General features: G+C 37.1%; 22 protein-coding genes and 1 pseudogene across 37 annotated transcripts in view; 17 read left to right on the forward strand and 6 right to left on the reverse strand.

Annotated features, from left to right (window-relative positions):
* Positions 1 to 377: 377 nt before the first annotated feature.
* LOC121767682 (RNA exonuclease 4-like) lies at positions 378 to 1911 on the forward strand. The gene is made up of 4 exons (XM_042164009.1): positions 378 to 552; positions 628 to 758; positions 853 to 1337; positions 1424 to 1911. The coding sequence occupies exons 1-4, from the start codon at positions 390 to 392 to the stop codon at positions 1659 to 1661; spliced, it is 1017 nt and encodes a 338-aa protein (XP_042019943.1). The 5' UTR covers positions 378 to 389; the 3' UTR covers positions 1662 to 1911.
* A 1638-nt stretch (positions 1912 to 3549) lies between these two features.
* On the reverse strand, positions 3550 to 6050 carry LOC121766543 (CASP-like protein 4A1). Its single transcript, XM_042162802.1, has 3 exons — positions 5761 to 6050; positions 5027 to 5168; positions 3550 to 4036 (listed from the first exon to the last, which is right to left on the reverse strand). The coding sequence occupies exons 1-3, from the start codon at positions 5889 to 5891 to the stop codon at positions 3842 to 3844; spliced, it is 468 nt and encodes a 155-aa protein (XP_042018736.1). The 5' UTR covers positions 5892 to 6050; the 3' UTR covers positions 3550 to 3841.
* A 6257-nt stretch (positions 6051 to 12307) lies between these two features.
* Positions 12308 to 17277, forward strand: LOC121768390 (deoxynucleoside triphosphate triphosphohydrolase SAMHD1 homolog). The gene is made up of 20 exons (XM_042164887.1): positions 12308 to 12428; positions 12566 to 12715; positions 12942 to 12979; positions 13417 to 13439; positions 14001 to 14107; positions 14192 to 14243; positions 14332 to 14416; positions 14507 to 14597; positions 15071 to 15109; positions 15221 to 15288; positions 15379 to 15441; positions 15555 to 15610; positions 15686 to 15759; positions 15901 to 15993; positions 16072 to 16173; positions 16302 to 16382; positions 16471 to 16562; positions 16665 to 16680; positions 16774 to 16884; positions 16976 to 17277. The coding sequence occupies exons 2-20, from the start codon at positions 12593 to 12595 to the stop codon at positions 17078 to 17080; spliced, it is 1419 nt and encodes a 472-aa protein (XP_042020821.1). The 5' UTR covers positions 12308 to 12428; positions 12566 to 12592; the 3' UTR covers positions 17081 to 17277.
* A 301-nt stretch (positions 17278 to 17578) lies between these two features.
* Positions 17579 to 21309, forward strand: LOC121768391 (serine/threonine-protein kinase STY13-like). Its single transcript, XM_042164889.1, has 6 exons — positions 17579 to 19261; positions 19847 to 19968; positions 20155 to 20351; positions 20446 to 20620; positions 20713 to 20847; positions 20919 to 21309. Exons 1-6 carry the CDS (start codon positions 18976 to 18978, stop codon positions 21123 to 21125), a joined length of 1122 nt encoding a protein of 373 aa, XP_042020823.1. The 5' UTR covers positions 17579 to 18975; the 3' UTR covers positions 21126 to 21309.
* Positions 21310 to 25557: 4248 nt separating this feature from the next.
* Positions 25558 to 26895, forward strand: LOC121768019 (bidirectional sugar transporter SWEET5-like). Its single transcript, XM_042164359.1, has 6 exons — positions 25558 to 25650; positions 25744 to 25780; positions 25872 to 26088; positions 26172 to 26333; positions 26420 to 26542; positions 26624 to 26895. Exons 1-6 carry the CDS (start codon positions 25608 to 25610, stop codon positions 26759 to 26761), a joined length of 720 nt encoding a protein of 239 aa, XP_042020293.1. The 5' UTR covers positions 25558 to 25607; the 3' UTR covers positions 26762 to 26895.
* Positions 26896 to 33658: 6763 nt separating this feature from the next.
* Positions 33659 to 36076, forward strand: LOC121768777 (homeobox-leucine zipper protein HAT5-like). The gene is made up of 4 exons (XM_042165325.1): positions 33659 to 34192; positions 34353 to 34489; positions 34708 to 34947; positions 35572 to 36076. Exons 1-4 carry the CDS (start codon positions 34114 to 34116, stop codon positions 35923 to 35925), a joined length of 810 nt encoding a protein of 269 aa, XP_042021259.1. The 5' UTR covers positions 33659 to 34113; the 3' UTR covers positions 35926 to 36076.
* A 9388-nt stretch (positions 36077 to 45464) lies between these two features.
* On the forward strand, positions 45465 to 48011 carry LOC121767895 (cyclic nucleotide-gated ion channel 18-like). Its single transcript, XM_042164228.1, has 5 exons — positions 45465 to 46110; positions 46227 to 46742; positions 46825 to 46936; positions 47016 to 47252; positions 47343 to 48011. Exons 1-5 carry the CDS (start codon positions 45596 to 45598, stop codon positions 48009 to 48011), a joined length of 2049 nt encoding a protein of 682 aa, XP_042020162.1. The 5' UTR covers positions 45465 to 45595.
* Positions 48012 to 55392: 7381 nt separating this feature from the next.
* LOC121768609 (potassium transporter 8-like) lies at positions 55393 to 60163 on the forward strand. The gene is made up of 8 exons (XM_042165137.1): positions 55393 to 56238; positions 56338 to 56827; positions 56916 to 56969; positions 57872 to 58132; positions 58206 to 58258; positions 58363 to 58486; positions 58570 to 58824; positions 58995 to 60163. Exons 1-8 carry the CDS (start codon positions 56170 to 56172, stop codon positions 60065 to 60067), a joined length of 2379 nt encoding a protein of 792 aa, XP_042021071.1. The 5' UTR covers positions 55393 to 56169; the 3' UTR covers positions 60068 to 60163.
* A 1576-nt stretch (positions 60164 to 61739) lies between these two features.
* LOC121766551 lies at positions 61740 to 64897 on the forward strand. The gene is made up of 7 exons (XM_042162810.1): positions 61740 to 62033; positions 62111 to 62191; positions 62307 to 62483; positions 63359 to 63529; positions 63626 to 63838; positions 63912 to 64000; positions 64079 to 64897. The coding sequence occupies exons 1-7, from the start codon at positions 61946 to 61948 to the stop codon at positions 64787 to 64789; spliced, it is 1530 nt and encodes a 509-aa protein (XP_042018744.1). The 5' UTR covers positions 61740 to 61945; the 3' UTR covers positions 64790 to 64897.
* A 4518-nt stretch (positions 64898 to 69415) lies between these two features.
* Positions 69416 to 69835, forward strand: LOC121768668. The gene has a single exon (XM_042165213.1). It carries the CDS (start codon positions 69416 to 69418, stop codon positions 69833 to 69835), a length of 420 nt encoding a protein of 139 aa, XP_042021147.1.
* A 2280-nt stretch (positions 69836 to 72115) lies between these two features.
* On the reverse strand, positions 72116 to 74085 carry LOC121769322 (RING-H2 finger protein ATL46-like). Its single transcript, XM_042166091.1, has one exon. The coding sequence runs from the start codon at positions 73459 to 73461 to the stop codon at positions 72349 to 72351; it is 1113 nt and encodes a 370-aa protein (XP_042022025.1). The 5' UTR covers positions 73462 to 74085; the 3' UTR covers positions 72116 to 72348.
* A 3215-nt stretch (positions 74086 to 77300) lies between these two features.
* LOC121767855 lies at positions 77301 to 78079 on the reverse strand (annotated as a pseudogene).
* A 99-nt stretch (positions 78080 to 78178) lies between these two features.
* On the reverse strand, positions 78179 to 78439 carry LOC121767856 (probable inactive receptor kinase At5g16590). Its single transcript, XM_042164183.1, has one exon. It carries the CDS (start codon positions 78437 to 78439, stop codon positions 78179 to 78181), a length of 261 nt encoding a protein of 86 aa, XP_042020117.1.
* Positions 78440 to 78515: 76 nt separating this feature from the next.
* On the reverse strand, positions 78516 to 79384 carry LOC121768669 (probable leucine-rich repeat receptor-like protein kinase At1g68400). Its single transcript, XM_042165214.1, has 2 exons — positions 78691 to 79384; positions 78516 to 78598 (listed from the first exon to the last, which is right to left on the reverse strand). Exons 1-2 carry the CDS (start codon positions 79382 to 79384, stop codon positions 78516 to 78518), a joined length of 777 nt encoding a protein of 258 aa, XP_042021148.1.
* A 978-nt stretch (positions 79385 to 80362) lies between these two features.
* Positions 80363 to 83451, reverse strand: LOC121769276 (ubiquitin-conjugating enzyme E2 4-like). Its single transcript, XM_042166021.1, has 7 exons — positions 83283 to 83451; positions 82230 to 82296; positions 81948 to 82027; positions 81467 to 81581; positions 81134 to 81186; positions 80844 to 80972; positions 80363 to 80743 (listed from the first exon to the last, which is right to left on the reverse strand). Exons 2-7 carry the CDS (start codon positions 82271 to 82273, stop codon positions 80607 to 80609), a joined length of 558 nt encoding a protein of 185 aa, XP_042021955.1. The 5' UTR covers positions 82274 to 82296; positions 83283 to 83451; the 3' UTR covers positions 80363 to 80606.
* A 10947-nt stretch (positions 83452 to 94398) lies between these two features.
* Positions 94399 to 97322, forward strand: LOC121768989 (WAT1-related protein At3g28050-like). Its single transcript, XM_042165623.1, has 7 exons — positions 94399 to 94779; positions 94849 to 94914; positions 94984 to 95097; positions 96207 to 96447; positions 96542 to 96700; positions 96778 to 96929; positions 97007 to 97322. The coding sequence occupies exons 1-7, from the start codon at positions 94466 to 94468 to the stop codon at positions 97176 to 97178; spliced, it is 1218 nt and encodes a 405-aa protein (XP_042021557.1). The 5' UTR covers positions 94399 to 94465; the 3' UTR covers positions 97179 to 97322.
* Positions 97323 to 98023: 701 nt separating this feature from the next.
* On the forward strand, positions 98024 to 100701 carry LOC121769124 (WAT1-related protein At3g28050-like). 2 transcript variants are annotated; one of them, XM_042165823.1, is made up of 7 exons: positions 98024 to 98323; positions 98393 to 98473; positions 98568 to 98681; positions 99180 to 99423; positions 99522 to 99680; positions 100129 to 100280; positions 100363 to 100701. In XM_042165823.1, the coding sequence occupies exons 1-7, from the start codon at positions 98103 to 98105 to the stop codon at positions 100523 to 100525; spliced, it is 1134 nt and encodes a 377-aa protein (XP_042021757.1). In that variant the 5' UTR covers positions 98024 to 98102; the 3' UTR covers positions 100526 to 100701. The 2 variants fall into 2 exon arrangements, with proteins under 2 accessions (XP_042021757.1, XP_042021758.1); XM_042165824.1 differs by having other exon boundaries at positions 98031 to 98323; positions 98408 to 98473.
* Positions 100702 to 110332: 9631 nt separating this feature from the next.
* Positions 110333 to 114197, forward strand: LOC121769123 (alpha-dioxygenase 1-like). The gene is given in 10 exon segments (XM_042165822.1): positions 110333 to 110455; positions 110637 to 110906; positions 111408 to 111560; positions 111895 to 111971; positions 111973 to 112017; positions 112104 to 112317; positions 112399 to 112544; positions 112630 to 112857; positions 112967 to 113169; positions 113524 to 114197. Coding segments are annotated over 10 exon segments (1902 nt in total). The 5' UTR covers positions 110333 to 110359; the 3' UTR covers positions 113994 to 114197.
* Positions 114198 to 114775: 578 nt separating this feature from the next.
* LOC121768969 lies at positions 114776 to 116516 on the forward strand. Of its 11 annotated transcripts, none has more exons than XM_042165599.1 (3): positions 114776 to 114794; positions 115460 to 115558; positions 115761 to 116516. In XM_042165599.1, exon 3 carries the CDS (start codon positions 115773 to 115775, stop codon positions 116328 to 116330), a length of 558 nt encoding a protein of 185 aa, XP_042021533.1. In that variant the 5' UTR covers positions 114776 to 114794; positions 115460 to 115558; positions 115761 to 115772; the 3' UTR covers positions 116331 to 116516. The 11 variants fall into 11 exon arrangements, with proteins under 11 accessions (XP_042021533.1, XP_042021530.1, XP_042021535.1 ...); XM_042165596.1 differs by having other exon boundaries at positions 115460 to 115523; XM_042165601.1 differs by lacking the exon at positions 114776 to 114794 and adding an exon at positions 114877 to 115338 and having other exon boundaries at positions 115766 to 116516.
* A 7368-nt stretch (positions 116517 to 123884) lies between these two features.
* LOC121769065 (xyloglucan glycosyltransferase 4-like) lies at positions 123885 to 127163 on the forward strand. Its single transcript, XM_042165738.1, has 4 exons — positions 123885 to 125227; positions 125318 to 125626; positions 125711 to 126115; positions 126247 to 127163. Exons 1-4 carry the CDS (start codon positions 124583 to 124585, stop codon positions 126892 to 126894), a joined length of 2007 nt encoding a protein of 668 aa, XP_042021672.1. The 5' UTR covers positions 123885 to 124582; the 3' UTR covers positions 126895 to 127163.
* A 464-nt stretch (positions 127164 to 127627) lies between these two features.
* Positions 127628 to 131404, forward strand: LOC121768854 (uncharacterized protein Mb2253c-like). Of its 4 annotated transcripts, none has more exons than XM_042165440.1 (11): positions 127683 to 127829; positions 127972 to 128098; positions 128231 to 128613; positions 128685 to 128849; positions 129013 to 129120; positions 129235 to 129330; positions 129562 to 129906; positions 130164 to 130307; positions 130532 to 130639; positions 131017 to 131068; positions 131149 to 131404. In XM_042165440.1, exons 7-11 carry the CDS (start codon positions 129694 to 129696, stop codon positions 131181 to 131183), a joined length of 552 nt encoding a protein of 183 aa, XP_042021374.1. In that variant the 5' UTR covers positions 127683 to 127829; positions 127972 to 128098; positions 128231 to 128613; positions 128685 to 128849; positions 129013 to 129120; positions 129235 to 129330; positions 129562 to 129693; the 3' UTR covers positions 131184 to 131404. The 4 variants fall into 4 exon arrangements, with proteins under 4 accessions (XP_042021370.1, XP_042021374.1, XP_042021372.1 ...); XM_042165438.1 differs by having other exon boundaries at positions 128231 to 128289; positions 128520 to 128613; positions 129235 to 129906; XM_042165436.1 differs by lacking the exon at positions 127683 to 127829 and adding an exon at positions 127628 to 127670 and having other exon boundaries at positions 129235 to 129906.
* Positions 131405 to 131752: 348 nt separating this feature from the next.
* Positions 131753 to 134425, forward strand: LOC121768852. Of its 2 annotated transcripts, XM_042165435.1 has the most exons (5): positions 131753 to 132124; positions 132167 to 132447; positions 132540 to 132593; positions 133587 to 133646; positions 134006 to 134425. In XM_042165435.1, exons 1-5 carry the CDS (start codon positions 132082 to 132084, stop codon positions 134129 to 134131), a joined length of 564 nt encoding a protein of 187 aa, XP_042021369.1. In that variant the 5' UTR covers positions 131753 to 132081; the 3' UTR covers positions 134132 to 134425. The 2 variants fall into 2 exon arrangements, with proteins under 2 accessions (XP_042021369.1, XP_042021368.1); XM_042165434.1 differs by having other exon boundaries at positions 131778 to 132447.
* A 1209-nt stretch (positions 134426 to 135634) lies between these two features.
* LOC121768411 (GPI ethanolamine phosphate transferase 1-like) overlaps positions 135635 to 137489 on the forward strand; it is a 5280-nt gene continuing 3425 nt past the window's right edge. The window contains exons 1-5 of the mRNA XM_042164910.1: positions 135635 to 136112; positions 136195 to 136386; positions 136586 to 136741; positions 136818 to 137111; positions 137222 to 137439. Coding sequence (XP_042020844.1) covers positions 135866 to 136112; positions 136195 to 136386; positions 136586 to 136741; positions 136818 to 137111; positions 137222 to 137439 — 1107 coding nt within the window. The 5' untranslated portion in view covers positions 135635 to 135865. The remainder of the gene's footprint in view (positions 136113 to 136194; positions 136387 to 136585; positions 136742 to 136817; positions 137112 to 137221; positions 137440 to 137489) is intronic.

Here is a 137489-nt window from a genome sequence, read left to right on the forward strand (position 1 = left end):
ACGCCATGCAATACGTATAAATGGAATAGCATATATGCCTTTCACAAATTATCATAAGATTTGACAGCATAATTATCATGCAATTATCAACTGAATTTAGCAACTTCCATTCTCACACACACACACAGATGCTCTCTGATATGGTAACTGCAGTAAATATTCTAGCAGCTAAAAATGTGGGCCACAAAGAATTTGGATTGCCACGAATGTTTAGTGCTGAAATCGCCTGAGAATTCTAGAGAAAATGACACTCCTTCACTTGACCACTTAAGGTGACGAATCTCTGTCAAAAAAAGGAAAAAAAAAAAAGAAAAAAATGGGCATCAAATATAAATAGGTCTTCAAGAATTGCATTTGTTCATAAGTGAAAACCACACTAGAATTCATCCATGGACAACAGAAACAAATGTGCAGGCTGCTACAGACAGTTCAACAAGATGGAGCATCTTGTCGAGCACATGAGGATTTCATATCACTCGAATCACGAACCCCTCTGCGCAATCTGCCACAAGCATTGCCGCTCCTTTGAGTCTCTCAGAGAGCATCTCATAGGTTTAAACATATATATTGCGTTTTCTTCAAATAGATAGAATTTTATATATATGCTTGATGGTTTTTGCGAAGCAGGGCCTCTTCCTAAAGCCGAATGCGAGAGGATATTCAAGGATCGAGGATGCGACATATGCCTGAATGTCTTCAGCAGCCGCCACGCTCTTCTCCATCACCGAGACAAATGCCACTTCTCCCGTCGAAACAATGTAACAATTTTACCCAATCAAATTTATGAAATATATCCTTTATTAGTTCAAATTTAATACATGATGTAAACTTTTTTTTTTATTGGAAAATTAGGGTTATAGAATGGGGATTCAAGATGAGTTGAGGATGGATAACACAAGGGGGAAAGTGGTGTCTTTGGCTTGCAAAATGGTGGGAGGAGGCAGTGATGGCTCACTAGACCTCTGTGCAAGAGTCTGCCTCATTGATGAGAATGAAAACATCCTTTTCCACACCTATGTCAAGCCAAGCCTTCCTGTCACCAACTACAGGTACGAGACGACTGGCATAAGGCCGGAGTATTTGAGGGACGCGACGCCAGTTAGACAAGTTGGAAGGAAGATTCAAGACTACTTATGCAATGGGGAGCCGATATGGCAGATCCGGTCTAGAACTGGAAAAGCTCGAATCCTCGTTGGCCATGGCCTTGAACATGACTTAAAATGCTTGGAGTTTGAATACCCCGAGTTTCTCATTAGGGATACTGCTAAATATCCGCCATTGATGAAGACGAGCAAGCTGAGCAACTCGTTGAAGTATCTGACAAAGGCATATCTCGGGTTGGTGAATCTGAGTTTTATTAATTTTTGATCATGTTATATGTGTTTTTTTTTACTATATGGTAGTGGTTATGACTTATGTGCAGATACGATATTCAGAACGGGGTGCAGGATCCGTACGAGGACTGTGTTGCAGCGATGAGGCTTTACAAGAGAATGAGAGCACAAGATCATAGGGTGGAGAGCTATCCATTGGCTTCTGATCAGCAGAATCGGAATAACTTTGCTTCGTGGAGGCAAGCCGAGCTGGAGAGGATGAGCCCGGAGAGAATGTTGGACATGTCTAGATCTGATTACTATTGTTGGTGCTTGGACTCCAAATGAGGTGGAGATGATGAATTGAACAAGTTTGAACTATTTATTTTCTTCTTTTATTCCAGTAGATTTATGTGTATTATCAGAAGAAGCAGTAATATAGTATAATGCCATTACTATGTGCACTTTATTGTTGCTATTTCAAAGGTAGTAGTATTTAATTAAAAGTATTTTGCTACAAATTTGAGAAATTTGTTGTGTTGTGAAACTTATACCACTTGAGCTGAATAAAATTATCTTCATTAATTATTTGTAAAAATAAATCAGTTCCCAAATAATGATCCAAAATTTATGGTTTCAAGAAATCAAGAAGGTCTCAAAAAGTTTTACCTGGATATATTTTGAATGATTCAAGTTCTTAAACATGATCCTAGTTATAGAAACAGTCAGGATAAATCTAAAAAATTATTTTGTTTTTTCAGTGTCTTTCAAGTGAATTTCAAGATATTTAGGTAAAAAAAGTTTAGTTATTAGTAAATAATGCCTATTGGTTAAATGAATAGTATGTTAACAATATATGTCCATAATTTCATAGGTTTCACTTCTCTTCAAAATTCACTCCAATAGCTTTGTAGAGAGAAAAAAATGATATATATACCTTGTGCAAAATCAAAATACTGGAGATTATAATAGCCTCGTGTTATTTTCTCAAATAATATCGCGTAGTTCTTGAATGCCAGAAGATGGTTGGATACTACAATTACATAACCAATTAATTTGTTTGCAACGTATATTAAACTCACGAATAGTGTTGTACATAATTGTAATGTACTGTTATGATATGAATCACATAATACTAACCTATGGCTATAGATATTAATTGAAAAAACAAATTGACGTGGAAAATAAAATTATATAATGAAAAAAGTTGTTTATTGAAGAATAATTAGGTTAATCAGACATGTCCGGTTAAAAATAAAGATAGAGTAAAATGATTATATTTTAGGTCATAAATAATTGATGTACTAAACTCTGATTCCTGTACAAAAGTTAATTAGAGAAAATAATTTGCAACAAATAATAGGCCCTAATAACTTGAAAAGTTATAGATATGAGCCCGATCGATCAATATATAGCTTAAAAGAAATATAGCTACAATAATGTTTTTAAAAAGTGACTATACTAAATTTAAAAATGAAGCAAAGTTAAAGTACATTAGATGATATTTATATTTTGATGTTTAAATTTTGCATAACTATAGGTTTATATTAATGTTTCGTGGAAATAAATTTGCTTCGTTAAGTTTTTAATTTTAGTTTACATTATGATATTTATAGGGGAGCTTACATTGAGGACTTAAGAATATGGCGAGGAATTCAATGAGCTATAATTGGATGCTCTATCTATATGTCTTTACGACTTTACCTTAAAATTTATTTCTAATTACAAAAAAGGGAATTTCTAACTATTGTATGGATTTTTGAAAAGCATTTTTTTCAATTTAAAGTATCAAATTCTTGGTAAATAAGGTAGTAATTTAACAATTTAAACTTAGATAATAAAAGAGCCTTAAATTATCTTTCAAATTTTGTTTTATTCGCATTTTTTTTGGTATTTTTTGTTAATAGATGGAAAATTTATTTTTATCCACTTTGAGAAGGACAAAAAAAATGTGTGGTTACGTGATATGTCTTCAAAATCACATCTTTTACCACTGAAATACAAAAAAAAAATCAAACTTATACTAAAACACAGCCCCTAACAGAAAAAACCGAACTTCATCTCAGAAAAATGATAAAGACAACTATAATCTAACATTATTTTCATCTCATCACTTGCAATATTTATGTCATCTTTTAAACACTTCACTTTTCATGAAACCCATACTTTTTTTTTATCTCACATTTGGATATATATTGCTAAATAAAATAGGTAGCGAATGCTTTAGCCCAAAAAATAACAACAATCAAAACAAACCTTTGGCCCAACCAACTATTATTGAAAGTCCATAATTAAAACCTCCAATCAACAACATATCTTATGATTCTTTAGCTATAAGCCACAACATAATGAATGTTTATATACATCATTTTGTTCTTAAAGATGCAGACAGCCGCTACAATAGATACACACAGAGTATATCTCGACCTAGATCGCGTAGAGGAACTCGAGCCGAGGGCCGCGGTGCACACGACCTAGTTCGAGGGGCTGCGGTGCACACGACCTAGTTCGAGGGGAGGAAGTCGAAACTATGCGGTTTTGGAAGTGCAGAGAACATAGCCAGATATGAGAGAACTCATTGCGAGGGCGACGAAGGCGAGGAAAGACATCGATACAGAAGCAGTTGCTAAATCTGGAAACTGGTCCTTCCCCCAGTTCAGTTGCCAGTTGTCGATCCGGATGGTGGCCGACGAGGAAGCTGATATGAGAAGATAAGCGATCATCTGCCATCAACAAACATAACCATAACAATGATCATTATCATCGGAATGTCTTTCAATAAGCAAACCAAAAACAAGAGGGGAAAAAGCATACAAGCAAGTTCTTGATTTGTAAAATAACTCAACCAAGATAAGAAGCTGCTAAATAAAGGGAAAGTTAAATCAATCATAATGTCGATATCGTTGCATCTTCTACATATGATTACCGTTTGATGGGCTGGGATTCAGAACCAAACTCTAGCAAAAATTCAAATAAATGATAGTATGCGTTTTGATATAGATTTTGACCCATAGGACAGTCTCACACAAGTGTTTGTTTCTTAATTGGGTTCTCGGGCAATTAGTTTTTCATCTTGTCATATTATACGCACAACTTAACATGGTATCTATATAGCCTGATTGATCAACTATTATTAACAGCGTATACATGAAACGCAACGCAGAAGCATGTAGTTAAAGTGACTAATGAAAGATGAGAATAGTGGTGAATGGAATCTATTTTTTCATCTTTACCATTCTGCTTTTCTCAAGCTATGAGATTCCTCCTTTACTCGTAAAAGAAGAAAATGCACGCACACTCCTTAAAGCACTAGAGACAATAATTCTTCAACATGTAAAGTGAGGTGGTGACTGACAAGTGGGAGGAAGAAAGGAACATAATGCAAGCCAAAAAAGTGGCTCAACAAACAGATAAACTCTTAGTGATTCCCTTTCGTCAACTCATGGCTTATCCGATTATCTAAGGAGCAAGACGACAACAAGGCCCACGACACCAAAGAAATCACTCTATTTTAGGCCAGAGATATAAGCGAACTAAATTAGGGAATAAGGAGCAACTGATTGTGCAAATCATTACTCATTACCATAAGGAAGTATATAAGAAACTAACCACATATAAGGAATTAACCACAAAAGGGACATTTCTATTGCAAATGTTCATTTATTGGAATATTTGATTTCTCAAATCACATACAATCGGCAGTAAAGACTTGCCTGGTCAGCTGCAAAGTTGAGGTAGTGCCGGAGTTTTGGTTGTTGATGCACCATATACTTTCCGGTCGCCAGATTATATGACATATCCAAAGCCTGAGCTCCAGAATACACAAATCCAATCACATTCACAGATATACAGTACCTGCCAAATCCCTAATTCAGATTCAAAACCACAACCTTCAAAGAATTCAAATTTCAAACAGCCTCGTATATGCTACACTGATGAACTACATCAAACACGATTGCGATAAATCTTCACACAAACATATATTCACGGTTGTTTGGATAGTGTAGTTGGATAGTCTTAGCATTCAAAACACCGACCAGAGGTTACTGGCATTTGAGAACACACCTCCATTCAAATTTCAATTGACCACTGATCTATTCCATAAGGGAAAAACAAACTCCACCACTTGAAATGTAATCTCTCAACTGTTGCCGAAACTTTTCCATGTTGTATTTGCAACCAAAACTTTGCATGAATGTGAATTATTAATGTCTTTTTCCAACTTCTACAAAAAGAGTATAAACGAGCTGAAACAGAGCTTAACTGAATTCAAAATTTTAGTCAAGAAATCACAATCAAATTAGTAGAATAAGTTACATACATATTTTCAATTTGAACCAGTCATCACTCCTAAAAAGAGAAAGATTAGTATAAATAATTCGGGTTATAAAATACATTTATTTGCAAACATATGTTTCCACAAAAAATTCAAGATGATTATTTTTACCTGAATTCTTTGTAACGATCAAATGAATCGAGAGCCCATCCCTGATTTCTATCAGCTGCCATTACTGCAAATGAAACCAAGCAAAACAACAATCCAAAAACCCTAAACCCCAACGCAGCTTTCCTCACCATCTTCTCGTGCTCCGGCGAAGAGCCGCGGCTGTTGCTGATCGTGATGTGCGCGGAGTCGGCCGAGGACCGCGCCGGCGAATTTTGCTCCGGCGGGGAGAGCGAGTGTGCTCATCACTGTTGTGCTTGGAGCGAAGCGGCGACGAGTAGGAGTCGGGTTTTTTCTTCTTTTATACTAGACTACATATATCATTCCTCGTTTGTACTGCAGTTTTTTTTTGTTCCGGATTTGGGAGAGACGCATGACCCTTATGCGTCACCCGTTAATGAAACGCATGACTGTGATGCGTCTATGGGTAAAACGCATGATTAGGGTAAAACGCATGACACTCATGCGTCTCTCCTACAAATATAAATTCGCTCCGTAGCTTAGTGGTAAGAATCATGTGTTGTCATTGTGGAGACCTGGGTTTGAATCCCAGCGGCCACATTGCTATTTTTTTTATTACTAGTGCAAAATACTATTTAAAAATTGTAATTAGTAACAATTCAAAACGGTTACTAAATAAATTATTGGAACTTTTAATTAACATAAATATCTTAAATAATTATGTGCTAGAAATTGACATAAAATACTCCTTTTAATTAACTTTTAAATAATTATGTACTTGTAATTAATCAAAAAAATTGTAATTACTAGTACAAAATACTATTTAAAAATTGTAATTAGTAACAATTCAAAACGGTTACTAAATAAATTATTGGAGCTTTTAATTAATATAAATATCTTAAATAATTATGTGCTAGAAATTGAAATAAAATACTCCTTTTAATTAACTTTTAAATAATTATGTACTAGCAATTAATCAAAAAAATTGTAATTACTAGTACAAAATACTATTTAAAAATTGTAATTAGTAACAATTCAAAACGGTTACTAAATAAATTATTGGAACTTTTAATTAATATAAATATCTTAAATAATTATGTGCTAGAAATTGACATAAAATACTCCTTTTAATTAACTTTTAAATAATTATGTACTAGCAATTAATCAAAAAAATTGTAATTACTAGTACAAAATACTATTTAAAAATTATAATTAGTAACAATTCAAAACGATTATCAAATAAATTATTGGAACTTTTAATTAACATAAATATCTTAAATAATCATGTACTAGAAATTGACATAAAATACTCCTTTTAATTAACTTTTAAATAAATATGTACTAGAAATTTCCCAAAAAAATTGCAATGTGGCCGCTAGGATTCGAACCCGGGTCTCCACAATGACAACACATAATTCTTAGAGCATCCGCAGCGGTGGCGTTCGTCGCCACCGCCGTCCGTGCCAGCGGCAAGGAGAAGGGTCGCCGCCGCTGCGCTCGCGCCGCTGGCACGGCGCTGCTCGATGTATCGAGCACGTCCGTGCCAGCGGACGCACACGTGGCGGCACGGGATTGGGCAACGGCGTAGCCGTTGCATTCAAATTTTTTTAAAAAAAAAATCGGTATTTAATTATAAATAATGCTAAAAAATAAAAAAATATATTTTCCAAATCCCAAAAATATGGCCTTTTTTCCGTTTTTTCTGAATTTTTTTTATTTTTTTTCCCAAAATCATCTATAAATACATACATTCATCACTCATTTATCACATCAATTCATCTCTCATTCATCTCTCATTCATAATTCTTATACAAACTATCAACACATTCAACCTTCACTCAAAACATCAAATGGATTTCACTCATCTCATGGCGGAAGCGGAGCGCGAAGAACAAGAATACTACGAACAACATCGTGCCGCTTACGAAGCATATGTCGCGGCGAATACCCCCCGCTCATCCTCCTCAACGCACTAGATCAAATCGCCGCTACATCCATCGTGACCGGGAGGGAGCCCACGAAAGGCTCGTTGCCGACTACTTTGCCGACCATCCGCGGTTTCCGGCAGATTACTTCAGGCGCCGTTTTCGCATGTCAAAGCGCTTGTTCATGCGAATTGTCAACACATTGTCCGCACGTGTTGAATACTTTCAAACAGGTGTAGATGCAGCCGGCCGGCAAAGTATCACGGCGTTGCAGAAGTGTATGTGTGCCATCCGACAACTCGCTACTGGGCAAACGACCGACATCTTCGACGAGTATTTGCATATCGGTGAGTCCACTGGAATCCTTTGTTTAAAGAATTTTTGCGAGGGCGTTCGTTCTGCTTTTGGGGATGAATTCCTTCGGGCACCCACCACCGATGATTGCCAACGGTTGCTTCGTCTTCACGAATCAGTCCATGGCTTTCCCAGAATGCTTGGCAGCATTGACTGCATGCATTGGAGGTGGAAGAATTGCCCGATTGCTTGGAGGGGGCAACACTTAAGCGGTCACAAAGGCGGCGGCCCAACACTTATCCTTGAGGCGGTCGCCGACTATCGCCTATGGATTTGGCATGCATATTTTGGCGTTGCCGTATCCAACAACGACTTGAACGTGCTCTATTCTTCACCACTCTTCAATGATGTGATGAATAGTGTAGCACCGGCGATCGACTTCACCATCAACGGAAATACATACCGAATGGGTTACTATCTCGCCGATGGTATCTACCCAAGGTGGTCGACGTTCGTGAAGACGCTCCACAACCCGCACGACCCGAGACGGGTTCTTTTTGCGCAGCGTCAAGAGTCAGCGCGGAAGGACGTCGAAAGAGCCTTCGGGGTCCTTCAAGCTCGATTCAACATTGTGAAGGCCCCGGCTCGGCTGTGGTACGTGAATAATATCGCCGACATCATGTTCACGTGTATTATATTACACAACATGATTATAGCTGACGAAGGGCCGAGGGCGGCTAGCTTCTACGACGAGGACGAAGCCGGAAGCTCAACAGCGAGGTCTCCCCCACGCCGAGGCGAGCATACGACGGTTGGCCAGAGGATCGAGACAAGACACACAATGCGCGATACTCGAATCCACAATCAACTACAAGAAGACCTAATCAACCACATGTGGACGAAATTCGGCAACGAGTAGTGGTTTTTTTAATTTTTAGGATTTTAATTATGTAATGTTTAATTTTATTTATCATTTGTAATATTTATTGTGGTTTTTAAATGAATTTTAATATTATGGAAATGTTATTGTTTAATTGAATTTTAAATTAATTGTGCTCGTCCTTGCGGAAGAGCACAGTTGTGGGTGTTGTGCTCTTGCCAGAGAGCAGACATGAATAGTATCGCCCGGGCCCACAACCGTGTTGCTGGCAAGAGCACGGTTGTGGATGCTCTTACCACTAAGCTACAGAGCGAATTTATGTTTGTAGGAAAGACGCATGAGTGTCATGCGTTTTACCCTAAGACGCATGACCCTCATGCGTCTTTCAATTAAAATAAATAAAAAATAAAAAGCGCATGACCCTCATGCGTCTTACCCATAGACGCATCACGGTCATGCGTTTCATTAACGGGTGACGCATGAGGGTCATGCGTCTCTCCCAAATCCGGAACAAAAAAAAACTGCAGTACAAACGATGAATGATATATGTAGTCTAGTATAAAAGAAGAAAAAACCCGTAGGAGTCCGACGGAGAAGATAGGGAGATGTGGTCTCCGCTATTGTTGCGTCTGGATTGGGGCGGAGAGGGGGCGGGGCTCGCAGATTTCGGCGGAGCTGCTTCGGTTTCAGGTGGCGGCGGGTGATTATTTTTATTTTCCATCAAAGGAATTTCGAATAATTTGTTTTCCGGAATTTTCGCTTCTGTTGATTTTAATAAGAAAAAATGAAATTGTTTGGAAGAAATACAGCTGATATTTTTCAATCCTTTAATTTCCACCTACCACAGAGAGTGGATTATATATTTTTATTTTTAATTTTTTTAGTAGTACTAGATTATCCAATTTGGAGGCTTGTTTTCGGACTGTTAGCAAAAGTTGATTCCTGCCAAATATTTCTATAGAAATTACTCCATCCGTAAATAGACCATTTGATTTCGGTACGAATTTTAATGCATAATTGATAAAATAAGAAAAAAAATGAGAAAAAGTAGTTGAAAATGTGCGGATGATAGTGAGGTCCATAAATAAATAAAAAAGTAAAAAGTAAGGAGAAAAAATTATCATAAATGGATATAGATTATTTGAATGGGACGGACGAAAAAAGAAACATGTGTAGAGGGAGTATTAAACAAAAGTTGACGGTAATGAAAAGTACTATGTGGGGACGCCTTATCTAACGGAGTTGCAAAATTATATGGATGAGGGGTACAAAAATAAATTAATTTATTATTCTAATAGTACTACAACTAATATACAATAGAGAATATATATAAAAAAAGCAAATGAGAGAATATTCAGTTTTAAATATTATATTTTATGATTAAATATATATTTTTTCAGTTTAGTTTATATAATTTAATTTTAGATGAATAATTATATGATAATTAGTTATAATCTAATCATTCCAACTAAAATAAACTTACAACTCAATTATTCAATAATAATTAGTCATGACAATCCAACGCCAATTAGTATATTTTATATTGTGCCAAGCCATTCTTCCAAGTTCCTATTAGTATCAAGTTATAAAATTCTTATTTTATGTTGTGCCAAGCCATTCTTCCAAGTTCCTATTAGTATCAAGTTATAAAATTCTATCAGGTTTCATAATTTATCAAATTTATACTAATGGTAGTAACAATTTTCTATTTAAGGGATATAATAACTTTAGTTCTCTATATCAATATTTATTATATTTATTTGTTTTATTTGTCAATATCAATTTTTCAAAAAAACAAGCAATGTTAATAAATAAAAATATCATAACTCATTTATAAAATGAATAAAGACAAGATGTATAACAAAATATACTTGAATTCCGACATGAATTCCCAAACCGGAGCGGTCGTACCACTTCTAAGGTTTCCGAGAGGTTTTTGGAGTCCAACTCTCAACATGGCATCCGTCCTTGTTGGAAATCAGGTTAACTACTATTCCCTCCGTTTCAAGTAGTGGAGACATTTTCTTCCGGCACGAAGATTAAATAAAAAGATAATAAAGTAGGAGGGATGAAAAAGTAGAGAGAATAAAGTAGAGAAGAAAAGTACTCCCTCCGTCCCATAAAGATTATCTCACTTTGACCGGGCACGAATTTTAAGAAATATAATGAAAAGTAAGTTGAAAAAGTTAGTTGAATGTGAGTCCTACTTTTACATATTAGTTTTATAATAAAATGTTAGTAAGAATGAGTTAGTGGAATATGAGGTCCGCTGCAAAAAATGGTAAAAAGTGAAACGAGACAAATTTTATGAGACAGACGGAAATGGAAAAATGGGACAATCTTTGTGGGACGGTGGGAGTAAATGACAAGAGATGTGTTTGCTTTTACTTAAAAGAAAAATGACTCAACTACTATGGAATGTACCAAAATGACAAAATAACTCCACTATTATAAAACGAGGAGAGTATCTTCCAACGATGCGGAAACGTTGTTCTTTCCTCACCAACTGGACAAGCATATAAATATGGCTTTATGCCAACACTATTTTACTAGAGTTATTACTACAAAAATGCGTTATCAAGTTTACAATTAACACAATCATATAAATACACATTTATATCAACAATATTTAACTAGATTTAATACTACAAATAACGCATAATTAAATTTACCAATTTAGAGAAAAAGAAATAAAGTTTAAAAATCTGAAAAGATAAAAAAGTAAAAATTCCATTAATCACCTAAGAGCATTCCCAACGGTGAGCAGCAGCTCACCGTCCGTCCTTGCCGCTGGCAAGGACGAGCTCCGCCACCATTGCGCTCTTGCCGCTGGCAGGGCGCTGCTCTATGCATAGAGCACGTCCGTGCCAGCGGCAAGAGCACGAGGCGTGACGTGGCAGCTTCTGATTGGCCCGTTGATTTATCATTTATTATTATTATTTTTTTAAAAAAATCGAAAAAATCTGAAAAATTCAAATTTAATAAAAAAATATTGTCTCACTTCCTAATAAAATATATCCATTTTTTCCACACTTTTAATTTATTTTTTTCATTATTTTTACCCCAAAATTCATACTTTCATCTATAAATACTCTCATTTCAAACACAAAAAATGACACTATACTAAACAACTCTCTCAATCTCAATTTTTAGGATTTTAATTATGTAATTTTTTATTTTTAGGAGTTTAATTATGTAATTTTTAATTTTTAGGATTTTAATTATGTCGTTTTTATTTTATTTGTCATTTGTAATATTATTTAGGTTTTTTAATGAATTTTAGTATTATGGAAATGTTTTTGTTTAATTGAATTTTAAATTAATTGTGCTCGTCCTTGCAGAAGAGCACAGCTGTGGATGTTGTGCTCTTGCCAGAGAGCAGTCATGAATAGTACCGCCCGGACCCACAACCGTGGCGCTGGCAAGAGCACGGTTGTGGATGCTCTAACGTGTATAGGAAAAACCGAAAAAGCCTTTTACTGCATCCACAATTCTACACTACACACATTTGACCGCACTATTTCCCACTTCCCCTTTTCCAACATTCCTGCAAAATTCCGTGGAAACAGCGCAAAATCCTCGACGCCTCCTCCGCGCTCGACCGTACAACGGTAAATGAAGTCGGCGAACAATCGCGAGAGCTTTTCCTTTTGTTTCTGTGAACATGTTTAGCGAAATGTGTTGGACGCGTGATGAATTGCAGCTGTTGTAATGGAGTTTTTCTGCTTGTTTTTTTGTGCATTTTTAGCCTCTGGCACCAGGCGAGCGAGCGAGGATGGGAGCAATTTGCGAAGACGAGTGCTCGTTGTCTTCGAATTACAGTTTCGCGTGCTCTCAGGATTTGAGATTCTCCAAGCAAGTTCATGACAATGTCCACGGAAACATTTATCTCGATCAGGTAACATACATCTGTCGGACTGTGTGTGTGAGTTCTATTGGAGCTACTTTCCCTTGTGCTCAAAATTGTTAAATTAGTCGATAGATTGAGGATAATGATAAATCGTTCGGTTTAAGCTTTGTGAAAGCTGTCATGTGTTTCTACCTGAAGAGCTACTATATTTTCTTGTGTTAAGCGTTTGTTCAGATTATAGTCAGTTTATCAATTGTTTTTTTTTGTTTTGCAGCTCTGTTTGAAATTTGCTGATACCGAACAGTTTCAGAGGTAAATAAATTAATTCTGCCATCTATATATCCGATGTAGTTATGCTGAGTTAGAGAGGTTTTTGGTTGGGAATTTCGGTGAAATTGGAGTAGTGGAATATAGAGGGCTGATTTTATAGGAGAACGGTTAACCATTGATATTTGCTTAGGAATTGAGGAAACGAACTCTAATAAAACTGACTATCAGGTTTTAAAAACCTTGTTAGGAGGAATATTTTTTTATTTAGAATTCTTATTAGTTAGAAAGAAGTGCAACTGTGCAAGGGTATTTTGTTCCTATATATACATACATATATGTTTATGTGTGTGTATTTATACATGTATATATCAGATTGTTTCTAAAAAGTTAAATGTATGGCTGAAGTTGAAGAATCAATTATAAATTCCTCAAACGTACAGTAGTCTTAGTTTCTAACACAATATTTGTTTTATTGCCAGGCTGCGCGATCTTAAGCAACTGGGTGAGTGCAGGACATTTGGTGTTCTCTCATTATAGTCATTCACTAGTACTACATTAATTTTGAGAAAAGTATGACCTTAAGTTATCCATGAGGTCATATTATCTGTTCATTTTATTTAATGAACATTCAATTATGTGAAGAAAATCATTGGCTAGTTACAACATTCTATAGTATAATACTCGATTGGAAATTTGAGGAAATTGCATCTTTACGCTGGATATTTGTTCATGCTCTTTTACAGTAAAAGTGTTCTTAGGGAGACGCCGAGATGTTTTTATGGAAACTCAGTTGTAAGTTGTAACTGATGTGTTACACACCTCACTTGTTTACTTCCAACACTTGAGGCAATAGATTATGGCCTTTTTTATTAATTTTTATACAATCATAGTTGCTTTTGTTGTTCAAACTGCAGTGAATATCAAGAAGAAATAGTATCATGGATTTGACAATTGTTTTATTGAAGCTCTCTGCTCTCCTGACGAAGGATCTCAGTTCACATAACTCATATGATGAAGTCATTCCATTGACCATTTTGTGTTAAATATTTTAATTTATCTTCAGGAATGGCACACATGGTTTATCCAGGAGCTGTCCATTCTAGATTCGAGCATTCTCTTGGAGTTTACTGGCTTGCTGGTGAAGCTGTTCACAAACTTAAGGCTCAACAGGTTGTGCCTTTGCATTAGAAATGTTTATGCAAAGTATACAGTGAAGTTATTTTGTAATCATTGCAAGTGATATGCATTTTGCAGGGATTAGAGCTGGGTATCGATCGATTTGATATGCAGACTGTGAAACTTGCAGGTAATTTTGCCTTTTATCTTTCGATGAGTAGGATCATCGATTTGCATAAATCATAGTTCCTGACCACCTCTTATGCTTTGATTGACAGGGCTCTTGCATGACGTAGGTCATGGACCTTTTAGTCATTTGTTTGAACATGAGTTTCTTCCCAAGGTTATCGCAGGATCAAAGTGGTAATATTGCATGACCAACTACAAGTTTGTGAAACAATGTGTTTCCTGCTGATTAGGTCCTATTATTAAACTGTGTAATGATGTTTATAGGTCTCATGAGCATATGTCTATACAGATGGTTGATCATATTGTTGATGAACATCACATTGACATAGATGCTGACACCATTAAAAGAGTCAAGGTGAGTTGATGAAAATGCTTATCATCACTCGGTTTAATTTGTCAGAGCTTAGAGTGAAACATGAGAGCTTGTAGTGAAACATGATTTTATAATATTTTGATGTCATTAAGTCAACTCAGGTGATTACTCTTTTTGCCAAATCTTAATTTCTACTTTATATCTATAACTTGTTGGCTGTGACCAATGAGGAATTCTGTTAGTTGAAATTCTAAGAAGATATTGATGCAGTCTCATGGAGACATGTTACTAGTGTTTCTGTGAAATTGTATTTAAAATTTTAAATAACGGTTTGCTATATGAAATGTTTTTATATTTTATCCTTGGGCAATGTTTATTTCTAATTTTGAGGCACTGAGGCTTTGTGCTAGTATTTGATGAGATTATTTCAATTGCAGTTCTGTTTTCTGTGTCTGTAAGAGTCAATGCATTACTTGTTAGTTATGACTCCATTTCTGTCCCTAATACTTTCACAGGAAATGATACTTGCAAGTTCAAAATATGGTATAGGCAAAGTAAGTGATACTGTAAAGATCATGGAGATTTTATTTTATTGGTAATGGTGCAGCTTTATGGTATGCCAGATCACTGTTGAGATTAAATATGTGGTTTTCTCCAATCTATAGAGCACAAGGGAAAAACGTTTTCTTTATGATATTGTGGCAAATGGTCGAAGTGGCATTGACGTTGACAAGTTAGTAACCTCAACTCATTTGAAGTGTATCTTGCTTAGAAACTTTGTTTATCATCTTATTATTTATTCCACGATTAATTTATGCTGCAGATTTGATTACATTGTCCGTGACAGCCGAGCATGTGGTTTAGGATGCAACTTCCAGTTTGAGAGGTTATTTTCTAAATTTATTTGTTATCCGACTCACATGCTCTTAGTTACTAAAACTTGGGGAAGATTTCACTAGATACAATCATATTTCATGAAGGATTCTTTGTGACTTGCAGGCTAATGGAGAGTATGAGAGTTATGGGAGATGACATTTGCTACCGGGCAAAAGAATGTAAATATATACATAACTGAACATGCTCCTTTTCTTTTAGTAACCAATCCTCTTTTAATGAAATATAAGTTTCAGATCTTACCGTCCATAAGTTGTTTGCCACCCGAGCTGACCTGCACAGAACTGTTTATACTCATGCAAAAGTGAAGGTATGTGCCAAAATTATGTTAAGTTCTGAATTTGATTTAATTGCACATATATAGCAGGAACAAAGTTATATCTTGTTTTGTGTACCTTGGGTGGGCCTATTTACATTTGAAAATTGCTGAAAGTATAGTTTTGTGTTTAAGGCTTTAGAGCTGATGGTGGTAGATGCCATGGTGAGTGCAAATGGTTATCTACAAATAGCATCTCACATACAGGATCCTTCTCAGTATTGGAAGGTTGGGGAGCTTGCCAACTTATATATCTTCTAACTTCGTATATTGCATGATATTTACAGTTTATGTTTTGTGTTATAGTTAGATGATACTATTATAAAGACAATTGAGACTGCTCCAGACCAAGAACTGAAGGAATCCAAGGATTTGATCCTTCGGATTCGCCGGAGGGACTTATATCAGGTCTGATTGACTAATTACACGACATTGACGATTTGTGACTACTAGTGCTACTTTGTTTTTCAGTCATTTTAGCTCCTAGTGCAACAGCATGAGCAATTATCTACTGACCCTCTAATTTGATTTTGCAGTATTGTAATGAGTTCGCTGTTCCAAAGGACAAATTGGAGAATTTCAAAAAGGTCACTGCTCAAGATATAGTTTGTTCACAGGTATGATTGCTTTAGAAATTTTAGTATTATTGGCTTATTTTCCAGGAAACTTTCCGCAATTTATATTTATTGCATTCTTGCTGTATAGAAAAGTGGCGGAGTGTCCATAAGAGAGGAGGACGTTGCTGTTACCAATGTCCGGATTGATTTGACTCGTGGGAAGCATAATCCTCTCGACAGGTGCTTATCGAATTACTTCATGCACCCATTTCCTTTGATATAGTTTTTGAATGGCTATACTTATGTTTTTGTATTCTCTTCGCGTATTCCTTCTTCTTCCAGCGTCAAGTTTTTCCAGGTGTGAATCACGCGTCCCAATTGTAGCTCTTATTAGATTCTCATTTCCGCAACTTTCTCACTGCTTCCCCTCCCCTATTCTCTCCTTTTCAAGGATTATGAAAGTACGGAGAAATTCATTATTTCTGATGATCGCATCAGCCACTTGCTGCCAACATCTTACCAAGACATGATCGTGCGAGTCTACTCCAAAAAGCCTGAACTGGTCTCTTTAATCAGCTTTTGAACTTTGATCAAATTTCATGGTCACGTGGCTGTAGTTTCGTTAATAAATGCTTAACTTTCTGTTTGTGCAGGTTGGAGCTATTTCCGATGCCTTTGAGAATTTTCAGTTAAAGACCTACGGAGTCAAAAAACAAGTGATGGCAACACCAGAGAAGAAAAGGCAACGGCTTATGTAGCGGTTCCACTATCCTGGTTCTTTCTTTCCCTTCCTTCATTAAACATGATGCAGCTATAGTTATACTAGCACATATACATCTTCAATATATTCGTATATGTTATTGAATGGAAATATCCACATGGGCCACTATTTTTTATAACCATGTAAAAAACACTTTGGTTTTACGCATTTATCATAATATACTTCTTTTAATTACTCATGCTTGTCACATTTGATGATTTTATATAAATCGATTTTATTTATTTTGTTAGTTTGTCGTGCCCAACTTCATGTTTAGATGCCGTAAATGAAGCACAATTATCACCATCATTTTGGTGCTTTGATAAACTGATTTTTGTTTCTATCTTATGAAAAAGATGACCCTGAGATTACGGTCGAATTTCGTTCTAGTGTAGGGGAGTTACCCTACATAGGTAAATACATAAAAAATGGACAACATCATCTGTTCCCTTATCGTTACTAGAAACTTCTAAAAGTTGGCTACAAAATATTTCCTTGTCTCCGCTATAAATAATTGTGGATTTAGGGAGATTGCAGATTGGAGTCATTACATAATTTCTTTATTCTTTATCACGTTGAATAATTGTGGAGATGCTGTTTTGCAGTTGGATTATTCCAGCTTAAGACAGATATAGCTTTGATGGTTCACATGCACAAAATAATGTATATATAGTTTTATATTTATAGTAACATTAGTTGCTAAAAAATGTGTGGGACTTGTTTATTTTCAAAATCTTCGAATTTAAATGGGTCTAATTCTTTACTTAGCGCGGCATATTAGCTTATACTACTATGATTTGAATCCACTTTGACTACACATGCTTCACGTTGTATATAAGTTTATGGTTCATGCCTCGTAACTCAAGATTTATAGGAAAAGTTATCTAGTCTCGGAAAAAGATCATAAGCAGAATAGATAGTGCCTTCATTGTTTATTAATGATTAAAAAAAGTTGTTTACTAATGCCATGAGATTGCACTGCCATTTAAAATCTACTAGTAGATATCGGTCAAGAATCTTGCTTTGGGAAATAAATACTAATGGCATGAGATTGCTCTGCCATTATACTTGATATTCCAACTTTTCAAAAATTGTTTAAATTAGATGTTCTTTTAATAAACAACACAATCTTGTCAATAAAATTTGGTCCATGGCATCCACCAAATCATGCGAAATCTAGATTTATCATTTTTAGGTGTTATCTTAATCGCATAGATTTTATTTTACATTAATTAGAAAAAGATGGTTACATGATATTCTGATCAAATCATAATCACCGAAACAAGTGCATCTGAAGATAATTTTGGTAGTTGACTCTGAATTTTAATGCAGTAAAATTGATAAAATAGAAGGGACGGAGGAAAAAGTTGTTGGAGTATTGTGTGAAGGATTTTGTTCACTTTATTATAAAAATAAACTTATTATAAATGAAAAATATGGAGAAAGTAATATGAGGTTAATAATAATAAACTTATTACTGTTACTATATGGTTAAGAATTAGGAATAGGATTAGGATTGAGTGCGGTCAAACTTCAGATTAGATCCTAAAAAGTCGGGTCAATGGGTCGTTTTACCAATTTTTTATTATTAACTTATTTTAATCTATTCAATAAACACTATAATAGCCTAATAGGAGTAATATTCTGAAGAATCTTTTCACATTGCACAAACAAGATGCGAAAAATAAATCTGCATATCAATAAATTTAAAAAAAGCAGCACAAATCACATCACATTAAATTAATCCGACTGACAAAATCTGTGATTAATAATTTCAAATCGGCAAATCCCAACTGATTAAACTTCCACACAATGCTGTCCGCTTACAGTTGCTTTCAATAAATCAGCACACACAAATAGCCAAACGACGTCGCATTTGAGCTAGCCGGAGAGATGGCGGAGGAAGACGTCCACGGCGGCGGCGGATTCGTGAGGGCGGATCAGATAGATCTGAAGAGCATCGACGAGCAGCTCAACCGGCATATCACCAGAGCTCTGACCATGGAAAAGAAGAAGCAGGAGAATGGAGGAAAGCAGCAGCAGCAGGATGAATTGAGGGAGATTCCGGCGAGGCAAGACTGGGAAATCGACGCCTCGAAGCTCGTGGTCAAAGCGGTGCTGGCGCGGGGTACTTTTGGGACCGTTCACCGCGGCGTTTACGACGGAGAGGATGTTGCAGGTATATTTATTGAATTTTTCCTTTATATGGATCGAGATAAATTAGATTCAAAGATGGTCGAATTAGACTGAATCTTGTGTAGCTGTTTTCAATTCAGCAATGTGGCTAATTGACATGTTTTGGAATGGGAAACCTTTTTGCGGCGGTGAAACTGGTTTATGCATTCCATGTGTTTGTTAATTTGTCTCAATATCAGTAGGCATAAACCTTGCAGTATTTATGCTAATTTTTTATTCATAGACAGTTACAGGAGCTTTTCATGTCCAATTTTTTGATGATTAGTAGTTTTCTTGAAGGGAATAGTAGAATTATATGAAGAAATGAAATTCTGGCCCTCATTTGCTTGATAGTTGATACACCACCATATATAGAAAAATGGGCTATTTCTAAATATCCCATAAAAAGAGGGGACTGTTTATGAAATAAGGGAACACTGATGATAAAAGCTTATTCTGATATTGTTAACACTAATTTCAAGCTGCTACTGTGTTTCGATTCCCCGTCCCTTTACTGATGCTAGTTGTTGAGTGGTGACTTAGATTCATAGTGTATGCTTCCGTAGCAGTTGATTTCTTTTATCTCTAGTAAAACTTCTCGACTGGGGGGAAGAAGGCCACCGGTCACAAGCTGAAGTAGCTTCCCTTCGAGCAGCTTTTGCACAAGAAGTTGCTGTATGGCACAAGCTTGATCATCCAAATGTTACAAAGGTTACGATTTTCTGCTAAAATGTTGGATCATTGCTTGTCCTTTTATCCTCTATTGCAAATTGCCCTTATTTCTCTCAAGATGTGATGCTGGCCTCTGTCTAAGAACAAACTCAGTATGCCTTTGGCTGTTCGGGATTTTAAGCATACCATGATTTGTCATGCCTCGGTGCTGATTTGCCTCTGCAGTTCGTAGGAGCTACATTGGGTGCACCAGAGCTGAACATACAAAAAGACAGTGGCCAACTTGGAATGGCGCGTAATGTCTGCTGTGTCGTGGTTGAATATCTACCCGGAGGAACCCTTAAAAATTTCCTCATTAGAAATATAAGGACGAAACTTGCTTTCAAAGTGGTTATTCAGCTAGCTTTGGATCTTGCACGAGGGTAAGACTTCACCTTGATCTCACTGTGATTTGCATTGATTTTACATTTGCTGGTTATTTCAATCACTTGACTTTTCTATGCTAAATTTCCACAGCTTAAGCTATCTTCACTCTCAGAAGATCGTGCACAGGGATGTGAAAACAGAGAACATGCTTCTCGATAAGAAGAGAACAATCAAAATCGCTGATTTTGGTGTCGCACGTGTCGAGGCTTCAAATCCTAACGAGATGACTGGGGAGACTGGCACCCTCGGTTACATGGCACCCGAGGTACATCTATGTCATCTCCCAAAGTAGACACCCCATTAACGATTATATCATTTGCAGTATGGCTTACTTTTCTTCGGTTCAATCTTTCACAGGTCCTCAATGGCCACCCCTACAATAGGAAATGCGATGTATATAGCTTCGGTATTTGCTTATGGGAGATATATTGCTGCGACATGCCATATCCAAACCTCAGCTTCTCTGAATTGACTTCAGCTGTCGTGCATCAGGTACATAAAAACTTAAAAATTGTGTGTTCTTCAAGATCTTCAGTTTTGAAGTAAATCATCATTGTATGCAGAATTTGAGGCCAGAGATACCCCGGTGCTGCCCGAGTTCTATTGCGAATGTGATGAGACGATGCTGGGATGCCAACTCGGACAAGAGGCCGGAGATGGATGAAGTGGTTTCCATGTTGGAAGCCATTGATACATCAAAGGGAGGTGGCATGATTCCTCCCAATAAATCTCAAGGTTGTTTCTGCTTTCGCCCGAGAAGAGGGCCTTGAGAAATCTCTTATCCATTTCAAGTTTGTACAGTGTTGATGTTCGTAGCAAGCTTAGCTTCGATAAACTATACTAGCTAGCTTCTCCTTCATCTCTTGCTTTTCGTATTAGAATTATGTATCCAAACTCTTGCTCAATTCAAAAACAAAATGAACATTTTGAGTTCATTGTGGAAATGGTTTAATTCATTTTGTAGCCAAAAAAATAATTTTCTTAGTTAACATAGAACGAAATAATATACTACTCTTAAGTAGTAGGAGTACTAGATAGAGAGTAGTCTTATGTCAAAGTGATATGAATCAATTATTCTTTTACTCCTTCACTTAACATCACAATTTTATCACTATCTCATTTCATTATTTGTACTATTAATGAATCTTATAGCCTTTTTATTTAATTATATTATATATGAGGCAGTGATAAAATGCAAATTCTAAATATTATGCAAATTATAAACCATGATTTGGACGGTCAGAAAATATCAACAAATGACAAAATAATAGCAACAAAAAATGTCAACACAAGAAGAGCACAAAAGAATTTCCACCATATCCATACTTAGCAGCCATGATGAATTGCATGCTTTGTATTTTCTACGGTTTACCCTATTTTCAACCAAACAACAATTTCGTCATCACAATAAATTCATTCGGCCTATTTTTGGAGATCATTTACCTTTCTATTTTCTTCTTGTACTCCTCGAAGAAAAAGTACAAGGTAACAAATTAATTATTAAAGTTGGAGTTTTTATCATTTGACCTAAAAAATGTCTACTTAATTATTTACTGGTACTACTATTTACTAATTTGAATCAGTTGATTACATCCATAAGCATTTTTGTTGAGCTTGTTGTATTGGGAGGGTTCGTTGCCATCACTATTCTTTGCTTCCATACACACGAGAAAAGGTCTATGTTTGTCGGAATCCTCTGCAATATTTTTGAGATCATTATGTATGCTTGCCCTTTTGGCAATCTGGTAAATAATTACACCCTCATCTTTTTCTTTTATTTTTTTCAAAAAATTATGTTGATGATAGTGAAATATGATGTGTTTGTGCATGCAGCTTAATGTTATCAAGACAAAGTGATGCGGAGCAGGAAACTTTGTGATTTGTTTTAAATAATTTAATCTCCAATTAATTAGTTATTTTCTTTTTTTTTTGTTAAAGTCGGCGTGAGTGACTCCTTTAGGGTTTAGAATTCCTTCTTTAAATTAAATTGTAATAGTCATTAGCCGTCATCTTGGTTTTGAGATTAATAGAAACGGATCTTCGATCCTGTGTCAGGTGTTACCAGAGCCATGGCTGACGATTCCGTGGTAGGCAATCTTTGCGGACATGATCACGGCGATGGTCCTGTGCCGATGAGAGATTGCTCGTTGTTGCGCCGTTTGGAGCAACACTTTGATTTGCGTTTCGATGCCACACAAATGCAAATTGAAGGGGTAAGCAGAAGGCTGGATGTATTAGAAGTGGGTGTAGGCTCTACAGGCAGGACGGAAAGGATCAGACGGGAGGACGGTCGGCGTCTCCGTAGGGAGAGTCGAGTGGATGTATCGTCTGAGTCAGAATCTGATGAATCGGGCCCATCAAGGCGCTCAAGACATTCAAAATCATTGACGAGATCAGGGGGTTCGTGACGTCATAATAGTGAAACTTCTGATGGGCTAGAGGAGAGTGTTAATGAATCTGCGTCGATACAAAGAAATAATCGTATGAGGGATCTCCGTAGGGGACGTGGTGGTGATCGTCATGTCGTAATGGAAAGGGATTGTGAAAGACCGAGGAAGCAAAGGACTCCACCTGGGTTTAGATTGAAGATTGACATTCTCACATTTGACGGGACTCTAAATATTGAGGGTTTTTTAGATTGGGTCGCTGAAGTAGATAGGTTCTTTGAGCATACCGATGTCCAAGAGAAAAAACGTGCCAGCATGGTTGCTTGTCGTTTGAAAGGAGAGGCCTCTGCATGGTGGGATCGGACGCTGCAAGAGCGTGAGGAACTTGGGAAGGCAAGAGTTTGTACTTGGCGAAAAATGAGAGGGATGCTAGTAGATGAATTTTTACCAATGGACTATGATCAAGTCTTGTTCAACAGTCCAACGCTGCCAGCAAGGAACTCGATCGGTGCACGAGTATACATGTGGGTTTAATCGTCTTACAACCAGAAATAAGTTGTTGGAAACCATGGCGCAAAAGGTGGCGCGATACCTTGATGGGTTGAAGCCCCAGATACGTAATAAGATCGGCATTCAGGCAATCCATTCTTTGAGGGATGCTAAAGGCTTCGCTCTAAAAGCCGAACAAATGATTCAATAGAATCCGTTTAGAACCAATTGAGGAGGTGACCGGAGTAGGATGACGGGTCAGCCGAACAGCCAATCAGGCGGAGATGAGAGTAATCCAGTGAATGGTCCGGTGGAAAAGAGAGGATCTGGTGAAGTCAATAAGGGTACTCCACATGTGGGTAACAAACCAAATACAAACCCATATGCCCGAGCATTTAGGGGTAAATGTTTTCGTTGCGGAGAGACGGGTCACACATCAAATATGTGCCCAGGGAGACGCACTGTTAATATTGCTGGGCAGAAGATAGATGATGAGGAGGCAGACTTTTGTGAACCAGATGGAGATAGCAATGATGATGATTGTGATTCATCCCTTAATTTTAGCAGTACAACTCACCCTCAAACCGGCGGTCAACTTTTGGGGAACATGCTTGGAGCTATATGTCAGGAAAAACCTCGCCAATGGGATGGGATGGGATGCAGCGTTGGCCCAAGCAGAGTTTGCGTATAATAGTGTCATTCACTCTTCGACTGGGCATGCACATTTTGAAGTCGTGTACACTAAGCCGCCAGCAATGACAGCTGCCAGTTAGTGTTGGGCAGAGACATGCGGCTGATGACTTCGCTGAGATGTTATACAGAAACTGCAGAAATCGAACCACCGTTACAAAACTGCAGCTGATCAACACAGGAAACTCAAGGTCTTTGCAGAGGGAGAGGAAGTGATGGTCTTCCTTAGGCGCCAACGTATTCCCACAGGGACTTACAACAAGTTACGTCCCAAGAAGATTGGTCCCTTCGACGCATTAATGATAATCCATATGTAGTTGATTTACCAAAGGACTACAATATATCCTCGACATTCAATGTGGCAGATTTGACGGCATACAGACCAGAAGTCGGACCCCAGTACCCGGATCCTGAATTTCATGAGTTCTCCCCCGGTGGAAGAGCATGATGCGGAGCAGGAAACTTTGTGATTTGTTTTAAATATTTTAATCTCCAATTAATTAGTTATTTTCCTTTTTTTTGTTAAAGTCAGCGTGAATGACTCCTAGCTTTAGGGTTTAGAATTCCTTCTTTAAATTAAGTTGTAATAGTCATTAGCTTATTGTTGCTGGTTTTGCTAATGGGATTACTTGGTTCACTTATGCCTTTCTCAAGACTGTTGATCCTTATATTGCTGTGAGTTAATTATGTTTTTAGTTTTCTTAATTAATGTTTATATGATTTTTTTGTAATGTTTAAATTAATTTACTTTGATTATTTTTTTAATTGTAGGTTGGAAATGGGATTGGGGCATTGTTTGCTCTTATTCAGCTAGTTGTGTTTGCTTATTACAAATCCAAGCATAATAATGATAGTGATTCAGGTAGCGATGCGACATCAACGAGCGAAGAGTAGTCAAACTCCAGCCATGTGTACAATTAAAGATTGGAAATATAGCCAAAAATGTAGATTTTTTTTGTCACACTGTATTTCGAGCAATTAGGAGGACATTATTTATTATTAATAATATTTAGGATAAATTTTAAGGTTTCGAGTTTTATTCTCTTTTTGATATATTGAGTTATATTATAACGTGAAACAACAAGACATTAATATGTTTTTATGATGTAGATATAATGCATTAGAAGTCGTATATTATATATGTCTATCATTAACAAATTTGAGATTAAACTTGGTTCTCGGATCGGAATAGGATTTTTTCAAATTCAACACTCGATTTAAGCTATTTGTAATTTGTATACGTTGTTTGGTTGCTCATTAAATGTACATGTAAAATATTATGTAGCTTTATGTGTATTTTAATACTAATAATAATAATAATAATAATAATAATTATTATTATTATTATTATTATTATTATTAAATAATCAACTCAAAGTATTTTATTTTTGAGATTTTTTAAATCTGTAAATGTTGATATACATAGAATCAGATAAATTTCGTTGAAATAATATATCAAGAAAAACGATATATATTACAACTAGAACTAGGCAACCTTATCCCAAAGTCAATTAGAGTTAGATATGTTATCAAATTCATAAACGGATAAATTAAGACTATGTCTATCATTTAGATATTTAAATTGCCTATATAAACACATGTTTACACAAGAATTCTGCATCACCAAAATCAGCATCTCATTCTTTCTTTCTCGCTTTTGTCATACAATTCTTTTTGAAGTTCAATATGCACGGAGTCAGTCTTGTTCGTTTCATCGTCGGCATTGTTGGTTTGTATCTCTTCATTCTAGTACTAGTTTCTTTGTTTAATGTTAATAATTTTGTTTTGATTCTTATAATTTTTTTTGTTTCTTTTTTGTCAGGCAACATAGTCTCGTTTGGACTGTTTCTGTCTCCAGTGTAAGCATATAAATCTCATGAATTTCTTGAAAAAAATATAATTAATACTCCTAGTATATAGTTGTGGTGATGTGAAATATGAAATTTGCAGGACAACAATATGGAGCATCCACAAAAACAAAAGCATAATGGATTTCCATCCATATCCATTCCTTGCTGCTTTCATGAATTGCATTCTATGGATATTCTACGGCATGCCTTTTGTTCATCCCGATAGCACTCTCGTGGTCACTATTAATAGCGTTGGTCTCGCATTGGAGATTATATACCTAATTGTTTTCATGATCTATGCCGACAAGAAGTATAGGGTAAGATTAGTACATGTATTCATATTTATTATGATTTTCAAACCCTAACCCTAACCCTAACACGACTTTATTGTTTTTCTCAGAAAATAATACCTCTCTTCATTCTTTGCGAGCTCGTGCTCTTTGCTATCATCATCATAGTCTCGCTCCTCGTCTTTCACACCACTACCGATAGGTCCATGTTAGTCGGTATTATCTGCGACGTCGCCGGCATTATCATGTATATCTCCCCTCTCAGCACCCTGGTAAACCCTAACCCTAATTCCACTTTTCTTTTTCATGATGATACTCAAATTGTTTTTAATTTGACAAATTGATTTTTATTTTACAGAAACATGTTATAGAGACTAAGAATGCTGAGTCCATGCAATTTTGGCTTTGCCTATCCGGCTTCCTTAACGGTGGCATTTGGTTTTGCTATGCTTTCTTGAAGAAATTTGACCCTTACATTGCTGTGAGTTAATAATTTTTAAATTCAATTATATAGCTTATTTTTTTTCAAATAAATCATAATAATATATACTCAATTGTGTAGGCTGGCAATGGAATTGGAGGATTGTTTGGCGCGATCCAGCTCTTGGTGTACGCCTTTTACTACTTCAAAGCGAAGAACAATGTGGCTAACGACGGCAAGCAAAGTGATGCGCAACGGAAACTTTCTCAATTAGTTTGATTTTTTTTATTAGAGTTATGCAGCAGTTTGATCTTTTTTGTTATTAGCAGATTAATTATTTTGTTCTAGCTTTCAAATTCGATTCTAGGGTTTTGTTTTGAGTTACTTCAAATTTTTGATATTGTTTTATTACATTTGCAATATATTTCAATTCTTTTTTTCTGAGGCACACTTCAATTCTCTATTTTGTGTCGATTAGTTTTGACTTTTGTAACTTGCTCCGAATATAAGAATAATTAAACAAGAAGCCGCTAAAATTACTTTCGAAAGTTTGTCTTAGAGCAAATAATTTAAAAAAGATCAAACAAATTGGGAAGCCATCATTTGCACATCGCTTGGCTTGCCATCGTTTGACACATTGTTCTTGCCTTTGAAGTAGTAAAAAGCATACACCAAGAGTTGGATCGCACCAAACAATCCTCCAATTCCATTACCAGCCTACACAATTAATTAAATATATTAGTACTAATTATTTGAAAAAATAGGTTATAATATAATTGAATTTAAAAAGTGATTAACTCACAGCAATATAAGGATCAAATTTCTTTAAGAAAGCATAGCAAAACCAAATGCAACCGTTAAGGAAGCCGGATAAGCAAAGCCAAAATTGCATGGACTCAGCATTCTTAGTCTCTATAACATGTTTCTGTAAAATAAAAATCAATTTGTCAAATTAAAAACAATTTGAGTATCATCATGAAAAAGAAAAGTGGAATTAATTAAACAGAACAAAAATGATTTAATTCATTAACCCCCAACAAAAGTAATGAATTGTTTTAGCCCAAAGACTTTTTAACGAAATAAGAGCCCATTTAAAAATCAAATTAAGGGCCCAGCCTATTATCTCTCTCACTCTTATTTAAGACCCTCATTGTTGATTTTGGGCCAAGACTCTGAGGATTGGAATGGGCCCGAAGTCTCAAAAGAATATATATACAAAAACTACTACAAAAACATACCACCATCGTAAAAAGAAATAATCTCATTTTCTTTGGACCGTCCATCAGAATTAGTATCTATCTATTTATAGTAAAATTATTTCAACCCCTTTTTCACTCTCTCTTTATTATTTTACGAACTTTATATTAAAACTCGTATCATGTACTATCAAGACTTTTTTTTTTGAACGGAGGTAGTATTGTTTTCAAACAATTACTCTATAGTACTGTTGGGGTACAAACAACCGTGAGGGCTTTGCCCAAAGCGGACAATATCATACTAATGTGGAGTTCGGGTGTGCACCACCGGGACCCAACAAGTACTTCTCATCTCCTAAGCGGGAAAGTTTCTGGAGTGAATAATTACTAATCAACAATTTGAAAGATAAAACAAACAAAGATTGTTATTGTAAAATACACACCACGTGTCAAATTGGATGAAACTATCTAGTAGTTGTGGAGAAAGTGACAAGAGAGTAGCAATAAAACAAATACAAGAATGTCACAGTATCTTCAACCCCACTACCAAAAAGAACAAAGAAAGTAGCACTAAGTTTTCTTACAAAGCACAAACTCATACATCCCAAAAGCATAAATTGTTCCTCCTCAGGTGCTTTTCCTTTTCTAAACATTGCCTGATTCTCTGTTTTTGAATTACTACTACTATTTTTTAAAATTCTTTTCACTAACTCATTTTTATAAGAATTTTCATGTTGTCATTACCACTCATTAATTTAAGTAACATCATAGAAAATTATTAAAACACTAGCCATAATCTTTCTTGTGATCACCCACCTTTGTATAAAGCTACATGTCACATTAATTAATTGTTCAAATGGATATATTCAATAATTTGGTTGATGAATATCCCTGTCTGTTTAGCTTTTCTTTAGGGCAAGCCACCTTTAGTTAGGCGGGAGGAGGACTAACAATCTTTGTCACCTATATTGAATCAATATATTAATCATGTAGACATAATTACTTATTCTAAAAATATGTACTACTGATATTTTTCTATTCAAAATTGTCATTTTCTATAAGAATAAAGTTACTTAGATTTTCAATATGTTTATTACTAATAATTAAAATAGCTTCGAAACAAAGCTACTTGCTAGGAGACGGAGTCAAATTGGGATGTCGAGAAAAAACTAATTTTTTTAAGATATGGATGGTAGATTTTACAAAGTTTAAACTAAAAAAGGAAAGATAAGGTAAAATGAAGCTCAAATGTATATACTTGTTTTTTCAGTCAAAAGATATCTCCACGTACCCTTTTTTCCTACCTTGCCTTAGCAAATAAGGAATCGTAAAACTATATAAAGAAGAAAAGCATTTTTCCTTTATGTATTTATTCGCTACCACGCATAATTGTTCATGTATATATGTACCCACTGACACTATTTTTGGACCGTAGAAATCAATTTTGATTTCGTGATTGAGAGAACTTCAATTTCTCAATCACTTGAGATTTGACAATATAATTGGCCACAATAATTTATAGATAATTTTTCCTTTTTAATTCAATACATATATGTTTACTTATCTATGCATTTTAATAGTATCATTAGATCGATGGAATTTGATAATAGAAACGCCCCCCACCCACCACCACACCCACACAATAGCTTTTTACATATATGTGCATCTTTTTCTTTTATATAGATCGGACCTTAATTTTATTCAATTTATTGTAAAATGATATGAATATTTCTTTATTACTACACATGCAAATTACATACTAGTCGGGGCGGACACAGAAAATTGTTATAGTAGGGGATATATATTCTAAAATATGGATGAGATAATAATTGTTAATTTGATTATCTGAACTTGATTATAATGCATGTGTGTTGATTACGGTTAAATAAGTTGCACCGCAAATTATCAATTTTTTTTTTTGCAATGTCGAATATCTTTCATTATGGGCTATGGGCATTTTAAAAATACAGGAACATGTAGGTAAAAAAAATTTATTTAATAGCATTATCTGGTAGAGGGGGAATAATAAACCGAGTCCCATCCCGTCACTCGTCATTATAAAGATAAGAAATATTACTATATTATATTGTAGATTCCATCTTGATTTAAATATTAGAAAATATTGTCACGTTTTTTTATTTTTATGTAAAGTTTATCATTATCAATATCGAACTAGGAATAAATTCTTTAAAATATATTCCTGCGCTGTAATTGATTAAATCATTAAGAAGGAGATTGGTATGAATAAATTATTTATAAAGGAATACACGAAATTGTGAAAATGATACTATGTGGGCAAGGAATGGGCGGTTTATAGTCACATTTGTGGTAGTGAATTGGTATATCTAATGAGAGAAAATATATGGTAATAGTCTAACAGATATTTCTATTTAATAGATAAGTGCAAGAAAATAAATTATGTTTTGATGTATGTTTTTAAATGGCAATTGATATTCATTCTTTTATAAGTTAGTTCGCATATTTTGATCATATTTGATAATACATATCATGTGAGTGGTTCAATTGAAAACAATTATAAAATGAGAAATTGAAAATTTATTACGAAAATGAAAATGTAGTAGTTGGTAGTACAAAACTTTTCAATTACTCCATTGATATGCTCTCAAATTCTCATTTTGAGATAGTAGTTCTCAACTAAATAACTTCTTGTATATCACATTTAATTTTCAAACAAAGAAATCTTTTGAATCAGAATATATTCTTATTATCAATACATTATAGCTTAAATCGAATAAATATTTTGTTCTTCAGTTTAGTGGCCGATTACTGAATTAACATTAACACTCATATATATATTTCAGAAATGTAAATAAACGATAGAACATATTAATCTATATATGATGGATTATAAAAAAAATTAATAACTACATTTTGTATTCTTAGAGGTTTACTTCGCATATACTACAGCAGGCTAGGTAGGTTTAATTGGGCTTTCCAGCCCAACAAATGCAATCAAATGGAGTAGATGATTTAAAAATAATAATATCCAAAAATTTAATTGATATTTTTCTTTTGAGAGGCTCTAAAATATCAATTGTATTATATATAGACCGATTATACGTGTCGATTACATTAACATGTGATACTAACTTTTCAAATTATTCACAAACCAAAACATCTTGAACCTTACCTTATCGCAAAGATATACTCCTAATATATAAACAAATGCATAGATTCTTCAATAATAAAATTGAAGTTTTAACATTAAAAAAGGGGTTGTTGTAAGAAGTATAATTGATCGTAAATAAAGACCCATGATAGTATGTTCCCTTGATTCCATATTTATCGATGAAAAAAGGATGCTTTATTGTCCATGCATGAGGATTTAAAACTAAGTAATTTCGAATGCCTAATTACTTTTCTCCATATTTCCCTAATAAAGAAAGATTCTTGAATTGGTCATCTTTTTTTGTTAAGTGATGTTTCAATTCCTTCTATATTTAAATTATGTGATTTTAAAATTTTTAATTATGTAGCTTTTGAATTTTTAATATTTTATTTTTAATTTGAAAAAGTATACTTTTAATAAAAAAAAGTAATAAAATGAATAGGTAGAGTCGTTGTTGAAAGTTTGTGGCATAGTGTTCAATGTTATGGCCGAAATTAAAAATGATGACGAGAGTTTAGGGGTGGGTAAAAATAATGAAATCTTGCTCTTACCCTACTAAAAAAAATATCGAAAATACCAAATTTTAGGTATACTGCAACTTTGTGTAATTAGTGAAAATTAATTTTTGGATTTTCAATTTTTTTGGATATATTGTGCAATTTCAGTTTTACATGCTGGTTCGGTTTTTGTAGTTTGGATTTTGATTTTTTCAATAATTCGGTTCGGTTCGATTTCCATTTTCACAAAATTATAATTTTTCGGTTTAGTTCAATTTGGCTAAAAAACCGAATTGAAAATCGAATACTCATCCTAATTGTGGATGTCGTAATAGATAAGTTCATTTGTGTTTATAAAAAAAAGTAAATACTAAGTTCATTTGTATGGTTAACTAAAAATTGCAATATCATGACAACCTTTCAAAGCAAAATTCAAATTCACATCTGATTTATACATAGAAAGAGATTGATTAAACTGATTGATCTACAGAAAATTATTCCCAGACATGCAATTCCACGGCAACAACTGGCGAACACATGGAAAGTGGACCACATAGAAATAATTATATAAAATTCTCTCTAATCTTCAACTTAAGGGAAATTTTATTCTTGCTTGAAATGATTAATATATTGGATTAACCCCACTAGCTAGAATCTGCCTTGATGTGCACAGAATAAATGCTAATTCATGCACTATTAATTATATTACACACGTCAGTTATGCTGTTTGAAGCTATAGTGATCCTCATTTGAGTCTTATCTTCAATCTTTTTGTTCTAGACAATATAAAGTTAATGAATTTTTACACTTCCTTTCTTCGTATAAAATAATCTATTTAGTACATGAGAATAATTAATTAGCCTTTTTTGAACAAAGATGGAGAGACATTTTGTGATGATTTACGTTAAAAAATTGGTTATGTTTCTAAATTTTGTTACGTTAAGAAATTGGTTTATTTTTCTAAATCTAAGAAAATTCACTTAATTATATTTTTATGAGTTGCAATAGTTTATATATTTATGTGGGTTGTAGCTAAATTTTGCCACTGTCTTATTATATGGCTGATTTTGTTACATTACATATTTGTTGTGGTGAAATTATAAGATCAAATATAATTGTTATCAAAATTTTACCTCCAAACAAATGAGAGATAGATTATCTGGGAACACTGCGCGTGGTTGCTGTTGTTAGATCTGCAACAGCTAAACTAGCATATACCCTCAATTCAAATTTAACAATTTGCAAACAAATGCATAAACTAAATAATTAAACAAAATTAAATGGAGTAATTAAGTGAAAATACCTTATACTCCCTCCGTCCCAGACTACTTGCACTTATTTCCTTTCTGGGCGTCCCAAGTTATTTGCACTCTTTCCATTTTTAGTAAAAATTATCTCATACAGCCGCAATTGTTGACTTTGTTATACACTCATTCCTTAATCTCCGTGTCGAAAAGGAAATGTGCGAGTAGTCCGGGACGGAGGGAGTATTATTTACACGAATAAGTTCAAATAACTATGTTATGGAGATAGCACCTCAAAACAAATATACTGTTTTTGACAACATATGCATATATTTCATGTTCTGTTCATTTATTTAAGAATCTGATATATATATTTAAAATGCTTTTATAAATATATTTTAAAGGTTTTTTCAGTAAAACCAACTTGACAACTAGCCAGTCTGCTACGCATTTGTCCAGTGTCGAGTCGAGTGTCTTGATTGGTTTAGATCTCCTCGTAAATGTCCACTTGTGTAATCTAATAGTAATAATTTATGGAATTACGTAAGTTTATTATAATTAACAAAATTCGGCAATCAATATAAAATTCTTATGCACCTAACTTACATAAAACTATAAAAGTATTGGATTAGTGCTAAAAAGGGTCGTTGACTATAAATAAGAAATGCAGAAGATAACATTTCCCATTACTACTATTTACGAACTATATATTTAATCGAATTATATTATTTGTATTTATGGCTGCATTAATTTCACAGCAAAAATATAAAATGGTTGACTATTTGGATATACCGCAGCGTAGTGGTTACCGTAAATAGTGTGGACTTGACCGCACCCGACAACTCCCCGACCGCGGAGAATGGCTACTGTTTATCCTCCATATTCTACAGTACCCCCCAACCGCCCATGATCCGATCAGCGCACCCCCAGCGCAAGTTAGCCACGCCCAATCAATATACCCCACGACATCCCCCGCAAAATTACGAATCAGACTAATCACTCCCTGCCACCACGCCAATATTCCAAAGTCCACTTGGGCAAAATCGTCTTTTAATTGAAGGCACACCACTATAAAAGCGTGCAGCCCCTCTTCAATCAACTTTACTGCAAAAATCATCTTATGATATCGGCTAACTGAAAATATCATAAAATTACCAGAAAGCCCTCGCCGGCCTTCCTCCTCCTCCGCCACCGGAGATCTGATCAAAACCTCCTCGAATCAGTTCCTTCGTAGCCTGGAACTGATTTTTCCGGCGGGAAAATCACTGTTTCGGCTCCGGGAAGTTAATCACCAGGAGCTGGGAAAAGTCGTGCGGCGCATGATGGGATTTTGCATCTGCCCGTTGGAAAGTCCGGCGAGGCTCCTGTGGTGCTCGAGCTTCTTCCGCCACAAGTTAATGCTGTTCTAATAATCCATAGTGTTTTTTAATCGAAGAAATCATCCGCCGTTAGCATTGTACTGTGTTTAGAATATAATATAGTGTGTTTTTTTCTGAGACAATTATACATACACGTTGCGTGCGTGTTTGATATTTGGATCTGCCGAGTAAATCAGCGGAAGGAGATGGAATCTGGACGTATTTTCTTCGAGCCGTCTTGCCAGAACAATATGCTGTTCGTTAATTCCCATTCCGGATTTCGAGGTATTCAATCATCATCCATCCTACAATTTTAATTAATTTTTTAAAATTCCGAATTTCGATGAAACTGAACAAGCTAAACGATGTATTTAACCTAGTAATTATTCAATTTGAACCGTAATTTTGCTTTGAATCGGTTATGAGATGTGAATCTGGAATGTAGTCGGAGGAAGAACGGTGATAAACATGGAGGAATCGTCGAAGCGGCGGCCGTTTTTCAGCACGACGGAGGAGCTCTACGACGATGACTATTTCGACGAGCAGTTGCCGGAAAAGAAACGCCGTCTCACTCCCGAGCAGGTATACAATATATTTCGCATTACGTTTCCAAAACAATAGGAATCACGATGCTTTCCCCCAAAAAAGTTCCATTAAGACTAAACAGCATATTCTACTCATCTTAAATCAGAATCAAATTCCCCAATTAATCAGAATCTAATTTGATTCGATCGGGAACATGATTTGATTTCTGACTATGCAAAATACTCTATGTAATCAATTAATTGTGGCGATGATAGGTGCACATGCTGGAGAAGAGTTTTGAGACGGAGAACAAGCTGGAGCCGGAGCGCAAGACGCAGCTGGCTAAGAAGCTGAACCTGCAGCCGCGGCAGGTGGCGGTGTGGTTTCAGAATCGCCGCGCGCGGTGGAAGACCAAGCAGCTTGAGAGGGATTACGATCAGCTCAAATCCTCATACGATTCACTCCTCTCCAACTATGACTCCATCCTCAAGGAGAATGACAAGCTCAAATCTGAGGTATCAAAATTCAAACTTTAGTTTTTTGAATTTAGTTATCTTCTATGTGACACTCCAACAATAAATGAAGAAGCTTAAAAATTAAGTATGATCACTTATATTAATATTTAGCATTCACATGCAATGAGGTTTATTGAGTTTTAAGGTAATTAATGGCTAGATCCCATGTCATTGTTCTTAGTGATTAATCTAGAGTTACTTAAGTCGACTATTTCTTAAGCAAATTGTACATTTATTTTGAATAGAGTGACATTGATCTTAGCAATTTTGTTTTTTTCGTTAGTTGGTGAAAGGATTACATTAAAATTCATTGAAAAAAATAAACATTTCCTTGAATAAAATTCCAAAGAAAGTTGGATTGGATGCTGCTTCTTCAGAAGATGAAAGGGACACGAGGGGCCAATTCACATGCCCAAGATTCGTTCTTAGCTAATATACAATGTGTAATAAGATGAGCAAAATTAGTTGCCTTTATTTTAATTTTACATAAGTCATCAGTGAAATAGTAGTAGCCTTTTCAATTCCCAAATAGAGAATATACCTTCTTAGTTCCTTTCCTATTTAAATTAATCTACTATTTACAGTATCAATTTATCTTATGTATAAATTCATAAATCAATACAGCTACTTTCCTTGACTGAGAAGATGAAACCGGAGGAAACCGCCGGAGAACCGGGTCAGAAACCCGAGCCTGTCACGGAGGTGGATGCGGTCCAGCCATGCCTTGAGCTGACGGTGAAGGTGGAAGACCGACTCAGCATTGGCAGCGACGGCAGCGCAGTGGTGGACGACGACGGCCGCCAGCTTCTCGACAGTGGCGACTCGTACTTCCCACCGGACAATGACTACCCCGACTGCATAGCGGCCGTTGAGGGTATCAACTCGGAGGAGGACGATGGCAGTGACGACGGACGGAGCTACTTCGATGTGTTCGCGGTGGAGCAGCAGGAGCCGATAGGGTGGTGTATTTGGTCTTGAAATGGAGACCTGTTTATTAGCTTATTGTGTCATTTTAAGTTCCTAGCTTTGTTCTAAAAATAAATTGTACTTTGAGATTTGCTGTATTTACTTTGTTATGCTGGGAGGAGTTAAGTTAATATATATTCATATTATATGTATGTGTGTAAAACCTGTCCAATTTAATTTGATGAGTACTTGAAATGTTTTGGAGAAAATGAAAATCATAGTAATGAACTTAACGACAGAAATTTGTCGATTGCAACGGAAAACATTTTTTGTCGTTTCATTTGGGATATTGGCATTTTGAATCCATTAGCAATTTTAAGAAATTATTCGAGTTTCAGTTTCTGTACCTCTTTTTCTACGTTTAACTATTTTTGAATTGATTTATTAACATGATTTGTGTTTATTGTTTTTCCTTGATAATTTTAATGCTTTTGCTATCATTTTTACTTTTAGAGCTTTTGACTTAATCATGAGCGTCCATTGGCCTGCTTCGGACCTGTAAGAAATTGGATTTTACCTTCTTTGTAGGCGAGATATTTAATTTTGTAACAAGCCATTTTCTTTCTAATTATTTTATTCAACTTTTGCTTACTATCTTAGTAGTTTGAGCTTTTACTTGTTGTATCAAAAAAATTCCTAGGTTTGTTTTATTTTTATTATCAGAATTTATATTTAATTTTTGTATTTAATACTCCCTCGTCCCATAGTATATGTCACACTTTCCTTTTTAGTTTGTCCCACAAAAGATGTCACATTTCCTCTTTTGGAAAAAGTTTTCTCTCACATCAATTATAAAATTATATTTTCTCTCACTACTTTAACACACAAAACATTTCCTAAAATCTCGTGCTATCTCCCAAGTATGTCATCTTCTTTGGGACGGAGGGAATATTGTGTAATCAAGCTATGTATGGTGTAATATAAGCTTCAATATTTTGCAATAAAATTAATTTTCTTTTGTATATTAATAAAACTTTATTTTAAGAATCGCAGGCTTTCTGCTTGAACCATACCTCCTCAAATAATTTAATTTTTGGTGTGTGTGTGATTTCATATCAGTAAAGGAAGGATAAGCAGAATAAACACTCTACCTTGAACCCCACTAGTGCTGCAGTTCAACTAAGTTTCAATGTATCTACAATTATTAAAAGAAAATAATAGCCATGTATTATTATAAGCCTCATATATATTTCATACCCTTCCTTTTCTTTATCAAAATTTCATTCAATAGTATAATCATATGATGTGCTACATGTCCGTTATACAATTAATATACATACATATTTACATACAACTACAAGCAACATCAACATCAATGATCAATCAGCATCCACCACCCAAAGTAAACAAATAGAAAATTTGAAAATAAAAATTATCACTTTGGTTTGATGCATTTTATTTGCAACCACTGCTTTGCAATATCTATCTATCTTTGTGGGTTGAGTCGGCAAACTTTCAGCATCACAACAAAAGCTATATATATATATATATATATATAGGGTTGCGTTAAAGATAGAACCATTCTTAAGTGTAGAACCTTTGACCCCTTGTAATTTTTACTAGTCTAAAATCTTATACATATTCAAGAAGGTGAAATCAATCTATATGGGTTTAATGGCGTTGTAGAATATTGAAATCGATGGATATGGGTTTAATTTTAGCTATTTATTAAAATCGCATATTCGATTTTTATATAAATTGTATCGGGTCAAAATTTACATGGTACAAAATCGTAAAACAAAATGAATGAAATAAAGGATCAATGTGGACTACACATCAACAATTCTTTGTGGTGTGTGCTCACAAATGATGTACAACACATTAGTCCTCCCTCCATTGCAAGGTAACACAAAGGGTATATTCAATTTTCATTCAATAAATTTAATAGGTAAAAATGAAGAAATGTAACAAATCGCTCAATTAGGAATGAGCAATCCTAATTCACTAGAATAGTTAACACATCAGATAATGTTTGTGCTATAAGGGCATTAGTAATGGGGCGCCCTAAGGCGCGCCACTTCAGCAGTTTTATCCTCCTACCTCCTCACCTGCAGTGGGGCGCCCTAAGGCGCGCCCTATAGCGCGCCACGTCATCATTTTTTTAATATTTACAAAATCCATACGAATTTAAAAAAAATAATACATTAAAACCGAATTTCATAAACTTCATTTCATTTAATAAAAATTAATACATTACAATGCGAATTAAAAAAAATGCAAACTAAGCGACGGCGGTTACGAGCCCACACTTCTTCAATCATGTCACTCATGAGCTGCGCATTGAGGTCTGTCTAGATAGAACCTCTTCGAAGCCTAACGGTAACCATCTATCGGGTGTGTCGGTCGATGTGCCGGAAGAGCTAGATGCACGGTCGTCTTCATTCCAGTCGGTGATGCTTCCGCCTTCACTCTCGACTATCATGTTGTGCATGATTATGCACTCATATATGACATCGGCGATGACTTCCTTGTACCAGAAACGAGCCGGCCCTTTCACAATTGCCCGCCGTGATTGGAGCACCCCAAATGCCCGCTCGACATCCTTCCGCGCCGCCTCCTGCTTTTGCGCAAATAAAACCCTCTTCTCACCAATTGGGCAGCTGACCGTCTTTAGGAAAACTGGCCATCGTGGGTAGATGCCATCGTCCAAGTAGTACCCCATATGGTATTGGCGTCTGTTGGCAGTGAACTCGATGGCCGGACCGTTGCCGTTACATTGGTCGGTGAAGAGGGTGGACGAGTTGAGGACGTTGATGTCGTTGTTCGACCCGGCTACACCGAAGTAAGCATGCCAGATCCAGAGCCGATGGTCAGCGACGGCTTCGAGGATCATCGTCGGGTGGCTGCCCTTGTATCCACTTGTGAATTGGCCTCTCCACGCCGTCGGACAATTCTTCCACTCCCAGTGCATACAGTCGATGCTCCCGAGCATCCCGGGAAACCCGTGCGCCCTCTCGTGCATCTGCATCAGACCCTGGCAATCAGTGGTTGTCGGCTTGCGCAAATATGTGTCGCCATAGGCCTCTACTATCCCCCGACAAAAGCTCTTCAGACACTCGCGGCCTGTAGTCTCCCCACAGTGGAGGTACTCGTCAAAAAGGTCCGCCGTGGTGCCGTATGCCAACTGACGAATAGCAGTCGTGCACTTTTGCAATGGTGTAAGGCCGGGTTTCCCGATGCCGTCCTCCCGAAACGTGAAGTATTCATCACGTGAAGACAATGTACGAACAATGCTGAGAAAAAGGTACCTCGACATTCTAAACCGGCGGCAGAAAACAGTCGAGCCCCATCGCGGTTGATCGGCAAAATAGTCTTCAACCAGACGTCTGTGAGCTTCCTGGTGGTCGCGTCGGACATACGACATATGTCGAATAGGCCAATGGACTTGCTAGTCGCGGCTGCCGCCGCCTCCTTCTCGCGCTGCATTTGCGCATAGCATGCCGCCATGGCCTCTTCAACGGCTGCATCTAATGCTTCGTCAAGCGAACCACCGGATTCAGACGAACTAGAACTATTGGTGTCGTCGCCGAGATTCATTTTGGTTGGATGTAGAGAGAGAATATGTAAAGAGATAGTCGATATGTTCGTATGCACAACTGAATGAGAAACGAGATTTAAATAGAAAATCAAAACCGCGTGCCATCGTCCGAGTCGATCGTCCGCGACCTCCACAATGGGGCGGACGATGGCGCGGACGATGACCATCGTCCGCGGCCATCGTCCGCGACAGCCGCAATGGGGCGGACGATGGCGCGGACGATGGCCATCGTCCGCGCTATCCTCCGCGACCGAAGTATAGGGCGCGACTATCGTCCGCGCCCTATGGCACGCACCCGCAATGGGTGCGGACGATGGATGGCGCGGACGATGCGCGCCATCGGGCGTGCCATCGTCCGCCCATTGCGGATGCTCTAAGCGTTGGATAATATCATCTTATAAGAAATCCAATTCTTTGAAAAATGTTTTAACTTAAAATTTAACTACTTTACATCCCATATTTTGATAAGACATTTTTGGGCTAAAGAAATGAATGTAATGCCTACTATAGAAAGACTAAGTGGAGACTACAAATGTCAAATGAAATGTGGACATTTTCATGTGATGGGTATCAAAGCTATAATGTCACATACCACAATCCACATTACCAATCAATATTAGAATACTTCTCCCCACTTTCATATATGCCACAATCTCAGCTAACATCTACCCCACCAGCAATTCAAAAGTAAAATTTTAAAATAGCACATCAAATTGGCACCCTATTATCCATTAAACTTTTAATAGAATTGGTAATGGTACTATGGATGTTATTAATTCCAAAATTGTGGATTAATGCTAACCATTAGGGGGTCCAATTGTTTGAGCTAGTGATGTGATTTGACATTTCTATTATTCTTAGACAGCGTTTACTCTTCAGCTTTATCTAAAACAAAACATTAGTAGTAGTATATACTCCTATTTAGTACTTTTGGGCAGACTTCAATAATTTTTTTATTTGCTTTGGGTGTAATGAAAATCTCGTGTTATTGTAATTTTAATTTGGTTGAATGTAGTGTGAACGATAGACGATCATACCATTTCTTGTTATTCTGTGTTATTGATCAATTAACACTATTTTACTTTAGACGAGTCGTTTTATAAAAAAAGTTAAATTCACTTTTTGATTAGATTCATGAGAAAAATGGATGAAACCATCTTTCACAAAACGTAGAGAGGATTGACTATATTAATTGATAAAAAAAACAGAAAAAAAAAGAGTTCATTTCTATATTACTCACATACTAATTTGCAATAAGTTTCGATTTCATTGATAATTTAATTAAAGTAACGAACTATTGGTGTAGCATAAATATGTTTCACGATAGATAACGAGTATGTGTCTATATAGGCCCAATTCTTTTAAAAATCTATAAACCTACTATTTGTCTACATAGGCCCAATTCCATGATATGCCAATCTAAAAAAATGTTTAGAAAACATTGGGCTATGTAAAATATCTTGGGCCATTACCAAAACCATTGGATCTTTAAATTGGGCTTTGAATATATTTAAGCAACACAATATAAATATTAGTGTGGGTCTGTGGGATTTGCAACCAAAAGAAAATTTCGCCTCTTCTTTTGAACTATTAATAAACCAATTATTAACAACTATATATAAACCCATGTGACGTAACTCGAAGATAATTCAGAAATAAACGGAGCATTAAAAACGAAAACAACAGTGAATAAAGTATGAAAAATATTGTGTAAATTGCTTCACCAACATGTTTGAATAATTGCCTCACTTACTCAACACCAATGTCTTTATTAGTTTAGCTCCTTCTATTCGCTCACATTCCATCCAAAATTTTCTATTACAAAAACTATGTCACACTACATTATATCTCCAAACTCATCTAGCACAAGACAAATAATCATAATCCAATCTTCTTCGTCTCCCTCTCTCTGTTGAAGATGTTGCATGAATGTTTGAGATGGAAAAGCACAGCGTAGTCTAGCAACGCAGATCCTAGTAATGGCGATCGTGATCTCAGTGATCTTACTGTTTCTAGGCATGGGCGTGCTAGTCCTGATCCACGTGTGGATCGTGGGGCGGACGCTGAGGAACGATGTTAGTAGTGAGAGGAGAAACGCGGTGGAGAGGGACGACATCGAGAAGCTCCCGTGCTTTGACTTCGCGGCCAAGGCTAAAGGCAGCAGCCCGGGCTTAGAGAAGTTCAGAGATGCCGTCGTGCAACCACAGCTTCCACGCGGAGCGCGTGGATTTGTGGCTGCTGAGGGCTCCCGTTTGCCCCATTTGCAGAGCTGCTGCAGCTGCTGATGATATTGTTTGTGGAGAGAGGGAGGAGGGTTTATAATGTTTAGATTGTTCGAATCATGAGTTTCTATATTTGGAGTGAATGTGTGATAGATTTTGTACATAAAAATTTCAAACACTGAAAGAAATATACTCCGTCTGCCGTGAATTGTCATATTTTTCAATTTTTGTCAGTCGCCAATAAATGTGGACCTCACATTCCATTAACTGATCGGTCACATTTTAATAATGTAAGAATAGAACTAACGTTGCACTAACTTTATTATCCACTATCTTTTATAAAGTTAAATATTTTCTTAAAACGTGAGCCGATCAAAATTGTGACATTTATTGCCGGAGGGAGAATGGTTTATAACTTGTCATAGTACTTTCCATGAAGTTTAATCCTTAATTATTTAGTATGAAAATTAGATAGAGGTAATTTTAAGTTTAGTGTTTTTTGGAATTTAGACAACTAGTCTTTGAGTGTTAGTATACTGCTCAACCTTTAATTTAAGATAAATAATATATTTAGTTTTTGTCTCAAGGATTGAGGTTAAAATTTTAGACGTTAATTGGCGTCAAAATTCAGAATATATTGAAAATTCGAAAGGTTTTTTCATCATATTTCTCACACTTTTATATTGGTAAGGTGTTACTTTGAGACTTGTTGTGGCATTGGGCTTTTGGGCCTGATTTAATGCAGCATTGAGAATTACTCTATCCGTCCGCCATTAGGAGTCTCATTTATGGACGGTCGGAGTTTGAAGAATTATTAAAAAAAATGGGTGGAAAAAAGTTAGTGGAATAGAGGTCCCACTTATATATATTAGCTTTAAATGAAATGTGAGTAGAATGAGTTAGTGGAAGGTGAGACCCTATTATCATTTATGGTAAAAGTGAACCGTGACCCCTATTCGTGGACGGACTAAAATGAAAAAACAGAACTCTTATAGCATCTGCAATGGTGGATGGATGGCGTCCGTCCGTCCGTGCCAGCGGCACGGAAGACGTCGTCCGCCGCTGAGCGAAGAGTCTGCATACATGCACTTGTGTCTGGTGTTGGTTTGAGCTTGCAGCGCTCTAACCAATGTGGGGGATTGTTGAAAACGTGAGAAATTTGAAGAGCTTTAAGCTTTTCATTTTCTAAGTCTTTTGGCTTTTTACTTCTAGTGTAACCTCCAAAATGTTTATTAGGTTCCTTAATACCAAGACCTCTCATATGGTCACTCATATCCTATAAATAGGTGTGGATTTGAGAGATGGAAAACACACCAACAAATCATTCTCTCTTCTCTCTAGCTCTCAAGCATTCTAGTTCGCATCATTAAGAGTATTGCATTGCTCGGTTCTCGCCTCCAATTCAAGTTCGCCGGAGCCGACGAGTTTGAGGTGCTTCAACTCGGTAGGAGGAAAGTCGTTTCATCTTTGGGGACGTTGCGCCAATCTGTGAGCACTAGCCGGGGCGTATCTCGTCTTGCGGAGAGAGGGATACCTCGACTCAACTTAAAGAAGACTATAGTTTGCATCTTGTTCCTTTTATTGTATTTACTTCGTTTTATTTACCTTCTAGTTTGTTGTTCTTTTGTAATAGCAAGAGTTTGTCCGTGTAAAGGCTGCAATATTTCCATCATGAAATAGTACTCCATCCATCCTTCATTAGTTCATTTATAATCATATTTTAACTCGGTACAGATTTTAAGAAATTGTTTGACTTTGTAAAAAAAAAGAAATATGAATTAGTAGAATATGAAACTCACTTTATATATTAATTTTATAATAGAAACGGTAATGAATTAATTACGTGAATGGTATGTCCACTTTCCTAAAATGAAATAAATTAAATGAGACTTTAAATCACGAACAACTAAAAATGGCAAAATGAGACTATAAATCATGAACGGATGGAGTATAATTTATGAATTTATGTCCTAGTTTTGTGGTTTTTTTAACTTACGCTTATTTTTGGAAAATTCCAAACTAGAAAATCATGGATAGAGGTAGTATACTTTGTCCACCTTATTATCCACCCACTTGACACACTAAATATTCGAGTCAGTGTCTTAATACTTCATTTCATAAAGCTCCCAATTTTTGCGATCGGCATTTTGAAAAATATCCTAAAATCAAAAATCTAAAAGACAAAATAATTTGTCACCAACTCACCATACTAGACTTATGACTCACAACGTAAAATCGCATTACTTTAATGTGCATATCTTTTTTCCATAATTTACAACTATTTCCAGATTTCCAAAAATAAATATAAGAGAGTAGATTTATTTCAATAATGATTTGACGAATGTACATTTTGTTGCCCAACCGACTATGAGAACCCAAGAGAAAGGAGAGGTTTATGCAAGAGAGTAGAGGCGTTCTGTTTTGGAAGAAAGGATGTCTGATTAACTGTAAACACATTGGAATCGGCAGTGACAATTTACAAACTGAAATGTTCACAGTTCGAATCGGGTCAAAACTGGCCAATTGGTTTGATTGGAACTAGAATTGGAACCGAAACCAAAATTATACTAAATAATTGAAAAATCCATTGAAAACCGACAATTCTGAACCAAAACCATCAGTTCCAAAGTCAGACCAAATACGCACCCATCTCTATTTGGAAGAATGCTCTTATAAATTTATGGACATGGGAGAAACTACCCACTATGCCTAAAAAGAGCAATGGAGTTGATAATTAAGGCCAGCTATACCTAATAAATTGTGATACAAATTGCCAACTATACCTAATTAATATATTAAATTGAAATTGCCAAATGCCAAGTGCCAACTATACTATTTCCTTCGTCTCACTTTAGGAGTTTCATTTGAGTTCGGCATGAGTTTTAAGAAATGTAAAAGAAAATTAGTGAAAAAAGATAGTGGATCGTGGACCCTATTTTGTTTTATAATAAAATGTGAGTGTAATATTTATGGAATATTCCAACTGGGATTTCTAAAGTGGGACACCAAAAAATTGTAACTCAAGACTTCCAAAGTGGGATGGAGAGAGCATATGTTAAAACAGTTAGAAAATCGAAACTTCCAACTATACCTAATAAATGAACAATCCAAATAATTTCTGAACATATTGCGATAGAAGATACCGATCCTCGGACTTCCTAACAAATGAATGAGCTATACATGGCAGAGTTAACATATTTATATGAAAAAAAAAACATTTGGTCAAATTTTGGTTAATTCCATACTTTTCAAAATTTAAATGAAAAATCATAGTTTTAAAATTGCTCAATTAGTTTTAAAATAGTTTTAACATTTGGTCAAATTATGGTATATGAACAAATTTAATAATTAAAATTGATCAGACATAGATAATCTCGTGTTTTTTTTTTTCGAGGGAAAGTTAGACAATAAGACCAAATCAAGAATTAATAATTTCCTACATACACCAATTATATCCCATAATCCATTTTTTTGGGAACTCTAAATTTGGTTTTACGATCCGAAAAATACTACAAGGCGAAATTCAATAAATTTCCCCTGCAGTCAACATTTTAGTAGTAGTTCATAGACTTCTTAAATAGGATAATGTAAATATAATCAGTTCCCTAATTGCACAAAATTGACTTCTTAAATTGGATTATGTAAATAAAAAAGGAAAGAAAAAACCGAAATTCCCGCGCTTCCTCTGAAAAATCTCAACGGTCATAAACGTCCCCCAATCCACCCCTCCGACCAAAACACTTTGAATCCTTGATCGATTTTTCTCCGCTGCCCGAAAACACACAAAAAAATTGGCATCCAATTGCTGCCGCTGTCGTTGAATTCGTCGATTGCTTTCTCCGCCGCCACAAGAAGAAGAAGATTCGGAAAAATCGACATCCGCGCGGAGAATCCTGCCCAAAATCGGGATCCTCCATGGAAGATGAATAGGATATTCTCCCGGCCAGCGTCCCACCTCCGGCAGCTCAGGCGATCGTTCACATCCCGGCGCCACCACCCCCACCATCACGACCCGACCGCCGCCGCCGCCGCCGCGGACGAGCCGAACTCCCTGACCATCCTATGGCACTACCAGATCCTCGACCCCAACAGCGACATTGTCAATCTCTGGAATCACATCTTCTTGATCTCGTGCCTCGTTTCCCTCTTCATCGACCCCCTCTACTTCTACCTCCCCTACGTTGAGGACGGCGCCGCCTGCATGAACATCGACATCTCCGCCTCCATCCTCATCACCTACTTCCGCACCGTCACCGACTTCTTCTACTTCCTCCACCTCCTCATGAAGTTCCGCATGGCCTTCGTCGCCCCCAGCTCTCGCGTCTTCGGCCGCGGCGAGCTCGTCATGGACCCCCGCCAAATCACCCTCCGCTACCTCAAATCCGACTTCATCGTCGACCTCTCCGCCACCCTCCCCCTCCCCCAAATCCTCATCTGGTTAGTTACACTTATACTGCAAGTTATTATTAAGAGATGTACTAGCATCAAATGTGTTTGTGATGTGATGTGATGTGAGATACTGTTATAGTTATTTTTGTTTTATTTGCCAACAGGTATGTCATCCCGGCCACGAAGACGGACGGTGGCGGCCATTCCAATAATACACTCTCCCTCATTGTACTCATTCAATACATCCCGCGCCTCTTCGTCATCTTCCCTCTCAACAACCGGATCATCAAGACCACGGGCTTCATCGCGAAGACGGCTTGGGCTGGCGCAGCTTACAATCTCCTCCTCTTCATGCTCGCCAGCCATGTGATTGGAGCGTCGTGGTATCTGTCCTCGATTGGGCGGCAGTATTCGTGCTGGAAGCAGAGGTGTCATGAGGAGATCTACACTCCTCCGCATTGCAATGTTAAGTTTCTTGATTGCTCCAAGATTAAAGCCATGGGAGCTGAGCGGGAGAACTGGTTGACTCTCACCACAGTTCTTGCTCGCTGCGATGCCAAGAATGGAGATTCGGATTTCAAGTTTGGTATGTTTGCTGAGGCCTTCACTAGCCAAGTCGCCTCGTCTACTTTCGTTGAGAAGTATGTCTACTGCCTATGGTGGGGCTTGAGAAATTTGAGGTACATTTGCTCATCTTGCTTCTCTTCTTTTTATTTTTGTTCTCTTTATATACATTTGCTCATCTTGCTTCTTCATTTGCAGTTCGTATGGGCAGACTTTGAGCACGAGCACGTTTATTGGGGAGACCATTTTCTGCATAGTTCTGTGCATTTTTGGGCTAATTCTGTTTGCACAGTTGATTGGGAATATGCAGGTACGAACTACTCCATTTGAGTAAAATATACTAGTAAGATTGATTGCTTATGTTTGTTTGTTTGTTTGTTGTGGTGAAGACTTACTTGAGCTCAATGACTTTGAGGCTAGAAGAGTGGAGAATCAAGAGGAGAGACATGGAGGAGTGGATGAGGCACCGGCAGCTGCCACCGGACTTGCAAGATCGCGTCCGTCGCTTCGAGCAATACAGATGGCTGACAACAAGAGGAGTGAAGGAGGAAGAGATTCTCAAATCCCTACCTCAAGACCTTCGCCGTGAGATACAAAGACACCTCTGCCTCAACCTAGTTCGTGGCGTAAGTCTCTCTCTCTCTCTCTCTATGATGCAAACAAACTTGGCACAAGAATGACCAAATCTAAAAGAAATTCAATTTTATGATATGAAGGTGCCCTTCTTCGCTCAAATGGACGACCAGCTTCTTGACGCGATCTGCGAGAGGCTAACGTCGTCCCTGAGCACGCAGGGCAGCTACATCGTCCGGGAGGGGGACCCGGTGGATGATATGCTATTCGTGATCCGAGGCCAGATGGAGAGCTCCACCACCAACGGCGGCCGATCCGGTTTCTACAACTCGATCGCGCTGAGGCCGGGAGACTTCTGCGGGGAGGAGCTCCTAACATGGGCGCTCCTGCCCAGCTCCTCGCAGAACCTCCCGTCCTCAACGCGAACAGTGAAGACGCTCACGGAAGTGGAGGCGTTCGCGCTGAGCGCAGAGGATCTGAAGTTCGTGGCGATGCAGTTCAAGAGGCTGCACAGCATGAAGCTGCAGCACGCGTTCAGGTACTACTCGAACCAGTGGAGGACGTGGGGGGCGTGCTTTTTGCAGACCGGGTGGAGGAGGTACAAGAAGAAGAAACTGGCTAAGGAGCTCGCGCTGCACGAGAATTTGGGGGGATCGCACGGCCACCACATCGGGGCTACCATCTTGGCGTCGAAATTCGCTTCGAATACGAAGAGGGGGATTGCGCAGAAGCTGAGGGTGGCGCAGGCGACGTCGCCGTCCACGTTCAGCCTCGTCAAGCCGGATGATCCTGATTTCACTGAGGAGGTTTAGTTTTGCTTTGTTTTTAACAAAACTGTCTTTCTGTTTAAGCCTTATGTACACTACTACAATAGTATGTATGTATGTATCACTCTTTCTTGCTTCATTCACACATTTGTGTATATATCTTTCTCTCTCCCTTTTTCATTACCTATACAGCTTGCCTTGTTTCCCTTTCACAACCATGCAAGTATTTCAATTCGTTAGCCATAAACTCTCGCTCACAACCTGTGTATCTTAGCTTATAAATTCTCGTGCTCAACCACTCCCTCCAACCAACAAATGTTTTTTATTTGATCCGTGAAATCTTTAAGAAATTGTTTGATTTTGTGAATTAAACTTGGCGAAAAGAGTTAGTGAAATATAGACCCTATTTTTATATATTAGTCTTATAATTAATTAGTGAAATATAGAATTCTCTTACTAAAAATAATAAAAATTGAATATTTATTAGGGACACGAGCGAGTAAAAAGTAATTTCATATTGTACCTGAAAGCTGTTATAGAGACAACTAGGCTTCTTAATTGAGCAAACCAAACACAACCCAGCCCAGATTTGGCCCATTAGTGAAAATAAACAAACTCCAATTGAGACAATTTTTACACTTATTTATATTTTCAAAATTCCTCCATTAATCATATTTTTCAAAATTAGTTATAATAAAATAAATTTTTAGTACACATATTTATTCAATAAATAATAATGTTTCAAATAAATATATATATATCAACAATAAGTAAATTAATACGTTGAGTTAGATACAGATTTATAGAAAGAAACACAAGACTACGTAGTCCACTTCAGTCGTGGGCTTGGGCTTGGGCTGGCTGGACCTAATCTAATCAGTCTGAGATGGAACTCGACCACAACTTGTATTTCACAGTAAATTCGAATTGTAAAGAAAAAGTTATAAATGAATATCAACCCAATTCTGTACCTATATCACGAAGCCCACTACAAGTTTGCAAAATCGCCCAAGTTAATCCTAAACTTGTAGTATTAGTATATACATCCAATTTGATTTTTCCTAGTATAAAAACTATATATGCTAGTATCTCATGTTGTACATTTTTAATAATGTATTAGTGTTAATGTATGGTATGTAAATTACGAAATTATTCGAGATAATCTTACACGATGTCTAAATAGAGAAAACAATCAATTAATTAACTTTATAGTTAATCTGATCAAATGCACATGCACAACTAATCGAAATAAATTATACTCCCTCTGTTCCAGAAGAATATGCACTATTTCCTTAGTCCGTCTCACAAGAATATGCACTTTCTAGCTTTAGAAATTCTTTTCTCTCTAATGAGGTGGGACCCATTAATTCTCCACTAAGAATACTTTAGTTACTTTTTCTCTCTACCCATCTCTTACTTTACCACTTTTGCATTAAAACTTATGCCGAATCCAAAGTGCATATTCTTTGGGGATGAATGAAATAAATAACAAAACTCCAAATTTGATATTAAAGTCATACATCTAATTTTGATCCTAATTCCTATCTTGTTAGGTAGAAATAATTCAGTTGAATCCCTACACATAAAATTGTTGCTTGTCTCTGAAAAAGATATTTGTAATTCCTTTTGGGGGTGGGCCATCCACTGAAATTGGGACCAAAAACTTCTATTGAAAGCAAAACATTTGTCACATATAGGGGGTGGGCCATCCACTGTTTGAACACAAAATATTTAAGTAAAAGAAAATTGAGATTAATGGGCTAAAATTTATTTCTAAGTTTTATCATATTTTTAGAGCACTACTATATGTGGATCAAAGCCCATCTGTGTGGGGACTCTTTTGACCATAAATGTATAGTCAATGTCTAAATAGTTGGATGATTTGAATTATTTTGTGCTTGTGAAGTTACGGAATACTAATATATAGAACTAGTCCATATTGGAAAGGTAATATTGATCATAATATTTGATACATTTTAAATAGGGTTACACTAGATTTAATGTGAAAATTACCAAAAATTTAACCTTAAGACATTTTTCAATTGACATAAGAATCCATATTATTCAGAAATGAAAATTTCTATCCGGGTTTAGGATTTTAACATTATAATGAATGGTCACCCCTAATTCCAAAACGCAGGCAAATGTGAAAAGTCAATAGATTCAATTATTAATAGCATATTTCCATAAAACATGGATACAATCATAGTGTCATCGCGTCACAAATTATCATGTCACGCTTTATGAAGAATCATGATAAGTACTCATTTGAATATTTATTATAGAGCCATCTAAATGGGGTATTACTCAGACCATTCCATAAAGATTGAAACTTTTCATCTTCTTCTTTTCATCACAAACAGAAAAGATAGAATTTGATACAAGACATGTAAACCAATATCAACCATATGTCGAATTTAAACGAAACGTATCAATACTTGGCCCCTCTCTCTCTCTCTCTCGTTTTACACGTTATTTTTGGATTTAAACCAATTATTTTTAAATTGTGAATTTTGTCATATTCACTATAATCTTATACTAATTGCATAAAATTGAGGTGAAATTACTACTTTTTTTGTGGAGACGATAATATTGAACCCCCAAAAGATCTAAATTCAAATATCTAACTTGTTTAAGTTGAAATTATTGGAACTCTCTAAAATATATTCCACTTATAAGAGCTAACTTATAGTATTCCATTAAATTAAATAACATGTATAAAAAAATGTGATCAAGAGAATAATAACCTATGGCCTTATAGGGTGTTTTAGCGCCACATATATTAATTTGTATACATTTATTGTGATTTTGCGAGAAGTTAACATATTCATTTGCTATGAACAAATAGTGTTATACTCCCTCCGTCTCACTTTAAGAGTCATATTTTACCATTTTAGTACGTCCCAGTTTAAGAGTCTCATTTAAAATTTATCATATTTTACCATAAAATTTAATCTCATTGTTGATGAAATTTGCACTCAAATGCCATTACTTTCATAAAAATAAAACAAAACATAATCATAAACATACAAAAAGTCAAAAAGACCTCACTTTCCACTACACCATTTCAATTATTACACACTCCAACAACCACGACCTCACTTCATTTATTACACACTTCACCAATTTCTTAAAATTCGTACCATAACTAAATCTTACTTTTAAACTGAGACGGAGTGAGTAATTTATTTCATTTTTCATTTCTCTTGAGTGTACCATGTACGTCATATATCAATAAAAAAAATATTAATGAAGGGGCATCTGCAAACCATATATCTTTATTCTTAGGTGACCCCAGTACCGATAATTTGAAATAATATTTAGTACTCCATTGATAAATCATATGTATAGCCCACATTTAAATAGTACATTCATCACATCATAGTTTAATTTACACTATGTTTTAATTGAATAAATATTTTTTTAGTGGTGGGACAGAAGTTCGTCAGTGTAGTGGATGTCTACTTCTCTCTTTTTGCCAAATAATGTTTGATATATTTTATGATATCACCTTTAGACCATCTTATTCTTATCTCTAATTAATTCACTTTTCAGTTTTGGTAGTTCAACTCATTATTATATTTATTTGCGATCTTTTTACTATCTATGTCGACTATGACAATTTCCTAATCGTCTCCATTAATATCACGTTTAAATCTCATTATTCCATATTCCCCAAATAAAAAATTACTATTTTCAATGTATTAATTAAGTTTTTGACTTCAAAATGAGTGGTAGAGTTTTATCCAAGACTTTTTTATTTAAAAAAAATGCTTTCATCGTTTAAATATTCTCGAAGGAACTCTAATTAAGTGTTAATTAATTGATCGCCATGGCTAATATAGTAGGTGAGCTAAGTATAAATTAATCAATCATAGCATACCTAATATATTTTGAGCTGAACAATTTCACAAAGCTTTCACAAAAGGTTTATTTGATTAGTTCAAATATATGATGCATGCATGGTTCATAGTTTTGCAGACAGAAGTTTTATTGTATATAATTGAGTTAACGTAAAGAATTGGTTAACCTTTTTGTTTGAGTCTCAAAATAATGGTATAAAAAAGGTTATGGTTTAGATTCTTTTACGAATGGTCTTGGTTTTGAAAATTTAATAACCGAAATTATGGTTCAATCATGGATTTAGAAAATTAAAGACCCATAGTGCCAAACGCATGATCTATAAATTATGCTTTAATGATTTTGGTGGGTACATTTATTAATTATTGGATTTGTTTGTAATTTCTTCAAATAAAAACTCATTTATCCACAAATTTAACAAAATCAATTAACTTAAATTTTGATGTCCATGATCGAATAGTTCTTTTGAATTTGTTCATTAATGAAATATTCGAAAATCGACTTCATTACCCCTTTTTCCGATTTATATGGGTGTCATCCTTCCACGATATCGTTCCAATTTTATCGAATGTACCCGAAGGGACAAAAAAAATTAACAAATAGTATGAAAATCGACTTCATTAAGCTTTGTTAGAGGTAATTGTTCATCAACAAACCAAAATAAAGATTAAAAAATATTTTTAAGTGGAATAAGGTGATTTTAATTAATTTCAACCAAAATATACAATATCAAGAAGCCAAATATGTGAACTGATTTATATGTAAATATAATTATTATTTCATTACACGGCCTAACTAATGTTTGAGAATAGCACACTACTCTTTACACCCACCCTACACTATTTAATGATGATTATAGGCCCTTGAGCAAATTTTAGCCTAACTAAAAATCAAAGAGGTAAGTGTCAATTAGACCTAGTTCAAATATTATATTGAGGCACCACAAGAAACTCTTTGGCAACAGACCTAGAGTTAGAAATATACATGCGTATAAAAAAAATATACATGCGTATAATGTACTATTAGTAATATATTTCCCACATTTATGATCCACGTACATAGATGCAATAAGTCACTACAGCAAAAAGAATGGCTAAAGACTATTTTTAATAAAGACCCTAATTTGTATATTTAACTATATGATCAACATTTCATAAAGTATCATTATTATCATTGTCCCAACTAAAATTATGAGCCATTAATAGAAGCATCCTAAAAAAATAAAAGATTAAGATAATTTATCATCAACTTATAAATATTTTCTTTTACTTTCTAAATTATAAATTAATTATTTTTAAAAAACTAAATATTAATAATTGTATCTCAATTTTTATGACAATTTTTTTTTATAGTGAATGGTATCGTTGTAAGTGTTGTGTAGTGTTTTAATTGGCGTACAAAAGATAAAAATTGTTGTGCCTTGTCCTAAAATATTAGTTTGGCTGACATCATAAGTCAATTACTTCAATTTTTCATGAGTCTACCAAACTCTAGTAACCCCACTCTAAACGTGATCATCTAGAAACGACGTTGATCATAAATGTACGTGACTATTTAATAATGCAAAATTTTGTTGGCACATTTAAGATTTGAAAACAAAATCATGAAGTATAACTATATATTTGTATCAAAATTCAAAACTTCAAAAGTATGGTATGCTAATTGGTATGTAGAGATAGTTCAATTCCATATTTAATTAATTAGCTTCTTTCATATAGTATATTGAAAATTCATTCAAAGGCGATAAAAATGGAAGTGCGTCAACATGAACTATGCATTATTTTTATAATTTATACAGTAGTACTTTTTTTCTAATAACACACTTTTATTGTGTATTGTCCCTACATACTCATTGATTGCCTATATATATATATTGTATTTATATGTAGCCGCTCACAAAATTAATTAAGATATTAATTTAATCGAACTAGGTCAATTCAATTGGGCGTTCCGAATATATATATTACATGATTTAATTTTTGTATTTATATTAAAACAGGAGTAAATAGAGAAATATGAGGGATCGAGATTATATAAAGTTGGCCTAGTATATTTCGTGGGGTTTAGTAATTTCAAATATATAACATTATTTATTTGTGAAAATTCTCCCATTATTAAAATTCGTGAAAATGTTTGATAATGTTATTAACATCATTAACACATAACTTACAAAATACAAGAGAATGAAGTCTAAAAAAGGAGGCATCTTTATATAGAATCGGAATTATGCAATATGTCGTTGAAAAAACCAATAATATTATTATTGCGTTATTCACAAGGAATATTTATTAAGCTTTTCATTATTCTAATTCTAGCAAATCCTAATTGGAATTCTACTTCTCTACGTTTTATCATTCACACAGACAAAAACAAGACTCAAAAGATGAACTATTTCTTTCTATCAATTTAGTTGATCAACGTTCAATAAAACGTGTTTGGTTAGGTATAGTTTTAATCAAACAAACACCTTGTTTTCTCTTTAATAAGATGCTTTGATAAGTCATCCAAGTTCAACTTGATACACTTTAATAAATGTACACTTTAAATTTAGAATTTTGAAGTATCAAAACGGATTTTTAATAACTCATGACTATAAATAGTAAAAACCATTAAACTGTAACGAAATGTTTATAAGAACCAATAGCAATTAGCCTCAATTTCATACTAATAATTATCTATTCAAAAAAAATATATCTATTCAAACGTTGTCGTTTTAATGCTAGCTACTTTTTTCATGTTGGCACTTTCAACAATTGTGCTTCAATTTAAAGACAAGATTATTTTTAGGAAAAAAACTCAAAATTCATATATTTAAATTCAAAAATTACATTTGGGGGAAAACCAAAAGTATTATACTCCTAGTTAAAGTTCGTAAATTTACAAACAAATAACCCAAAAAATACTCTGGACATTTCAATTTTTTCAAAATGAAACTAGCGTAGGTCAGATTGTCAAGGTCAAAATGACATCGCTTTTGGTCACCCTAAGCGTTGTCGTTTTGTGCGTCACATGCTGACATGCAGTTATAAATTTTATCCAAAATAGTAAACGCCCCTAATTTTTGTTTTAAATCTCCTCTTCATCCACTAAATTTCTTCTTAGAAATACTCCATCCGTCCGCCATTAGAAGTCTCGGTCACTTTTGCGCACTCGTTTTATAAAAATGATAATAAATAGTTAAAGTGGAGAAATGGTTAAGTAAGAGAGAGAATAATGTTGATGAAACGAGTACGCAAAAGTGACCGGAACTCCTAATGGCGGACGAAGGGAGTATAGGGTTTGTACCCTTCATCTTCAACATTCAAAATTTCTTTGGACACGTTAATTCCGAGGAAACTTGAAATTTCTGATGGGGCAAAAGTGCAAATACAGAAAATAAGCAATCAAAGTGAGTAAATGCCATTTATGACAATGGAAGTACTCATTGATTTTTTTTTGGAACAAAAAATATCAACAAGTGCAGTTCCCTACCGAGCCAGTCACCGAATTCACATCTCATGCCACGTTACTTTGATGCCTTCAAACTCAGAAAACTATATGTCAAGTATATATACATAAACCAAATATTTTGAAGATGTATACCTTCTTTTGTAGGTGCTTTTTATACAGATTTTGGACTTATAATCTTTTTGAACTAGTGTAGACTGCAGTGGCCACGCCCACCCATTATCATTTATCAACCAACCCCACAAACACACATAGATTGATTATTGATAGATCAAAGTAGATTTAATTTCTCTGCAAAATTGAGAAGATAATACTACTGACTACTGAGCTACACACCACCACCCACCCACTCAGTATATTCTATTTTCCGAACATTTCTGCAAAAATACAAAAAGCAAAAAGCTGAGGCAGTTTTTTCTCTTTAAAGCTCCCATTCTTGTTCTTTGACTCTTTTTCATTTTTCAAGATTGGGTTTTTATTGATCCAATGGAGGTGGGATTTCTTGATCTTATTCCTGTATATTTTATGAGATACTACAGCCTATTTTGTGTACAGTGAGCTCTGAGAATATTATTTGACTATTAAATCATGTTACTGAAATTAATAGTGTCCACGTACAACACATTTACACATGTGTTGAGGGACAATATTCTATAGCACGATTTCCCACCGGCCTTTTTCCTCTTCCTCAGTGGTTCATCCGCTCAAGACTGCATTTTTCTCGATTTCCATTTTGTATTGTTTTCGTGTTTGTCTCTTGTTCTCAGCATTTCTCCAAAAGGAAAAAGGTTTTTTTGTTTTTCTTGAGTTTGTTGGAGCAATTTTGGGCTGGAGTTGAAAAGGGGCTAGTTTTATAGTGTTGGCTTTAAAGGGTTTTGTTTGGAATGATTTCCCCATGATTTTGAGAAGGCCAGTGATGGATATTGAGAACTGGAGCCCTGATAGTAATAAAAATCCCATAAAGGTGAGTTCTTGCTGCTGAAAATTCAATTCTTGATTTCTGGGATTTTTTCACTCATGTTTTGGTGAAATGGGTTGAGAATTGAATTGTGTTTCTCTGCAGAGGGAATCATGGAGAACTGTTTTGACATTGGCGTATCAGAGCTTGGGTGTTGTCTATGGCGATTTGAGCACTTCGCCTCTGTATGTGTACAAGAGCACTTTTGCAGAGGACATTCAGCACTCAGAGACTAATGAGGAGATATATGGGGTTTTGTCATTTGTGTTTTGGACTTTAACTCTGATCCCACTTCTCAAATATGTGTTCATAGTGCTTAGAGCTGATGATAATGGTGAAGGAGGAACCTTTGCCTTGTATTCCCTCCTCTGTCGCCATGCCCGTGTGAGCACGCTCCCGAATGGTCAGCTCGCCGACGAGGATTTGTATGAATACAAGAAAGATGGGATTGCATCTGGTAATTTTAGAGGCCTTGGTTTGAGATTGAGATCCACATTGGAGAAGCATAGGGTGCTACAGAGGATGTTGCTCATTTTGGCCTTGTTTGGAACTTGTATGGTGATTGGAGACGGGGTTCTCACCCCCGCGATTTCTGGTAGAAATCCACATTGCTTTCAATCTGTTATGTTGTGTTTTTGGATTTGGAAATTGTGATTTGATCTGTTTTACCTGTGTTTTTGCAGTTTTCTCTGCAGTTTCGGGGTTGGAGCTCGTTGTGTCAAAGCATCATCACCAATGTGAGCCCTCTTAACCTTAGAATTCTTCATGTTTTGATGTTATGTTATATGTTCTTTATTTGGTGTTTTAGTGGTGAAGAAATTAGTTAGTTTGTTAAATCTCCTGATTGAGTAAACTTGAAGGATCACAACTGAAATTTTCAAAAATTTAGCTACTGTCAATTACTCTAACTCCCGGTTTCTTCGCCTCTGTCGTGTGTCTTTAGCTCGTCATCCGATTCCTATTCCGGCATTTTTGTGTCTTGAGCAATTCAGTGTGATTGAAATGCCATTTGGAAAACAAGGAATAGATAGAAAACTGAGATTGGACTAAAAAAAAGAAAGGCTGTCAAAATTATGTTATTTGATGACGATGTTCGGGCATTCCCATTGACAAATCTGCATAATTTTTTATTCGTAATTATGTAGTCGTGGACAAAGAGATCACACCAAATTGTAATGAAATGCATCACTGTGGGGCCTTTGTTAAACTATGACAAAAATCTTTGCTTTAATCTAAGTCCAATCAATATTATCTATATAAAGTAAAGTTAGGTCACCATCTTTCTTGATTGTGGTGGATGTATGGGTATCAATTATCAATTAACAATTATCATACTACTATCTATAGTGGAGATCCAAGTTGAGATTGCAGATTCTTAGGTGATCATATTATAAGATTTCTTGTGGATAACATAGTAACTTTGAAAAGTAAACTTTGTGCAATAAACAATGAAAAGCAGCAGTAAAGTTGAATGATCTTCTAATAAAGTCATGATTTTTATTGTTCTTAATACATCACCTTCAAGCAAAACCTTTTCAAGAATAGTTAACAATATCTCATAACTTTTCTTATCACCTGTTTATCAGTTTTTACTATTAACTATTGAGTAATTTTACTTAACTGTTACGTGTATATGCAGATATAGAAGTCCCGGTTGCTTGCGTGATTCTAGTGTTCTTATTCTATCTCCAGCACTACGGGACTCACCGAATAGGACTTCTCTTTGCACCGGTAGTGATCACATGGCTCTTCTGTATCAGTGCCATCGGAGTGTACAACATCATACACTGGAATCCGCACGTTTATAAGGCACTCTCTCCGTATTACATGTACAAATTCCTGAGGAAGACACAGAGAGATGGCTGGATGTCGTTGGGCGGGATTCTGCTATGTATAACAGGTACAAGACTGTACAATCTTCACCGGTCTCTTTCCTTATGCATATTAGTCACTAAATGAATGTACACGTCCAGGTTCGGAGGCTATGTTTGCTGATCTTGGGCACTTTTCACAGATGTCCATCAAGGTAGGTATATCTATAGTGTTATATTTGCATCTGCTTCATACCTGTCTGCTCGTTTTATGTTTGCAAACGAAACAAGATTCGAACTGAGGTCTTCCTGACTCCAGATAGCCTTTAGCTGTGTCGTCTATCCGTCCTTGATCCTTGCGTATATGGGACAAGCTGCGTATCTTTCCAAACATCACATCAACGAGAGCGACTACCAGATTGGATTCTACGTATCAGTACCCGGTAATGCTATACACATATTTCATCGTTCCATAGTGATGTTCCAAATCCTTGTATCTGAGTTAATATTCCACTCATGGTTGCAGAAAAGCTACGGTGGCCTGTTCTTGCAATCGCCATTCTTGCTGCTGTGGTGGGAAGTCAGGCTATCATTACTGGGACGTTTTCGATCATCAAGCAATGTTGTGCAGTGGGTTGTTTTCCGAGGGTCAGAATAGTACACACGTCGTCTAAAATTTGCGGCCAGATTTACATCCCGGAAATCAACTGGACTCTAATGCTGCTCTGTTTGGCAGTTACTATTGGATTTAGAGATACAAAACACATCAGTAATGCATCAGGTAACATCTCGTTCGATTCTTGCTCTTCATCTACATGTATCTCGCTCGTACCATTTGAAGTATGAATAGATTCCCGTTTTTCCCTACTAAGTTGAATGAGTGCTGATTTGAACTCTTTGTCTGAATGCTTGCCTTATGTCTTAAGCTTTTGTCGTGTTTTGCTCGAGCAGGTCTTGCTGTTATAACAGTTATGTTGGTTACAACATGCCTTATGTCTCTTGTGATCATCTTGTGCTGGAAAAGAAGTGTCTTGTTCGCCCTCGGCTTCATATTATTCTTCGGCTCCATCGAAGCGCTCTACTTCTCCGCTTCTCTGATCAAGTTCCGCGAGGGCGCTTGGGTCCCTATCGCGCTTTCTTTCACATTCCTCGCGATAATGTACACGTGGCACTACGGGACGCTGAAGAAGTACGAGTTCGATGTCCAGAACAAGGTCTCCATCAACTGGCTCCTAGGTTTAAGTCCGAACCTAGGGATCGTCCGTGTCCGAGGAATTGGCCTCATCCACACCGAGCTCGTGTCCGGGATTCCGGCCATCTTCTCGCATTTTGTGACGAATCTCCCTGCCTTCCATCAGGTTTTGGTTCTGTTCTGCATCAAATATGTTCCTGTGCCTCATGTTCGATCCGACGAGCGATTTCTGGTCGGACGAGTTGGGCCGAAGGAGTACCGCGTTTACCGATGTATCGCGCGATACGGGTACCGTGACACGATCATCGACGATGTCGAGTTCGAGAAGGATCTAGTATGTAGCATAGCAGAGTTCATCCGGTCGGAGGTGTCGGAATGCAACGGTTCGTCGGAACACACTCTCGAGAACGAAGAGAAGATGACGGTCATCGGGACGTCGTCGTCCCACGCGAAAGGCGTCAAACTATGGGAGGACGACGGGGGTGGAGATCTGCAATCGTCCGATGATGCCACCACGAGCACGAACGAGCTCGGGGAGATCCGATCGCCGGTGGGGCCGAGGAAGAGAGTTAGGTTTCTCGTCCCGGAGAGCCCGGAAATTGAGAAAGAGGAGCGGACCGAGCTACGGGAACTCATGGAAGCAAGGGAGGCGGGGATGGCGTTCATTCTAGGTCACTGCTACGTGAAGGCGAAGACGGGGTCGAGCTTGATGAAGAGGCTCGTCGTGAACGTCGGGTACGACTTCCTCCGGAGGAACTCGAGAGCTCCGACGTACGCGTCGAGCTTCCCGCGGGCGTCGACGCTAGAGGTTGGTATGATCTACCATGTATGATACCTTGTGCAGCTTCTTGTTTTAGGAAGTTTGGTTTATGTAAATGGATTGAATCAGTCTTATATACGAGGTATAGTAAGCTCAAGTTCAAATGAATTGTCGCTATTGTGAAAAAACACAATATATAATCTAGTAGTAGTAGTTGTTTAAGTACTAACATCAATAACTATTGTACAAATGAAAATGCAATTGAAATGTTAATGAGTAAATCAATTCAAAACAGAAAAGAGGTGCATGTTTTTAAAACATTATCACAAGTCTATTATATAGTGCCCAAACATTATCATAAGTCTATAACGATCGACTTTTTTCATCGAATAATATCATTTTTTTGGTATAATTTTGCTACATGATAATTTTATATTTTTCAGTAGTGTTATGTCTGAATTTCAACATCGAAACTTGCTTTGAAATATTTTAATTAATAACCAAACTCTGTCATTATAAGGTTTAATTAGTAATTTTATGTTATTTTCTGTTTTAGTTAATATTGAAATTTTTGATATTCTGTGTTGATTTTTGAAAAAACAAATAAATCTAATATATTTGATAACCAATTCAATTTATTGTCCTATAATCATGCAAATAATTTAAACATTATTACTACTATGTAAGATTTGCATGAACTACAATCAACATATATAATTTGCTTTTTAAGAATAAACTACGTAGTTTCCGTTAATAATTTCGATTCTAATGGAAAAGTATTAATAAATCGAGTTGACATTCTAAAAAAATCACCGTATAAGAAAATTTTAATTTTAAAATTTATATTGATAGATTTGATTCTATGATTCTATTTCTAGAGATTGGATCTTAATTGATTCATCTCAATCCAAACATTATTTATAATATGAAATATAATTATGAAAAAAATGGGTATAGTAGAATTTGATATAAAAAATACTAGTACTATATTTTTAAAAAGGAGGGTATAATGACATGTTAAGAAATTATTTTTCTTATAATTTTACTAATAAATTTAAAAAATATTAGTAATAATTTATTCATGTGGTTATCCATTCCAACATACACAAATACGTGCCAAAGCCAACACTAGTTGTACTTGACTTCTTACATAAGCAACATTAACGTGTAAGTTGCAAGCTTTTTCCCTAATATTTTAGTAATTTTATTTTAAAATACAAATGAAAAATCGGCCGATCACAGTTACAGACACTAAAAACTGATTACATGTTAAACTTTATACTAACAAATTGTTTCTTATTCACTTACATGTCTATTCAATGAGTAACATAGAAATTTTAATAGTACTAGTACTAATTAAACATTGAAATTAAATAAAAATAACATAAAACAGGAAAAGAATAAAGTAGTAGAAGAGATGAGAGAAAATAAAATGAAAAGATAAGCGTGAATTAAATAGGAGATAAAAGAAAAATAAAAGTGATAATATATTTTTTATATATAAAAAAATGACTCAAAATAATTTAGATACTCATAAAAAAAATACGATTCAACTTTGTTACGACGTATATATATTGTTTTTTAAATTTTCAAATTTTATTTAATCTCCTAAAAAGAAAGATACTACATGAGACAGAGTTGTTTGAGACTGTTAAGACAAAAAAAACAGCATATGTCTTATGTGATAGGGCTTTAATAAGTTCACCTACTGCTTTAATACTGTGAAAATCTCTGCTTCATTAGCAAAGTTTGATTAAATAATTGTTAAGACCACCTTTTCATTGCTTCACCCTCTCTCTCTCTCCTCATTCTTCAGTCACCTCATGCTCTCTTTTGTGACTCATGGAAAGTACATCACAATGAGTACAATATAAAAAGGGGAGGAATGTAGAAATCTGCCCTCCACATTTTCTTGAATTTCTCTGTTTTTTTTTGCTAAGCAAAGGTGAAATGGGAAGAAAGAATTGCTTCGTTCTTGCTGTGATTCTCCTAATTTTTCTTGCTGGATGCTCCTCAGTTTCTGCTTCACCCGCTACAAGTGAGGAACACTCTCTCCACTACTTAATGATTATGATCTTTTTTAACCAATTCTTGAATTTCTTGTAATTTTTTTAGAAATCGTTGGTGGGGTTGTGACAAAGGTTGTCTCCACCATTTTCAAGCGGCTGTGGTCGCTCAAATCAGCCATCAAAACCTGTATGGTTTCTCTTCATCCACCCACATTTTCAAGATTTTTCAAGAATTAATTATTAATAGCTGCCTCTCTCTCCTCTCTCTCTCTCTCTCTCATTGTGGGGTCGTGTGATTGTAGCTACCTCTAGCCGCTCAATGATGAAATTTGAAGGTGGATACACGGTTGAGACAGTGTTTGATGGGAGCAAGCATGGAATTGAGCCATACACGGTGGAGATCTCACCGGATGAGGAGGTTCTCATATTGGACTCCCTCAACAGCAACATTTACAAGGTCCCAACCCCTTTATCTCGATGTGAGTTTCTTGCTACCATGGTCTTAAATTCAGTTGCTTGTTGACAAAGTTTCAATCTTTGACTATAATGTCTGAATTTGGGGCTCTGGGGTTTCAGTTGATGGTTTGGTATTGCTTGTGATTACTTCATGTGTTGCATTTGAGGTTAAAGTTGTGATATTTGGTTGTTAGAACTCAGAGGTTTTAGTTGAATGAATTCTTTTCTTGGAGATTACTCTTATTACTTTGTAATTTTGTTTATGATGACTTTATTCGTTTTGCCTCTATATCTTGCTTTTGCTGAGAGCAAGGCTCTTTTTTGGGGCTCTCTACTTCTTTTTCCTTTGGATTTGATTCTCTTTTCATAAATTTGTTAGCTTCTTGTGCTTTTCTTTTATAGCTTAGTTTTGTGTTATTAGGCGACTTGAATGCTGCTTTAATCTCTTCCTGAGATTCATTTTGTAGTTTATGTTGTCCTAAACTAGCTTTGCATCTTATATAAAGAATGATTCCTTTCAACACGCCATGATTTCGTCTAGTTTACGCGTTTCTAGCTTGTGTGTCATTAGTCTTTGATATCACACCTCGAGCTTCTGTCTTGTACAAAGAATAATTCCTTTCGACACGCCTTGATTCTGTGTAGTCTACACGTTTCTAGATTTGGTCGAGTTGTTTATTCATGGCATTAGTCTTAGATTCCATGGCTCGAGCTTCTGTTTCTGATAAAAAATCCAATGCTCAATTGATGAACTTGATCAAGAATCCATTCTTCAACGTAATTTAGCAGTTTAGCTCCCTTTTCGTGAAGGTTTATGCAGTTTTTTCCTTATAACGTTTGTGCAAACCATTGATTTATAGCTCGGTTGTTCCCTTTCTTGATGATTGGCTCGTTACAGATAGTCGGCCTAAGTTGCTGGCCGGATCAGCTGAAGGGTACAACGGGCATGTAGACGGGAAGCTGAGGCATGCAAGACTGAACCATCCTAGAGGGCTTACTGTTGACGACAGTGGCAATATATACGTTGCTGACACGATGAATATGGCGATCAGGAAGATCAGCGATTCTGGTAAAATATAACAAGCCTTACCATCAATTGAGTGCACTTGAAGTCAGTCAATGTACTCGTGCAGATATCCGAACATTGCTGGTTTACTTCGTGCAGGAGTTGTGACGATTGCGGGTGGTAAGTCAGGCCGGGGAGGAGGACATATAGACGGACCAAGTGAAGACGCGAGGTTCTCGGATGATTTTGATTTGGTCTACGTTGGAAGTACCTGCTCTCTGTTGGTCATAGATAGAGGGAACCAAGCAATACGAGAGATCCAACTCCACGAGCACGATTGCTCCCACGAGGAAGACAACAATCTCGATTTAGGTAGATTTCGTTTTCCAGCCTCTCGTTACTCGAATTCGACAACGGTGTGACATGTTTGAATGAATCATTTCAGGAATAGCAGTGCTTGCTGCTGCTTGCTTCTTTGGTTACATGCTGGCCTTGTTGCAACGTCGAGTCGCTTCTATGCTTTCGTACGACAATGTAAGTGAACTTATCCCGATCACTTGTCGTATATGAGTTAAACATCATAAAAATTGACGTTGTCGAATGACCTTCTAGCCTAAGGAGCCGAAGCCTTATGCGACGGGCGTGCCCCCAGCACCGTACCAGAGGCAGGCCCCACACGCGAAATCCGTCTTGCCGCCCCTGATTCCGACCGAAGACGAGTACGACAAGCAAGAGGACGGACTATTCACTTCGCTCGGGAAGCTCGTCGTCCACACTGGATCCTCCGTAGCCGAGCTCTTCGGCGGACTATTTTCGGGATTCAAGAAGAAGCCCGTCGTCATAAACCACATGCCGGCCTACCAACACCAACAACACCACCACCACCAATACCAGTCAAGGCACGGAGGCGCGTGGCCCGTGCAAGAGAGCTTCGTGGTGCCACACGAGGACGAGCCGCCTCCGCTCGAGGCGAGAGAGCCCACGCCACGCAAGAACTACCCTTACAAGGACGCGGAAAAGATGAGACTGTCGAAGCAGGGCCGACCCTACTACAACCAATGGAACGACCACGGACACGAGTATCAGCAGCCGCAGCTTCAGTCTCATCAGCATCACCAGAAGCACCGGCCGGCCAGCCCTCAGACGTACTATGAGCAGCAGAACTGCGAGACGAATGAGATTGTGTTCGGGGCGGTCCAGGAGCAGGAGGGGCGGCGGGAGGCGATGGTGATCAAGGCCGTCGACTACACCGATCCGGCCTACGACGGCAACAATGTGAGGTCGAGATATAACTACATGAGCTATTCCTCCTATGGATACTAGCTAAGTTGTGTTGTTTGATCTTAACAATGTTGAACACTTGGTTCACAATGTATAGAAGTAATGATGATATGATAGTATTATGGTATGAAACAAATGTTCTTTTCTTCAGTTGTCTCATTTCACTTTTTTTAATGTTTTTGGAAAAAGTTGTTCCCTGAAGCTAATGATGATATATATTGGCGTGGGGGTTTTCATATACTGGATTTCTTTTGTTCTGACAAATGCAGCCATGCTTAACTTTTGAGATAGTCCATTGGTGGATTGAATTATGTTTTATACCCTATGACTTATTCTTTTTGATGTCCCATTCAAATAACACATTTCCAAAAATAGTGTGTTGTTCTAGTGATGATGGGGTAATATCTGACATTGTGGTGAGTTTGAGTCCATGGTGACGTGACATTTAAATTTCTGTTAGTTTATCGATAAAAAATGGTCTTATGATTTCTTCATGCTTGATTTCATTTAAGTACACGTGTCAAATGGATGGATTGGCATAAAGAGTGGTTCAACTGAGAACTATCTTAAAATGAGAACTTTAAAACTTATTAGTTGTCAATTGATATAATTCATGTCACCAACTAATATATTTTGTGCATCCAACTAATAAGCTCCCATGTTCTTATTCTAAGATAGTTCTCAATTGCACCACTTCCTTATCATAAATACTAAAAAAATTACTCCCTCCGTTTTTTAAAAATAGCAACTATTTTCATTTTGGGGTTGTTTCTTAAAAATAGAAACTTTAGAATCTTTCTATTTTAGGACATGGACCTCACAATTCACTAACTCTACTTTCACTACTTTTTCTCTTCATCTCTCTTATTTTACTCATTTTTATTTTCCTCTCAATTACTTTACCAATTGTGCATTAAAACCTGTGTCGTTTCAAATGTTTCTATTTTTTGAGTACGAAGGGAGTATAAATAATTAATTAAGTACTCATAAAATACAAAGAAGAGAAGAGAGATTTGATGAAAGTTGCAAATTTATATAATAAATGAATAAACAAGAGAACCTTTCAAGCATAGTCTATTGCTCTACAAGCTACCCAAGTTCCTACTTTCAATCAATTGACAAACTAAACAAAAATACAAAATCCCCTGATGCATGCTAAACTGATACATCAAATCACTCCCAGATGAAGAAATAAAAAAATTTACATAGAATTCCCAAAATAAATGCTATATAAAAAATTAAAAAACGATGAACATTAATAGGAAAAATAACAAGGTGTACATAATCATCGATAAGCATTGCTTTTAGTACTAATGATGCGAGCCGGTAGTGTAAGAATGTCCCTCGCCCGGGCTTGGACCAGAGTCCTTGATATTAGCAAAGATGGTCGTGATTTCATCGCCTCCATGGCCAGTGACCGGAGAGGGAGGCGCTTCTTCGTGATGAATATGGTGGATAGGGCGTGATTGAACATTATTCATAGTGAATATCAAGAAGAGAATCAAGAGAGAAGAGAAACATGGTTTAGGGTTGTTGGCCTTATACATTTTCTACTGATTGTGATTTGTGAAATATTATTGAGAATTTTGATGCAAATGAGAAAGCAAATGATGTTTTAGTTTGTGAATAAGTGCATGGGGAGGTTGTTTATATATAGTGTGAAGGATTTATATGTGGAGTTTTTGACTTGGAAAATTGGAACTGCAAAAGTGCCCAATTCAAACACGTTTTGGCGATTTATCATCATGCACGAATTCAAGATTACTTTTCAAAATTTTGGATCTTATTTTTAATTTGTACGTTTTTTCGTATATATCAAACATTGAAATAATATAGATACATGAAGACAACTGATACTATATTATATAGAGAAGTATTCCATATAATTTCAAAAATTGCATTTACAAATTTTACCAATGCAAACTTAAAAGATATTGTCAGTGGATGTCTGTTCCATTTATGAGAGAGAATGAAATGAAAACACAAATGTTGTTCGTCTCAAATTAAAGAACATACATGTGGGGTCAATATTAGGTACATGTGATATGTTGTTACACTTATTCCATATTATAATATTGCAATTTGAGTATGATCCAACCGAATAAGGAATTTAATTTTTCAAAAATTTTACTATTATCAGAAAGATACAGCCTATATAAGTCTGAAAATTTTACTCGTGGACTTGGTGATATTGCCCAACAACAATTATAATTGACTATATTTCAGTCCAAGGTTTACAATTCAAAATTTCAAATATATACTCATTCTGTTTGGTTTTGGTAAAACAATGCGTAGGAAACGTTTAACATAATTTCAAGAAATTTAGCACTATCATAGTTAGGCAATACCGACACACTTATATTTTAACAATGATATTTTGTATTTTTATTTCTCAATTGTAACTTTAGAGAACCTATATTAGCACGCTTGTCACTGTTTAATTTATTTTCTCAAGTCCTAAAATTGTATGATAATTAGAATAAGAAGTTGTTGCAAATCCCAAAATTTGAAAAAGAATTATAGCATTATCCTTAAAAGTCAGTTGAGAAAAAAAGTGTTAAACATAACTTCTTGGTCAAAGTCTACATTCTGCTGTTCAAACCTTGATGATGTTATTCACAACATTTTTCTATTGCAATGTTTTAATCTTCTAAAAATGTGTCTACAGAAAAAGAAAAAAGAAAAACACATTCTAATATTTCGGTAGTTTCGAGGAAAAATGTAGTATTAATGACATAGATAAACTAATAAAGATATATACTATACTGGAGAAAAAATCATGAACTTCAATTTAGCAATTCCACAAGTTTAAAATCATTCCCTAATACTACAATTTTGATATTTTTTGCAATTATTCAGACTCGAACGGAATTCTTGTTGTGGACAAATTGGTCCATGCACCTCTTAAACGACATCGTATTTTTTCTTTACAAATCAGCATCGGTTATCAAAATAAGCACTTTCTTCTATTTTTCTTTTTATTTTTCATTTTCTTTTCTTTCCATTCATTTTTCTTTATCGGAATATATAATTATCGTTTTTATAGCCTATACTTTTATTTTGGGCCAACCTGATTCGCTTGAAATTGAAAGAACATGAGCCCGTCCAAGGCCCATAACCCACAAAATCAGTCCATATAATTAGTAACAGCTAAAATAATAGTACGAGTTTGTATTCCATTATTTAGATAAAATATAATTAATTCTATTATTATTATTGATGAAATCAATTTGTTATACTATAACAACAAGATTAGCTATTATATTCTTGATGTCCTGATGCAATCTATGTTTTAATTGCTCTTTCTTGTATTCCGTCTAATAGATGATCGATTAATTTTGTCCATTTATGGTTGGTGCATTTTCGATTACGTTCGTTTAGTACATCTGTGTACAACCACAATCCGACACATTAACATAATTGAGTCGATCAATCTAGTTCATTGTATAGCCTCATCAAAATATTCAATCATCGTTAAATAATCCGTCAAGAATGAACGTGCTTTGAAAAACTCGAAAATTAAGATGCACGTCTATAGACACCACACAAAAGATTGATCGTTGAACAAGTGTATATCCCTTATAGTCCACCTGGATCATAATTTCTCTATTTGATTTGAACCATACTGACCAGTTTATGGTTAGGGGTATAAATTGAGCTTAAATTTACAAGTCTAGATATTCGGCCAAAATTTGATAGTAACATGACTGACTAGACGGGCTCAAACCACTTTTAGTATCCAAATCAGTCATTTGATCATTACCAACGGCAATACAAAAATTGATCATTTTAATTTAAAAAGCAGGAAAAATGTTGCTCGCTCGCGCATCCAACAGGGGAACAACATCACCCATTGTATCAGGAGCAATGCATGGCGATCTGCCACTTTCTCTCTAGTGCGCTGCCCATCCCATCCCACACTAGCAACGTGGTCTCGCTGGCTCGTTCTGGCCGGACGGGACGCAGCGAGACCCGTTACTTATACCCTAATAACAACCATTAAGGGGGGATGCATTATCCTAGCTGGCAGTTAGTTGGCTAGGTATACTGTATACAGTTAGAGCATCAGCAGTGGCGTGAAATTTCCGGCGAAATTTCCAAAAACACCTCATGCCACGTCATACGGACATCCCACTGCACTGACACGTCATAAGTACTTCCCACTGCACAGTGACGGACATCCCCAAGGACTTCCCACAATTAAAAAAAAATTAATGCAATAAACGGGAATTCCGCGCGGACGTCCGTGGGAGTCAACGCAATGGCAGACGTCCGCACGCCTGTTGCGACGGAATTCCGTGTAACGCTGCGGAACTGCGGTGTCCTCGGAATTCCGTATCCGTGCATACCATGCACATTGGCGGACGTCCGCCGGTCGGAATTCCGTCGGGACGGGCGCCATTGTTGATGCTCTAAAATTGGGTTTCAGCCGTCCGTCTATTTTTATCGTTACGCACCAAACTAACATGAAAACCTCACGCTTATATACCAAATGCAATCAAATGAGAAAGAGGGGAAAATAAATACAATTAGGGTTTGCAAATCCCCGAAATCGATCAATCTATATGCAAACCCGAGATTACGTGAAGAATTTGCATATGCGAATTCTTCTGCAATCCTCTTTCCTCTCAATTACGTTTCCCCTTTTGAATTTGATTCGCTTATTCAATGGCGCAACCTGAATTTCTCAGAAATGACGACGATTACCCCAACGATCTACGCGACGCCGCATTCTTCCGCCGCGGATGCTGCTTCTTCAGCTTCCCGTGCTTCAGATCGCGGCGGTTCGAGCGGATCCCGCCGTCTTCAGGAGAGAGCGAGGTGATTAGCCGGAACTGGTGGGGACAGGGCGTGGAGGCGCTGAAAAGCGTGCGCGAATGGTCGGAGCTCGTCGCCGGTCCGAGATGGAAGACTTTCATCCGCCGGTTTAATCAGACCGGCGGCCGGTCGAGGACTGCGAGATGCCGGTACGATCCCATGAGCTATTCGCTCAACTTCGAAACAGAAGGATCCGCTCATTTCCGAGACTTCTCGTCGCGTTATTCGGCGATTCCGGGGCAGAAACTCCCGATCCACGGCGGCACGTGACGGCCACGTGCGGGATGCGCGGTGATCGGTGCGGCATTTTTAATTGATCAGAAGAATTTATTCTTTGATAAATCATTTGAAATTAATGGATTCGTAATTATATTCGTAGTTTTGGGGTTGGGTTTTGAGAATTTTTGAGGATTTGGAAAAATATGGTGCTGATTCTGCACTGCAATTTCGAGGTTCAATTTTGTTCAGCCCAATTATTTGGATTGATGTTCTAAAAAATAAATAAAACTGACGAAAATGAAAATTTAATTTCTCGAAGTGGTTAAATAAAGTTCATTAACACAAGTAATTCATAAGCTATACTCCATGTTACTCTACATATCCAGAAATGGATTAACCGAAAGCCTGAATATGAATTCTGATAGATTTGTATTTGAAAATATGAAAAAAGTAATTATAATATTAAACTTATAATGATTTTCATAAATACGTGATTTTAAAATTACAATCCAAATAATTTCTGAGTATAATATATACAAAATCGTCTAGACACACACATGCAAACTTCTCTACTAGATCAACCTCCACATCTTGTACACTTTTTCTGAAATTTTTAAATGCCTTGTACTTGAATATTGGATACTTAAATCGATAAATTTCGTAATTAGTTACTAACAACTACTAAAATAACAGAATATTCCCTTGATTGCTTGTGCCTTTGATTAAAAGGGACGTGCAGATTAGTTGTGTGATTGGTAAATGATGTCTTCTACACACTGCAAAGGACTAATTTATGTTATAAGAAAATATTAATGTACAACAACTAATCACACCACAATCAGGCACTCATGTATAAAAACTAGTGGATTAATTCAATTAATCACAAGATTCACAAGTCATTTCATAAATTTTTTTTCCTAACCACCAATGTAGTTAGAAACCATCTAAGATATGCGACTGCATTACGCAAAAAAAAAGCAGATAAGTTAGTACGACGCTAACCTTAACCAACAAATCGGAAATCAGAATAACAATAGACTCGAAGAAAATAATGAATCATTCATTTATATTTTTAAAAATAGACAAAAAAAATGCCAAGTCCAAGAATACTTCTTAAGCCAAAGAAACTATATCAAAATGAGCATAATAGGACAGACGGAAGATGACTTCAAAACAATTACACTTGACAAAAATCTCTTAAACGTATTACAATATCCTCCTTTATTTAAATTTCTAAGACCAATTTGTAATATATTATGCATATTATAATTGATAGTACTCCATTGTTCATCAAGAATGTGTCAGGACCATGAGTAGGTACTTTTGTAAATATGAATTACTATGAGGATAATATAAGGAGTGTATTTTTTATTAAATACAAATTTCACTCTTTATAAGTAGCTAATAAAGCAATAATTGCACAAACTTGGTGGGAGTATAAGAGAAACATTTTGTAAATTCTTCAAAATTGTAATAAGAGTATTTATAAAGCATGAGTTAGCATGTACTACCATCCAACTAGCAATGTATTCACAAGTTGAATGACAAGGATAATAATATATTGTTTTTATATGTCTTTGGGCCAAAACAAAAGTAGCAATCCTATCAAAGTTGAAAAACAAAGGGCACTAAACCATGGCCCCAATGCAAAGTGGCCACAAAAAAGAAGTTTTGAACATACAAAAAGAAGCTCTTATCACTAGAAATTGCCTCAGACAACTCTTTTCATGGATCCCACCAAATGGTCCCAATCAAAAGGAAAACAACTCCACATACATAAAGGGCTAAACAACAGCACATAATCAAAAGGCAAAAGAATAGAATAAATTTACTAAACCAAAGTGGAGTGATGCAAATAGCTACCAACTTTAGCAGGTCAAGACCAAGTCTAAAAGCACACATGAATTCTCCATGAACTTCCTACAAACTTTTGTGAATCCAAGAATCAAGATCTTTAAAGAAAGTGCAGCAATTTCGTCGACTGACACAAGGCACAAAAGCTTTTGCTATGAGAAGGAAGATGGTGCTTTTACACAATCGTTGGTACGAAGTTCAGCTCTCGATGAGGGTAGGGAGATATGATGTTAAATGAAATGCATACTACTATGTGGAGATTTTTCCAGATCAAGACAGCTTTCTAACTAAACATGGTTCATGTCTAATCCTGATATCTCATTCAATCATTCCAATCCAATCATATGAAAAGAAATATGGTGATTTATGAGTTATTCGATTATTGTGAGACGACCTAGAAAGGTAATGCAACTATGCAATCATGCCACAAGTAACGAGTTTTCCCAAACGATGCATCTAAGATATGTCCAAACAAGAAAAAAACAAAATATGAACAGCATCAGATTGTAACAACAAGATCCAAATGGCATATATATGAAAGCACAAAATATATAAAAGATAACCTAAAACTGATAGGAGACTCTGATTCATTATATAGCTATACCAAATTCTTTCCAATCATGCAACTAATTTTTGTCATAGCAAAAGTAAGCCAAGCAACTGCCATTTCACTGATGATGGATGATGAATCAAAAAATAAAAAAGACCTTTCACACGCCTTCGCCTCTATGCATCCAGGATAAGTCGAGGTTTGGTGGCGACGAACTCTCCAAGTGGGCTCCCGAGGAGCTTGCAAACTTCCCCTTCTTCGACCACAACCAAATCTTGGAAACAGAGTAGCTATCAGTCTTTGTTCCAATACTTATCTTCTTGCCATCCGTGTTTTCATCGGCCGGAGCATTAGTGGCCTGCCCGGCCCCTCTGACAAGCTTTGCTCGTTCTTGGCTCAAGGCCACCTTAAGGCTAGCATCACCAACTACATACTGATAGGAACCCAGTGAGTAACACCTTCTAGCATCCAATCTACTGCTGCTAGACTCTCCTATGCTTTCTCCCACTTCGGTTTCATCCAATTTTCGAAACTTCCCAAGCCTAACAGGAAAGACGCCCTTCTCCGTAGCAACCTCCTCGATCTCCACCCTCTTCTGAGTAAGAGAGAATCCATTATCACCATAGCCAGGGCAGCCATCCTCCTCCCTGAAGTCATCATAATCAAACATTGGATTCTCTATCGAGAACCCAGGGTTGAAAAGTGTCCCCCTACAAAGAGGGCAAGAGGAATTCGACAAAAGCCAGGTGTCAATACAGCTCAAATGAAAGGCATGGCTACACATAGGAAGCAACCTCAGCTGATCAGTCTCTGCAAACTCACACAAGCAAACTGCACAATCAAACGGCTCCTTCGGACCCACAACCTCCTTGTACGAAAACACAGGCAACGCGTCTATAAAAGCCTGATCCAAGCCAGAGTCATGCAAATGGAAGAGCTGCTGCAGCTGCCTCTGAAGGGCATCAGAGGTGGAGGATTCGACATTCCGACTGGACTGAGACGAGGAGGGGTTCTTGGTGAGGAATCTCACAAGCAAGTGGAGCAGACCAGATATGAAAAAGAGCACAGCTAAGATGACTATAATGAACAGAACAGCAGGGCTGATTCTTGTCCCAGATTCCTTGTGGCTATCAACATAAGATGAAGGTGGTGCAAGAACAAACGGAGGGGGGTTTGCCAAGACTCCATCTTTTTGACTGATTTGACGGTTAATCCAAGAATTTTTCAAATGGGAGTGAGCAACCTGCCCAGAAACCCATCTTTGCCCTTGCATTTCTATTTTGGGACAAACCACCTCAACATTCTCACAAAAAAAATCCCACTCAGTGTCTGAACATCACACATCCCCCACCACCACAAACCTCAACTTGTACAGCTCCCAATTTTATGCAACAAAAAATTCAAAATAAAAAACAAAACAAAACAAAACTCAAATATGATTTCAGGCAGCAGGTGGGCTAAAGCTAATAAAGAACTGGTTGTTCAATAATACGAAAATATGACGACACCAGTAGCTTTATACATACACATATTGAAGCTTCACCTACCTTGATGCTGAAGAAGACAAACCCCTTTATATGTATAATAGAAATGGACCCGCTTCTTGCAGCTCCAGCAAAACCCTAAAGACTAAGCTTTCCCCTTGGAATCTCACACCCCTTTTATTATGCTCTCTCCCCTTTCTCTCTCTCTCTTACCTTCAAACAAATCTTTACTCATAAATATTGATATACAGCCAAGATTTGGTCTGAATTTATATAATTGCAATTCATCTATAACAGGATATGTGCCAAAATAAAAATTAGAATGCGCAGTGACAGAGGCGAGTGCGTGTGAATTTCACACAAGCGAATGGAGGGAGAAACCAAAATGGAAAGATAAAGGGGTCGTCACTAGTTTTCAAAGTAAATGATTTAGCTTAAAAAAGACACCATTTTAATTTTTTCTTTCACTTTCAAAAGAAAAAAGATAAAGATTCACACTTTTGCCTGAGTGCACGCGCCGCTACGGCGCGTGGATTTTGGTGGTCAATGGTAAGCCGACAAAACTCCTCATATGGCCGGCCTTGAAATGTGGGCGTTTAGAGCCAGTGTTCGTGCCAGATCAATTTTCCTTCTTCCAGACGCTGGTTTAAAAGTGTCAATTATTAGAGTGAAAGAGGTTGACTGGTGGAAGCTGGTATCTATCTGGCTCCATCAATTTGCTGATTTGCAGTTTCAAGGCTTAGTTAATGACTTGAAGTTAGCGGTTACCTGAGATTTTTTGAGCTGATATTTACGACACTTTCTTTTTGAGAGGGTAAAGAAAATTTATTACACTCAACTACTTCCTCCGTCCCACATAATTTGACCTAGTTTTTCATTTTGAGCCGTCCCACATAATTTGACCTAACTTTTACCATTTTTGGTAGTGGACCTCACATTCCACTAACTCATTCCTACTCACATTTAATTATAAAACTAATATTTAAAAGTAGGACCCACATTCCACTAACTTTTTCAACTCACTTTTCATTATATTTCTTAAAACTCGTGCCCGATCAAAGTGTCCTAAATTATGTGGGACGGAGGGAGTATTTATTTGACCAGAAAATTTGAACTTGATCTTATCAGAAAATTTTAAATTTTGTTTTATTTTGAAAAAAATAGAATTTAAACATTACACATCTCTATTTAATCTGGCTCTATAATGTTATGTTGAATTGCTTGAATTGGCAAAGATGAAATACTAACATTTTTTTAATGTATTCAATATCTTTGTCAATTTAAATCTAGCTTTTTGTTTCGATCAGCTCTAAATTTCAGTTTAATTTAAACTTATTTTAAAACACGTTTGCATCTTACTCAAATACTATAAGATATCATCAATAGCCATAGCAAATTAGAAAATTAAATCTTAAACCTCATCCAAAGTATAATCGAAGCTATAATATAATGATACACCAAGTTGGATAATATACATGAGGCATGAGCGATAATAGATCGAACAAAATTTTCTTAAAATTATTATCATACTTGCTATTTTACTTTAACACACAAAATATGAGAATTTCACGAGTTGAAACTCACAAAATGAGTCAACATTTTAACTCAAACTCATATTTGAGTTAAATATATTCAGATCGAATCTTAACTCGTCTCGCAATGAAGTGTGTTGCAAAAGACTTCGTCTTTTTTTTTATTTAATTGGTATGTTAATTTGCTAGTAGGCTTATGTAAGATTTCTTGAAAGCTTGTGGTTAAACACATTGCTTGTCTTGTCCGTCATTAATATAGGGTTGGAATGACTTAAGGGATGGTCAATTCCACCTCTATAATTAATCTTTAATTTAAAGGCAATTTGATATGTAAGCATTGTGTTCAAAATTGGACAACACAATTGATACAATGAATTAGGTCACAAGAAACAAAGGAGGAAACCACATGGCCAAAAAGTTTTACAAATACTACTACTACTATTTTTTGTTGGTGTTTATTTTGTTTCATATATACATGTCATGTTGATGATGATTTGGTGAAAAGTTAGTCAATAATTCATTATGTTCACAAAAAAATATTTATAGTCAAATTATCATAAATGAGCTAGTAGTGTATATTCATATCGGTGTTTGCGTGAATGATTTGAATTCGATATTTATTTTCGAAGTTGGATGTCAATATAAAACAGTTTTAGAGATACTTTTCTATTTGATTGATATATATGAACAACTACAATAAATAGTGGATCGCATATATGAACAACCATGGAATATAAATAAATACACCTCTTTTTCTCGTTACTTAATTTTTATATTCAATCACATTCTTGACGGGATTGCATAATTATTTTAATAATTAAATTAAATCTTTAGGTTGTGACGATGAAACCTTTTGCAACCACTCAATTTGCTAGTAAATGCGCATTATGTTGGCTTAGTAGTAGGTGATAAAAAGTGACATTCAACTAATATTTCGTTAATTATGGAATAATGTTTTGTTGAAAATGGAAAAAAATAGTAGTAGTATATGCCAAAACTAAAATGATGGTGAAATAGTAATCAATAAACTCTATTTCCACTTATATAGAGAAAAGTTGAGCCTGGATAATTATTTCCAAAAACAACTCCAGTCAAAAAAGAAAAAGACAATTCCACTAGATTATTAGGTTATTTTAAGCCACATAAACCATTATTGCCCTATTAGTAATATTTTTCCAATGTAATGATTATTTTGCTTCCAACAACAAACTTAAAACTTATGTTTTCTAGCCAAATAATACCTTAATCTTGTAAAATGCAATCCAAATAAAAACTCAAAAAGACGATAATGTTGTTGCATCAAATTGAGGAGCTTACTAATGATTATATAGGCTGTTGTATGGTGGATTATTATTTGGGCCTGGAAATTAATTTTGGCCAAGATTGTTAGGACTTATGTTTTGCCCTAGCCCGTTTATCCGGATGATATACACCCCTCCCACTCCCCTCACCGCCTCACATTCTGTTTCTCTCACTTCTCTCTCTGCTCTCTGGCGATTAAGTTTCTCTTGTGTGTTCTTCTTCTCCGATGATTCTCCCGTTGATTCACTACAGTTTTTTCATGAATATTTGAGTGATAAAACGTGTGTGTGTGGGAGAAAGCAACTAGTTCGGTTGCTTGGGTTTTGGAGAAACTAGGGTTTCTTGTTGAGAGGTTTCTTATGAAGTGTGGTTCCGAGAGTGAATAGATCAAGTGTAGTGGAGTGGTTTGGGGTTGTAATCCGTGGTGTGTGAAGAGTTGCACGGTTGGATTCAACGTTGCTCCCTTGGATCGTGGTTTTGGTGAATAGGTCTGTACTGTTAGCGGGTGGCTGAGCCATAGCTACTAGATCTATGTGATTCCTTTGATTTCTCTCTTGTTTTCTGTATTACTTGTTTAGATCCGAGAGGATCTTGTCTTGTGTTACTAACTGAGTGTTCAAGTGTGCAGGTTCTCGGTGGGTTTAAGATGCTTTCGATTGAAGATTGCATGGCCGAGATATTTAGCTACTGTTGTAATGGCTAAGATTCTTTGTAAATCAGTCGCTTGGTTGATAGTTTGACTGAGCTATCTAGTACAAGACCAAAGAGGTCTCGGTAATTAGTGAATCCGGGTAGTCTGATCCCTACACTTACAATTAAAAAACCAAGACATTTCCTATACTTTATTAGATTAAATCATGATACTAACTTGATCTAAGAACAAGCAAACATTAACAAATGATTCCACGTTATAAATTTGTCTACTACCATCTTTAGGTTGTGATGAAACTATAGACCAGCAAAAGATCTAGTCACGGAGAGGTCCGAGACGTCAAGAGACCTCTTGTCCTCCTCCCTCAAGGAGCCAATCGCAAGCGCCACCTGTCTCATACTCGGTCGCGCCTCAGGGGGTTTAGCCACACACTTGATGGCAATCCGCAGCAAACGCACCATCCTCTCCTCATTGATACACTCCCGCATCAAGTCCTTATCGAACACCTCCACCGTCCACTCCTCCCTGACCACGGCCACCACCCAGGTCGCCAGGTCCAAGCCCTCAATGAGAACCATCCTCCCCGTGAGCAGCTCGAGCAGAACCAGCCCAAACGCGTAACTGTCTACCTTGAATATAGCCTTGTAGTCATCCTGAGCCTCCTGAAGGGCGCCATTCGCAAGAATGCCGCCCTTTTGGTCCTGGCCCTGGTCGAGCATCAGCCCATAGCCCATATTCGCTGATGCTGGGCTCCATATTCTTGTTCAACAGAATGTTGGATGATTTAAGATTTCCGTGAGGGATCCGATCGTACTGTAGCTCTTCGTGCATGTACGCTAACGCGTCAGCTATCGTAGCAGCAATAGACAGCCTGCTAGTCCAGTCCGGCGGCTGTCTGTTACTGCTTGTTCCTATCATTTTCAACAAATCGTGATCATATTAAACAAAAACAGTTACTTTATCCCAATCAAGAAACTGGGAAGGGAGAAGCTTCCTACCATGATTGTGATTGAAGAGATTTCAATTCTGCTGAAACTCATACACAATGAGCTTCTCCTGTCCAGAACTATAATAGGCAACAGCAGGCATAACATGGGTGTGTTTCACCTGATTAAGCCTCTTCATCCTCTGCCTAAACTCACCACTTGAAATCTGCCAATCCTTAATCCTCTTCACTGCAAGAACCATCCCATGATCCTCACAGACAACCTTGTACACACTCCCATGGCTCCCTCTCCCCAGAAGCTCCGCGGGCGCCTTCAGAAGCCCGTCGAACCTCATCCCGTTCCCCTCCCCGCTCACCACCACCATCAACGAGGCCGAGGCCGACATCTGCCCACTCTCCGCGCTCGAATACTCATTTCTTCCCTCCTTCACCTCCGCCGCCGGCTTGATCACGCTTTCCACGCCAGCATCTTCGCCTTGCCTCGACTTTTTCGCCTTCTTCCGCAGCCATATGAGGACGAGTAACACCGCGACGAAGGCAATCGCCACGTATCCCATGTACACCAGAATCTGTTTATTTGTGAGACCTTCATTTTTTACCTGCGGCGGAGGCGGAGGCGCGTTGGGAGCTGACTCAGCTGCCGCAGCCGAAGAGCAATTTTCCGTCAGCGGAGGGCCGCAGAGCTCTGGATTGTCTAAAAAGCTTCCCGGCGGTAAGCCACGCGCTCCGACCGGGATGAGGCCGGAGAGGCGGTTGTGGGAGACGTTGAAGACGCGGAAACGCGTGAAATCGAGGTCCGGTATCTCGCCGGAGAAGTTGTTTTGTTGAGCTAGGAACGGGGTGAGGGCGTTCATTCGTGAGAGATCGGGCAAGGATGCGGAAATGTTGTTGGAAGATATATCTAGGTAAGTGAGGGCGGAGCAGTTGGAGATGGCGGGAAAATTCTGCGAAGAGCGGAGGGAATTTCCGGCGACGATGATGATGGAGAGGGAGTGGGAGAGGGATTGGGAGAGGCAGAGGGTTCTGGGGTCGAAGACGCCGGCGAGGTTGATTTTCTGGACGTGGAGGAGGTGTTTATCGCACGTGACGCCGCGCCATTTGGCGGTGCAGGGGTCGGAGGTGGAGTTCCAGCCGGAGATGGTGTTGTTGTTGTTGTTGGAGAGTTTGGAGAAGAAATCGAGGAGGGAATCTCTCACTAGATTCTCCTCTGATTTCGCCAGCTGCAGGAGAAGAAGAAGAAGAAGAAGAAGAAACGTAACTGCGAGTGGGAATTGCTTCATGGTGTGTGAACGTGAAAAAGATGAGGATGAAGAAGGAGAGAGAAGATGATGTGAATAGCATTGCGGAGTTTGCCAAGACTTTGATCGAGTCTGAGGAAGAAGAGTCCATGCAGATCGTGTTGGAATTAATTAAGGTGCCGGCGAGAGATGCTTGATTCAGTTAGTGTTGATTCTTGATTTCTCAAATGGGAACTACGATAACGATGTTTTCAGCCTCATTCATTTAGTAATCATCGTAGTTGAACAAATATAGTACTTGGTTGGTTCGGTTGTTGTGTTTGTGTTTATTGGTTTGGGACCGAATTGTTGGTTAAATTATTTGGTTTGATTCATTCTCAAATAGGATTTGTGGTGATTGGATTGATAGAGGTGATATATAGTTTATTGGGGTTTTAGAATAGCCGGTTCACGATTTCAATGGTGGAACTACAGTCGGTCAAGTTCAAAAATCACCGGTTTAAGTTTTCAATAATCGGGCAAGATAACATATTTTATTGTTCCGATTTTGAATAGATAATCCATTGTCTGGTTCATAATTGGGGGTTTTTTTAGTTTTGTTTCGGACTATTCAACGATGTTCCACAATTTTCACAATATTTTCTAGTTCAAAAATATTAGAGCCGGTTCAGGTTAGGCCCATCAAGGACGATTATGATTCAAAAACCAACACCGCTAGTTTGTTCCAATTTGAACCGGCGATTCTGATTTAACCACGGATCCCAGATTGTGTTTATTTAGACCCATCAAGGACAGTTGCGGTTCAAAAACCAAAACCGCCGGTTTAGTTTCTGGCCAAACCGAAGGGGTGCATGATGCATACAATTACTAGTACTTTTTTTCCAATTAATCATATAAACAACTGAGGTATTCAGAGTTTGAATCCGTCATCAAGTGTAGCACGTATGGTTGCTGATGCCATTTTACACCTGCAAATTCTTGCCGAAAAAGGGCATCTTTCCACCTGCAAATGTCCAAATCTTTCACACTAATAGACGCTGTAATTAAAAACATAGATAGATACAAGCCAACATCAGACAGTAACAAGTAAGTCTGATTGTGCAAGCATTACATCCAACTTGAGTAATAAACTAGAAATTTGGAACTCAAATGGATATTCATACCACCTGCACACTAGAGCTGCTCAACTCCCCTACTCTATGCTATAGTAACCATTCATGATACATTTAATTATAACAAAACAATGGATCACCAGTTTTGCCTCCTAAGGATCCCCATGCCCTGTCACTTCGTCCTCGCTTTCGCTCCGCCCGTCGCTGTAGGCCTCGTTGTCACTCACTTCCTCGCCACTCGCGCTATTATCATCACCTTGATGCTTCTTTGCATACCGGTCACAATACTCTGGATCACGCGAGAAAACAATTGTGAGAAATTTATGTGTAGCAATAGCAACTCACCATTTACGGGCATTCTCCTTTTGAGGCAGAGTGAAAGGACGTACCTTTGACTTTTTGGTCGTATTGCTCTTTGTCTTTCATCATCAGAGATGCGGCATCACCGTTGAGTGGGTCCGAAGGGTTAGGATAGAGTAGAAGCTGGGGGAGGAAAACCTCGAAAACATTCAACAGATCTGCATATGGATATACATTTTGTTAAGCCAATGCAAATGTCGGTCTCGTGAAATAATTCGATACAAATATAGTCGTGAAACAGCAATGGAGCTGGGATTTTAAAGTGATGGAGCCCGAATTTGTAAATGTCGGGATCTGTAATCAACTGATTTGAGCTTACCATACATTGGACTCCACGACTGGTTGATGACATCCAAGCATACCGAACCCGACCTATCATCCAAATATTTGAACAGATAAACATGATAAATGTACATGAAACAGCTGCTAAAGGGTCATAAAATTAAATGATACTCCATGATAAATAGATTTCAGGTATACTCTCCAAGTGCCAAAGTTAGTGTATATAATAACAGAACCACTAAGTAACTTTTTGCGTATCCACATCCGAATTGTTCACATGCATCAAAAGGCAGTTCCGTGATTGAAAGTTAGCAGGAAGAGGCTTATATTCCTCTGAAACAGCTTCAACGAAAAACGCATGGGAACTTACAGCTCGTCAACATTGGGGTGGAAGATTTTGTTGACGAACCCAATCGAAGGAGATTTGTAAGGATAAGCATCTGGAAGTTCCACGCGAACTTTCCAAACTCCACCTTCGTACAGACCTACAATCGCAATACCACCCTCCTCAAACTTGTGATCAATTTTATCGGAACTCCAAAATTATCCATAATCAGTCAATGATTTATGTACCAAAAGCGTCTACATGAACTAATAATCACTTCCAAGAAGGCCAAACAGAGTAAAGTTATGCACTGAGAAGTATAAGCAACAAACAAAAAATATTGTGAATAAAAATTTAATCTAGTTGTGATATTGTCAATTAGGTTGTTCATAAAAGGATAGAAATCAGAAAATGAAAGTGACAAATATTTAAACAATATCGCCAACACGATAACAAAACTCTCAAGTGTAGAAAATGAAGTCATATCAAATGGAAGCGATCGCATGCTAAAGTAGGGTGGCATTACTTTCTTTTGGGCCATGAAATTCCACATTGAACTCGTTGATGCCATCATTTATGGGCTCCACGGTGTAGTCACTCATCATTCTACAACAGAAACATTAGGTTAGGTAAAAGAATTCCGAGTTCCCATTATTAGCTACAACCTCCAAACTATAGATATCTCCGATGAATGCAACGTGAAGAGGGAAATATTAATCTATTGTTGGTCAATCAGAATGGTGAACACGAACTGGATAACCGTAGAGATGGTTGTTAGAAGTAGAGAAACTATCCAAAAACCACTTACAATTTCATGACATCCATGTCACGCCTTTTGCTGGGAGAAGACATTTTGTCTAAGAGCTATCCTTCGACTGCAAAACAAGGAAAATGTGAAAACAGATTTAAAAAGTTTACAACTTCAAGAAAGAATAGTAAAGAGTGAAAAAAGAATGGAACCATCACAAATTCATGCTAATGTCTTGCAGAATTTTCTAGAAACAAAACCTTGAATTGCAGGTTTGAGAAAGCAACATATAGATATCTATTACTACTTAAAAAACTAAACTCCAACTTAATTAGAAGACCATTTGCCAGTAGAAAACAACGAAACTAGAAAGCGCTAGCTAATTAATTTTGCATCGTGAGAAGAAAGAGCTTGAGACATCTGCAGTTTGGTGGAATCTCCACCTTGCAATTGCAATTAAGAGCACTGAAACTATAAATAAAAGATCCATATCTCATGAACTGTCAAATTTCCTAAAACTTCAGACATTTCGAGAGATGATTCCTAGCAATACTAAATAAAGCGTATCAACAGCCTCTCTGGCATATACTATGGATGATGGAGTACCAAAAACTCCAAAATCATTCAACACAACAATCTCTAGCACTAGAACAACGACGTTTTATGAGTTTTAGATTGTAAGGTTTCCATTTCAACTATGTTACTGGCTTTGATTTCTAGAAACTCAATGGCATCTATACTTACTAACTCAACTATTCAGTTATTCCAATGCAGCAATTCTCATAGCCTTTATCAAGTGGGAAACTTTTTCAATTTTTTTGCAGTTAAAGCTGATTAAGTTAACATCTGCATTCTCTAACTTGCACAAATCTTCAATTACCATAGCAAAAGATTCCCCCAAAACAGGGCAAAACGTTCAGCACAGAATTTCTGTAACTAATCATCAGAAAAAGGGGGAAAAGTTCAAAATCTCAAGAGCCCACGTCACCATTAAACCCAAACAACATCAAAAACATCTAATCACACTCTAAGATCGAAAAATCAAGAATCCCACAATCCTAAATCATCGCATTTCCAACCATTAATTAGCAGAAATTAACACTCAAAACTAACCCAAGAGAAGAGATAGAACAACAGGACCAGTAGATCAAGATTAAATTTTAAGGCCTGCGGTGTGTTGAATAAGCTAGAAATGTGATGATGAGATATGAAGGGCATATGTCGACATTATTAAATTGGGTGTTGCACAACCACTATAAAAATTCTATGTTTCATAAGATTTAGGTATTCAGGTTCCACGTTCACGTACTGAGTCGGTGAGGAGCCATGTTTTAAAAATCGGATCGATAAGCGAACTGGTGAAGCTATCGGTTCACGGTTCAACGGGTCGGACTGGTCCAACCACTGGTCGAACCGGAATACCGTAGCATTTATATATTTGAGTATATAATTTTAGATACATATTTGGTATAATACTATTAAACTCAAAATATATAAATAAACAAGCATTAATACAATATATAATTTGATTTCAAATAATATATAGCTATGCAAATATAATATATACCAATTGTTAACAAGTAATACTAGTTATACATAAATATACATACTCATATGTTTATTATGTATCAAACAAGAATTTATGTTATAAACGTTTCTTTCATTATATATTATAGTTGGTTTATTTTTCAATCTAAGCATTAGTTACTAAAACTTTATTTGGAAGTTAATTAAAATTTATTAATTTTTTAGTTATTATCTAGTATATAAACTATATGCATATAGCTTTCAATTATAGATATATCATGGTATATAGTTGATGGTTGATATAATATGGAACATATTAACAAAAGAAACTACATCCCATATTAAAAAAGTAAAGGCAAAAGATTGTAAAAGATGATTATAAAATAAAGACTTTTCATCCCACATTGAAAAATGAAAGATGAATCTTGTGGAACACTTTTATAAAGAGAGTCATAAATGATTTTTCAAGTAAATTTTTTGTAACACCCCGACTTTTTCTACCTTTTTATTTTGATCTTGAAATGACCGTCGTTTGTGCACTTGAAAATTTTTCGACCTTGTTTCTTTTGTCGAGAAAAGAAAGTAACTCTTTGTATTAATTTAGCTTATGAGGTAAGCTTCGTATTTAGCTTATGAGGTAAGCTTCGTATTTAGCTTAGGAAGTAAGCTTCGGTTTAGCTTATGAAGTAAGCTTCGGGTTAGCTTATGAAGTAAGCTTCGGTAAACCTATATATATAAAGGAGTCGAAAGAGGTTAAAGGAAGGAGGGGAAGAAGGAGAGTCGGGCGCCTTCACATGTGCATTTCGAGAATGGAAGGGACAAAAGTTAAGGCTTTAAACGAACGAGGTGAGCTTTCTTATACAAAAAAAAATACAAATCGTATTTTATGAGAACACGAACACATGTTCGTGATGTTTAAAGATGTTGTCTTGCCATAAATGCTTTGTTTTATGTAGTGATGCCTATCTGTTTGGTTATACCGAATGTGCTATGCCAAAATGAATGAATGAAACGAATTCGGACTCCAATAGGACCGCAAATCCTATTCGAGTTAGTGTACACAAAGGAATGGACCGTGTGTCATCGTAAGGGTTGGCCGGTCAATGTGATCGTGGAAGGTGGCCACCTTCCCGACACACTATGAATTATCAGATATGGCGGATTACAAGAATGAACTTAGTCTGATCAGACGGACTTTATGAAAATGAACTTAGTAAACTCGGGCCTTTAAGAAAAACCCCGAGTGTTACTGTGATGATGGCTTGACAATATTTTAAAATGTATAATTGTATTTTTCGGCAATGTGTTCACTGAGTACTTTTGTACTCAGCCCTGCATATATTTCTAAATGTGCAGGTTGAGCGGTGACGAGCACGGTGGGTGTTGAGCATGAAAGTAAAGAAGATAGTAAAGAAAACTTTCTGAATATATTATGTCTTCATACATAATAATATTCTACTCTCGAATGTTTCCGCTGAATATTGTTTCTTTCAACAAATATTGTTTGAATAATATTTGTTTTGAGTTGCTGATTGTTGAGATACTCTGATTTTATTCGAGTGTGCACTCTGTGTATCGTACACTCAGATATATATTAATCTTTTAAGCTAATTGAGCCGTTCTTATGAACTGTTATCCTTAAATGCTATTCTTAATGTTTGTCCCTTGGTCACGATCGCCTCGTTTGCAACACCCCTGGGGTGGGCGGGCGTGACATTTTTTTTATCAATTCATAGCCCAATACAAGTATGGGCTAATATGAAATGAAAGAAGAATATTGTGGAGTATAATTTTTATTAAAAATTGAATTTATTTCATTTCAAAAAGTTAATTTTTTTTTGAACCGGTACAACTGATTCCTGGTTTTTTGTCCAACCGGCCGACTCACCTGGTCTAAAATGGCCCAACCCTCTGCTGGTTTTATATGATGAATCGGACCAGAAAGGTCACTGGTTTGCGGCTGGACTGGTCCGACCGGCTGATCCGGTCCGATTTTTAAAACACTGGTGAAGAGATGATATAGCTTTGCTTTAAATTGCGAAAGGCTTAACATTCGAAAAATGAATTCTTTTAATTCTGTGGTAAATTAATGGCTGCCGGTTTTGGCTCTTCTCCACCAAATAGATGAACACGATACACTGAATTGGGTGATATGTGTTTAACAAATTATTTCTTATTAAAACTAATACTAGTAAGTAATACATTACCCCACCTTTCGAATGAATGTGGACAACTTATCGTACAGAGAATTACGAGAAGATTGGTGATATTTTTAATTTAAAAGTGCAATGATGGCTCCGCGAATTTCTGATGTTAGTAAATGCTGGTAGAGAATAAAGACTACGACACAAAGAATTTACGTGGTTCGATTTACTGAAGTAAATCTACGTCCACGGGAAGAAGGGAGGGCAAGATTGTATTGCTTGATCTGGGATTACAGCTTACAACACAGACTTGCTATATGATATTTTCTCTCTAGAGAGCTTAACCTTTTTCTATCTGATCTAAGTTCTATTTATACATTGAACTAAGATCGTGGCTTGCATCACCACTAATGATGGTTGTGGATGTCGTGGAGGTCATGGCCTAAGATCGTGGATGTAGCGTAGGTCATGGCCTACGATCGTGGCCTGAGTTGACACCACGTGGTAGTGGGTGTGTTGGAAGTTGTGGAAATCCTGTATGGGTCCACTAACTCCTTGTTCGGTCGAATACTGAGACCGAACTGCTTTGGTTGCCGATCTGAGAGTAGAGCTTGATGCCGACCTGAGAGCAGAGCTTGATTAGTTGGCTTTTACCGAGCTGTAGGCTGAGGCCGAACTCTTTGTTCGGTCGAATACTGAGACCGAACTGCTTTGGTTGCCGATCTCATACTCTTCCTTGGGCTTTGGGCTGATGGGCCGTCATTGCTGTTGGGCTTGTTTAGTACGCACCCCATCACTACCCCCCCCGAAGGGCGAAGTGAATCACTTCGGCGAAGTGAGTCACTTCGGCATTCTGGATAAAGGCAAGGGGGAGGCTGATGTCAGGGGACGTGCCTTGCATTAAATGCGACAGTAAAATCCGGCCGTTGAATCCTGAAAAGGTGGGATTCGAAACGGTGCGACGATTTTGAAATCTTCGCCGAATCTGATAAATACCTCCTTTCTTCATCATTGAAGCACTTTGCGACTGCTTCTTCTGCACTCTCTCTTTTTTGCGAAAATTCTCTCTCCGCTTTCAAGAATTTCTTCAGACTTTCTTCACCTTCAAAAAGTAAGAAAAATGTCTTCTTCTTCTTCTTCGGAGTCGGGTAGCGGTAGGAGAGGCGGTAAGGGGTCTTCTGGCCGGAAAGAGTCCGGGGAGAAGACCGTAGAGTATTTCCATAGTATTTTGAGTAAGGATACTGTGATATCCCTACCCGAAAAATACTTTTTTCCTGGGGGGAAGGCGGTGGTACCTGACGGTGATCATAGGGCTGACTCCCCGCCGGAGGGTTACGCCACCGTGTACGAGGCCTGCTTAGAATGCGGGCTTCGTTTCCCCCTCCCTTCTGCCTTTATAGATTTACTAGATTTTTTTCAGCTTCCTTTAGGCCAGGTGACTCCGAACTCTTGGAGGCACTTGTCGGCCTTCGCTGCCGAACTCCGTAAGTTAGGAAGGGATTTGTCTTTGAAGGCGATCCTTAAATTCTTTCAATTTAAGAGGAAGGGGTCTTGGTTTTACTTGATCCCTGTACAGCCCTTTAGGGCCTTTTGTAAAACGAAGTGGCCGAAGTGGCAAAACCACTTCTTCTACTATGATAGGACCGCGGCTCCTAGTTTTCCCTGGAGAGGGCCGAAGTCCGTTATCCGTCATCCTCGGCCTGAACCGTTGGACGAGCTCGATGGCGAGCTCAACAAGATTCCCATAGTTAGGAAACAATACACGGAGTCTGAGCTCGTCAAGGGCGACGTCGTGTTCGACATCTCGTCTTCGGACGAAGAGGCCGAGGGTGAGGATTTCTCTTTATCTTTATGCTCTACTGCTTTAGCGAAGAAAACTAACCTGGCTTTCTTGCTTTTTGGCAGTGTACATGTTGAATAAGGCTATCCGAAAGTCCTCCGAGCTTGTGGAGCCGGAGAGGCAGAGAGCCCCTCGCTCGGCGTCTGAAGCCGAGAAGAATCCGAAGAGGCAAAAAACCTCTTCTTCGGATCCGAAAGAGCCGGAGCCGTGTTCGGCTAAAGGGAAGGGGAAATTTCATGAGTCCCCAAGAGTGCCGGGGAAAGACCTGGTCATCTCCGAGGTGGTTGCAGACATCCCGGAACACGTCCCTGAGCCTTTTCAATGGCCGACGAATTTTGTGGAGGTAAGCTTTCTGACTTGGCTTCTTTTCCACATTTTTTGATGGCCATTCTGTTGAGTTTTTTCCTTGTTCATCTTCAGAGAGCCAAGCTCGTCTCCGTGGAGCTCTCCAAAGCATCCCACGACTACGAGGAGATGCAGAAGAAGTTGCATCTTGCTCGTAGTCTGGCCGAACAGGCTGAGGCCAAATTTGAGAGGGCCCGAGCTGCTAGGATCTCGGCTCAGGATGAAGCCCGGTCAGCCAAAAACCAGCTCATCATCCTGCAAGAGCAGACGAAGCACCGGGAGGCTCAGAAGGAGGCTGCCGCCGTGGCTGCCCAGGGGGAGGCTCTCCGTGTTTACACGGAGAAACTCTTTTTGAGCGGCCAGTTCTCGGCCTTTGTCGGTAGTCTGGTAAGGCTAATTACCGATAAGGGCGAGCAGGGGGCCGACGTCGTGCTGCCTCTGTACAGCCGAGAGATAGCAGCTCGGCTTCAGAATCTGCCGCTCCTTGAGGAGCTCGCTTCATCCTCGGTCCTGCTTTCTGCAGACCGAGTCCGGAGTTGTCGAGCTGATCGGGACGAGAACCTGGAGGCTATCTTTGCCTCCGTGGGACCCGTGTCACCCGCTTCGACTTACAACGGAGAGGGTGAGGCCGAGCCGCTGGAGCAGGAGGCCGAAGTCGAGCGGGCCGGGCATCCGGAGAAGGAAGCCGATCAGGAGGCGGAGGCGAGGCCGGCAGGATGCGAGGCCGAGGCTGAGGTAGCTCAGGAGAAAGGAGCTGAACCAGACCGAGGAGCCGGAGACGAAGCTGGCGGAGTATGATTTCGTCTCCCTTCTCTTAGTCTAGTTTCTTCCTTGTAAAATGGCCTTGAAGCCCTCCTAGTGTAAAAAATTTTCCTTGTGAATGAAAAATTCTCTACACTTGTCTTCGTATAGCTTTTCGTACTCGCCTTTATTCCTGTTGTATTTTACTATCTGCTCGGTACAGCTGCCGAACTAATATAGCTGCTTTGTACTCAAGGAGATGGAGATACTTCACTGGAAACGGCTGTACTCTTCGGCTTTAGACGAAGCTGAGAAAAGAGCTATAGCCGATCAGACGAAGAATGACGAGCTTCTGGCTCGTTTAGTGAAGCTGGAGGCCGATAATAAGGACTTAGAGTCCGATAAGAAGGATCTGGAGGCCGAGCTGAATACGACCATTGCTGAGAGGACCGCGTACGAGGATTACATCCGTGTGCGCGGGGGAGTGACCATATCGGATGTTCAGAGTCGAGTTGACGAACTGTGGGAGGAATATCATGTACTCCGGAGGAACAATGCGCTGGAGAGCTCGGCTTGCCAACAAGTTGTGAAATCATTACGGCGCTGGGCTTCTCGGTACGACATCATTCTTTCCCGGCGTCCCTCAATCGAGAGGTTCCTTAGGCATTTCCCGCCAACAGATGCTCGCACTCCAGATCAAGCCTCTGGTTCCCTTGTTCAAAATCCTACTCCAAGTCAACAACGAACTCCGGAACAGCCGGAAACGTCAAGACGAGAACGGGCTCAGGAGCAACCGGAATCGTCAAGACAGGGACGGACTGAAATTCGCCGAGGAGTTGTGACTATGAGCGAGCAAGATCAGCAGATGCTTATTGCAGAGACTCTTCGCCGCCGAGGTGCTAGAGCTTCCCGGGCTCAGGGAAGAGGTGGTAGGTCGATTAGAGCATCTCGTCGACCTGCTTATTCTTCAGCTGCCGAGAACGCCCGAACTCGGCTTCCCGAGGATTTTGTGAATAGGTGGCTCAACTTTAGCAACCCCGGACAGTAGAATAGTCCTTTGTAATAGCGTAACGCCATTTTGTAGGGTAGCGGAGTTGTATGCCGAACAAGATTTGAAAAATGAAATTTTGTTTTCGCTTCTAACACTCTGTATTTACAGCTTAGCGAAAAAATTTCATCGTACTTGTCCTCGGTCTTATGAAGTAAACTTCTTTGACCGGACTTGGTCCTTGGTCTTATGAAGTAAACTTCTTTGACCGGACTTGGTCCTTGGTCTGATGAAATAAACATCTTTGACCGGATTCGTCTTTGGTCTGATGAAATAAACATCTTTGACCGGACTTGTCTTTGGTCTGATGAAATAAACATCTTTGACCGGACTCGTCTTTGGTCTGATGAAATAAACATCTTTGACCGGACTCGTCTTTGGTCTGATGAAATAAGCATCTTTGACCGGACTCGTCTTTGGTCTGATGAAATAAACATCTTTGACCGGACTCGTCTTTGGTCTGATGAAATAAGCATCTTTGACCGGACTCGTCTTTGGTCTGATGAAATAAACATCTTTGACCGGACTCGTCTTTGGTCTGATGAAATAAGCATCTTTGACCGGACTAAGCTTGTGTCCTAATTTGGCGAGTTTTGTCGCTCGGATCGGACTTTCCGTTGTCCTAATTTGGGGATCGGACTTTCCCTTGTCCTAATTCGGCGAGTTTTATCGCGTGGATCGGACTTTCCCTTGTCCTAATTCAGGCAAGTTTTATCGCGTGAATCGGACTTTTGTTGCAGTTCGTTTCAGACGAAGTGCTTGATTCTTAAGCTGAATTGTGGTCTTGTATCCTCTTTAGAAGCTTGGACTTCACAATCGTTGGCTTATTGCAGTTCGTTTCAGACGAACTGCTTGTTTAAGCTGAATTGTGGTCTTGTATCCTCTTTAGAAGCTTTGACTTCACAATCGTTGGCTTATTGCAGTTCGTTTCAGACGAACTGCTTGTTTAAGCTGAATTGTGGTCTTGTATCCTCTTTAGAAGCTTTGACTCACAATCGTTGGCTTGTATATGTTCTAAGAAGGGGATCAGCCTTCGAAGAACAAGATACCTCAGTAACATTTGTAAGAGACGACACGCACAGAGACAGACAAAACACACAGACAAAACGCACAGAGACAAACAAAGACCAAGCAAACCAAAGAAAGCACATTGACCGAACAGGACTCAAGACTGACTGGACTGTCTCTTACAAATGGAACTTTTTGAGGTTGGAAACGTACCATGTTCGGGGTACTTGTGCTCCTGACACGTGAGTCAATTTGTAAGACCCTTTGCCGAGGACTTCTGACACCCGATATGGACCTTCCCATGTGGGTTCGAGTTCGCCCAGCTTTTCTGCTCGGCTTACTTCGTTGTTTCTCAAGACGAGATCTCCCACTTGAAATTGCAGCTTTTTCACCCTTTGGTTATAATACCGGGCTACTTGCTCCTTGTACTTGGCTGCTTTTATGCAGGCCAATTCTCTTCTTTCTTCGGCAAGATCTAGTTCGGCTCTCAGTCCGTCACCATTCATTTCTGAGGAGAAATTGAGTTCGGGGACTGGGTATGCCGATCTCAACCGGAATCACTGCTTCAGTGCCGTACACCATCGAGTTCGGCTCTGGTGTGACTTCGGTCATTTCGCCTGCCTCTGACTCCGGCTGCTGTGATTGCTATGCTTGATGGTGCCGAACTGATTGCTCGGCACTTTCAAGCGCAATCTGCGAACACACTTGCTCTTTTTCGATCACCTCGGATGACCGCTATCCCTCCTTTGGTGGGGAAGGTGTTCGGCGAGGAAGCCTCTGATCGCTATGATCGGGCTTCTTTTTGTCTTCTCTAGATGAGCTGTCTAAAGACCGTTTTCGACGGTCTGCCTCATCGGCACGAGAAAACTTGTCCGCAATGTCCCACATCTCTTGAGCTGTTTGCGGACTGCATTCCACGAGCTTTCTGTAGAGAGCTCCGGGCAGGATTCCATTTTGGAATGCCGAAATGACAAGTAGATCATTGAGATAATCTACTTGTAGACATTCCTTGTGGAACCTCGTCATAAAGTCGCTGATCTTTTCGTCGCGACCTTGACGTATAGAAAGCAGCTGAGCCGAAGTGATTCGGGCTTCCGCTTTCTGAAAGAATCTCCTGTGGAAAGCATCCATTAGATCTCGGTAAGATCTAATGCTGCCTTGGGGGAGGCTATCGAACCACCTTCTTGCGTTCCCGATAAGCAGCTCGGGAAACAGCTTGCACATGTGGACCTCATTGAGACCTTGGTTCGCCATATTATACTGATAGCGTCCCAGGAAGTCATGAGGATCCACCAACCCGTCATAAGTCATCGACGGAGTTCGGTAGTTCTGTGGAAGGGGAGTTCGGGTGATATCGTCCGAGAACGGAGTCTTCAATGCTCCGTACATGGCGAACCCGACATCTCTTCGGTATGGAGGAGATGGAGATCTCCTGTGATTCCAGTACCGAGGAGGAACAGGAACATGTCGGGGTTGAGGATTCTTCTTCCTGGAAGACACGGCACTACTGCGGTAGTGACTTTCATGTCTGGATGAGGAAGGAGAACCCACCGTTTTCGTCTTCGGCTGTTGGCTCTTTTGCAGGAAGGCTAAGAACTCATCCTGCTTCTCAGCCAAGAACAGCTTGACAGCCTCATTCAAATCAGGCTGCTGGGAAGACTCGGTGTGTGGACCTTTCGAGCGGCTTGTTCCATCATCGTGAAAACTGGAAGTAGATGTCTCCCGAGGCTGTTTTCCGGACCTGCGGGCTGGACTAGCTTCCTCATGGTTTTCACGAACGGTATTACGGGTAGTGTGTGATCTGGTATGCATTTTTTTGGGGTGGAAAAAGGGTCAAAAATTCGCTTTATCACAAATTTGGTTCTCTGTTTCCCACAGACGGCGCCAGTGATGGCTCCGCGAATTTCTGATGTTAGTAAATGCTGGTAGAGAATAAAGACTACGACACAAAGAATTTACGTGGTTCGATTTACTGAAGTAAATCTACGTCCACGGGAAGAAGGGAGGGCAAGATTGTATTGCTTGATCTGGGATTACAGCTTACAACACAGACTTGCTATATGATATTTTCTCTCTAGAGAGCTTAACCTTTTTCTATCTGATCTAAGTTCTATTTATACATTGAACTAAGATCGTGGCTTGCATCACCACTAATGATGGTTGTGGATGTCGTGGAGGTCATGGCCTAAGATCGTGGATGTAGCGTAGGTCATGGCCTACGATCGTGGCCTGAGTTGACACCACGTGGTAGTGGGTGTGTTGGAAGTTGTGGAAATCCTGTATGGGTCCACTAACTCCTTGTTCGGTCGAATACTGAGACCGAACTGCTTTGGTTGCCGATCTGAGAGTAGAGCTTGATGCCGACCTGAGAGCAGAGCTTGATTAGTTGGCTTTTACCGAGCTGTAGGCTGAGGCCGAACTCTTTGTTCGGTCGAATACTGAGACCGAACTGCTTTGGTTGCCGATCTCATACTCTTCCTTGGGCTTTGGGCTGATGGGCCGTCATTGCTGTTGGGCTTGTTTAGTACGCACCCCATCATGCAAGTAAAGTAGTGTATATTGTTTGTATCGATAAATGGTGCTATTAAAAATTTTCCACTAAAAATAGTGGTAACGTCTCCAAAGTAGAGGAGAAATCATTATATACACTGTTTTTTTTTTTTATAGTTATTGGTGAAGACAATAAATATTGAACTCGAATTAAATATTGAAAACACATAGTATTATGTTCCATATATTAAAATTTTATCCTAGTACTAAGAAAAAAGTCTTGGATCAATCGGTAACCCAATCAATAAGAAACTGACTAAAACACTACTGAAATATGCTGCAAGGCACATAGACTTGTGTGTTTATCTGTTTGATGATGCAATGATAATATATCGCCCAAGTATAAAAAATCAACATAACAGCTATAGTAGTACTCCACTAAATAAATACATGTGGTTAATAAAACTAATGGTACTGTTTGAAAGAACTCCCCCTCTTCTGCTTTTTTTACCCTCTTGGTTTCATTGGCATTGCTTACCTAATTAATCACTTGGTTGACGTGTTTAATTAATAATCCGAAACATATTTTTGAGTTGTTTATGTCACCATTTCATTTTCGAACAAGCCAACTAAACTGATATGAGGAGACATAACAATTATCAAAATTTACCATAATGTCTCATAAGATACTCTATCCAACATAAAAAAAAAACGATGATACAAATATAATCTCACTCACCGCCATATACTATCCAAATTTGGTCTTGATTGTGATATAAAAGGCTGATCATTTCCGATTAATAAGATCTGAATCAACCATAAAGCGTGAACGATCAACCTTTATTTAATTTAACTTTCCACTGCACTACTTAAAAAGAGAAAGAGGTGAGGTTTTTCGCCATATAATGATCATTTAATAGGAATAGTTTTCCTTTGTCGTAGGATAAATATCACACTTTCTTTTTAGTTTGTTTTATAAATAATGTCACAAGACTCACATATAATCTCGTTTTATTACCTAAGTATGGCATCGAATATTATAGGACGAAGGGAATATTATCTAAGCGCGGTCACTTTTGGAAGGTCCCCAACGATGGCCCCTCCAAGTTGAGAAAGCACTCCTGAGTCCTGACTCCTCACTCCACTACCCTGTATGGCTATAATATCAAGTGCAACATCGACTAAAACGGAAAAATATTATTGTCCCCAAAAAAATAATTTTGCGTGTGCCGGCAACACGCTCAGGCGAAAAAAAAGGATGGCGGCAGGCGGGCGGAGCAGCTACTGCTACCGCGAAGCGCTCCCCTTCGGCGCCATGGTGTCGATGGAGTGCCTCAACGTCGGCCTCAACACGCTCTTCAAGTTCGCCGCCGATGGCGGCATGAGCCGCCACGTCTTCCTCGTCTACGCATACGGCGTCGCCGCCCTCCTCCTCCTCCTCCCCTCCCTCTTCTTCTCCCGCCGCCGGTGCGTCGATCTCTCTCCCCTGCCTTCTAATTCATTCATTTGTTAATTGATTCTCTGTTTTGATTTCAGATCGCGAGTGCTGCCGTCGCTGAATTCGTCGATACTGCTGAAGATGTTCCTGCTCGGAGCCGTCGGGTGAGTCGCCGTCCCTCGATTGTTGTTAATTTCAATTGATTGATTGATTTTGTGTGTTATTTGTGGAAGGTATGCTTCGCAGATAATGGGGTATACCGGCATCAATTACGGCTCTCCCACGCTGGCTTCCGCCATGAGCAACCTGGCTCCGGCCTTCACTTTCCTGCTCGCTGTCATTTTCAGGTCATTTTACTTTCCCCTCTCTCTCTGCAAATTAGTACTGTTTTTGTCCTTTTCTCATCTAATAATAAAGCCGTGTTTTAATGCAAAATTATTTAAAAAATAGATAGAAAAAAACACTAATTGAAATATGGACTCATTTTAACAAAATTAGTATTTCTAATTGTTGAACTCGAATTATTAATGAATTATTATTATTATTATTATTATTTAAATTCGGTAATATATGAAAATATTGATATTAATTCTTTTAAACTAAAATTTAATGCATTAAGTGATTTTATGCTATAACTATGTAGTAGTGTATGATTTTAAGATTTATTATTGTTAGTCACGTAAGTGATAAAAGGTTCAATCTTTTTTGTCTGAGGTTATGAATTTGAATCCAATAAGCATATAATTGGGACCTCATAAATTGAAGAAGCGTGGTTTCGTGGTAACAATAATTGGACTTTGCTTTTACTCCATTTATTTATTTATATAGTACATGGCATTAACTATGTTGCGTGTTTATAAGTCATCCTTTTTTTTGGCTTGTGCCAATAAGCCATTCTTGATTAATAAGAATTATTAAAAAGTGAAACCACACACACACTTAATATACACAAGATTATTAAATTGTGTAACACACCCACCCCACACACGACCCAACCCCACACCAATAATAGTTATTTGGAACGTATCTTTTTGTAACCCCAATTAAAAATTAAACTAAAAAGGGGATGTAGAATAGTGATGTGTCTATCCTATTTTTGTGTGGTTCGAATCTTCGAACTTTGTTAGCGGAAAAGGATGTAAAATATGCTTATGCTAATGCTAATTTTTTAATTCAAGGGTATATACTTTTACAAAATCAATTTTAGTCACATGTATTGATTATGGATATCTCTCTTATTTTACTATTTATCCACTTTAATTATTTATTATTATTTTTATAAAACGAGTGCGGAAAAGTAAACGGGACTGCTAAAGCGGGACGGAGGGAGTACGTGACAAAATTCTCATTGACTAAAATTTCTTAGGTTAAATAAAAGTGTCAAATGCAAGCTTTTGAATAACAGACGAAAATGACAAAATGAGCACACTTATAAAGGGAATAGCTAATGCCGCAGGATGGAAAAGGTAGAGTTATCGAGCAGGACGAGCAGGGCTAAGCTTGCCGGCACAATCATCTCCATATCAGGAGCATTTGTTGTAACATTTTACAAAGGCCCTACCATCAATGACTCATTTTCCCCCTCTCCGCCTTCACTGCACCAACTAGTACTCGAGTCACCTCGATCGGACTGGATCATTGGCAGCCTATTCCTCACCGTTGAATATATGCTCGTGCCAGTGTGGTACATTCTTGTGGTAACTCCAACTTACCTACCTTCTTGATCAACTCCAACATATTTATTACGATTTCTCTATGATTGTCCTAAACCTAAATATAACTTGTATGTAGACGCATATTATGAAAGAATACCCTTCGGAGTTCACCATCATCTTCTTCTACACATCTAGCGTGAGCGTTCTAGCTGCAATCGCAGGGACTTTTGCAGAACCCGACTCTAGTAAATGGATGATCAGACCTAATGTTGCTTTGGTCTCTATGTTATGTTCGGTAAGTGAAGTAGAATGCGTAGTTTCGTGTATGTTACCTTCGTTTCCTCGTTTCATGGTGTGGATTTTTACGTGTAGGGTGTCTTCAACTGTTGCATAAACAACTCTGTTCATTCTTGGGCCTTGCACTTGAGAGGTCCCATCTACGTTGCCATGTTTAAGCCTCTCTCGATCGCCATAGCTGCCGCCATGGGAGTTGTCTTCCTCGGAGACACTCTTTATCTTGGGAGGTAGTAATAAATTTCTCAATATGGGATTCTGTTTTTACCACATAATTGTGTATTTCTCATTTTGATTTTGATGTTAGTATAATTGGAGCGACGATAATAGTGATCGGGTTCTACACCGTGATGTGGGGCAAGGCGCAAGAAGAGTTTGGTGAGATTGTGATCGAAACGACGACGGATTTGGAGTCGTCTACGGATCAAAACCATCCGTTGCTGCAAAGCTACAAAAGCCATGGCTTGCAGAAGAAGTGAAGTTATAATTGCTAAAGGAAATTAACAACCATAAGTAGATGGTTGTGGCCGTTTGATTATTTTGAATTGTTAAGAGAAGAATATACATAATTGTACATGTATGTATATTATAAACTTATTGGTCACATTGCAATATTTCGATAAGCCGCCAATGTTCATGATATAAGTTTAATGTGTCTATAGGAAAGAAATATACTTTTAAAGAAGAAAATGATGAATTATGCGACCTAAAGAGTAGTATATAACTTGATATATTGAGGATAAACATATTGTGGGGTAGTATTTACAAATAAAAAGAGATTAGATTTTATGGACATTTAAAATGGCTTTCTAAATTGGAAATGTCATAGTCATGAATCATTAGCCACAGTATCCGATCATAGTTAAATTTTACTACAGTACTACTACTATTTAAAATGAATAAGTTGGAAGGAGCACCAATAATGTTATTTTGAGTTAGGCCATGATGTTGAATTCTATAAAAGTGACATGGAGCTATTTTTATATTGGCATTCTGATAAAATATTAGTATAAAAAAAGAGTATATAGAAGCATTCACACCAGACAAATTTTATATTGCCACTCTGATAAAACTATAAAAAAGAGTATATAGAAACATTCACACTAGGCAAATATGTTGGTGTATTTTACTTATTTTCTTACTACTTTTTATCAGAGGATTTTTCTTAGTTTTCTGATTTTAATAACCATATTTTATGTTGCCGTCTCTTCGCCTCTCATATATTTTATAGATTGAGTATACATCAAACAATTTATAATAAATTTGATATTTATTCTATAATAAACAAAACAAAAAAAAAGCGTGGCTCATGGCACAGTTGAAGTAGACACCACTCCACACTCCCTACATTATTAATTACAACATTAATCACCACATTAACTAAATAGTCTCTCCAATTAAACATGTCGACGGCGGCGAGAGGCGGAGCCGCCGGCAACCGTGATTACTGGTACAGAGAAGTGGTGCCGTTCGCGGCGATGGTGAGCCTGCAATGCATCAACGTCGGACTGAACACGCTGTTCAAGGTCGCGGCCAACGGCGGGATGAGCCGCCACGTGTTCATCGTGTACGCCTACGCCGTCGCCGCCCTCATCCTCCTCCCCGCTCCCTTCTTCTCCCGCCGGTAGATTGATCTCTTCTGAAATCCATTTTCCAAATCAGTAGATTAATCTCTCTATTTATTCACTTTTAGTATGAAATTGAGCAGCTCAGGAACTCTGCCGTCGCTGAATTTATCGATTCTGGTGAAGTTTTTTGTGCTGGGAGTGATCGGGTGAGCGAGATCGGAGTTGACTTTTTTTGAATTGATGAATTGATTTAGTTTAATTCGATTAAGAGATTAAGTGTGTGTTGATTTTGGTGAAAAGGTATTCGTCGCAGTTGATGGGATTCACAGGTATAAATTACAGTTCTCCGACGCTTGCTTCCGCCATCAGCAACCTCTCTCCGGCCTTCACTTTCGTCCTCGCCGTCATCTTCAGGTCACACACACACACACACACACACATTTGCTCTAATATTTTCATGCGTTTGAGTATTCAACGGCGTGCAATGTGAATATATTAATTAGTGAATAGATTGTTTGAAAAAATACTTAACAAATAGGTGGAGTAATGTAAAGAATTACTATTTTTAATGCAATGGCCCAACATTGAAAGCGACCGAAACTCGAAGCCCTGCCCAAACTGAAAGGCCCAATATTGAAAGCGACCAAAAGAGGATATTGTTGGTCTTTTTTCCATAAATGGGCCAACGCTTTAGCTTGGGAGAAAAAGTTTGATCGATCCATGCTATTTTAAAAAAGGATTAATTTATTTTTATTCCACCGAAAAGAACTTTGTAGTACTAGTATTATGCTAGGTTAGGTTATCATTCGATTTTGTAATGATTTGGGATAGTTCTTGTATATTTATCGATTTTGGGAGTATTTTATTTAGTTGTTGATTATGGTCTGAATTGTTTGGTGACCATTTTCGTAGGATGGAAAAGTTAGTGGCATCGAGCTCGAGAACTTGGGCCAAACTAGTAGGCGCGGTGGTGTCCATATCGGGAGCATTTGTAGTAACATTTTACAAAGGTCCAATCATCATCAATGCCAATGACCCTCTTTCCACTCCCCTTTCACTATATCCAGTATTCGACTCGGTTAGATCTGACTGGATCCTTGGTAGCCTATTTCTTACCGTCGAATATATCCTCTCTCCCATATGGTGCATTTTTTTGGTAACACGCCTGCCTCAATTCCATCTACATGGGACTATATATATGACTTTGATGTTATTATATTGTCCTAATTAAAACTAAATTTAATATGCATATAGACACACATCATGAAAGAGTACCCTTCGGGATTGACCATAATGTTCTTCTACTCATCTAGCGTGAGCCTTCTAGCTGCACTCGTGGGGATATTTGTCGAACCGGACTCTAGTAAATGGATCATCAGACCTAATATTGCTTTGGTCTCCATCGTATGTTCAGTAAGTGGTGAAATTAGCCAAAAAACTATGAAATTTGGTCAAATTCTAGTTCGTCCCGTATTAAAAAAACAACCGAAAAATCAAGAAATTTGAATTGGTTCTCAATTGTCATATGACAAAATTTTTAGGTGAAATTGTATGTTTGTAGAGAAATCATACATGGATGTCAACGTCAGTTAGTAATGCATTGTTGCCTATTCATAAACAAAACTATATTGTTTGGTTTAAAAACATCATCAACATATTACATGTACGCAATCGTAACTTTGTTGTCGTGTGATAATTGAGAACAAATCCAAATCTCATGATTTTCCAGCTAATTTTAAAAGTCACGGAATATACCAGAATTTGACAAAACTTTTGCGGTTTTTCGTCAATTTGGCCTACAATCTCTCCACTACATTATTCCTAGCTAGCTAATTAGTTTCCTAAGTCATGTGTATTGTAGGGAGTGTTGAATGGTTGCATAAGCAATAGTGTTGATTCTTGGCTCTTGCACATGAGGGGTCCGGTCTACGTGGCAATGTTTAAGCCTCTTCAAATCGCCATAGCTGCAGCCATGGGAGTGATCATCCTAGGTGATACTCTTTATCTTGGAAGGTAATGGATTCATAAGACAAATATTGAATCATTTTTTAATGGAAATAGAAAAATAATGTGCGTATTTTTTGTGGTGAGATAGTATGATTGGAGCAATAATAATAGTGACGGGTTTCTACACTGTGATGTGGGGGAAAGCAAAGGAAGAGGTGGGTGATTTTGTCACTGAAACAGGAGATTTGGAGTGGTCAACAACAGATCAAACTCACCCTTTTCTACAAAGTTACAAAGTCCAAGACTTGTAGGAATATGTTTGCCACCATGGGAAATTTTGGTGTCCAATTGCTGGACATATAAAATTTATGAAGAATAAAAAAAGGTGTATATTGAAATGCATATGGGAAAGGGTGGTGTTCGACCTAATGTCACGGGTAATTATGATTCACGTCACCTATATTTATATATGGTTTATGATTCTAAATTCTTGACTTTTCTCCTATGACAATATTAATATTAGATAGTCCCGATAATTTAATCTTGAGTAATCAAACATCTCCAAGATATTCAAACATCATTATGGGCTTAGGCCAAGCTTTAAACTAACATGTCCAAGGCGTCTCGCGGTCTGTCTCGTCTAGTCGACATCTTTGAACTATAGTAAATTTAAATTATATAAATAGTTTTTAAAATTGAAAGTTTACATATTCATGAACCTTAAAAAAAATATAATAAGAGGACAATGTGTCAAGGTTTTGGACGTGCTCCTCTGAATTCCTTTTCATTTTTTGACTTTTTAAATAACAAAAAGTCCACTTGTATTTTATTTACATAAATATAACCTTATAATTTTCTTTACATATATATGCGCACGTGATAAGCGAGGTACCTACTATGTTACGTCTGATATTTTTGTACAATCATGGTCCATGGTCGAGACCACATTTATTCTTGTCGTAGTACTACATTTCATCACGTGTTACATTGGTCAAATACTCTTCATGTTTTAAATTGTTACTTTACAATAAATGAAATGTCATGCTTTGAAAATAATGGTAATGTTGAAAGAGCAAATACTACAAAGTATTACTCCCTCCATTCCTTGTTAATAGAGACATTTCTTTTCGGCAAGGATATTAAGAATAGTGTGTTAAGTGGATGGTGAATAAAGTAAAAGATATGAAAAGATAATAAAGTAAAAGAGAGTGTTACTTTTTGGGAAAAATAGAAATGACTCAATTATCTTGGAACTTTTCAAAATAGAAAAATGACTCAATTAACATAGAACATAGTGAGTAATAGTTATTGGAGATGTAAAGACACCTGATTAGGGCTGGGAAAATATACCGAAATACCGCACTTACCGTACCGAAAAAATGCCGAAAATACCGAATTTTCGGTATACCGTACTTTTCGGTACGGTATCATACCGTACCGACAGTTTTAGGTACCGTAAAGGTATGCATTTTGTATATACCGCGGTATACATCGTTATACCGCATCATACAGCAATTGCGGTATATACTGCAAATTTACGGTATATTCCGCAAATAACATATACCGCATATTGCGGTATATCGAAATCACGGTACGGTATACCGACAAAAGCGGTACGGTAACGATATCTAAATTTTGGTATACCGACTTTTCGGTATACCGCAATTGCGGTATACCGACAAAAGCGGTACGGTAAATGTATGGTTTTTGGTCATACCGCACGGTACGGTATGCGGTATGGCCATTTCGGTGCGGTATACCGTACCGTTCCAACCCTACACCTGATCAAGTTAATCAAATCGAGTAATGAGCACATTCCAGGTCATGGAAAAGATCACAAACGGTCATGGTAAAAGGAGATGGATAGAAGAATATCTGATTCTAAGTTGTTCGCTAATTGTTGCTTAGATCAGCTTTATATTCCATTTCTAGATGCTTCAGTAGTCTAGTGGCGTATATAATGAGTAAAGTGTCTGTGTAATGCATTTTGCAACCCTATCATTATTTATAGTAACACAGCTAGCAACTTTCTCTTCCTAAACAATGAGTTTCTCTTTATCCTTTGATAATAGTTGGTTATCAACTTGTACAGCAAAATTGAGATACAATACACAACTGCCTAATACTACTATATAAGTTCAACTTATTTATCTCTAACCCTAATTATTTTGTCAACAACGCCGCCTTTTATGAAACACTCGCTAGATAACTCTTCTTCGGGTGGCTCGTTGGACATGTCGAAGGTGCTTCAGGTCCACCTAAAAGTCAAGCAAGAGAAAACGAAAATAAGTTTGAGCTATATTTACTGGAAATTTAGGCTAAAAGATCACCAAGAAATCAAAGTTGAGGCTATTTTATATAAATACCCCTTCAATTTTTCCTGCTTCTTCAATACTACATGTTTAATTAATGTTAAAAGGCGTATATACTAGGTTTGAATTATTCAGCAATCTATTTGTCACTTCCTTCACTTGAGTTTATCAAATTCTAAATGTCTAACGTTTGTCTCACGTGGAAGTTATGTATCTTGACTATTCAAATGAAGAAAATGTTTTCTTCTTAAATACTAATCCCTTCCGTATCCCATTCAAAATATCCATATTTCTTTTTAATCTTATCTCACTCAATATGTCCGTTTTCTATATTTATTTGTAAATATATCTCTTCTCTCTTCTTAACATTATCTTTTGAAATTTGAATTATTTAATCCCCCAAATTTAGTCCATTTTTAACAGAATCGTTTAATTTTAACAGTCAACGCCACATTTGACCTTTGACCAGATTAGTATTTCTAATTGGGGTTTCTGAATTTGGTTTAGATTTATAGATTCAACACTTATTTCTCTTTTATCACTGAATATCAATGGCTGACGACGTTGAGTAGGTGTTTCGTCGTTGGTTTGGCGTGGGCCACCACTGACCGGTCTCTTGGCCAGGCCTTCTCTCAGTTCGGCGAAGTAATCGTTGTCGCAGAGAACGGATCCGACTCGATTCACTCTGATCTGTTAACGGAACTGTTACTCTCTCTGTTACTACTACTATAAATTTCTCCAGTCTCCCTCGGAAGAGCCACGGTCACCTGCCGCCGCCATAACTACCTCCTCCCTCTCGACGGCCATATCCACCGCCACCCCCGCCTTCTCTGTATCCACCACCGCCACCGCCTCCATAGCCTCCGCCATCACAACATGGGCCATGGAAACCGCCGCTGCGTCCACCACCGCTGCCGCTGCGGCCATCTGATTCCTGGCCATTCAACCCCTCGATCTATTCAATTCAATTCAACACTAGATAGCAAATAAAGGGGGAAAATGATAGCGATTTTTTCTGATCTATTCTATTCAGTTCAACACTAGATAGCAAATAAAGGGGGAAAATGATAGCGATTTTTTCTGATCTATTCTATTCAGTTCAACACTAGATAGCAAATAAAGGGGGAAAATGATAGCGATTTTTTCTGATCTATTCTATTCAGTTCAACACTAGATAGCAAATAAAGGGGGAAAATGATAGCGATTTTTTCTGATCTATTCTATTCACTTCAACACTAGATAGCAAATAAAGGGGGAAAATGATAGCGATTTTTTCTGATCTATTCTATTCAGTTCAACACTAGATAGCAAATAAAGGGGGAAAATGATAGCGATTTTTGCTGATCTATTCTATTCACTTCAACACTAGATAGCAAATAAAGGGGGAAAATGATAGCGATTTTTTCTGATCTATTCTATTCAGTTCAACACTAGATAGCAAATAAAAGGGGAAAATGATAGCGATTTTTTCTGATCTATTCTATTCACTTCAACACTAGATAGCAAATAAAGGGGGAAAATGATAGCGATTTTTTCTGATCTATTCTATTCACTTCAACACTAGATAGCAAATAAAGGGGGAAAATGATAGCGATTTTTTCTGATCTATTCTATTCAGTTCAACACTAGATAGCAAATAAAGGGGGAAAATGATAGCGATTTTTTCTGATCTATTCTATTCAGTTCAACACTAGATAGTAAATAAAGGGGTAAATTAAATACACAATAATAAAAAACATCATACATCAGATCCATTCAATTCAACACTAGATCTAAATAAAATGATAGCAAATAAAGGAGGAAATCAAACTGAAATAAAAGACATTTTTTCTGATCTTCAACTCAATAGAGAGAGGAAGCTAGAAACGTTTCTAGTGTAAAATAGGGTTTATAAATATTAAATATATTAATTAGAAATATTAATATAGTCAAATATCATTTTATTTACTTTGACGGTAAAAATAACGGTTCCGTAAAAAATGGACCAAATTCGATCCATTTTCATTTGTTCAAGACCCAATAATTCAAAATATAATGTTCTGGACCAAAATCGTAAAATCATCATATGTTTAGTACAGCTTTTAACCTTTACTCTAAAAAATATGATTATCTTGAAAGGAACGAAAGAAGTACTACATTTCTTTTAGTAATACTATTTAGTATTAGTGTATGCCATTTTTTTCTTTTGAAAATTTCAAAAAAATTCCTTAAAAACATAATTAAACACAACATGCTATAACCTCAAAACTAGTAGTTGCACAATGAGAAGAGTCATGGTTCTACTTCTACATTTTTCATCTCTAAATTTGTTAAATTTAAAAATGAGACACAGAACGTCACATCTCTCGAAGTAATTAAACTTCCTACCTTAAACCAATTCAATTTGATATGACAATTCATGATTCATCTTTAATCAATACAAAATGTACTTATACAACAAGTACATGTAAAAGGAAATTAATTTATAATTATATATTGCATGTCCAGTCCTCATCATATAGTTACGTACTTTAATTCGATATGACAATTCATAATTCATCTCTAACCAATCATATCAAAAAAAAACAATAACTTGATCTGCAGAAATTTCCGTCTGTAATCTTATTTTCCGTCGATAATTTATGCTCGATCTCCCAATAATAGTCCTATTTGGTTATGGGCCTATCTCACGGGTTTTAACTACATTAATACTCTTTTCATCGATAATCCACCGGTAATTATCGAGAGATTACCGTTGGTAGCTATGTCGATAATCCGACTTTTTTTAGTGAATATAAAATGTATTACTAGACAATAATCGATAGTATCATACTTAGAGCATCTCCAAGGGGAAAATGTATATTGAGAAGGTATATTTTTCATTTACCTTCTTAAAAAAGTTATTATATCTTCTTAAAAAGTAATTGATTCCAAGAAAAGAAGATAAATAAAAAAGGTAAACAAAAATAACTGACTTTTTACCTTTTCTATCAAGAAAAGGTAAAGATACCTTTTCAAAGTGAAAGAAAGTGAAAGAATGTATAATACCTCATCTAATACCCTTTTCTATTAGAACATGAAATTTTATTAAGAAAAGTAAATATGATAGTTATTTCTATTTACTTTTTTATTTATTTTTTTCCTTGGAGATGTTTTTAGGGAGAAGGATCCTCAAATGTGGTTGAAACCACAACATCCCTTGCTTTGCCCTAAAACGCAAAATTTTTTAATGAAACAGTTGCAAACATTTAATATTCAATTCATCCAACTACCCCAACCCCCTACCCCCAGCCGCCTACCCTACCACCCTACCCTACCACAACTACCCCCACGTTTTTTGTTATAAGAGTATTTTCATCCGTGTTCTTTGACCCACTTTTATTACTTTTTTACTTCCTGTTCTTATGCAAGAGCACAACACCCACATTCATACTCTTTCGCAATGACATCCTCAAGGGTCCCATCATTCTATTATTCAATTTAAATAAAAATATTTTCACAATATTAAAATGCATTAAAAATATCCGAAATACTATTACAAATTATAAAAAAAAATTTAAAATTACATAATTAAAATACTTAAAATTAAAAATTACATAATTAAAATACTAAAAAAAAATTGAGAATTGATAAGAGAAGATGAGAGAATTTAAATGAGAATTGTGCAGTGTAGTGTGAAATTTTTGGTGTGGAAGTGGGGGTAATTATAGATGAAATGTGAATTTTGGGGAGAAAAATTGAAAAATAAATTAAAAGTGGGGAGAAAATGGATATAATTTATTGGGAAGTGGAAAAATATTTTTTTTATTTAATTCGGAGTTTTTTAATTAAATCAGATTTTTTTTTAAAAAAAAAGAAAAAACGAAATTGTCAACGGCATTGTCGTTGGCCAATCAGGCGCCGCCACGTCAGCTGCTCAGCGGCACGGACGTGCTCGGTGCTTCGAGCAGCGTCGTGCCAGCGGCAAGAGCACAGCAGCGAGCAGGGGTCAGCCGCGCCAGCGGCACGGACGTCGTCCTTGCCAGCGAGCACCGCTGCGGATGCTCTAAGTTATTTTGATATAAATTTGTTTTTTCTAGTTCTGTTAGTTATAAGTTATTTTGATATTTAAATTAGATTTTGTTATTCAAAATATAAAAGATGTTCCAAAAAAAATATTAAAAGAAAAAAAAGTGCATGTTGTGGTTTAACAGAAATTTACTTCTTTCCCTTAATATTTTTATTCTTTTTTTATGGTATACTTTTATTTGTTTATTTAGTAAAAAACATCTTAAATTTAATTATTAAAATGATAAAATTAAAATAGCTAGACAAAAAGTTACTTATTTTAAAATCAAATGCATGTTACTGAAACTCAATCATAGTATAGTCAATTAACAAAATAATTAAAGATACGAAATATTAAGAAAATGATTACAAAGGATTCAATGACATTTACAAAAAATTAAATTAATGTGAATGAATATAACTAAAAATATTATAATTATGAAAAGAATTCAATAGAATTTGTTACCTTAAAAAATAAATGAATTAAAAGAAATGGTTCATGCCATGTTTCCTGCCAAACGTTAAAAAAATAAAATTAAGTGGAGATTAAAAGAGTTGTTTATAACTTACATTGGGAGATGAAATAAATACAGTCATCTATCACATTGAAGATAACTCACTTTCCTTTTTTATTTGTCCCACCTAAAATTATGGATCGTTACTAAAAATGAAAACACATTTATCTCTACTTTATTGTCTCTCTCTTATTTTACTCTTTCCACTTCACACACAAAATTAATTTGTATAAATTCTCGCCCAAGGAATGTGTCATATTCCTTGGGACGGAGAGAGTATTAAAGAAAACGTGGGGGTTTAATAAAAAAAAAAGAAAACGTGGGGTCGTTGGATGAATTATTCAGCAATCTATTTTTATTAGAAACCTTGTGTCTTTAATGGCACACCATGGGCTGCTTTGGTTTTAACACCACAGGATCCTTCTCCCAGTATTAGTACTCCATTCGTCCCATATAATTTGACTCAGTTTTCCATTTTGGGTCGTCCCACATAATTTGATCCATTTCACTTTTATCATTTTTAGTAGTGGGCCTCATATTCCACTAACTCATTCCTACTCACATTTAATTATAAAACTAAAATATAAAAGTGGGACTCACATTCCACTAACTTTTTCAACTCACTTTTCATTACATTTCTTAAAACCCGTGCCCAGTCAAAGTATCCCAAATTATGTGGGACGGAAGGAGTACTACCTAATATTTTACACAGTTACGATTGAGTAACTACTCAAAATAAATATACTACTTTTCAACGATCAATTCTTCATCATGCTCTAGTTTGACAATATATACTGAAATTAATTTTGAAATTACAAACGTACTTTTCTCGATTTCACAAATTTCCAATACAAATCAAACTTGCCCAATTGTTTTTTCAAATAGGTACAAACCATTCATTTCTTGTAGTAGGATCAACTAATTTCTTAAATCAAATTTCCAACGGCATACCCATTAACAATGTACCCCTCTATTCCCTTTCTTGTTTCTGACAAAGTTAAAATCATAATTAGTAGAAATAATCCTTTAGTTTTATCCGTCTAATTTGCTATTTAGGGCATTAGCAATGGGGCGCCCTAAGGCGCGCCCTAAGGCGCGCCCTATGGCGCGCCACGTCAGCAGTTTTATCCTCCTACCTCCCCACCTGCAGTGGGGCGCCCTAAGGCGCGCCCTAAGGCGCGCCCTATGGCGCGCCACATCATCATTTTATTTATTTGTTTAATTGATTTAAATGTTTTCAACTAACAATTAATAACGAGTAAATAAAAAGGTCGAAATAACAAACGGGGACACATTAATAAAAAAAGAAGTTACACCGTTCAACTTACAAAAAAAAAAACTAAGTCGGTGCAATTCCCAACTTCCGACGCAGTTCATCTATCAATGCCCGGAGGTATTCGGCTTCGTCGGGGTCGGTACACTTCTTGAGGGCCTTGTGCGTCTCCAACAACGTCCTCGCCATCGACGCTGTCGCCAACGACGAATACACTTCGGCTGCCTGGGGCGGGAGCATTTCCGGGAGCGGAGGTGGGGTTGCAGCGGTCGAGGATGAGGTCGCGGCCGCCTTCCCTTTGGCCTTCGCAGCCTTGACGCCGGGAGGACGTCGGGAGGACATCGGTGTGCCGGAACCGCTGTCGTCCACGTACAACCGGTTGAGGTCAACCGGTTGATTGCCGCTGCCGCTGCTCGTGTAACCACCAACTTCGGTGGTCTTCATCCTCTTTGGCGCACTAGTGTGCAGAATTCCACCTTGGAATTTCTGCTTGTCCCTCAAAAGCGTCCAGATGGCCTCGTGCTTGAACTCGCCGAACATCGACCGGTACGACAATATCGCTTTAGCACGCACGTCTTCCCAGCTCTCGCCGCTCCCCTGTGCCCGCGCGCACTTCTCGAACTCCGCCGCGTACAAGTTCACTTGCTTCTTCACTTGATCCCAGTGCTTGCGGAGTTGCTCACGCTTGCGCTTGTACGCGTTCGGCGGCTTGGCCGCATTGTAGAGGTCGGCGATGCGCTCCCAGTACGCGAACTGCCTCTGGTTGTTCGCGAATATCGGATCTTCCGATATATCTACCCAACACCGGGCCAAAATGAGAGTTTCCTCGTCGGTGTAGTTTGTACGACCGGGGGCGTACTCATCGCAATCACCGGGAGGCGGCAACTTCTGCGCCCGCTGCCGGTTCCGCTTCTTTTTGGCTGGGGCGGAAGCGGTCGCGGCGGGGTCGGGATCGGCCGCTGCGGCGTCACGTCGGGAGGGGGCGACTGGTCGGGTTGGAGACGGCTCCATGTCCGACAACCCATACGAGTCCGTACTGAAATCGGGATCGTATTGGGCGTTGGTGTCGAACGAACGATATTGGCCGGGTTCTGTACCCGGCCAACGCGCATCTCCACTAAACATAGGACTATTTGGACTTGAAGCCATTTCGTAGTAATTATGTAAATGTAAGTTTCGAAAGTGAAATTGTGAAATGAAATGTAAAACGAATGAACTCTATTTATAAAACAACCAAACCGCGTGCCATCGTCCGCGACCTATCGTCCGTGTACGCCACAATGGGGAGGACGATGGCGCGCCCGATGCCTATCGTCCGCAGCCATCGTCCGTGTACGCCACAATGGGGCGGACGATGGCGCGGACGATAGGCATCGGGCGCGCCATCCTCCGCGCCCTTAGTATCGGCCGCGACGATCGTCCGCGACCTATCGTCCGTATCCGCAATGGGCGCGGACGATCGATGGCGCGGACGATGCGCGCCATCGGGCGTGCCATCGTCCGCCCATTGCGGATGGCCTTAACTTAATTATATATGTCAGTATACATACTACTGGCCACTAGAAATTAATAAATTTGTATATATTCCTATATAGGGGTGTGATCAATTGCTAACTTTCTTAAGTTGCCAACTCAGCTAACTCATCAACGCAGTGTATTAAAAATGCCAATATGATGACATTAAAATGTCAACGCATAATTTTGTTGACATTTCAATATATTGTGTTGATATTTTAATGACATCGTGTTGACATTTTTAATACACTGCGTTGATGAGTTAGAGCAATATAACGCACCCCTTCCTCTATAAACTAAAATGATATAAGTACTCCATATAATAAATTTTGTCTAGTTGATTATTGATTATTCTAGCTATAGCTAGTGAAATAAAATACGTATCTTTGAATGCATACTCGTCGCAATTTTATCTTTTGAATTCTATATAAGGACCAGATTTCTTGTGCAAAATATATTTTTGTCGCAATTCGCAAAGACCACATCTCTGCAATTATCTTCATCATGGCATTTTTAGACTTTATTTTCCAAAAATTCATCCACAAAGATATCTTCGAAGCATTTCAGAGAATGACTCTAATCGACAAGCTTATCTTCCTCGTACGTTGCTGCAGTCGGATTACTCTATTACAATTATATTTATGTATATTTGATGAATTGATTAATTTTGAGTTAGTTCTATTATTTTGTATAATCATCCGCATACACATTGTCATTTTTATTAACCTATCACATAACTCATGAAAATAAACATCAATACTTGTTTCATTGAGATTTGCAGTTTGTTCATTCCGTCGATAAATCGGGAGTTGCATGGCATAGGTTTCCGGTTTTCCTAGGGTTGTTATACCTAGCTCTCCGACGACGTCTTCACGAGAACTACAACCTGTTTACCGTTGGCCCCAAACGCGCGGTGGGAAGCACGTTCGATCCGGCTGCTGTTCATTTTAGAACAGCGGACGGAGAATTCAACGATCCGGACGATGTAGATGCCGGGAGCTCGGGATCCTTCTTTGGCAGGAACATTCTTCCCCTTGAACAAAAGAATAAGGTAGTTTAGTTTCATAAAAAAATTTATGTAACGTTTTTGAATCATTTTTGCTACAATCTCACTGAAAACCCTTGACTTTTTTTACTTCTACGGCTAGACAATCAAAATTAATTTCACCTATCCACACGTTTTTATTGTAATAGTACATCACAAAATTATTGATAGTGGATGGAGGCGTTGCAATATAAATTATACTCCATATATATTTCACGTGTTTGACAGAAGACAAAAAAAGTAGTACTAGTACTTCCTCCGTTTCTCCATAGTTGAGTCATTTCCCTATATAGAAACTTTTTTCTAGTGATTACTTTACTCTCTTACTTTATTCTCTCTACTTTTTTCACTTTCTACTTTATTCTCTCTACTTTTTTATCTATTTATTTAACACATTCAATATTCATTTCTTAAACTCCATGCCGAAAAGTTTTGCCTCAACTATGAAGAAACAGAGGGAGTACTACATTTTTGTCAAAATATTGTTGATAAATTTAATGTGTGCAGCTAACAAGGCCAGATCCAATGGTGGTGGCAACAAAGCTATTGGCACGCAAAGAGTTAATCGATACCGGCAAACAATTCAACATGATAGCTGCATCTTGGATTCAGTTCATGGTCCACGATTGGGTCGATCACCTCGAAAATCTTCATCACCAGGTACAACATATAACTATTTATCAAATCAGAAAATTGCACAAAAAGTCACCAAGTTTGGCTAATTTCTCAATTTTAAAAATCACCTAAATCAAAATATGTATTTCTTTGATGAATAGTACTACGTCATAATTGTCATTAGCAGTAGTAATTTTTATTGCTTTGTAAGCTTATCTTTGAGCAATTCTGATAGAAAAATTACCCAAATGCAGGCATAGGACAATTAATAAATATGTCAAGTTATAATGCGATTAGCCAAAAATTAACCATGGTTTTTTTCTGTCAATTTGGCTTTTATCAAATTCAAATATCAAATTATAATTATATATGTCATCAGATTGAACTGAAAGCGCCGGAAGAAGTTGCGAGCCAATGCCCTTTGAAATCCTTCAAGTTGTACGAATCTAAAAGCATCCAACGGAATCGAGAGCGGCTTCTTGAACCGACGCACGCCTTGGTGGTGAGAAGATGTCGATTAATTCAAAACATTTCAAGTTTGAAAAGTTTACGTTAATTAATTACTATGTTTATGTTGATATGGTGAAGGGATGGAAGTGCGATATATGGCAGCGAGAAAGAGACGTTGAAGAAAGTGAGGACTTTCGAAAATGGAAAGCTGAAGATATCCGCAGACGGCCTTCTTCCCGTTAATTCAAACGGCACCGTTTTGTCCGGCGACGTCCGCAACGTGTGGGCGGGTCTCTCCGCCTTGCAAGCCCTCTTTGTCAAAGAACACAACTCTGTCTGCGATGCACTCATGGTCCGTACCGTACGGACACATATTTTCAAGAGTAATTTTCAATTGAGTTTGATGAATTAATGGTGCGTGTGTTTTTTGCAGAAGGAATACCCTAATTTGGGAGACGAAAAATTGTACCGCCACGCAAGGCTCGTGACGTCAGCCGTCATCGCCAAAGTTCACACCATTGATTGGACGGTTGAGCTTCTCAAAACTGACACGTTGCGCGCAGGAATGAGAGCCAATTGGTAAACTGCACGTGAACTCAACATTAGATTGATATTGTCTGCTTTTGGTACGTCTTCACGGTTTTGTTATGATTGCAACATATAGGTACGGATTGTTGGGCAAGAGTTTCAAAGATAGATTCGGACATGTTGGTGTTGCAGAACTAAGTGGTTTAGTTGGTTTGAGTAATCCTGTGGATCACGGCGTACCATACTCCTTAACGGAGGAATTCGTTAGCGTTTATCGCATGCATCCTCTTCTTCCAGACAAACTTCGCCTCAGAAACATCCATGCTTCTCCTGGTCCTAACAAATCACCCCCTCTTGACACTGAGTATGCATTACCTCTCGTTCTCTCGTGCTAACTGTATGCGAAAATTAACTGATCCAGCAGTATACATGAGTTGTAAATGAGTAAAACTTATGTTTTGATGAAATGACAGAATTGAGATGGTGGAGCTGATTGGCAAGAAAGGAACAGAGAATCTATCAAGAATAGGGTTGAGAAAGCAAATAGTGTCAATGGGCCACCAAGCCTGCGGTGCACTCGAGCTTTGGAACTATCCCATCTTCCTCAGGAATCTTGTCTCTCACAATGTCGATGGCACCGATCGCCCCGACCCAGTCGACCTCCCTGCTCTCGAAAGTAACTCCATCTAATTCTGGTTTTTCCCATAAACTTTAATACGTCGCTAAAATTATAAACTCGGAAGTTTAGCAAGAAATCTAAAAGTGCACTAAGTTCATGATATTAGCGACCATTTGACATGCAGCATGGGCAGAAACACATAGGGAGCTCAAGGGGCTTAAGCCCCTATGAAACTTGTTTTTTATTTTTTTCTTTAATTTATAAATTTGTTAATTTCATATTATTTTTATGTAAATTATTATACAAAAGTTCCTATCAAGGAGTTAAATAACATATGATTATATTTTAAATAAAATTTAGATAAAATTGCTCCGACTAATATTTATTTCTGCGTCCGCTTCTGCCATGCAGTTTATAGGGATAGAGAGAGGAGTGTTGCGAGATACAACAATTTCAGGCGCGGCCTTCTAATGATTCCCATCACAAAATGGGAAGACCTAACCGACGACGAAGAGGCTATTGAAACCCTACGCCAAGTGTACAACGATGACGTGGAGGAGCTCGACCTTCTTGTCGGCCTCTTAGCCGAGAAGAAGATCAAGGGCTTCGCCATAAGCGAGACAGCTTTCTTCGTCTTCTTAATCATGGCGACGAGGAGGCTGGAGGCGGACAGGTTCTTCACAAGTGATTTCAACGAGGAAACGTACACGAAGAAGGGGTTGGAATGGGTGAACGCAACAGAGAGTTTGAAAGATGTTTTGGATCGACATGATCCAGAGATGAGTACTAAGTGGATCAACTCCACCAGCGCTTTCACCGTGTGGGACGCCTCTCCCGAGCCGACCAATCCCGTCCCGCTTTATCTCCGCCTCCCAAGTTGAACACATTAATTTCGTTTATTACCAAATTGGATTTCATTGTCTAATTTCAATTGTTTCCATGTTGTATTTTGTTTTTTATTACACAAAGAATTAGCTAATGTCATTTGTTTGTTTCTTTGTAATATAGTCGAAATGTTATTTTAAGCAGTGTTTGAAATTGAAGGTTGACATAAAGGAAAAAGAAGAAATAGTGAGATTGTGAAACTTGTAAGAGTTTGATATAGTGCTTTGGATAGTCTCATATACATTGCATAATTAAGTTTCTAGTTTCGTGTAAGAATTCATTCTTATAATCGTACAAGCAAAGGAACCCCAAAATCAAGAATTCCACCTTAATTTGATCGACAACCCTTTTTCTTATTTTGTGGGTTATATAGCTAATCAAGTTGCAAATAGTAGTATTGCAAATGTGGGTCCGAGAAAATGATGAGCTTTGCCACTTTTAAAAGATGGCACTTCCAACTTGATTGCCTAAGTAGGACATCATGATTCGTCTTTGATTTATTTTCTTGATTTATATCACCTTTTTGTGCGATTCAAGTTGTGATACCCTTTTTTACTTCGTCTTTAAATCTTGATTGATTTGTTTCAAAAAATGACTGATGCATATGTTAAGAGGCTTAATTAATGATTGAACATTTGAACCAAGTAGGCAAGTAGGAGTATATCATTTACCAAAAGTTTATTCATTCATTCATTATTTCAGTGTACTAGTATGTGTATAATCACTCTATTATAAAATTAGTGGTACTATTAAATATTAATCATCTTTCATAAGCATCACTCACATTCAATTTGATGGTATATTTAGTCATCTCTTTTTATTTTATGTATGTATTTTGATTCCAATTCCTCATCAATATTCATGCTGTAAAAAATGACCAACTATTTTCATGGAAACAGATCAATAATAAATAAATTAAGAGTTTTAGACTAAACTGCAATGATTTTGGAGTTTTAGACTAAACTGCAATGATTTTGGATGGTACATTCAATGACAATTGAGATTTGATGTCAATGTATTTGTGATTTGTCAAATAATTAATTCTTATCTTTTTCAAGAAAACGGCAAATTAATTTCAAAATTTAGACATTTGATTATCGATTTATTTTGTATTGTAGCATTTTGATATATTCCCTTTATTTCCCTTACCAATTGTTTAATCATATAAACAACAAAAATGAAATAAAATTAGATTTTAAATTCAAGTACGCCTTTGCTCGCGCAAGTTCCGATTTTCTGAATCGAAAATTTGCAGTCAAACCAAACTCTGTTGACTCAAGTCAGTTGAAGCTATTGCGAAAGGATTTTCTTGAATCTTGGTTAATCCCTGCAAAGAAATTAGTATACTTTTCTTGTGAAGAACCCTTTTTTTATTGAACTCTTTATTCCCTCGGCATCTTCAAATACCCGTTTCAAAATTTGGGCATTTTTTGTCTTTTATTAAGCACTTTCTCTTTTGCAGGAATTTCTTCAATTAGCTGTCTTCGCGGAGCTTTACTACTTCAGCTATCCCGAATTTCAGTTGGGTGTGTTTTAATTTCGATGCTTTTTAATAGTTTAGGTACTAAATTCAGCTCAATTTCGTTTCATGTTTGAGTATGTGATTACTCGGGTTGTTTTTGTTGATGCTTTAATCATTGGATCTTAATTCATTTGCTGATTATATTTGTTAGGCGTTTTGGGTTTTTTTTTTGTGGTTAGTTTTGTTTTTTGAACTGTTGATTCATTCACACCATGTGTTTGTGTTTTTTCCTGAATGATAGTTTAGAGAGCCAATGTCGCAAGGGTATGCTATTGAACTTTACTTTGATCCCGCCCTCGAGAATCAGGTCTTGAAAGCATGGAATGTATTGGCTCGGCGGCAGATCAGCACTCAGTTGATTGAGATTGAATCCAGGCCCCACATTACTTTGTTCACAAGCCCTTTTGTTGACATTGCTAAGCTAGAGAATGTGTTGAGAAACTTTGCTGCAAAGCAAGAGCCTTTGGCTGTGTCCTTCTCCTCAATCGGGAGCTTCCCCAGCGACAACAATGTCTTGTTTCTCGCCCCAACCCCGTCTCTGTCTCTCCTCCAATTTCACTCCCAATTGTGTGATGCAATGAAGAAAGAAGGTGTTGAAGTTGGGGATGAGCAGCGCCCGGATACATGGATACCTTACTGTTCTGTGGCTGAGGAAGTCCCAAAGACTCGTATGGCTGAGGCTTTTACTGTCCTGCGTGATCTGAAGATGCCGGTCAGTGGATATGCAGTGGAGGTTTCATTGGTTGAGTACTCGCCCGTCCGTGAACTCTTCTCTTTCACTCTGGGTACGCATCATATCAGTGAGATTTGAGGCCATCCCTTCTGTTGCTGTTGAATTAGGTTTTACATTTACATGTCATAGAAGGATGGCCCTTATAAGTCGAACTGCCCTTGCTGCTGCTGCAGTTATGTGAACATCATTGTGTTGTAACATATTGTCTCATCAAATCAAGAACTATCTCAATGTTATGGATATCTTTTGAGAGTTTTGTCTGCATGAAATGGATGTCTTCTGCATTCTTCAAATTCATATTTCAATATCTGATTTACTGATGTTTTTGGTGATTTCTGGGGATTTGTTACCTTAGAAACTACGTTACCTTCTCAAATAAGTATTAAATCTTTTGTCATCTAAACCTTTACTTCTCTTGGTCTATCTGTTTTGTTGAGTTGATCTTCTCCTTCCCTGTTGTGACGGAACCATCTACCTGCGTTGATCCCCTGCAGTATATCAGATGAGGAGCTAGTGTTTCACTGTTCCCTGTTCCTGATAATGTTTGATGTTTACCTTCAATTAGCATATGCAGAGACGGGCCTCAGCTAAATTAGATCAAATCTTAGACTTCATGGGCTTTAAGCAGACAATCTGAGACGAGAACATTGGTGAGGCCTATAAATCATCGTTCTTTCCTACAGCTTCGATCATGAACCTTTAGTACCTTTTTATGTGTCTGCTCGCTTAGGTTAACGTCAGTTTCTTTCTTTCTGTATGGTGCCACTGTCTTTCCCTATTGTAACTGTAGTTTGCTTGAGTTCTGGATATCTTATCTTTCTCCGATTGCTCGAACACTTTAGAAATTTTCAACTTGAATACTCAAATTAGAAATCACAATTGTTTCCCTTTTCTTTCTTTTGAATCTAATTATCTGTTAGCAAAAAATTTCTTGTGCTCTTACAAACAATGAAACAGGTGAAGAATTCATGACATTGAAGAAGAGTAAAAGAATCAATAAAAGAATATTTACACGATTGGGCAAATTACCGAGATTCTATTTATTGGATTTCATACGAAAATAAGATAAACAAAATTATCTTGCACCAAAATTGGTCTTTTATATGAGACTAGGAGCACCAAAATTTGCTTTTGTTTTAACCATTTTGGTGGTTGTATTGTATGGTTTGACGTCGCTTTCCAGTTACATAATAACATGCTCTTTTTTTATTTATTATTATTATTATTATTATTATTATTATTACATAGGTTGTAAAATTTTCATGGGAAAATGAGGCATAAGAAAATTCCTTTCCTTTTATTTTATTTTATTTTTAACTTTTTTATTTTGTTCTAAAAATGAATATCACCATTAATTTGTATTCATCCTTTTTACTAGAACAAGAGATAAAAAAAATTTTTTGGAGTTATATACACAATAAAAAAATCTAAGAAATTATCAATCATTTTCATCATTCTATTAAACATTATCTTTATTTTCTGAAGAAAACAATATGCTCAACATATCTAGTAATATGTGGGACACTCTCTCATGTTATAAGTTGGCCCATTTTGGAATTTAAATTTTGACAGTTACGACACCTAAATGTTCCAACTCCATCCCTACCTAAATGTTTTTATCAATATATATACATCACAAAGGCCCAGCAACATGTTATCAAAAAATTAATTACATAACTCTATTAACTCGATTTTTGCAGCCATATATCAACTTGGCACCTTGAACTTAATTTGGGCAAATAAATGGGGCAAGCATTTCTCACTTACATGCTTCCTTTACTCTACCTCAAATCTAGTGATTTCATGAGAAAATTGTTACAACATTAAAATTCATGTAGTTATTCATTCCTTTTAAAGTTTATAGAAAAAAAAACATAATATTCCTAATAAATGTAATTAGCCGCCAATAATCCTTCTTTTTTTTGGTTGAGTGTGCCGAAGCACCTCCCACATTCCAACAGGGGAATCTTAGAACCTTGTAGTGCAAAACACTAATTCAGAAAATTTTGCTATTTTATAGTATACTAATTTTTATGAATCATCAAGAAATATACTAGTATAAAATTAGAAACAAATAAAATCTCATAGTCTAAGCAGTCACACTGTCACTGTTTGTGGCCCATATGATATTAATGACATTATTATTGTAATCTAATTATAAAATAATAAATAAATAATAATCTTTAAATAAAGCAGTTGCATGTGGAGCAGCTGCTGTAATGAGATTGCTCCTCTCCTCTAAGCCACGTGGCTATTAATGCTTTGTACCTTCTGCATGCAAATACTGCTGTCTGATTAGTGATTACATCCTAATTAATTTAATTTTAATTGATAGTACTGTATGTTAATTAATTAGTTTAATTTTTTGTTAGTACTGTATGTTAATTGGTTATGCACTTAGAAGTGTATTAGATTCACATTAATTTTATTTTATTAATTTAATATAGTGTGTGTGTATTGATTATTGGCACTACCGTGACATAAGTTGCTAATCACATGGGCGTTTGTGATCTGTAGGATCCGTCATGTTTGGCCTTCTTTGCTATCTTGAATAATTTATTTGTCATAACTATTATGTTTTCCATTTTTTTGTTTTAATTTATCGTCTTTTATTTTAACTATACCAAATATTGGCCATGTATATTATATTTAAGGCAAATTGCTATAAAAATTTTAAATTTTGGTTAGCTTTTGGCTCCATAAACTACTAGTATGAATTTAAATTTTATTTTTAAGATTTTTCACTGGACCTAATTTGAATGAAATTATATCTACCGTACGCATCCTAGAATTTCCATAAAATGATACCAAGAATTGCTTTTTATCATTTATCTCAACACACTTAGCAGATAATTCAATTACGACGTCAGCTTGAAACACGTGTGCATCAAATCGACAACACATTACAAATATGAAATCGTAACATTTCATCATAGAAAAAATAAGAACAAATATAACATTTATTGTTTTTACGACTGATTTTTAAAAACATGCTTGAATTTAACCAAAATTCATGATATTTTATTTCAAATTTCCCAAAAAAGGTTTATAATTTGTTCGAACATTAAGTTTTCTATATTCTAGTTGAAAATAATCATTAGGGTTGATTATTCCATAAATCGGATATTTGATTCTTTTAGCTTCAAGTTTGCAATATCAAGTTCTGATTAAGGTTCACTATATTACTCCATATTACTAAAATGATTAATTTAATCGCCATAGTTACCACATTTCAATAATTAAATACTACTAGATTTTGATAGTACGTTTTTTTAATTCTTATTATGACTTTCCTGGTGTAACAAAATTAATGTTTTGTATAAATTCAAATAGCTGGCTAAAGTAAGATACTAGTAGCTATATATAGATCAGGTCCTTCAACGAAGCTTTTGTGAATCATGAAAACGTATATCTAAAAATATTTCATTTAATTTCATTTTTTCCCAGATGCGTGTTTTTAGTTTAAAGGATAAAAATGCATTTCCACATATTTATACTATTCCATAGAAACAAAGAAATTAAAACTCCAATTATCTATTACTCTATTTGAATTTTCCGTTGAAAATTAAATTGAGTAATTACTATAAACACGAGATTACGCTGGACTCGAGTCTGTCGAATCATTTACAATTTAAAATTAATTCTTATTTGGGAAAAGAAAATAAACCAATGAATTTTATGAAGAGTAGAAAAAAGGGAAAGTGGTGGAATTGTAAGTGAAGGCTTGATGATGTACCCTCACCATTTTTAGAGCCCACACCCACTTCTTCACTTTATCTATTTCAATAGTAGTACTAATTTTCTTTTTCCTTTTATTTAGATAAATGATTCACTAAATTTCCAACTTTTTTGTTTCAGTTGATGAAAATGATTAGGGATGTCAATCGGGCTGGCCCGTCGGGTTTCGGGCCAACCCTACTCGGGTTGCGGGTCAATCGGGTGCGGGCTAATCGGGTTGTGATTTCTTTCGGGTTATAAAAGCTCAGCCCTAACCCTAAAAGCTCGGGTTTCGGGCTAGCCCAGCGGGTTAATCGGGTTGCTACCGATAATATTAACATGCGATGATTAAAATTACTAATATTCATACAATGTAAAACATTTAATTATGATATATTTAAGATATATGCTTAAACTCAATCATAAACATGATCAAATAGTAATATTTGAGATATTTCGTAAAATTTTAATGCATGTTTTAGAAATTTAAATATATTTTTTTGTGAATTTGAAGTTTTTAATTTATTTATCAATTATTATATTAATAAAAATTAAATATATAATTTGTATATTTAATATAAAATTGAAAGTTATTTTTTTAGTTAATATTAATCAATGAAATGTCGAATTGAGAGTAAAAAAAATAGAATAATAGAAATTTTATCGGGTTTTCGGGCCAGCCCATCGGGTTTTCGGGTCTGGCCCTAATGGGTTGCGGGTTAATCGGGTGCGGGCTAATCGGGTTGTGATTTTATCGGGCTAGAAATTTCCAACCCTAACCCTATAAATTTGGCGGGCTATTCGGGCCAGCCCACGGGTTACGGGCTACATTGACATCCCTAAAAATGATACTAAACAAATAAACATTTTCCATCTTGGCTGTGATATATCAATAAATTTAATAAAATAATTTTAATATAGTAGTTCACAAATTTTATGTTATTAGTCACAATTTTAGTGAAATTTAAGAGTTAAAAATTGCAACAAAATTGAGTTTTCATAACCCCTATATATACAAAGCTCAATTTCAATATAAAATAATACCAGTATCATTAATTTGTAAAAAAGTGTTATTGTATTATACTCCTATTTGTTTGGGATCAGCATATTCTGTACTATGGTAATGCCACAGTGAATTGAATTGTACACTAGATATTCATTTTTTGAAGTTAAAATTATTTCCTTTTTTTATTGTCAACTCTGAAATTAAATTAAATATGGCGATAGCTTGTTGATTTGAAATTTGACTAATTATATATCAAAATCTGATTTATGCGACACGTTTAATTGATCTAAGGGGAGAAATTTGTGCTGCTCCTGGAGTCAGTGGACTCAATCATGGCGTAAACGGTGCTTAATTTATTAAATTTAAGTCAAACTTAGCCCATCTTTTTTATTATAATTGACTAAATTATTAATTATTTAAATAAAAATGCCGATCTACATTTTCATGTATATATATTATTATGCCACAATAAAATTAAGATGCAAAAAGCTACTTTTAAATGAGATAATGACAAAAAGTGCACCAACAGAGATGTAATTGATGAAGAGTGAGTTTGAGAGGTCAAGGAATAGTAAATTTAAATTTCATTACTAGTATTTAATTAGAACACATCTTCAAATCTCAGTCGATGTTAAAAAATTGTGATACATGCGATTTTTTATCTTTAAAATTAAATAGCATCACATCTCTAAAGCTTGTCACTCTCTCTTTATGTGAAAAAAAGTCATAACATTTGACTGTTAGAGATGAAAATTAACTAAATTAACTAAATTGATTCAAGATTTAATTAGACATTGGTTAATTTCGTTATAGAGAAGATGCTAATATTTATAAGTCTAGACTAATTCAACGTGACAATATCCAATACTATTAATTATCGAATCGAATTCACTCAATCGAACCACGACCACCTTAGCGTTTTTTTTATCACTAAGATAATAAAATGTAGCATGACAAAGAAGATCTGCATTTGTCTCTCAAGTTTAGTAACTACGCAACTAATCACATGTAAAGAGAAAATAACAAAAAAAAAAATAAAAAAAGATATTTTCTTCGATTAGTATTTCCTGTTTTAATTAATTATTACTATAAAATTTGATACTACAATCTAAATTGATATATAGATCTGCGTCAACTTATAGTTTTGTTTTGTTTATATCTCAAATATTATGGCTGGGACTTTAATTTACAAATCATACAACAACTGAAGAACCTGTTATTTCTCTTCTTTCGTTGTAACTTAGGTATAGGAGAAAAAAAATTAAACTTTAATTAATAATAGAATTTATAAATTTGAGGATCTCAACTATAAGTTTTAAAGAATAAGAAAGTTATATAAAATACATAAATAACATAAATTAAATATCATGTGCTCATAGATACTAGTACTACTTAGTATACTGTATATAAGTATATTTTTTGTATACATATACACCAAATTAACGGCACTTCTCACCAATTCCTCGATTTTCACAATTTATAGATTCTCTAATTTTTTTCTGTCACACATAAATAAAATTTTACTCAAGCAGCTATCAATATACTATAAATCACATCAAGAACATTACATTTGAAGACATCATAAGACAACCCATGTACTTATTTGAGTAAAAGATAATGGCTAATGTTATATACTCCTCAATTTGTTTAATAATAATTCATAACGTGACAGCGAACAACTTATTGGCTCCACAATAAAATTTGATTGTACATCCATTTTCCATCTACATTCACACTGCACTTTTTTAATTTAATAATATCCAAGTTAAGATATTTCAATAATTTTACCACTTCAATTATTCAACCTTTAAAGTCACATAAATTTCTTGAGTATATGATGACCTATGCTAGCTTGAAAAGTTGATGGCATGATCTCTAGATGTCAAAATGTCAGGCAGTGTGAATAGAAGCTCTACTTTTTTTTCTTTTTATCCTAAATTTTGTGAAATTTGTAAGATTATACTAGTATTATTTTTAACTGTGGATTCTACATAGTACTAGTACTATTTAATATTACTGTGGATTCTATATAATTTGATGGTATGATCTGTACATTTTTCTGTGGATTCTATTGTAATACTTATATACTATAATAGTACATCATTATGTAAAATTTTATATATGCAGATATCCTGCATTTATATATAAGAAAATTTCAACTTGATGATGAGTATCTCAAAAGAAAAACAAAAATTACAACGTGATGGATTATGCGCTAGATAATTAAATATTCAGTGTTGAATTGTGTATTAAGTAAACATAAGTGAACGTACATCGGGATTATACTCATTTAATTTTAAATAGTGGTATTTACTTGTAAATTTGGTATATTTCACTAAATTATAATTTTACATATCAGCTTTAAAATACATATGTAAAATCAAAATTTTAACGTCAACGTGAATTAATGTAAACCTTAACTCAATGAATGAAATTATTTAAATATAGTATAATGTGACGTTGTTTTATGGTCTAAAAGTAATGTTATTTTAGTTGATATCCTTTAATGATACATAAGTAAGTCATCATGCTGTGTTATCGTCGAAATCTATAAAATCAGAATAAGTTAATAATTTAGTTGTAAAATCATAACTAATCAATAATTCGATAATTTAAAGACTGATATTTAAAACTAGAATTTATTGAGAAGCAATCAGAATTAAAACCAAAAAACTTAATCTCTACTGGATCATCAAAGAGCAAATTTAAATTTAAAATTTTGGAGATAAGAATAGAGGTAGGTGGATAGTCTATTTACCAATGACAAGCTGCCATCTCTCAAATCAAAAACGAAAAAAATAAATAAATAGCGAAATAAAAAGAAAAGATTACAGGTCAGCAGACATGACATGAAGCTTCTGAACATGGTACAAGGATGAAACACATCTGCGAGTTTGGCTGTAATTAGTTGTCATTAACCTCTTGTTAATCCACACCGACACTCGGTAGTGGTGAATCTTGTGACCCTTTTCCTTTTCTCTTCAATTTTTATGCACCCATTTTTATATGGAAAAAAAGATGGTTTTTTAGTAGAAAAAAGTTTGCAAGAAACACACACACGCTTTCCAGTTTTCATCACCGATTGATTAAAATCATAAAATCAAAAATTTGGATTATTATTTATAGTTTGATTCTTTGGTTAAAGCTGTGCAGTGAACCTTCCATCTGCCTCACCACTGACACCGGAAGATGTATAATTCGCATTCTCTCTCACCTTCTTTATTAGCTCACATTTAGCATATTCTCTTCTTCTCTTTCTCTTGTTTGACTTGATTGGTTGATACCTCAGTTTTTCCAACTGATTTTCTGGAGTCTGTGCCATTCTGTTCTGTCTGAGATCCAGATTTTGTTGAAAACCACACACACACACATATATATACACATATATATATTTCTCTGCGGGTGTTATTATGTGTGAGATAAGAGATAACTAAATTCGTTGCTGTTTCTATTTCTGTTTACAGAAAATGATGGTTTTAGTTATAGAGAGTGTATAAAGCTTCAACTTTTAACAAATTGGGGTCAACCCATTTTCTTTTTTTCTCCAAGATTTTCCATTTTGGTTGCATCTGATCACACCATTTTTTCCAACAAAAAAACCCCAATTATGGCACCGAATTCTGTGGTTGTGACGCTGGAGAAGGCGGAGAACATCTCATTGATAGAGGTGAACGACCCATCAGGTGCTCGATCAAAGTTCCAAGAGAAGCAAAGATCGGCTAGCCCGAAGCAATTCACATGGCTGCTCCTGTTGAAGGCTCACAGAGCTGCCGCGTGCATCCCGTGGCTAGCAACGAGCCTGTTCACGGTTTTCGGGTTGGTGAAGAAGCGCATTGCTTCGTCGGATCAGAACGAGGAGGATCCGAGGTATAAGGGGAGGTTGTATGTGTTTATAAAAGTGTTTCTTGCTGTTTCTTTGATTGCATTGGTGGTGGAGGTGTTTGCTTACTACAATGAGTGGGATTTGAGCGCGGTGAATCCGTGGGAGGTCCCGAATCTCGTGCAGTGGTGCTACATGTCTTGGTTGAGCTTTAGAGTTGAATATGTAGCTCCCATGATTGTCACATTGTCCAAATTTTGCATTGTGTTGTTCATGATCCAGTCCGGGGATCGCCTCGTGCAGTGCTTAGGGTGTTTTTGGGTGAAGTTGAATAGGATGAAGCCGGTTGTGGAGGGGGAGCCTTTCGATATCGAGGATGGCTCCAGCTTCCCCATGGTTCTTGTTCAGATTCCTATGTGTAATGAGAAAGAGGTAATGCAATCGAAGGAATAGATTCTTGTTTTGTGATCTTGATTCATTTTGATTAGATTGTGCTAATTAGATGCATCGTTTGTTGATTAGGTGTTTGAGCAGTCGATCGGTGCTGCTTGTCAGCTGGATTGGCCGAAGGATCGGTTTCTAGTGCAGGTGTTGGACGACTCAGATGACGAGCTCTGCCAGCGCCTGATACGCGAAGAGGTGATGTTGTGGAAGGAGAAAGGGGTGAACATTATTTATAGGCACAGGTTCGACAGAAGTGGTTACAAAGCAGGCAACCTTAAATCTGCAATGTCTTGTGAATATGTGAAAGACTACGAATTTGTCACGATACTCGATGCAGATTTCCAACCCAATCCCGATTTCCTCAAACTCACCGTGCCTCATTTCAAGGTATTGATCATCATCAGTCAGTTGCTCACAAACTGTGTTCTTCCTTGGTGTTCTAGTGTTCATCTGTGTCGCCTTTCGTTTCAGGGAAAGCCCGACTTGGGGCTGGTGCAGGCGCGCTGGTCATTTGTGAACAAGGACGAGAACTTGCTCACGAGGCTCCAGAACATCAACCTGTGCTTCCATTTTGAGGTGGAGCAGCAAGTGAATGGCCTTTTCCTCAATTTCTTCGGTTTCAATGGCACTGCTGGCGTGTGGAGGATCCAGGCGTTGGAGGAGTCCGGTGGCTGGCTCGAGAGGACAACAGTCGAGGACATGGACATAGCTGTCCGGGCCCACTTGCACGGCTGGAAGTTCATCTTCCTCAACGACGTTAGGGTCCTCTGTGAGCTGCCAGAGTCGTACGAGGCCTACAAAAAGCAGCAGCACCGGTGGCACTCTGGCCCGATGCAGCTCTTTCGGCTATGCCTCCCTCAGATCTTGTCTTCAAAGGTATATCAAGAATCTCTTACATCCCTTTTTAAATTAGGCCAAGAACTTGTCCTCTTTTAGTAGTGATTCCATTGAAAACTATAGAGATTCATGAATTATTATTGAATGCATTCGTTGTTGTATATATGCAGGTATCGTATTGCAAGAAGGCGAATTTGATATTCTTGTTTTTCCTGCTGAGGAAACTAGTGCTCCCCTTTTACTCATTCACACTCTTCTGCATCATACTCCCATTGACAATGTTCATACCCGAAGCCGAGCTACCGGCGTGGGTGATCTGCTACGTCCCGATCGTCATGTCGATCCTCAACATCCTACCCGCCCCAAAATCCTTCCCCTTCCTAATGCCATACCTCCTCTTCGAGAACACCATGTCCGTGACCAAGTTCAACGCGATGATCTCGGGTCTCTTCCAGCTAGGCAGTGCCTACGAGTGGGTGGTGACGAAGAAAACAGGCAGGGCGTCTGAGTCGGACCTGCTCAGCCTGGCCGAGAGGGAGTCGAAGAATCAGAACGAGGAGAAGATCCAGAGACGGCTCTCTGAGTCCGGCCTGGAGATGCTAGAGAAGATGAGCAGCGAGCAGCCTGCTGCTGCGATGAAGTCGAAGAAGAAGACGAACAAGATATACCGGAAGGAGCTCGCGCTCGCTTTCCTCTTGCTGACGGCGGCCGCGAGGAGCTTGCTTTCGGCACAGGGGATCCATTTCTACTACTTGCTGTTTCAGGGATTGACATTTTTGGTGGTGGGATTGGATCTGATTGGAGAGCAGGTGAGCTGAGATGGGGAGAAATGGAGGTGGTAATATTTTTCTTTAATTAAATTTTTATATGTGTGTTGTTGGACATGTATTATTTTGCATTATAGTTAAAGAGGTAAGTATACAGGCTTCTCTGTTATGGCTGGATGGATTTTACTCCTCACACACCAAAAAAAAAGTTAGCAAAAAAGAGTAGATTTGATTCTTTAATTGTATAATTACATGGACTGTCACTGTTATTAAGTTATTTGTATACCAATGGATATAAATAACCATTTTTCTCTTTTTTCTGATCTCGATTCTTGAATAAATATACTACAGTTGTTATTCTAAGATTTATGTTATTGTTTATGTTGTTACATTTTCAAATCTCACACCACCACAATCTTTCTGTAATTTGCAAGTATGATAAGAATAGTACTATATTCAACTCTTACATATATTTCAAATATCAGCAAATAAATGAATTAAATGTGATCAAATTGTAATATGTACATATATCATGGATTGGACCAAATAAATCTCCAAAAAATGGACAGGCCTATTTCACACATCGCAAAATCTGAGGTATATTCAACTCTTACAAATATTTCAAATATCAGAAAATCAATATTATTCAAACAAAAGTGAGGTATTTCGCTCAAAAAAACAAATCATCGCGCGTGTAATGGGCCTGGGGGCCCAAATGTGGTTCCATTTTCCCGCCAATTGGCCCACACTCTCAGCAAATTGCACGATTACTTTTTTATGCAACAATTTCACTCACACTCTACGAAGCTGCGCCAATTATTGAAAAGGTAAAAAAAAAATTTGCATTCGTTTTTTTGTCGTTGTCTTTTCTTAAATCAGCTACAATATCAGCTTGCTTAGTCGCAATCAGTATAAATTCCCAGTTCAAGAAAGTAATTTTGGGGATGTTGAATTTTCCCTGTTAGAGAAGCCCAAATTTTGACTGCGTGAGTCATTTTGATATTGTTGGTAATTAGGGTTTGGGATTACTATGCATGTTTGTCGGATGATTCAACCATGCGATTACATTTCTTAGTCCTGGTATTTCAGTTAGTCTTATTTTTAATTTTTTTTTTTGAAATTTTGCAGTGTTTGAAGTTTGAGAGCTGCTGGGAAGATGGGGGATGAAAAGGATGCTTTTTATGTTGTGCGGAAGGGGGGTGTCGTTGGAGTATATAAAAGCATAACTGATCTTGAATCCGTTCTTCAAGCCTCTGTAATTTTCTTCTTAATCCATTTCCAGTTTAACCACTCTGCATTTTAATTTTTTTGTCATCTTTTCTTTTCCTTACTGCATGCATTTGGATTTTGAGTATGTAAAATGCTTTATAATGTACTGCATTTGCAGGCAAACAGGGCTTATTGCAACTGGAAATCGATTGTCTTGTAGATGTTGGTAAAAAAAGAGTAAGTGGATGGTGTTCCTTGTGAAATGTTAAGAAATTCGGGAGGGATTTTTTGAAGCGGTATTCGACATTATGTGCGTGTTGACTGTAGAGTACCTCAGGTTTCAGTGAAACGATTTTAGCAACATCTCATTCTGTTAACTTTTGACTTATTTTTTTGATGATTGATGATTGGTGATCACCAAATATGAATGGCGATTGATGACCTGACCAATGCTATACTTTGGGTAGTACTAGTTTGCTAGATGAAGCATTTCCTTCCAATACCAACACGTTGCAGTTTTAGACTGGACCATCTTGGTTCACGAGAAACGCTTAGATGTTTGTATGTAACTGAATTACTACTTCTAATTGCATATTGTTGAATTTTTTTTTATGTAAATGTTTCTCCTGTAGGCAAACGATACTTCCTTAAGTGTTTTTAAAGGATATGGGTTGTCAAAAGAAGCTGAGGACTTTCTCTCATCTCATGGACTCAAGAATGCTATTTACTGTATTGATGCTAGTGACATGCAAGACGATCAAGCTCTTTTTGGCCAACTTCTCACTTGCCCTTTTCGGGTAAGGTTCTGGACTGAGAAAGCTGAATTGTTTCAGATGTGTCAAGTTTATTTGTTTTGGTTTGCTTATTTAGACCCTTCAAAGCTTGCAAATACGAATTTTTTTATGCATTATTAGATCATTAAGATCATAAATGTATAATGTCAATTTTAATTCTATTCAGGAACCAAATTCTTCAAAAGATAAATCAGCTAGCAAAAATCATGCGGAGAAGAGATCACAGGAAATAGATCTGAGTTCTTGGTAGCAATTTGTGGCAGTAAAGTAATAAGTATGTAATTATCAGTCTGCTGGACCATGCATTTCCATGTCTTTAGTTCTACGAATTATTTCCTACGATTTGTATGATTCCATTTAACAAAAGGAGGCTGTTCTTTCTCCACAGGAGCTTGTTGTATCAGCTTCTTTTCCCGTGAATCCTCAGCTGAAGCATGCAAAGTTAGATAACTTCCTTCAAGCTCCTCCAGTATCGTCCTATTGTGTAAGTTGTCTTAGCATATATGATGTGCTGGAGCACTATTTGAATGTATTTGAATTTTGTTAAACACTTTTTCCTTGATTAGTTGACTTTTTGTTTCCAGTTTGGCCATTTTCTTAGAAGCAGCTGACTTACCTTCATAATGGTGTCGCCCTGAGCACCAACTATATGTCATAGTCTCCAGTTATCAAAGATAGTTATCTTTGTGATTCGGTAGTTATTCTGCTTGGGCAGGAAGTTAATTCCGGATTGGCACTTGGTGCTTGCTGTAGTTTTCGCCCGCATTTTTTTTTCATTTTCTTATCAGAATTACTCTATCGCTATCAGAACTTCTTTCTACTGATACTCCACATCAAGCATACACTCATGTTAGTGGTTCTGGCTTTATCCTTCTCACATGTACTTTTTTGTAACTTATACATTGCTGGTATTAGATTTGAGGTGGTCATGAAAATTTCACAACTTGATTTACCATTTTATGTACAGAGTTCGTGTATTCTTGAGTTTGATGGTGCTTCTAAGGGCAACCCTGGGCAAGCTGGTGCTGGGGCTATACTTCGGTCAGCAGATGGGAATATGGTACTTTTTTTTGCCTGCCAACCCTAGATTAGCTTACACAATCTCACCTTTTTTTGTTTTATTTTATTTTAATTACTTTTTTCAATTTGGGGATTTACTTTTCAATCTTATACAACTTTCAATGTCAAGGTTGAAACTCTTTCATGCTGAAAGTTCAAAATCACACCAATCCTTTGAATTTTTCTATCTAGTTGTTCTAGGTGGTGCTCTTTGGTTATAATACCATGACCTTTTATTTCCACACTTGATACTTCTAGGTGTTTCGATTGCATGAAGGTGTGGGCATAGCAACTAATAATGTAGCTGAATACAGAGGTTGCATTTTGGGGTTAAGATATGCTCTTACAAAAGGTTACAAACATATATGTGTTCGTGGAGACTCCAAACTTGTTTGCATGCAGGTATTAGCCATTCCTCTCCAACTATCTTACCTCTTTCATTTAATATACATAAATTAACAAATTGAACACAAAAAAAACACGTGGTCTCTACATATCAGTGGGTTATATCCCTCCACAACAGCCGTTGCATATGAAGTATTGAAATGGTCTTTTTACTGACTAGATAACTATTCACTGGACCACTATCATATCTTTCTTTACTTGCTAATTTTTCTGAACGACAGGTTCAAGGTCTGTGGAGAACCAAAACACAGAATATGACTGAATTGTGTAAGATAGCTAAAGAGCTCAAAGACCAATTCTTGTCCTTCCAGATAATGCATATCGAAAGAGTAAGTTGAGACGTTCAATCCCTTCCATTACACTTTAGTGCAAGAATGTGCTTGACTTTAATTGCCACATTCAGCTTACACTAAGACCTATTTTTTGTGACTAGAGTTGTTTGCAAACCTAGTTCAGTATTTTGTTGATGAGTAATTTTATCCAAGTATGTTACTGGATTCCATGCTGGTCATGTTCACGTTCTCCATTAGTCACACAGTCTTTCATTTGTTGGACTACCGTTGAAGGAGAGAATCGAGCTAGTAGATTCAGTTGTTTCTAAAACAATGCATCTTTTCTGTTGTAACATTTTTCTTGAAGGCTGTGTGTTATGCTATATTTATAAGCTATCGTCATAAAGCTCATGAGTCGCACATTATATTGTCAGGAGAGCAACACTGAAGCTGATGCCCAGGCAAACTTTGGAGTGCATCTAAAGAGTAACCCCATTTCTATAATTTCATTTTAGATAATATCCCTCTTCATATGTCCTTTTAGTAACCATATGCGATCCGTGCAGTGGGCGAAATCCAAGTGGACTGTGACATGAAATAACGACCAAGTTCTGCATGTAGTGGCCATTAGGAACTTGTTAGTAGCTGAAATGTGTGGAGAAGTGGATTTAGATGCTACTCCTATTTTGCTCTTTTGTGATTATTTTGAATTGAAATACTATCTATTAGCTTAAGAGCTACCGCACCCTTCTATATATCTATGTGCATGTTTTTCACTAATTTTACCCAAGAATGCGAGCTCAAAATTTGAAACTTATTGAATTTTTGTTGTGATGGGATGATGATATATGTGACTGGTGTATATTTTACTTTAATAATCGGTTTCATTATTGAACTACTTCTTGTACTGAGTAGTACATCGCTACTAAATACTACTCTCAAAATAAGAGAGTAGTGTATATAGTGTTCTTTTTCTTCTTTGTAAAAATATGTTTATTTAGTTCAATTGAGTTTCTAAATTTTGTACGGCATAGTTCAATATTTACTCTATCATAATTGATCTGTTTTTTTTATTACAACTTCCTCTTTGAAATAGAATTATGCTTTTATATTGATTTTTTTTCCTGGTAGTACCTTTTAAATTGTTTTTTTATTGGGGAAATTCACACGAACTAAATACGCCATGGAGTATACACTTACAAATAACTCCTATTTCAAAGAAGCCTTCAAAAAGTAAAAAAAAAAATACTACTTATTCAGGGGATAATGGGCATTTGCCCCTCCTCAATATATTTTATGGAGTAATTTTTTAAAAATTTTGATTTACTTTATAAATGCCCAACCTCAAACTTTTAAAATTTCTTCATAGATATATTTTTGCCCTCGTTGAATTGAAATCCTGGCTCCGCCTTGCTTGTATTTCAGTTTTAATTGCAGCGTCTCTTGTTGTGGATAGAGTAGAAGACATTGCTCCACAAACATCTCACTGATCCAAAACAATGGCTTCCATCTCTGCATTCTCACTCTCCACACTCACTTCTCCTTGTTCTCTCTCTAACTTCTCACTCTCCACACACACTACTCCTTGTTCTCTCTCTAACTACCCATCCCCTGCTCTCAGCCCACTCAATTCACAATCCCTTTGCGTTAAATTCCAGACCCAATTCAAAAACTCCGCCATTTCCTGCAATTCATCAGTTTGCAAGCACCCAAATTCAAGGCGCGCAATAGTACGGGCAGTGGCGGAGGATGAAGGGACCCTTATCCCGGAAGAGGAAGCCTCGCCGCCGGCTGCTGACTCCACCGCCGACCAGACCGTGTCTGTTGCAGTGTCGCCTTCCGACGTGCTAACCATGCTATTTCAGGTTTTGTTTGGTTGAGGGTTTTTTAGTTTCTCAAAATTGTACGTTAGCTATTTGATGAAATGTCTGAATGAAATTTGATTTGAAATGTGTAGGCAGAAGGAACGATGAGCGACGCAGCTGTTCCTACGGTTACTAAGGCTTTGCAGGTAGCTTCATTCGTTCTTTTTCCCCCATTATGTCGAAGTCTTGAATTACTGTGATGCCAGTACTTTACTCCTTTGTTTATACTTATGTTAATTCAACGTGTAGCATATAATAGAATACATATTTTAACTTAATTGTTAATAAAAATATGAACTTTGGGGCTTTTTCTTGCCAATTTGACTGTATCACATTATCCACCTTGCTCTTAACTTTATCATCCATTGAATTCTCGTGTTTTCCTGCTCTAAATTTGTTCATTTCTTGACTATGTAATTTTATCAAAAATAATATATTAAAACGTTTTCTTAGTTTATGTAATACTTCATGAAAATTGATGGGGAAAATCAAATTTGAGCTATGACTTGAATTGCTAAGAATTTAAAGTTCGCGTTTTTTTTCATGATTGAAAGATCATGTCTTCTTGAAACTGAGAAGTTCTTTATCCAGCATTTTCCGATTTATTAACCTTTTGTTTACTCCCCAAAACTGCTAGTACTCATTAAATTCTTTTTCCATGGGAAGATCATTCAGTTTCATTTGTACAATAATTAACATCCGGAAAATGTGCAAGTGTGGTTGTTGCTCTTGAAACGAGCAAATGGTTTTCAAGTTAGTCTATATATAGTAGTGATAAATGTTTTCTTGCCTTACTGGCACATGATGTTGCTTTTGGTGAAGGAGTATTTATCAACTCCTTTTTGGGAAAACAAGATCTCATTGACTTTTTTCACTCATATACGCACACATTCTGTTGTAAACTAATCTACATTTGTGCCATTTTTGCAATAAATGCAAGTATAGATATTGAAAATTGAGTGCTCGTGAATTAGCCATCTCAAACTAGCTTCATAAATATCCTACCCGACTGCTTTTCCCTCTTGATCGTTCCTTGGACTGATATTGTTGTCTTCCTTGGGAATCATCATGTACTCAAGTAACTGTTAACTACGTTTCCAATTATTTTAATGTATCGAAATCCCGATTCTATTTTATAGGGAGTAGAAGGCGTTACAGATCTCAAAGTTCAATTACTCGAGGGCATAGCAAGTGTAGAGGTATTTTCTTCACTCATTGCCTTAGCCATTATTTACTTATGTGTGAATGCGTGATAATGAAGCATATAGAAGTGTCTCCAAATCATAGCTGCTATAATATAACCACAAGTTCCTCATTTCTAGATCCTTTGAACAATATGGTTTAGTACACACTTGGCCTTGGACATCCTTACATGATCGTAGCTTCTCTTGACTCTTACCATATGCCAATTGTTATATCGTCTCACATCGAGGGGTACTGAAAGTTCAAGCAGTTTATTGACAGTCTCAGAGCAGATGCATGTAGACATATAGTCTTATTCTTAACCATCCTTGCTTGTTTTTAAACATGGCAAGTGACAACCTTTGTTCTTTTGTAGCTAACAAAGCAAACAACCGTGCAAGCTACTGGGGTCGCCTCAAACTTAGTCGAGATCATTCAGGGTTCAGGCTTCAAGCTGCAAGCATTGAATTTGAGCTTTCAGGACGAAGAAGATTTGAGCTAGACCATGTACACTTCGACCTCGTTGCCACGAGGAGTGTAAGGGTTTCTGTTCTTGCCCAAATTTTGAGCACCACTCACTTGTAATTCTGAGGCACCTCTGTTGATTAATTATTTGTATAATTTGTTATATGACACTTACATGAGCCTATGAGAATCACAATTTCATTAGATGAAAGGGAAAACCAATCTGAGGCTATGAAAAATGTTTATTATTATTGATTTATTTATGTAAGACAAGAAGAAAAAAACAGATTCTTGTATATTCAAACATATCTACAGTAATTCTTGTGGGAAATAACAGGCTAGAATCATGATTTTCAAAATTAGCATTGAAACTGTCACCTAGTTTTGATTCTTAGTTTCTTGTTTCTTAGTTATCACCAATTATCATTTGACTTTTATCACAAATATAATGCATACATAGAAATTATCTATTCAACCTGCAGATTTCAGCTAGTATAAATACAGCATAAAAGCAGCATAGTCAACTCACAAAGAAATCAAATTAAAGCATTTCAACACAAGAAAAAACATACCCCTATATAAATGGCTGCCAAAGGAGTTGCTATCTTGGCCGTGATGTTGGTGGCGCTGGCCGCTCTGGCTGCAACAGCCAGTGGGGCGGAGGCGCCAGCCCCCAGCCCCTCCGGTGGTCCAATGGGCGCGACGCCATCGCTGCAGATGGTTTTCGTCGGTCTTGTAGTTGCAGCTGTGTCTTTCTCCACTCTCAAAGAGCTTGCTTGAGGTTTAATATCTTGTAGTAATTTCCATGTGTAATAAGCAAGGCAACACTGGATTTTATAAGCTATTCATGTTATTGTGTAATAAAGAGAAGAGCTCTACTCCCTTAAAGACACAAGAGAAGAGGTTTACTAAGTGTGGGATCAGCTATTCTATGTTGTAATAATAGTACTAAAACTTGTGAGTCAAAATGATTAGGACACCTATATTTATTCCGTTCGAATCTATTGCATCAAGGTAAGACCCTATGATCATATTAAACTCCGATATAGAAAATGAAATTCGAATTAGACGTATTATATAAGGTTATCATTTTAGAAGGTTGATTGTCGGAAGTTGTATGCCAATTATCGTTGTCACTATAAAACTAGCGGTGGAATCAATCAATCATAATCCTCAAAACTCTTAAATTGTAGGAGTACTTGTAAATTATTAACAATCATTAAAAGTATCATATAATAATAAACAAATATGAATATGATTTCATAAACTGAAACTATTATTTAAATCGTACTAGACTACTAGTAATACTAGTATGAAATACTTTTAAGAGTAGTTAAGGAAAAACAAATGAGTTTTAGATAAAATTTCTCAATATTTTAATCCATTGTCATTAATTATTTAACTATTATGATCAAAAAGTTTTAGCTAAGCTCCTAGCATTACTAATTTGTTTTAGAAAAGATATTATGTTTATAGCCTTTTTATTTTAAAGTAATTTAATTTAAAAAATTATGTTTATAGTTTATTCAGTTGAACTCTCAACCTAAAATGGAAAGAGGGGAAGAAGAAGGCTACTGACCACCACTCCAACATACGCTTTAAGGAGTTGTACGTTTGAATCGCAGCTGCAACTCACGGTTTCCGGCTCAGGAACAAACTCTAATCCTCTAACCTTATTTTTCTGAACAATTGACCCATTTTGAGATCAATTCACATCGAGCTTCGTCGATATCGAAGATCCAGTTGCGAAAAATCCAATCTTGACTAAAAAATGAGGGGAGGTGATGGAATCCTCGGAGTGAGGAGTAGCGCCAGATCACCCGAAGCAAACAGTCCCAAAATCCGAACTCAGTTTCTGAAAAGACGAGAAAAATGGCTAGTGATTCTCGGCGTAGCGCTTCACGCAATCTACATGCTCAGCATTTTCGACATTTATTTCAAGACCCCAATCGTCCACGGCATGGAGCCCGTCACGCCGCGGTTCTCGGCCCCTGCGAAGCGCCTCGTGCTGCTCGTTGGTAGTTATTTTCTATGAACTTCGCATTCCACACAAGCTGTTTGATTTTTTGCCTGAACGAGTTTGTTCTGTTTTGACTGCAGCGGATGGTTTGAGGGCGGACAAGTTTTTCGAGCCTGATTCAAATGGGAGCTACAGGGCGCCGTTCTTGAGGAGTGTGATCAAGGAGCGTGGTCGTTGGGGAGTGTCGCATGCCCGCCCCCCTACGGAATCGAGGCCTGGACATGTTTCTATCATTGCTGGTTTTTATGAAGATCCTAGTGCTGTTACTAAAGGTAGGGTAGTAATTTAAGTATTTGGATCAATGCTGGTTTGTAGTGATATTTCTTTTGCTTAACTTAGCTTGGTAGCTTAAGATGTGTTAATGGTGGAGAGGAATCAAGATTTAGTACATTCTGTTATGATAAGTGTTTTGAGATGTCTACATTATTGTTTTTTTTTCAAATTTGGTCACTTGATACTGTTTCATTCTAGGATGGAAAGCAAATCCGGTTGAGTTTGATTCTGTGTTTAATAGGAGCCGGCATACTTTTGCATTTGGCAGCCCGGATATAATCCCTATATTTTGTGGTGCCTTGGAGCATAGCACATGGAACTCTTATCCTCATGAATATGAAGATTTTGCGACTGGTTTGTTACTTTATTTTCTTTTTTTCTTTTTTGGTCTTAGGTCGATTCTTTGTAACTTAGTATATGAATTCTGCAGATGCATCATTTTTGGATGAATGGTCACTGGATCAATTCGAGGGCCTCTTGAACAGGTCTAAAGAAGATGTGAAACTGAAGCAGCTTCTTCAACAAGATAATCTTGTTGTATTCCTGCACCTGCTTGGTTGTGATTCAAATGGTCATGCTCATCGGCCTTACTCAACCATATATCTCAATAACGTTAGAGTTGTTGACCAAATTGCTGAAAGAGTTTATAATATTGTTCAGAATTACTTCAAGGACAATTCGACAGCCTTTGTTTTTACTGCTGATCATGGGATGAGTGACAAAGGTCAACCATACTGACTCACTCGTACTCTCATTTTATAAGTGTGCTGAGAATTCTTTGAATACTTGACTTTGGGGCATTCACATGCTGATAGCTATCTTTGATCTTGAAAGGGAGCCATGGAGATGGGCATCCCTCAAACACTGACACTCCCCTCGTTGCTTGGGGAGCTGGTGTTCGACCACCTGTTCGAACTTTTGAAAACCATCACCATGAAAACACTGTCCGCTTTGTTGATGACCATGTTCATGACATGCCTACACCAGCCAACTGGGGTCTCAATGGCATCGAGAGACAGGATGTGAATCAAGCTGATATAGCACCATTGATGGTTGTACTATTAATCAAATAGTGAATTATAAGTTCCATTTGAATTGCCTA

Source organism: Salvia splendens, chromosome 15, assembly GCF_004379255.2.
Source record: "Salvia splendens isolate huo1 chromosome 15, SspV2, whole genome shotgun sequence".
Lineage (NCBI taxonomy): Eukaryota > Viridiplantae > Streptophyta > Magnoliopsida > Lamiales > Lamiaceae > Salvia > Salvia splendens.

Coding starts and splice junctions, on each gene's coding strand:
- LOC121767682 (XM_042164009.1), top strand. CDS start 390: ATGGACAACAGAAACAAATGTGCAGGCTGCTACAGACAGTTCAACAAG. Junction 759..852: donor ACTTCTCCCGTCGAAACAAT/GTAACAATTTTA, acceptor TTGGAAAATTAG/GGTTATAGAATGGGGATTCA. Junction 1,338..1,423: donor CTGACAAAGGCATATCTCGG/GTTGGTGAATCT, acceptor ACTTATGTGCAG/ATACGATATTCAGAACGGGG.
- LOC121766543 (XM_042162802.1), bottom strand. CDS start 5,891: ATGGTGAGGAAAGCTGCGTTGGGGTTTAGGGTTTTTGGATTGTTGTTT. Junction 5,169..5,760: donor GATCGTTACAAAGAATTCAG/GTAAAAATAATC, acceptor GGGATTTGGCAG/GTACTGTATATCTGTGAATG. Junction 4,037..5,026: donor TCAACTTTGCAGCTGACCAG/GCAAGTCTTTAC, acceptor TGTTGATGGCAG/ATGATCGCTTATCTTCTCAT.
- LOC121768390 (XM_042164887.1), top strand. CDS start 12,593: ATGGGAGCAATTTGCGAAGACGAGTGCTCGTTGTCTTCGAATTACAGT. Junction 14,417..14,506: donor GTTATCGCAGGATCAAAGTG/GTAATATTGCAT, acceptor TGATGTTTATAG/GTCTCATGAGCATATGTCTA. Junction 16,885..16,975: donor ACTCCAAAAAGCCTGAACTG/GTCTCTTTAATC, acceptor CTGTTTGTGCAG/GTTGGAGCTATTTCCGATGC.
- LOC121768391 (XM_042164889.1), top strand. CDS start 18,976: ATGGCGGAGGAAGACGTCCACGGCGGCGGCGGATTCGTGAGGGCGGAT. Junction 19,262..19,846: donor CGACGGAGAGGATGTTGCAG/GTATATTTATTG, acceptor TTTTATCTCTAG/TAAAACTTCTCGACTGGGGG. Junction 19,969..20,154: donor ATCATCCAAATGTTACAAAG/GTTACGATTTTC, acceptor TTGCCTCTGCAG/TTCGTAGGAGCTACATTGGG.
- LOC121768019 (XM_042164359.1), top strand. CDS start 25,608: ATGCACGGAGTCAGTCTTGTTCGTTTCATCGTCGGCATTGTTG. Junction 25,781..25,871: donor GGACTGTTTCTGTCTCCAGT/GTAAGCATATAA, acceptor TGAAATTTGCAG/GACAACAATATGGAGCATCC. Junction 26,334..26,419: donor TCTCCCCTCTCAGCACCCTG/GTAAACCCTAAC, acceptor TTTATTTTACAG/AAACATGTTATAGAGACTAA.
- LOC121768777 (XM_042165325.1), top strand. CDS start 34,114: ATGGAATCTGGACGTATTTTCTTCGAGCCGTCTTGCCAGAACAATATG. Junction 34,193..34,352: donor TTCCCATTCCGGATTTCGAG/GTATTCAATCAT, acceptor TCTGGAATGTAG/TCGGAGGAAGAACGGTGATA. Junction 34,490..34,707: donor GCCGTCTCACTCCCGAGCAG/GTATACAATATA, acceptor TGGCGATGATAG/GTGCACATGCTGGAGAAGAG.
- LOC121767895 (XM_042164228.1), top strand. CDS start 45,596: ATGAATAGGATATTCTCCCGGCCAGCGTCCCACCTCCGGCAGCTCAGG. Junction 46,743..46,824: donor TGGGGCTTGAGAAATTTGAG/GTACATTTGCTC, acceptor CTTCATTTGCAG/TTCGTATGGGCAGACTTTGA. Junction 47,253..47,342: donor GCCTCAACCTAGTTCGTGGC/GTAAGTCTCTCT, acceptor TATGATATGAAG/GTGCCCTTCTTCGCTCAAAT.
- LOC121768609 (XM_042165137.1), top strand. CDS start 56,170: ATGATTTTGAGAAGGCCAGTGATGGATATTGAGAACTGGAGCCCTGAT. Junction 56,828..56,915: donor TCTCACCCCCGCGATTTCTG/GTAGAAATCCAC, acceptor GTGTTTTTGCAG/TTTTCTCTGCAGTTTCGGGG. Junction 58,259..58,362: donor TTTCACAGATGTCCATCAAG/GTAGGTATATCT, acceptor TCCTGACTCCAG/ATAGCCTTTAGCTGTGTCGT.
- LOC121766551 (XM_042162810.1), top strand. CDS start 61,946: ATGGGAAGAAAGAATTGCTTCGTTCTTGCTGTGATTCTCCTAATTTTT. Junction 62,034..62,110: donor TTCTGCTTCACCCGCTACAA/GTGAGGAACACT, acceptor TAATTTTTTTAG/AAATCGTTGGTGGGGTTGTG. Junction 62,192..62,306: donor CAAATCAGCCATCAAAACCT/GTATGGTTTCTC, acceptor GTGTGATTGTAG/CTACCTCTAGCCGCTCAATG.
- LOC121768668 (XM_042165213.1), top strand. CDS start 69,416: ATGGCGCAACCTGAATTTCTCAGAAATGACGACGATTACCCCAACGAT.
- LOC121769322 (XM_042166091.1), bottom strand. CDS start 73,461: ATGCAAGGGCAAAGATGGGTTTCTGGGCAGGTTGCTCACTCCCATTTG.
- LOC121767856 (XM_042164183.1), bottom strand. CDS start 78,439: ATGAGGTTCGACGGGCTTCTGAAGGCGCCCGCGGAGCTTCTGGGGAGA.
- LOC121768669 (XM_042165214.1), bottom strand. CDS start 79,384: ATGAAGCAATTCCCACTCGCAGTTACGTTTCTTCTTCTTCTTCTTCTT. Junction 78,599..78,690: donor GCCGCAGGTAAAAAATGAAG/GTCTCACAAATA, acceptor CTGCGGAAGAAG/GCGAAAAAGTCGAGGCAAGG.
- LOC121769276 (XM_042166021.1), bottom strand. CDS start 82,273: ATGTCTTCTCCCAGCAAAAGGCGTGACATGGATGTCATGAAATT. Junction 81,582..81,947: donor ATTTCATGGCCCAAAAGAAA/GTAATGCCACCC, acceptor TTGCGATTGTAG/GTCTGTACGAAGGTGGAGTT. Junction 80,973..81,133: donor GTCGTGGAGTCCAATGTATG/GTAAGCTCAAAT, acceptor ATCCATATGCAG/ATCTGTTGAATGTTTTCGAG.
- LOC121768989 (XM_042165623.1), top strand. CDS start 94,466: ATGGCTATAATATCAAGTGCAACATCGACTAAAACGGAAAAATATTAT. Junction 94,780..94,848: donor CTCTTCTTCTCCCGCCGCCG/GTGCGTCGATCT, acceptor TTTTGATTTCAG/ATCGCGAGTGCTGCCGTCGC. Junction 96,930..97,006: donor GACACTCTTTATCTTGGGAG/GTAGTAATAAAT, acceptor TTTTGATGTTAG/TATAATTGGAGCGACGATAA.
- LOC121769124 (XM_042165823.1), top strand. CDS start 98,103: ATGTCGACGGCGGCGAGAGGCGGAGCCGCCGGCAACCGTGATTACTGG. Junction 98,324..98,392: donor GCTCCCTTCTTCTCCCGCCG/GTAGATTGATCT, acceptor ATTCACTTTTAG/TATGAAATTGAGCAGCTCAG. Junction 98,682..99,179: donor GTCCTCGCCGTCATCTTCAG/GTCACACACACA, acceptor CCATTTTCGTAG/GATGGAAAAGTTAGTGGCAT.
- LOC121768969 (XM_042165599.1), top strand. CDS start 115,773: ATGTCGCAAGGGTATGCTATTGAACTTTACTTTGATCCCGCCCTCGAG.
- LOC121769065 (XM_042165738.1), top strand. CDS start 124,583: ATGGCACCGAATTCTGTGGTTGTGACGCTGGAGAAGGCGGAGAACATC. Junction 125,627..125,710: donor TCACCGTGCCTCATTTCAAG/GTATTGATCATC, acceptor CTTTCGTTTCAG/GGAAAGCCCGACTTGGGGCT. Junction 126,116..126,246: donor CTCAGATCTTGTCTTCAAAG/GTATATCAAGAA, acceptor GTATATATGCAG/GTATCGTATTGCAAGAAGGC.
- LOC121768854 (XM_042165436.1), top strand. CDS start 129,694: ATGTTAGTGGTTCTGGCTTTATCCTTCTCACATGTACTTTTTTGTAAC. Junction 129,907..130,163: donor GGTCAGCAGATGGGAATATG/GTACTTTTTTTT, acceptor TGATACTTCTAG/GTGTTTCGATTGCATGAAGG. Junction 130,640..131,016: donor AGATAATGCATATCGAAAGA/GTAAGTTGAGAC, acceptor TTATATTGTCAG/GAGAGCAACACTGAAGCTGA.
- LOC121768852 (XM_042165434.1), top strand. CDS start 132,082: ATGGCTTCCATCTCTGCATTCTCACTCTCCACACTCACTTCTCCTTGT. Junction 132,448..132,539: donor TGCTAACCATGCTATTTCAG/GTTTTGTTTGGT, acceptor TGAAATGTGTAG/GCAGAAGGAACGATGAGCGA. Junction 133,647..134,005: donor AGGGCATAGCAAGTGTAGAG/GTATTTTCTTCA, acceptor GTTCTTTTGTAG/CTAACAAAGCAAACAACCGT.